This window comes from Cornus florida, unplaced genomic scaffold (genome assembly GCF_030987335.1).
Source record: "Cornus florida cultivar Cherokee Brave unplaced genomic scaffold, ASM3098733v1 CherokeeBrave_3.0.0_Hap2_Chr06, whole genome shotgun sequence".
Lineage (NCBI taxonomy): Eukaryota > Viridiplantae > Streptophyta > Magnoliopsida > Cornales > Cornaceae > Cornus > Cornus florida.
This window is the reverse complement of record NW_026775576.1, coordinates 96,285,484-96,429,662: the sequence shown is the minus strand read 5'-3', so window position 1 is coordinate 96,429,662 and position 144,179 is coordinate 96,285,484. Positions and strand designations below refer to the sequence as shown.

At 35.8% G+C, this 144,179-nt stretch overlaps 13 protein-coding genes, 1 long non-coding RNA gene and 5 pseudogenes across 19 annotated transcripts; 4 read left to right on the top strand and 15 right to left on the bottom strand.

Moving 5' to 3' along the window:
- Positions 1 to 4,132: 4,132 nt before the first annotated feature.
- On the bottom strand, positions 4,133 to 4,991 carry LOC132315047 (uncharacterized). Its single transcript, XM_059813808.1, has one exon. The coding sequence runs from the start codon at positions 4,831 to 4,833 to the stop codon at positions 4,387 to 4,389; it is 447 nt and encodes a 148-aa protein (XP_059669791.1). The 5' UTR covers positions 4,834 to 4,991; the 3' UTR covers positions 4,133 to 4,386.
- Positions 4,992 to 10,237: 5,246 nt separating this feature from the next.
- Positions 10,238 to 12,628, top strand: LOC132315045 (ABC transporter G family member 20-like). Its single transcript, XM_059813807.1, has one exon. It carries the CDS (start codon positions 10,253 to 10,255, stop codon positions 12,368 to 12,370), a length of 2,118 nt encoding a protein of 705 aa, XP_059669790.1. The 5' UTR covers positions 10,238 to 10,252; the 3' UTR covers positions 12,371 to 12,628.
- Positions 12,629 to 17,470: 4,842 nt separating this feature from the next.
- Positions 17,471 to 18,631, top strand: LOC132313122 (uncharacterized). The gene is made up of 5 exons (XM_059811785.1): positions 17,471 to 17,808; positions 17,940 to 18,018; positions 18,125 to 18,212; positions 18,314 to 18,443; positions 18,568 to 18,631. Exons 1-4 carry the CDS (start codon positions 17,554 to 17,556, stop codon positions 18,405 to 18,407), a joined length of 516 nt encoding a protein of 171 aa, XP_059667768.1. The 5' UTR covers positions 17,471 to 17,553; the 3' UTR covers positions 18,408 to 18,443; positions 18,568 to 18,631.
- Positions 18,586 to 20,637, top strand: LOC132313121 (uncharacterized). Its single transcript, XM_059811784.1, has 2 exons — positions 18,586 to 18,648; positions 18,775 to 20,637. Exon 2 carries the CDS (start codon positions 19,835 to 19,837, stop codon positions 20,417 to 20,419), a length of 585 nt encoding a protein of 194 aa, XP_059667767.1. The 5' UTR covers positions 18,586 to 18,648; positions 18,775 to 19,834; the 3' UTR covers positions 20,420 to 20,637.
- An 80-nt stretch (positions 20,638 to 20,717) lies between these two features.
- On the bottom strand, positions 20,718 to 25,559 carry LOC132313120 (uncharacterized). The gene is made up of 4 exons (XM_059811783.1): positions 24,746 to 25,559; positions 23,398 to 23,573; positions 21,732 to 21,930; positions 20,718 to 21,124 (listed from the first exon to the last, which is right to left on the bottom strand). Exons 1-4 carry the CDS (start codon positions 24,810 to 24,812, stop codon positions 20,898 to 20,900), a joined length of 669 nt encoding a protein of 222 aa, XP_059667766.1. The 5' UTR covers positions 24,813 to 25,559; the 3' UTR covers positions 20,718 to 20,897.
- Positions 25,560 to 27,833: 2,274 nt separating this feature from the next.
- LOC132314660 (pathogenesis-related protein PR-1-like) lies at positions 27,834 to 28,685 on the top strand. Its single transcript, XM_059813492.1, has one exon. It carries the CDS (start codon positions 27,834 to 27,836, stop codon positions 28,683 to 28,685), a length of 852 nt encoding a protein of 283 aa, XP_059669475.1.
- Positions 27,863 to 31,748, bottom strand: LOC132313119 (pentatricopeptide repeat-containing protein At2g37320-like). Its single transcript, XM_059811782.1, has one exon. It carries the CDS (start codon positions 31,618 to 31,620, stop codon positions 30,061 to 30,063), a length of 1,560 nt encoding a protein of 519 aa, XP_059667765.1. The 5' UTR covers positions 31,621 to 31,748; the 3' UTR covers positions 27,863 to 30,060.
- A 397-nt stretch (positions 31,749 to 32,145) lies between these two features.
- On the bottom strand, positions 32,146 to 38,806 carry LOC132313117 (dirigent protein 17-like). 3 transcript variants are annotated; one of them, XM_059811780.1, is made up of 3 exons: positions 38,461 to 38,806; positions 33,420 to 33,526; positions 32,146 to 33,253 (listed from the first exon to the last, which is right to left on the bottom strand). In XM_059811780.1, exon 3 carries the CDS (start codon positions 33,075 to 33,077, stop codon positions 32,592 to 32,594), a length of 486 nt encoding a protein of 161 aa, XP_059667763.1. In that variant the 5' UTR covers positions 33,078 to 33,253; positions 33,420 to 33,526; positions 38,461 to 38,806; the 3' UTR covers positions 32,146 to 32,591. The 3 variants fall into 3 exon arrangements, with proteins under 3 accessions (XP_059667763.1, XP_059667762.1, XP_059667764.1); XM_059811779.1 differs by having other exon boundaries at positions 38,465 to 38,806; XM_059811781.1 differs by lacking the exon at positions 33,420 to 33,526 and having other exon boundaries at positions 38,465 to 38,806.
- Positions 38,807 to 47,224: 8,418 nt separating this feature from the next.
- On the bottom strand, positions 47,225 to 49,825 carry LOC132313116 (uncharacterized). Its single transcript, XR_009483391.1, has 2 exons — positions 48,781 to 49,825; positions 47,225 to 47,470 (listed from the first exon to the last, which is right to left on the bottom strand). It is a non-coding gene; the product is annotated as an uncharacterized LOC132313116 (long non-coding RNA).
- Positions 49,826 to 50,578: 753 nt separating this feature from the next.
- LOC132314659 (F-box protein At5g07610-like) lies at positions 50,579 to 51,862 on the bottom strand. Its single transcript, XM_059813491.1, has one exon. The coding sequence runs from the start codon at positions 51,860 to 51,862 to the stop codon at positions 50,579 to 50,581; it is 1,284 nt and encodes a 427-aa protein (XP_059669474.1).
- Positions 51,863 to 55,205: 3,343 nt separating this feature from the next.
- On the bottom strand, positions 55,206 to 65,936 carry LOC132314658 (uncharacterized; annotated as a pseudogene).
- Positions 65,937 to 69,239: 3,303 nt separating this feature from the next.
- Positions 69,240 to 70,523, bottom strand: LOC132314657 (F-box protein At5g07610-like). Its single transcript, XM_059813490.1, has one exon. The coding sequence runs from the start codon at positions 70,521 to 70,523 to the stop codon at positions 69,240 to 69,242; it is 1,284 nt and encodes a 427-aa protein (XP_059669473.1).
- A 3,307-nt stretch (positions 70,524 to 73,830) lies between these two features.
- LOC132314656 (uncharacterized) lies at positions 73,831 to 81,101 on the bottom strand (annotated as a pseudogene).
- Positions 81,102 to 84,408: 3,307 nt separating this feature from the next.
- On the bottom strand, positions 84,409 to 85,692 carry LOC132314655 (F-box protein At5g07610-like). Its single transcript, XM_059813489.1, has one exon. The coding sequence runs from the start codon at positions 85,690 to 85,692 to the stop codon at positions 84,409 to 84,411; it is 1,284 nt and encodes a 427-aa protein (XP_059669472.1).
- A 2,777-nt stretch (positions 85,693 to 88,469) lies between these two features.
- On the bottom strand, positions 88,470 to 101,625 carry LOC132313115 (uncharacterized; annotated as a pseudogene).
- An 825-nt stretch (positions 101,626 to 102,450) lies between these two features.
- On the bottom strand, positions 102,451 to 108,064 carry LOC132314654 (cell number regulator 8-like; annotated as a pseudogene).
- An 11,222-nt stretch (positions 108,065 to 119,286) lies between these two features.
- LOC132313114 (F-box protein At5g07610-like) lies at positions 119,287 to 120,906 on the bottom strand. The gene has a single exon (XM_059811777.1). The coding sequence runs from the start codon at positions 120,767 to 120,769 to the stop codon at positions 119,486 to 119,488; it is 1,284 nt and encodes a 427-aa protein (XP_059667760.1). The 5' UTR covers positions 120,770 to 120,906; the 3' UTR covers positions 119,287 to 119,485.
- Positions 120,907 to 122,449: 1,543 nt separating this feature from the next.
- On the bottom strand, positions 122,450 to 129,739 carry LOC132314653 (uncharacterized; annotated as a pseudogene).
- A 3,934-nt stretch (positions 129,740 to 133,673) lies between these two features.
- On the bottom strand, positions 133,674 to 143,581 carry LOC132313112 (auxin response factor 8-like). 4 transcript variants are annotated; one of them, XM_059811774.1, is made up of 11 exons: positions 142,224 to 143,581; positions 141,877 to 142,123; positions 141,463 to 141,497; positions 139,084 to 139,214; positions 138,891 to 138,983; positions 137,456 to 137,523; positions 135,958 to 136,127; positions 134,679 to 134,788; positions 134,355 to 134,428; positions 134,169 to 134,251; positions 133,674 to 133,923 (listed from the first exon to the last, which is right to left on the bottom strand). In XM_059811774.1, the coding sequence occupies exons 1-10, from the start codon at positions 143,103 to 143,105 to the stop codon at positions 134,169 to 134,171; spliced, it is 1,893 nt and encodes a 630-aa protein (XP_059667757.1). In that variant the 5' UTR covers positions 143,106 to 143,581; the 3' UTR covers positions 133,674 to 133,923. The 4 variants fall into 4 exon arrangements, with proteins under 4 accessions (XP_059667757.1, XP_059667756.1, XP_059667759.1 ...); XM_059811773.1 differs by having other exon boundaries at positions 134,173 to 134,251; XM_059811776.1 differs by lacking the exon at positions 134,355 to 134,428.
- Positions 143,582 to 144,179: the final 598 nt, after the last annotated feature.

Below are 144,179 nucleotides of genomic sequence, written 5' to 3'. Positions count from 1 at the left end.
AGCATATTCATGATTTTGACATTGTAGATTGGCCTTTGACCAGGACGAACTATGCTTGTACATATGTTACATGACCTCGGTTATGTGTGTCGAGTGCATGCATGTGTCTAAGCTCTGACTTATCAAATCCTGGATCCCAAGGACGGGGGGACACACAACTAAATATTCATATTTTCAATATTTTTCTGTCAGTTTCTGGGATCAAATGGTATTTTGTGTAACATAAAGCGTTCAACATAGGGACTTTACTCATTAGAAGCAAAAATGCAACAAAGGGATCATATAAATATGGTTGTTTGGTGCATGTCTAACCAAAAGTGCCAAAAGTATGTTGCATTCTCATGTCCAGGTGTCGTACCTGTGATACAGGTACTTCACGCATTTAGTAGAGTCCATTTAAATTGGCTCGTTCACATGGCAGTGCAAATTTTGCCTCTGGTTTTTGGTACTTGCTGTGCCTGTAAACTGTCTTTGAAGCAAAGTTAAGTAGGCATCACTTCCAAATTTAAAATGAGTTGGCAAGAGGAATAGATAGTTGGGTCTTTCAACCTTTTGTTGATGGTATTGCATGATTAACACACAGTTTCAGTTTTTAACCTTTTCCTGTTTATGTTTGGTTCTTAGAGATATTTTGGATGCATGTGTTTCTCCTCTTTTCTTTGATGGCATAGGTCTTAAAGCATAAATCTGTGGTTTGATCTGTATGTATGCGATGTGTAGTGATCAGTTTGAAAAGGTCCGGTTAATTTAGTTTGTTGGACTTCATGAAGAAGAGCGGCATGAAAGGAGTTAACATCAATTTGGGAACTCTTGTACATACATATATACGTGTGTTTGTGTGTGTGTGGGTGTGCTGTGTGTTGCCTTGCAACTAGATAGGAATATAAATAGGCACCTAAGTATTATTTCTGCTGTTATTATGATAATAATCAACAAATTCAGATATTTATTGATCAAGAGATAGTGGTTTGGTAGGGTAGAAATTTGTTCAACTTGTCTGTATGGAAGTTTCCCAATCACTCTCTCACACGTGTATGTGTGTGCGTGTTTATATGGGAAATGATTTGAAACGTGGCTGGTTTCACTTGCCTTCTGCGTTACCTTAATTTCTAAGGGTCAAAATATCCTCTAATCCTTATTTTACTCTGTTTGGTTATGGAAGTTGTTTGTGTCTAACATAAAGACTTCGCATTTCCTAAACTTGGCCTTCCAAATGCTAAATAGACATTGCATGGCTTAGAATGAAGGGTAATAAGCTTGTAAATTCTGGAACCCTCTAGATTGTCGGTCCTTGATTTTCTGACCTACTAGCATATCCATACACACAGATTCATGCCATACATTTTCAGGTTTCGGGTATATTGCTTCTTTGAGAATGCTTTTTGATCTTTTATTTATTTTTCCTGGGATGATCATTAAAAAAATATAGCTGCATGAAAGTTCTAAAGTTGATATTTTAACTACTTTCATGATAGTAAACAAAATTATGTGTGTTTTTAAGTGTCTGGTGGAAGAAATGATTGTATATGTACCCTTCCAACCTACGCTATCATGAATGGAGTGCATTTTGTAATTTGTGTGGATTTGATGGCACTGAAGTCCAAAGAATAGCAGATAGCATATGACTTGGGGACACGGATAGGTCCACTGGGTTTGAGCCTTGTGGCCTAGTGTTAGGTGTTTCCAGTCCCAAGTTGGATCCAGATAAGGAGGATCTTGAGCATATATGGGAGGGTATACAACCTTCCTTAACAGCCCTTGAGCTTTTGTGTTAGAAGGCAAGTCTGTCTCTTTAGTAGTAGTATTAGAGCGAGGTCAATCCTCGACTGGTGGTATAACGCTAAGTGTCCATCCAGGTGGTGTCCGGGTCTAGGTTCGTGTTTTGTTCATCATTGGGTTCTCCCGCCGCGTATGAGTAGGTAGGATGTCCGATTGCAACGAGGGTGTTGCGACGTTGCGAGTTCGGGTAGTGAAGAACATATATTTTTTGTCATTCATTATACCCACACACATGCACACACAGAAACAGGGGAAGAGAGTGCAATTCAGTATTTAACTTGGAATTTACATGGTTAATTGAAGCACAATAGAGTAGCGCTGGTGCTTGTTGCAGTAATAAAAACTTGAGTTGACAAGTTTTGAAGACGTGAATGGTTCTCACCAGTTTGTGTAGTGGGAGTCTCTAATAATAGTAGCTACTTTGTTTACCTAGTTGTTTTGTGAATCTCATTAAGGTATACTTTGTTAGGGTTAAATGTTGAATTTGAACATGCCAGGATTGATAAATTTAGGTAGACCACTGCTATTCAATTCACGTTCTTTTAACTTTAATCATTGAATGCAAATCAGTGATCCTATAGAATCACAATTGATGTCCCTCTGTGATGTGTAGCTGAAATTAAATTCATAAGAATTCTTTGTAAACTTAGTTGGATTGTCTCAATTAGTCAGTTATAAAACAAACTAATCAGTTTTTGGACTTGTGTCGTGGTGTTGGGATTAAGTGCTGTAGTTGTTAGCATGCGCACACGCATGTTGTGAGCTGTTCGATGCATTACAGCACTGTGCAAGGCATTACAGCACACATATATGCATGAGATCACATGTATGCATATTGTGAGCTGTCTGATGTATTATGGGCTCTGTTGCGGATTGAGACTAATACTTCATGATTATTTATTTATTTATTTTGAGAAGGTGTAGTCCATGAAATCTTTTTCCTACACCTCATTATTTTGCTTGCGTTCTATAGAGTACATCACTATGAGTCATTAGTTAGCAAACATAGTGATGTACTCTATAGAACGCAAGCAATAGTTTTTGGTGGTTGCTATGATTATCTCATCCTGTTTGGTGGCTGTTATGATTCTCTTTCTCCTCTCTCTCTCTCTCTCTTTATATATATATATATATATTACTCCGTAATATACTTGTACATATATCTGTGTGTGTACTGTGTTGAGCAATCCTCAAGACCGTTGAATTAAATATATACATTCGGTTCGCGGCAGAGTGAAGGAAAGAAAAAGAAAGGGAAAAGTAAAAGGAAAATGAAAAAAAGGAGGGCAAACTCTACTTATTTGGACAAACCAACAACAGTCACACTAAAACAATGCCACTTTATGCATGTTATCTTTACACACAAAAGATTTTAATTTTATAATATTACCTCAATAAGACATTATTGTCCATGTAACAACTAACTAAATCACAGGATAGTGACTGAAATGAATAACCTAAAATAAATAAATAGTGAAGGATTGAAAATGTATTCAGTCAAGGACTCACTGGTAATTTCATGATCTAGAGTCCCATAGGCATGGCCATATAGTCGCATTCTATAGCGCTCTTCCTATTATTTATATATTAGTGTAGATGAATCAGCTTTACACATACAAACTTGGTCAAAAAGAATTTTTAGCTAGGCTAAGTTGTTGAACAACTTAAAGGATTCGATGATCTAAAAGCAAATTATTTATTCAAAACATTGTAGGAATCTCCAATCCCAGTTCATCATTATGTCTCTTCCCTTTAATTGCGGAGTTAACTGCTCAATCTACATCTCCCTCTCTGTGTCAGAAAAACCTCAGAGTGAACAAACTAAAACACTTTTATTTACCAAGCTAATACAAATAACAAAATAAATGATTGTTTTCTATTTGAGTAAGGATCTTTCTGCTGTACACAACATATATGGCATGCTTTATATGGTGCTGTTAGCGAAAAGAATTGATCAATCTCTGTGCACCTATTTCAACCGAATCTTTCACGCATTTGGTCATATGTGTCATTCCTCGTAAACACTTCCAAGAAAGAATTAACAAATTAGACACTTGTTCTTACCCAAGACATGAGGTTTTCATGGTCCAATTTGGAATATTTTTTGGTCACATGTTTTTATCTCGTAATACTCGAAGCATAACAGGATCAAACAAAACACAACACAACAAAAATTGCAAAATAAGACTAAAAAACATATAGGGGACATACTGCTCATTGTCCCTTCTCCTTCATTCTCACACACACAGACACACACTTTTATTCCTCAAACACCTCAAAGAAAAATAAATAAATATATAAAATAGACAAGGTTTTTTTTTTTTTTTTTTTCCCAAAAAAAGACAATCAAATATACAAATAAATGGGAGCCGAGTGTTGTTATACAGATTATTGTTATTATCTAACAGAGCCACTCGTCAAAATAGAAAGATACAAATTAAGAAGCATGTGATCACATGTTACCATCTCTCAACCCTCAAAACATAACAAAGGACAAATTAAACAGAAACACCCATCCCCTTAACATAAATAAATAAAAATTCAAATACTCAGAAACGTACATATTACGAGTATAATATTATAGTTATGCTATGCGACAATCACTCACTAGTCTCTATGATCCACAACGTCTACCGTGGCGGTGCAAGATAGCATCCTCCGGAAAATCACACACAGGGCGGCGCACGATAGCTCCCTCACCCTCCTCACCACCACGCACCTCCTACTCCCACGTGCTCCATTTCCCTTCCTCCTCCTCTCACGTGACACCCTCTCTTTGACCCGACCCAGGCACTTCTTGGTCCGCTCCGGCACCGTCTCTTTCCTCGAAAAGGTGTAGCTCCTAAGGTACACCTGCCTGCAGGAGATACTGTCCACCACCCTCGGGTGCTGGTGCTGGTGCTGCCCTCCATGGCCACCCCCGCGCACATTAGCAGCCGCCACCGTCTTGACGAACTCGGCGTCAGATTCCGGCCACTTGTAGAGGTTGACGTAGGTGGCTCTGACTGGGACTCGGGCGTCATCCACACACTTTGATATGCAGAGTGAGGTCATTCTTCTGGTGGTGCTTTCCGCCTTTCCGGCGTGTGTGTCAGATTTTAGAGAGAGAGAGAGGGGGAGAAAAGATAGTCTTCAGGGAGAATTTATGATGGGTTTTGTGGGATGTGTGGAATGATGGTTTAGCATCATGAGCAATCACTCTGTTTTTACACTTGTTTGTGCTTTTGTTAGGCAAGAATTTAGATAAGCTAACTTATTAATTAATTAATTCACCCAATTAACCTTTTGTATTATATTCTTTTAAATTAGGTCTATCTGTCAACTAAATGAAATTCTTAATTATTGTTGCTTTTTCAATTTTATGAGAAAAATAATTTTATAAAGATTTTTAATAATAAAAGGATAATATTTCACATGTCGACTAGACAGTAAAAAAACAAAATAATTAATAAACATATTTACCTGAATTTCAAAGATATGATCTTATCATCATCTATATGAGTGTTTCACTTTTAAAAAAAGTTATTTCTACTAAAATATTTAATAATTATGACGTGGCACTAAAATATTACACATGCCGTCTAAACACTGAAGAAAAAAAACTAATCAATAAATATATTTACATAAATTTTAGTAATTTTGTCACTTGGAAAAACATTACGCTATAAAAGTTTGCATTTAGAAAGTTTGTACAAGATTTGAGAACCTGTTTTTTTCACAAAATTTTAGGAAGGGCCAAGTCAAATAATATTTAATGGCCAACCATCAATTGGCGCATTTAATTTTTACTTCTCAAATGATGATTAAGAAATTGAATCTTTCTTGAAACATTACACGTGAGTGAATTATTTTAACTTTTAATAAATAAAAAAATATCACAGCTTGGGATTGATTCAAAAATTTTATGTTTATATTGCTTTTAGAAATAATTTTTTTTCCCCTTAGGAGACACAACATATATATATTTTTTTGTTTAGGTTTTTAAATTTAAAAAATTCCTCTGTATTTTTTTCCCCTCATTTAATAAATTTAGGTTTAAGAATTTTAGATTTTAAGTTTAAATTTAAGTGAAAAAGGTTCAATACCTATTCGGTCGTGCTTGTTTGCTCCCTAATTTTTCATGTTTGTACCAAGCCGTGCATCATTAATGCTTTGTCGCATCATGTTGATACATACCTACTTTTATAGTTGATCCTCTTAATAACTGATTTTGATAGCATAACTAAAAAGACTCTAATGTCCTCGTAGTCCATCTTATGTAGCCGCAAATAGAAAAGGTTATTTGGATATTTCACAACCAGTTCCGTGAGCCGCCTTTCCTTTTCACCTGGAATCCCACGTGGAATCCATGGGCCTGGACAACGCCCCAGCCTGAACTTTTTGGCCCAATAATGAACAGCCCACTAGCTATTCAAATGGTTAAAAAAAAGAGAAGATTTTGTTCAAATTACAAACCAAAAATGGTCACAGTCACAAACCTTGCTTTTATGGGGCTGAACAGCCACCCAGTCTGATCATTTCGGCCCAACAGTATTCAACTCCCTTAATTCCCCTAGAAAGGAATTAAGGCCTTATTTGTTTAGGTAATAGACTTTTCTAAATCTTGCGGGTGATGAATAAAACAATCTTTTTTCATCAGGACCCTTTATCTAAGGCCTTATTTGTTTAGGTAATAGACTTTTTCTCTTACCCTTTTAAAAGGCGATACTCTATACTATTATGGTTAGAGTATCTCCAACTGTTGTGTATATTTTTTTTTGTATAAATTTGATGTGTCATGATAAATTTACACAAAAATTTTAAATTATTTAATTTTAACTCTAACTGTTGTTTTATACCTTTTGTGTAAAAATATATCTCCCAATAACAACCAACCTTGTGTCATGCGAGGACCCCACATAACTTTTATAAACCTACTTAATATATGGTTAATTCTTTAATGAAATGAGAAAGAGGGATTAGAAAGGAAATATGTTGATTTGGCAGTGTAAAAAGGTATATTTTACACAATCTTTTTACAGGTGATGTGGCAATGTATACTAACATATTGCTAAAAATGGAAAAAATTCACACATCATAGGTGACAGTATATGTATATTTTACATAAAAAGGTATTTTAGCATACCGCTAGATGCTCTAAGGTGATAAAAAGAGAGTTTGGAGAAATGACAAAATGACAGCTCTAAAATAGAATTGAAAGCATCAATTGTAATGGGATGGGATTTATTGAGTAGTATTAATTTGCAATTGATTAGTGTCTGATTTGAATAAAAATGGCTATTTATACAGCTAATATTACATAATCAATGGAGTTCATAGGCAATAATTATTTGGTATCTAAAAATTAATCCTAAAATAAACAAAAGAATAAAATCAATGGAATACACAAGAAATCTTGAAGTTATTCCTTCCGTTCACTCTTTTTCAGTGGCCCATGTTGAATCTATTTTTTTGTCACTTTACAAGCTGTTTTCATTCTACTAAGCTCATTTTACCTTAAGAAAAATTTTAAATGAAAAAGGGAGAAATAATGGATGGATGAAAGAGAATTGTTCCTTCCTTAATGTTGAAGAGAATAGTGAATAAGTCATAAATAAATCCATTTAATTAATATGCATGGAATTTCCAGACTCCAAACAGACATTTAGTTAAGTACGGGAAGTCAACCGACATTAGTGAACCATCGTTGATGGATCGGACGTTGTACATTTGACCCCGTCAATTCATTTTTTTTTTCTTTTTTCTTTTTTTGGCACAAACTTTAAGGTTTCAAACACTCCAATTTTGACAAATCATATGATCTCTGATAATCTAGTTCACTGTCCACATGCACAAGGAAACTTGTCTAACTTAATTACCAAAATTATATTTAGTGTTTAATTAATGTTGATGCTTTTGACAATCTAATCTTATATGAATTTAAATAATTAATTCATTGGACGTGTATAGCAATGCGTGTAATATCATAAAATAGTTGTTAAAAACATAACCCACTAACTTACCTTTTACCTAAAAAAAACATAACCCGTTTTCACTTAAAATGTGTGTATTGTTAACTAAATGCATACACAACACACATTACTAGTTCATTTTTTCTTAAGATTCACATATATTGCCAATTTCTAGAGCTGCGACAAACACAAAACCAAAATTAGTGAAACCTTAAAAGTCATACCACACAAGTGAGGCTTTGCTTATTCAATGGTAAGTCACCTTTTTTTCCATTTTTTTTCCTCCCCATGGCAAGTCAAACAAAAACACACACATATTCACAAAACACACACAAACCCAGTGCTGTCGGGTTTTGTGTTGCATCGGCTCACAACGCAAACCGTCCGATTCAGGGTCTATACTAAAAATAATCCTGACTCATTATTCTATATCTTTAGTAATTGATGGAGAGATTTGGCCATGCCATATGTGTTTTTTTTTTTCGAAAGATGCCATGCCATATGTGTTGTGTGTGTGTATATATATATATATATGTATATATCCTATATTTTCCTCTATCATAACTAAAAAGTGGCATTACCACTCAGTTCCTTTGGAGAGTAGGTGAAAATCACATGAAAGAAAAAAATTAATTTGTGCGATAAAGTATGCATGTGTGTGTGTGTGTATATCACATAATAGATTTTTAGTCCATATTAGATGAACACCCATACCTACTGTGAGACTAGATCATGAACAAAGATATTTAAGTACAAAAAACAAACAATTGGACATAAATGTTCCATCAATAGAACATGCGGCCTCTTAAAATATATTTCGTGAAGTAATGAATTCGTGTGGAAAAGAGATTAGGAAGGCGTTGGTCACCACTCGGCTACCAGCATATATATATATATATATATAAAAGTATTAATTAATTTATATACAACTCAGTAAATTCACAATACACGACACGCATGTCTTTTTTATATATATTAAAGCAAGCTATAACCAACATGGAATGTACATACATATGTGCATATATTGCGAGAAATTGAAATGTGAATATCTTGTTTTATCAATCCCAATTGAGTGAGAATGACTATGTATTGACCTAGTTTAAGTGTACAAACACAAATATTTGATATTGACTTCATGCCAACCTCATCTTGACTATTGGAAATCTTGTGATCGTAAAACAAACGGAATGATATATTCTAACATATTTGACGTACTTCCCTAATTAATACTCTATCGTATTATAATACTTGTAAACGGAATGATATATTTTCAAATATTTGATGTACTTCCCTAATTAATACTCTATCGTATTATAATACTTGTTCAATTTATGTCCGTCACAGTTTTTAAAGTGGATAAGTATTATTATGTGACGGAAGTAATACTAAAAAAGCTATTAAGATACATTTTTCTTCTATTCCGTAAATTATATATTTATGAATTAAGATACACAACATGACAGTATTTCATGACTTGAATCTTGAATTATACTCCTAGCAATAGACCGACGCAAATATTTGTGTGTGTGTGTATATATATATATATTAGCCTTCTAGATATACTATGCATACACACAAGGGTAAAGAGAAGGATGGACAATGATATTCATGGAAACTATTTGACATGCAAGTTAAAAAAAATAAAAATAAAAACATTTCTAATACATTTGTTTGTGTGCCAGGTTATTGGGCAGACCTTGGAATCATATAATAATTTAGACAATGCTTAGCAACTCACGATGAGTAGGGTGAAGCTACTCACTCCTATGTGATTCAATAACAAAACAACACATCATTTTAAAAAATAAAATAATCCATACTTTTTCTTACTTTTCCGGACTAACTATTGAATAAACGTATATAGTGTTTTTAGGTGTGAATTATTTTATTATTAAATGTGGTATGTTATTGTATTATTGAATCACATAAAAATGAGTAACTAAGCATTATCCAATTAATTTCTCCCTATTAAGACCTAATTCTAGGGGAGATATTTGTAAGGTCAATAGTGGTGAATCCCTTTCATTTTATTTCTTAGAGGGCATAATTTTATGGTAACTGGCTGAAACTGAAACATGTTGTCCACAAGAAACCTCATGTTGGTAGATTTGGTCGTAGAGCTGTATAACCCATTATGTAGAAACACTAGGACTTGGTACGTAGTTTTTCTTGGAACCTAGTCGAACTAGTAGAAAGCAGTACAACTTCTCACCAACTCATCATACTAATAACAGTCAAACCTCATCATCACCACACGAAACAACTCACCAAATATACAAGTATATCGTACACATGCATGCACTACATAGTGTGCGTGACAAAATCCCACTTAATTTGTCTTTTGTTTTTTTAACCAAATGTAACAACACCACCCTTCGCTACTTATATAGCAAGAGCTTCATAGCTAGTAAAAAGGCACTAACAATACCCCACCCCCACACACACGCACCCCACCGTCTCTTCTAGGAGGAGATAACATGTCTTCCTCTAGTGACCTCCCATTTTTGGGCCCAAGAGAAGCCATGGAGCTGCAACAACTCAGCCGGAAACCCAAACGCAACGCGTCCCTGACCCTCGGCGAGCTCTTGCAGCGAGTAAGCAACTCCGGTGACGATGACAACATGCCGTCACACCGAGTTCTCGAGCTCTCCCAACCCACTTCATTCCCTTTTGTTCTCTCCTTCAACCACCTCACTTATAGCGTTAAAGTTTCTCCCAAAATGACACTTCCAACGTGTTTTGGACGTAAAACAACTCATGAGTTACAGAATAAGGCTGGTAACATGAAGGTGTTATTGAATGACATTTCCGGCGAGGCGAGAGAAGGCGAGATCATGGCCGTCCTCGGGGCGAGTGGGTCCGGCAAATCAACTCTGATTGATGCAATAGCCAACCGGATCTCTAAAGAAAGCATGAAGGGTAGTGTCACTCTGAATGGTGAAGTTTTGGAGTCCAAGCTTGCCAAAGTAATATCAGCTTATGTGATGCAAGATGACCTATTATTTCCGATGTTAACCGTGGAAGAAACCCTCACTTTCTCGGCCGAATTCCGGCTACCCCAGACTCTCTCCAAGTCCAAGAAGAAGGCCAGAGTCCAAGCATTGATAGACCAATTAGGCCTTCGAAACGCGGCGCAGACGGTGATCGGTGATGAAGGCCATAGAGGTGTTTCGGGTGGCGAACGTCGGCGAGTTTCAATTGGAATCGACATAATTCACGACCCCATCGTCCTCTTCCTCGACGAACCCACCTCGGGGCTCGACTCCACGAGCGCTTTCATGGTGGTGAAGGTCTTGCAGAGAATTGCTCAGAGTGGAAGCATAGTGATCATGTCCATTCATCAGCCAAGTTACAGAATTCTCAACCTCGTCGACCGTATGATCTTCCTTTCACGTGGTCAGACCGTCTACAGCGGCTCACCGGCTGGTCTTCCCCAGTTCTTCGCTGAATTCGGACACCCAATACTGGGAAATGAAGATCGGGCTGAATTTGCTCTCGATCTGATTCGCGAGCTGGAAGGATCAACAGGTGGGACCAAAAGTATAGTTGAGTTCAACAAGTCACGGCAAATTAACAAACATGTCCACAATCAATCCAATGGTGGAATGAAAATTTCTCTTAAAGATGCAATAAGTGCAAGTATTTCTAGAGGAAAACTAATGTCTGGAACCACAAATGTGAGCTCAAATTTTCCAACATTTGCCAATCCGTTTTGGATCGAAGTCATTGTCATAGCAAAACGGTCACTAACCAACTCATGGCGATCGCCGGAGCTATTTGGGATTCGATTAGGGGCTGTTCTTGTCACCGGAATCATGCTTGCTACAATTTTCTGGCGACTGGACAATTCCCCAAAAGGGGTTCAAGAAAGGGTTGGGTTTTTCGCATTTGCCATGTCCACAATCTTCTACACATGTGCAGAAGCCATACCAGTCTTTCTTCAAGAAAGATACATCTTCATGAGAGAGACAGCTTACAATGCTTATCGTAGGTCGTCTTATGTCCTGTCTCACTCTGTCATCTCCATTCCTTCGCTCATCTTCCTCTCGTTCACTTTCGCTGCAACCACTTTCTGGGCGGTGGGTCTGGCCGGAGGCCTTTCCGGGTTCCTCTTCTTTTTCTTCTCCATCTTGGCCGCGTTCTGGGCCGGGAGCTCCTTTGTTACCTTCCTCTCCGGCGTTGTTTCTCATGTGATGTTGGGTTACACAGTTGTTGTGGCCATTTTAGCTTACTTTCTGCTCTTCAGTGGGTTCTTTATAACCCGAGATCGAATTCCTTCGTATTGGATATGGTTTCATTATATGTCTCTGGTGAAGTATCCATATGAAGGTGTGTTGCGCAACGAGTTCGATGACCCGAGTAAGTGTTTTGTGAGAGGGATTCAGGTATTCGATAACTCGCCATTGGGGGCAGCTTCGACGGCCTTGAAGCTGAAGATGTTGAAGAGTATGAGCAGTGCTATGGGGGTGAACATTACCAGCTCAACTTGCTTGACCACAGGGGTAGACATATTGAAGCAACAAGGGGTCACTGATCTAAGCAAGTGGGGTTGCTTGTGGATCACTACAGCTCTTGGGTTTTTCTTCCGGATCCTGTTTTACTTTACTCTCTTGCTTGGGAGCAAGAACAAGAGGAGGTGATCGGGGAGGATTGGATTAATATTTGTGGATTTTGGAGCCAGCATCTTGGGGATCAGCAGCAGAAACAAAAATTTGGCGGGAATGACTTGTTTTGGTTTTTAGTTTATTTTAAAATGTTTGATTTGATTTTATTTAAATTTCGTTTTGGTGATTGGTAGTTGGGGATTTTGGTGTTGCTTGAATCTGTTACATGTAACGCAAGTCTATCGAAACCTTAGCTAATATGGGGGTGACTTAGTTTAAGTTTTGAATGTAGCATCGGAGTAGAAGAATCAAAATATATAAAGCCTAGGGCAAGAGAGAGTATGTTAATTTTTATTATTTCTGTCTCATGTTAGTAGTTCACTTTCTCATTTTTAGATGTCTCAAATTAATTGTCCATGTAACGACCCTAGCTGATGCCAAGAATTTTACAAAAAATTCGGCATAACCTCCCTTAAAAATAGGCCTACCATACCCTGTTTAAATTCATTTTTTACCTATCATGGCTCAAATTCCGAATTCACGGTAACAGTATATGATCATACACAATCAAATAACACCGATAATTACTTTAACTAAAATTATCCTTCCCATTCATCAACAAGATTACATGACAAAGTTTTGCAAAATATACATGTACACCTTTATACTTTTAGTGCTTTGCAAAAATAATGGGAAATATACAAAAGACACAAAAGTGAGCTTCTAGTATCGCTCAAGCTTGAGGTGGGTTGTCGTCCACCGATTCTTTTCCAAGACCTGAAAAAAAATGTATAAATAATAGGGTGAGCTATATGCTCAGTAGGTGACACTTAAGATACAAATCTCGTGTCCTTGTGAATTCAAGCAAAGCATAGGCCAATGGGAGATAGGGATCATACAACATAGGGGATCAAATACAACATACAAGTCAATTCTAAGTATAAACAATGCAATGCAATGAAATGACATGCAATGCATGTCAATGACACTCCCCATTTTCATTCTCAAAATCATCACTTTCAAATGTTAATACAGCCCGCCCTTTGGTAACCCCGCCGCGACACGAAAGGAGGATTGGCTAGTGTCCCTGACCCTTGGTAACCCCGCGGCGTCATTATGGGGCCCAGCTAGCTCAACCACGCTAGGGTGACTCCCTAGTCCCCTCTAGGCTATATTAACCTCCGGCCCGTTGGTAACCCCGCAACGACCGGGTTTTGCATAAAACCATTTTATCAAAAACACTTCCCTGAAATTCCCCATATTTATTTCAAGAACAATTTCTCCCATTTCATGCAAACCCAATGGTATGTGCATGTATATATATTTCATACATTCAATGTCATGGCATTTAAAATTTTCCATCATAAAATTAAACATTCAACATGTTCAATATCTCCCAAGTAATTATTAACACATTAAGATACAACAAAATACATTTAAGCATTTGCATGTATATATATATATGAGCTCAACATCATGAATTGGGAAATTTGGCGCAATTTAAATAAGCATACTCTCATACATTAATTTCAGCATGCTAGCACATAGTAAACATAGGAAATCAACAACTAAATATAATTTGCACATGAACCAACCATATTCAAGATCGTGAAAACCCTCTAGACATCATTAATACCATCATAGATATAATTAACTCTAAATTAAGCATATTTAATACAACATGGAGGTAAAATTCACAGTAGAACAAGACTAGAGTGGATTAAGATGCCCCTACCTTAAAATAGGCAAAACCCTAGAAATGAGTTTAAATTTTCGAGTTTCAAAGAAGGCTCAAAACTGGAAATTGCTTGCATCAACGCGTAGAGCTCGTCACACTCGTCGTTTTGTCTCAAACGGCACCTAAATCCGGTAAGTAATGAAGATGGAATCAAGGATTGAAGTTGAAAAAGAAAAAAGAAAAGAAAAAAAGCAGAAGCAGCGAGAGAGAGAGATATGAGCTGCCGAGACAGAAAACAATTTGGAATTAAATGGCTCTGCAATGACCCTTATAACTCAAGTGGGCCCCACAGTTGAAAAGTCAAAAACTTTACAGTCCACTCTAAAAAGTCAAAGCAAATAAATCTTATTTTTTCATCATTATTCTTTATATTTTCAAAAAATTTCAAACTTTGATAAGTATATTTATCTAAACTAAAAAAAGGATAAGTTGATAATTTTAAAAAGGGACAATGTATTAATGGGATGTCTCCTTGAAACTCTCATTTCTAAAACATGAACATCTAATATGGTACAGAGTATTGTTTAGTAGGTAGAGAAGGGAATGAAAAGAGGATGAGAGAGCCAAATTTCAACCCCTTGTCCAAAAATTGAACTGTTTTCATAGAAAAAAAGGAATATTTTCAATTAGATTTGTCTTACATTTGTAATATTATTTTTCTCTGGAAGAAAATTTAGTTAAAAATATATAGAGATTCAAACTGGGATAGAAAATGCAATTTCTTCATCTTCACATCTTTGCAGTAAAAATATGTTATATCCTTATCAACTTCACCATTGTAATACTGTTTTCTTTTATTCATATGTTTGCAGTAAAAATATATTCTATCCTTATCAACTTCACCATTGTAATACTGTTTTCTTTTAATCATATGTTGGCGGGAGGTTGGGTAAATGAATGACTTCTCATGAGAGTATTGTTCACAGTATTATTTTCTAAACAAGTAATTTCTACTTTGTCAAAATGTACATCTCTATCTCACTTGTTCGGTCTAAGTAGGTAGTTTCAGCTCTTTATAGACATCTTTCTCGCAAATGAACAGCTCATAAAGTTTACTTTATAATGAATGATTAAAATCTAATCTCTACAACTACAATCTAAAATTTTACAAAACTCTTTACTTTTTTAGAATATTCTCTAATACACAAATTGTTACAAACACTCTAATGTTATAGAATTCTTTACTTCTCTCCCACACTTCACAATTCTTTGTATTGAGAAGTTTAGAGTCCAAAACATTCTCTCTCTCTCTCTAAAAATAAAATATAAAAAAAAAACACGTAGAAGAAGAAGAAGAAAGAGGAAGGTTTAGAATCCAACTCTCTTCCTGTCATGTAGAGTCCTCCTCAACAGGGACGGACCTATTACCAAGTGAGTGGGGGCAATTGCCCTCCCTAAATTTTTAATTTTTTACTAATATACTACGTTGTTATTATTTTTCAATATGTACCCTTAAAATATTGCTAATGCCCCCCTAAAATTATTATAAAATTTCAGTCTTGCCCCCTTTACCTAAAGTTCTAGGTCCGCCCCTGCTCCTCAACACTCACGTAGTGCAGTCTCTTTGCAAATAGGCGGAACATGACCCTAATTGTGCATGACTCAAACCCGTAGCTCAAGCAACATGGATATCTAGTGAATTATCCATATAAAGGTGTGTTGCAGAACAAATTTGATGACCCGGGCAAGTGTTTCTTTAGGAGGATTCAGATATTTCATAACCCGCCGTTGGGGTGGCTTCGGCGGTCAAGCTGAAGATGTTGATGAGTATGAACAGTAGTTTGTGGGCGAACATTACCAACTCAATTGGGGACAAAGCCAAAAATTTGAGATAGGGATATTTTATAATTTCAAATAATTATACATATAAATATGAAAATTTTTAAAAATTGATGGAGATAGAATGCAATAAAAAAATTTTGAAACTCGAAATTTTAAAATTTTAAAGAATTATACATACAAAAATGTATAATTCTTTAAAATTAAGAACAAGAGCAGATGATCGAGGAACAATTAGACTGACTTCGGATTTGGGAGCAATGGAGAACGATTTATTATTATTATTATTTTTTAAAATGTTGGATTTTATTTTATTTAAATTTCGTTTTGGTGTTTTGTAGTTGGGGATTTTGGTGTTGCTTGAATCTGTTACATGTAATGCAAGTCTACCTACCCTAGCTAATGCGTGACTTGAGTTTAAGATCTGAATATATAGTTGGGGTTGGGTAGTAGAAGAATGCTAATCCTGATAAAGCATAACACTATAACCATCCAAAACAATAAATAAAGCATAACACTATAACCATCCAAAACAATAAATAAAGCATAACACTATATATGTTTGGTAGGAGAGAAGAAAGGGCTTGGGATCAAGACGGGCAAAAAGGAAAACTTAGAATATGTTTTCCTTGTTTGGTACCTAGAGAAGTAGTGAAAAGGGAAATGATAGAAGGATGGACGAATTTTTTTTTTTTCCCGAACTATCAATCTCTTTCTCCAAAATTGAATTCATGTTCAAAAGAGAGAGAAAGTGACATTATTAACTATACTTTATTTTTATTTTGTTTGTATTAATTGTTTGTGTAGTGTAGGGTTATAAGAACACCTTCTCTTCCCTATCCATATTCTTCAAGTTTTCATTTGTCCTTTGGCAAAAAGTAAGTAATGCAGAGACACAGGTCTCAAGCAACATGGACAAGCTTCTTACCAACCTAGTGGCAAAAATTTGATGAACAATATTATATGATTTTCTTATTCTTCATTGTTACTCAAGATTAAAAACTCACTTATAATGGCCTATGAGGTACTTAAAAGCACCAGTTTGAAGTGTCATGTTATGCGTAAATTACTTAAACAATTAAAAAAAAAAATCAAAATATATTTAGAATAAATTTATACACCCTTCGTCCTAAAAAAAAAATTCTTTTTTGAAAAATTTAAATTTTTAAAAGGACGAGTTTTAGTATGTTTTTATATTCATAGTGAATTCTGGTGATTTACTTTTTATAAATTTACTGAAAGAAGGTTAAATTGGTAATGATATAAAAAAAGTAAATAAATGGTATTTTAACTTTCAATTGAGACGTTTATTTTGCAACATCCATGTGGACTATTTCTTTTTTAAAAGAAAGAGTATAATAAAATGTTTCTAAAATATCACGAAAACTAATATAAAGAATAAAAAATAAATAATAAGACATCGATTAATATATTTTTTAAAAAAGAAAAAGTAGGACTCACAATTCTCAAGTATCCCCTAATCGGATCAGAAGAGAGATCATTTTGATAAAATCACTAGTAAATTTTATTTTTTATTTTTTTTTATTTTTCTAACAAATAAATGTAAATTTCTATTTTTTTTTTAAAAAAAAAAAAAAAATTCTTTCATCTGCTTATCTAAAAGAATGTAAAATTGTATGAAGTGGTCCGCTTAAAACCGTTGGAACCTTATCGAATTTACACCCAAAATAGAAAAATAAAAATGTCTCACGTCATGGTGGTTCTGCCCTGTTTCGCCACCGTCCGGTCGGCGGCGAACCGGCCACGACAGAACGGAAACTCAAAGACCAAGAAAATGCAAAGCCGGAGCAGTGGGGGCGCATCACTCGGTTTCGGCGGTGAGAGAAAGGATCCTCCGTGGCAGTGCGTACAGGGCTGCGGTGCGTGCTGCAAGCTCGACAAGGGTCCCTCCTTCGCCACCCCTGAAGAGATCTTCGATGACCCTTTAGATGTTCGAGTATGTATCCATACTCAAAAATATTCCATGCACACAATGTGTTTGATATTTGGTCGCTCAATTTTGTATCTATCATGTACACATATACGTTTATGTATAGATAGATTGTATGTTGATTTTATGAATTTCAGCTGTATAGAAGCTTAATAGGTCCAGATGGATGGTGTATACACTACAAAAAGAGCACAAGAACATGCTCCATTTACTCTGGTGAGTTAAAAGTTCTGAATGTCTTTCTATATATATACGCATATGTACTTCATAAACACACTAACACCTCTCTCTCTATATATATGTGTATGTATACAAATATTAGATCGTCCATATTTTTGTCGCGTGGAGCCGGATATTTTCCAAGAATTGTATGGAATTGATAAGAAGAGATTCAACAAGGAGGCTTGCAGGTCATACCTTATGTTTTTCTCGTCTATTTGGCATTGTGAAATTCAAGTCTAATTGGATTACAATTTCTACGAATTCTATGCTTTTTGTGTCTCGCTTGCAGTTGCTGTAGGGATACAATTAAAGAAGTATACGGTTCCAAATCGAAGGAGTTGGATAATTTTAATCATACGATAAGGAGCTCGAGTTCTAATTAGCTGTTTTTCTTTGATCTGCTGATCTTAATGCCAAAGGTCATTCCTTTTTCTCTATAGTGATATGTGTCAATTAGTACTGAGTGCAAGGATTTTTTAATTTTAATTTTTTTTTTTATTATTATTGTGTAATCTAATGGAATTAATGTATGGTTTCTAACAGGATTTTGAACAGATTGTACTCAAGTGATATCTGAAATAAATCATTGTTTTGTAAATTTGGTTGCAAATATAGTGTCGTGAGGTAAATCCATCATCTCTGAAATTGTTCCACATTTATAAGGATTTGTTTCTAGAAATTTTTCTGTGATCTTTTCAAGTTTTTTTTTTTTTTTTTTTTTCGTAACTGTTTCTCTGTGTTTCTATGTAGGCATTATATATTCAATTGTTAATCGAAGGTTGCTAAACCATTGTTCTTGCATTTCTGTTAAATAAATGATAAGGCTTCATGTAATATAATGTCTTATTTTAGTGTGGAGGATCATGCCTTTTTCTTATGCATATCTAAGACAAATATTGGTATTTTCAATCAAAAACTGTCAGAAAAGAGAGAGTATATGCTGATAATCAAAATGGTAAGCAGATAGTCTCTATTCTTATCCAGGAGTATGCTGCCCCAATTTATATTGTCTCTAACCACCATATTAAGACCGGGACAAAAGAATTTTTTACTTCATAAACTGTCAACTAGAAATTTGTTCAGCTATTAGGAGTCTTTTAAGCAGAGTTGGAGGAGATACAGAAAAAAGAAATTTGAAAGACTTCTTCTTGTGTGTGTGTCGGCGTGCGTGTACTGGACAATAAGGAAAATGAGCTGATATTGAGGTTGAGAAGCCACCCAGAATACCACCTGACCTAATTAATATGCATTGGTATTACTGCTGCCTTATTGGTTTTCATACTTTTACAGAGAATTCAAGACCAATGTATATGAGTGTATAGAATAAAGATACTGAAGGGGCATGAGATGCTCTATCAACCAATTCACCCACTCTCTCTAACCCAAGATGCCCATTCCTACTTTTTTCATCCTAAAAGAGACTACTTTCCGTCCTAAAAGATATTCTACTTTCTCATCCTAAAAGATATTCTGTTCGAGAAGGATCGTTGGGTGGTTCTAAATTCAAGTCCTTTCTGTTTGATGGAGATTTCATAATATACGATGATCTCAGTCCTCAAATTATTAGGTAGGTAATGATACATAGGACCAACCCCATTATGCTAGTCCAAAGCAGCCATTCCTTTACCCTCTTTTTAACTGAATATAAATGTGTAGAAGAGATATTCTCACAACAGAAGCCACAACTTTTACAGAAGATGTATTTTAAGTAGCCAGGAGGGATCTATAAGACAGCCTAGCTAGAGCGTTGGATCTTTACTCTCAATCTGCAGTGCCTTCCAATAGTGCTGAATTTAACAAGCCAGAATTCATGGACCATTATCCCATTTCGTATGATGGTACATATGACAATGTTGGCTATGGTGAACCCCTTCAATCTCAAGAAGATAAGTCCTCTCATGATTATTCCAATTCTTCGTCTGACAGGGAAGAAGAGTCTGGTTTAACAAGCAGACCCTGGAATAATAAGAATGAACTGACTAAGCAGGCTTACGAGTATGATGGCAGCGGCAATTTGCTGGGCATATTGCAGTCATACTTCGGTGGCTCTTGGGGAGAGGATCTACTGTCCCATGGCTATGGCAACAATGGGTATGACACTGAATTAGAGAAGGCAGAGGACCCTCAGCAAGGTGAAGTACAGCATGGTAGTTATTACATTCATGACAGCGACATGGAAATGCAGCCGGCATATGATTATAATTCTTCGTCCTGCTATGGGTCTGGTTTTGAATATGGAGGTGAAGAAGACTATCATGGTTATGGTATGAAAGAGCCCGTGCCTGCATATAGCTACCCCTCCAACGAGATGGGACATTGTGAAAGTCTCTTTGGTCACTGGCCTTTTTCGTCAAGGCAAGACCAGGAAAGTTATGTTGAGCAAGGACTTGCTTGAGTGTTTCGCCTCGCCATTTAGTATTGTTTCCTATTCAGATTTTGTTTCTGAGAAGCGCTTATTTGTGTTGTTTTAGATCTCACAATCTGTTCTTCCTATGTAGTAATTTGGGGCAATTGCTTGGTGAAATGTGCTTAGGTTATATTTCAATGAAATCTTGCAATCAGAATTCCTGAATTATCTAAAATTAACTTGTGCTCAAATACTTATATCACAATTGCTTGTGCAGTTCCAATGGCTGTGGTTGGATTTTACTACTTCTCTGCTATATTATCACATATGTTGTTATTGATTCAGTCCACGATGGGTTAAAGCCTCAGTATCAAACTCAATCCCACCAACACTTGGACACTATTTATGTCACACACTCATTTGCGCATTAAAAATAATTGCACAAAGAACTATAGGAACTATACAATCCAAGGTACTATACATATACATATGATATGGGGTTTTGATGCAACAAAAGATGTTAATTTTAAAGTACACTGCCAATGGGGCCAATACCTAATTCATCCTCAATGTCATCGTCATCTTCGAACAGTTTCAGGAACCGGGCTTGATCTTGCTCTCTCTTTCTCTTCTGCCAATACTTGTATCCCGCCACCAGTCCAAGAATGAAGACAGCTGAAACTGCAATGCTGATCACTATCACTAGAGCCCAATGCATTCCCTTCCCTCCCGCGGAAGAGGAATGATCAGAATCTACAAACACATGGTGAACACAATGACAATGAAATTAATTAAAGAAACAAGTGTTTGTATTCACGAAGAAGTGCACGTATTCGAGCACGCACACACATCTATGATCTATGCATATGACAGGTTCAAGGAATTGTTATGCAAAAATGAATTTCATGGCCTAAGAACACAAACGTGAGAATGATCTAGGTAGTTTGTGTGCGCTTTCATTTCTCAAGGGAAATTGAATGGTTTTAACTTTTAATGTGTATTAATACATACAGAACATTCTGCATTAGAAATCTGTTATCTTGAAGACAGTTTGCCTAAAAATGATAGTATAAACTTCGAATATTGTCATTTAAAGGGAACCAAAAAATGATCATATAAGATTGACGCACAAAGGAATTACATTTTTGTTAACAACATTGACGTACGATTTTTCTAAAACAAAATAGAAAAAATAGTTAAAAAGAAGATATAAAAAATGGAGCAAGTGGTTTTGATTAAACTGTCTAATTGCACATGCATTGATTTGTTCCTGCAGCTACAGAATGTACTCGGTCTAGACGAATACAAGAACTGTGATAAGATGAACTATGGTCCATTCCATTAACGAAACAACACTCACCACTTCCAAGAGATTCGCAGTTTGGACACGAAAATGTAGCATTGAATTCCTTGTCTTTGAAATGGTTGTATTTTCCATCACTGTCAGTAAAATAAGAAGGGCAAAACTCCCATTCATCTAATATATCATCTGACTTAATGCTGTCCTTCTCATAGAACCCACATCGCTTGCATTTTTCTTTCTTAAGTTTTGTCAGAGGCTGAAAACATGATATCACAGTTTGACATTAGTAATTTATAAATAAAAATTCCACGTTTAACTAAGGTAACAAATCATCCAATTGTCTATAATGATCCCATGATAGAAGCAGTATACAAGAATTAATCAACTAGGCAATTCACTATTGATCCATCAACCATAAAGTATACTTCGAAGAAAAAATTGATGCATGCTTTTTTAAAAGATTAAAAGATAAAATAAATTTAAAAAATCCAATATTCAAACATCCACTGCAGATCTATATTCTATATAGGTTATTTCACATTTCCCAAGTAAGAAAGAAAAATGAACATCATACTCATTCACAGCTTCAAAGAGAACCAGAGGGGGAGGAGGAAAAAGAAAAAGAGGTTTGAAAGAGGGGTTCTTAGCAACAAGCACTATAACAACGTGGAATTACAAAGTCTAACGTTGACAAAAATCTAGGTGTAACATCATTTGCTGAAAGGAGGAATCACAGTGTCTTGTTTACCAGAGTCCGAAAAGAAAATTGATGGATAAAAGAATAAAGACAGACTTGAGGCAGCAGGAACTGACCATGGTAACTCTAAACTGTGCTACATATCTTGCAGACAGAAAAATTGAATACTCTTAGGCCCAGTTTGGTTGGAGGGTAATGGAAGGAAAAGAAAAGAAGGGTAATGGAAGGAAATGAAATGTTATGTGGTATAGACTTTTAAAGGAAAAGAATGGAAACGGAGAGGTTTGGAAGGATACAATTTAGGCGTAAGTGTTGGTTTTGTTATTCTCCCAAACATGGGAGGAAATGGATGGAAAGGGAAGGGAATAGAAGGCTAACCTTTTTAATGAAACTCTGTCAATAACAATTTTACCCTTATTTTTATAAAAGACAAAATCTAAAAAAGGGAACGATAGTAAATTCATTAAAGTAGTTTCCTTTCCTTTCTTTCCCCAAACATAATTACTATCATTTCCTTTCTTTTCCTTTATTATTCAAACCACATAAGTGATTAACAATATCCTCTCCTTTCTTTTCTTTTCTTCCCTCACAACTAATGTGATCTTTTCTTTTCTGCTGTATCAAACATAGGCTTAAGCAGGCTCCACAGTGTACCCAATTCCCTTGTTTATATACCAAAAACCATGCAGCAACAACTAAAATCTCCCAAGTACATTTGCTTCACAACTACATATGCTAGGGACTTTCAGTTCAATAAAATTGAAGAATGAGGAATCATTTATTCTCGCTCTCATTAAAATTGAAACCAAAAAGACTGCATGGATGATGAGTAGCGTCTCTGGACAAGACTAACAAGCATTATTCTATATTTCCAATAATTTCGAAGCCAAATAACATCGATGATGAGTAGTGTCTCTGGACAAGACTAACAAGCATTATTCTATATTTCCAATAATTTCGAAGCCAAATAACATCCAGATGTAAGAACCTACAACAGAAATGCAAACAAATTCATTCATCACAAACCTGCCAAGACTCTTCACCCTTGAAGGAATATAAGACATTTGCTTTCTTCACATCTGGCAAGTCAGTCTTGTGATCCCTCTTACAGTGAAAGTAAACCGTTGGATCGGCTGTTAGCCACTCATGAGTGTTAAAAATTTCAATAGAGTCAAGTGTGACAATTGCTGATGATATGAATCCTGGAGGAAGAAATCGAAAAAGAAAAAGAAAAAAAAAAAAAAAAAAAAGGTGCTATGAATCAGACTTCTGATGAGAAAACTGATGTCACAATTAACAGGCATCCATTATCTTGAACCAGTAGATACGTTGATCTCAAATGATTTTGCAGAACAAAAGTCTGAGTAATAGAGTTAAAATTAGTTGACATGATATTTTTTAAATTCGACATGAAATTCCTTAAACATTTGTCTCAAAATATTTTATGTTCAGTTTAATAACAATATTCAACCAGTTGAACGAGAAATTGAGCTTGCCACTGTTTGTAGACACTGACCATAAGATGTTCATAGTACTTTGGCTCAAGCGGTATCTCCTCTTCCTTCTCATATCGGAGGTTAAGGGTTCAAGTCCCCCATTAGGATATTTACGGTAATGTGGTGGTAATTTGGTTGCTGGCTGCCACAGTAACATCAGCCAGATCGATATAGTCAGTGTGCCTGAAAAGCATCACTCATATTAACCACCACAAGGGAATTCACTTGTTCCCAACAGCTCTATTGTGTTCTCATAAGTATAAGAAAACTGAAAGTAAAACGCTGATATAGCTTCCTTTTCTCTTTCTTTCGTTTTTATAATCTTTTTGCTGGTGTTTATGGAATATAGCTTCCCTTCTAATGCAATTTTTAGCATTCTCCTTTTTCTCCCCTCATTCAGTAAGAGAACAAAACCAAGGAAAAGTTTCTTGCCATTCTCTCCTTTTTCCTACTTTAATCAATGCGGAAACAAATAAGTCAATAGAATGTGAATCCAAGTCTCAGAGTAAACCCCGAGCTTCAAATTCACACACTCTCTGCCATTTCCTAATCACTCTCCCATTCTGATAATCCTCTCTTTAACAACTAATATTGATTATTTATACTCCAAATCAATAAATTTGTATAGAATTTTTACGGCAAGAACACAAATTATCCAAAATTGCATTCTCTATCACAGACAGCTCCATTCATTCATAAAAAATAACCATAATCAAGCAATTCCAGAAAATCACGTACAACAAACTGAAAATGTATACGTGTATTACATAATTTTATTACAATTTAAAACAAATAATTTTGATCTCATATAAATGAACTTGATCCATAAATTAGTGCCACAAACCAAAACAAAAACCCTAATTTTCGAAGAAAATCACCTGGAATCCGACTGAGTAGGATCAAACAAGGGAGAAGCGCAAACGAAGCACGACCTCGCATCGACATTGTGGCCTTAATCCTCTTAATATCGATTGATCAATCAATCGATCGATCAATGAAACAATTGGAACATTCTTTAGGCGATCGAGAGAGAAAAAGGAGTCGCAAAATGGGTTTCAGACGACGTCGTAGATGCTATGGCGATTTTGAGAAAGCTCTGATTAGTCTCCGAGAAGAGAGAGAAAGAAGACATAGGACCGGTTCGCGCGTTATTTAACAGTAGCTGATTTTGTGAGAGTCGTTGGGTTGGAGTAACGGAATGTTCTGATGTCGTGCTGCACAGGCGTACATGCACCGTCTCTCTCGGGTGACGTAGATTCTGAAGATTATCTAGCAACTTGAATAAATTAAGTAGTTTTTTTTTTTTTTTTTTTTTTTTAATTCAATATATTGGATAATACAATATGAAAATCATTAGGTAATAAACAAGTCTCTCAAAAACAAAATGTAAAAGCCCGTAAGAGTTCATTGAAGTGAAGAGTAAGACTTAAAATTAATAAAAGGATTAAAGTATTTTCTAGTTTGTAACTTTTTTATTTTTATTTTTGTAAATTCTAAAGGGGGGTTTTGGGAGGGATAAAATAAAGCTTAAACAGTAGCCATTTACTATCCTCTCAAAAATATAAGAAATGAAAGAAAAGAGAACAAAAGAATAATGTGATTTTACTATTATGAAATTTATCCTTAAATTAATTACTTAATTCAATTAAATCAATAAAGAGAATTCGTTATCATTTCAAAACTTTCGGCCACTGCATCGTCTTTTATAGTTGAAGCGACTCGGCTGGAACTCTTTCACAAGCCTCTTGATCCGATGCTGCTGCATAAAAGGCCTCGCAAACCGTAAAAATGATTGACTTCATATAACGAGGAAGGACTTTTTACAATCACATTCATTCGGAAAGCGCCCCCTCGCTTAAAGATTTGGTTTCGAGGGAGTGGGCCAAAAGCCATCAAAAAAATATGGAAAACTAGAATCCTTTCCCAGGACCGCTAACATCTATTGTTTTTTTGGAGGTTAAACGAACTAACATATGAATGGAACGGGTATTCGAACTTAGAGCTTTAGCCACAAACACCACTGCTCTTATTCCAGTGCACATAACAAACATCATTCACCACTGGCTGAAAACAAGGTTGGCAATATGCATCAAGTGCATTATCATAATTAGCATTCATTATACCATTCTTTGATCAAGTTCATCAATTAAATTTTTTTTTTTTTTTGGGTATAAATAAAGTGTTAATTGCCAAGTATTAGGCCCACGAACAATCTATCAATCTAATACCATAGATTTTTGTTAAGCTTCTTTATTTGATATCATGTGTTAAATAAATGGGTTCAAATTTGAAATGACCAAAAGCATGTTTAACGAGTTTCTGGTTCAGAAATAGTATGCTTAACTTACAAATTTATCTTTTAAAATGTAAAAAGATATAATGATAAAATAATTTTATTTTCTTTCCTTCTCCAAAGATTGATTATTATTATTATTATTTTTTCTTTCACTCTACTATTTGGTATAATATTGTCCGTTTTGGGCCTGACTCCGTACGGTTTTGCTCTTGAGTTTCACCCCAAAAGGCCTCATATCAATTAGAGTGACACACATATATATAAGCACTTCACTTTTTTCTCTTCTAGGCGATGTGGGACTGTGCACCCGTAACTCGTTAGTGTGGTAGCCTGTCAGTGTCTCATACCTGCCCACGGCACACCCGCCCACAGGGCCATCACAATCCACCCTCCTTTGGAGGCCCGACGTCCCCATCGGCACACTTCTGACTGGGTTAAGCTCTGATACTATTTGTAACGACCCATCCAACTACATGGTATGATATTATCCGCTTTAGGCCTAAGCCTGCAAAATTTCAAAATCTAACTCTTAATAGTTTTTCTGTACTCTCCATTTTAGTGCTAAAAATAATACTTTTTCATATTTAAATTTCGTAAAAGTAACAAATAGTCATTTAAAAATCTGGATTTTTTAGCACAAATAAGTTCATTATACTTAAAACTAATATTCTGGGCTTGTGAGTTAACTTAGCTAACCAAAATCTAATTTAAAATGGACCAATCTATCACATGGCCGCTTTGGGCCTGAACCAGCACCGTTTTGCTCTTGAACTTTATCCCAAAAGGCCTCATACCAATTGGAGTAACACACCTACATATAAGCACTTCACCTTCCCCTTTCCTAGGCGATGTGGGATTGTGCACCCGTAACTCGCCAGTATAGTAGCCTATCAGTGTCTCGCACCCGCCCACGGCATACCCGCCCACAGGGTCATCACATAACATTTTAAAAGTGAGTAAAAAATTATCCACTATAATATAGTGATTCTCTCGAAATGAATATTTTTGGGTTTAGCTCGCTCTTACTTGTGCATCTTCGACAGGAAGAGTCTCACAAAATACATTTTTTTTTTAATAGTTGATACTCATACACAAATATCTCTGTGGAGACTGAACCCTTAACCTCCTTTTGGAAAGTAAAAACCTGATATCGCTATGTCACTGGTCCGTTGGTAAATACATCCTATTTCTACCTTAATAAATGTGAAAAACATATAATTACCATGCAGTGAAATAAATTGAAGAATAACTAGCGAATTTTGATGTTAGATGCAGTTTGCGCTTTTGAACGTGTAGAAGTAGAGAGCCGTTAGTTAGTTGGATGACACAATGGGTCGCTTCTCGTCCAACCAACCACACATTGGGGGATTTGTTAGTGACTTGTGTGCTTCATGGACAGCCTTAAACTGCGGTTATTTCTGAAGGTTTTGTAGTTCAGCCCATGACAAAACGAGGCTATCAAGGCCTTTGCCTTTTATAGTGAAATGCATGCAACTCTACTCTCCTCAACAAATTACCTCCATAAAATTACCAAAATGTTCTCCTGTCACAAAAAGTAAGAGTTGTTTAGAAACTGAAATTAAACCCAAATTTTGGTATAACTTTGTAAATACCTTCTTCCTAGGAACACAAAACCAGGAAACAAACTAAGAGAACATGCAACCATAGCAATGCCAATATGGAGTGCTCGAGTTTTTGCAACCTTGATCATCTCCACCTCTCTTCACTTCCTCCTCGTATCCGCAGATGTACATAGGCACCAAAACCCCGGGCCAAAACACCCTAGAGGCGGAAGCAATGCCAAACCTGAGCCAAACCCACCGCCCATTCAGAGCAACCACAAGTTGTCTCCTGAGGCACAACAATACCTCACGGCCCACAACTTGGTCCGCCAGCAAATGCACGTATTGCCCTTGCAATGGGACGAAAACCTAGCAAATTTCGCGCACGGCTGGGCCGTACAGCGCATCAATGATTGCAAACCACACCACCATTCAGGCAGTCAATATGGAGAAAACACCCTATGGGCACAACACGACGAGTTGTCCCCGGATGGAGTGGTGAAAATATGGTCCGACGAGAAAAAGAACTATGACCATAGCAGGGTTGTGTGCACCTGCCCACCTAAACATCCAAAATGCATGTGCGGCCACTACACGCAGATTGTCTGGGCCACTACTCGCCGGGTAGGGTGTGGCAATGTCACATGCAACAACGATAAAGGCATACTTGTGGTTTGTTCATATGATCCGCCTGGAAATTTTGTCAATTTGAATCCGTTGATCGGCAACCCTAGTGATGCAACACATAACGAGTCATGTTCGCCTCCTCCATCTCCTCTTCAGCCTACAACTGCGCCATTGAATTCATCTCTGCCTTCAACTTCGGTGCCACATACTCATCAATCACATTCATCAAGTCCAATTCGAAAGCATTTAGCACCAAAGGAGCCTGATCCCCACAACACTCACATTACACGCAACCACCATGTTGGTCATGCACGGCCTGGACATGCCCGGTAGACATCCTAACAAGTTAGAGAAGAGTTGAGGACAGGCTGCTATCAGATTCCTGTATGTATATATCTAACTAGTGTATACCAATGACGAGTCTTCCTATTATTAGCTGTAAATTTAATAATATCTAAACCTATAATGATCACATTTGACAATTTTGCTTTTCTATGAACATTTTGAAGTTCATGCATTGAACATTTAATGCTATGTCAACAAACAATCTTTAGGAAGATTATGATATTTGATTGTTGATAAAAATTGGCCCTTCCCTTTTTGTTGATGACAAATAAGAGATGCAACTTTCAAGTCAGATCAATACATGTACTTCTCTAACTTATAAACAACAACAAAAGTGATGAAGTCTTTTACCAGAAGCAGTGAAGACACACCAGGAGTTTTATATACCAGAATTGAACATAGTGAACTCAACTTGTAGGCAAATCCTCCAAAAAATGGAGGATATGTATAGGGATGGGGTTGATCATTTCTCCAATTTGGTCTGGCTCTCCTTGCCAAGTAGTTGTTTCTCTTCGGTTCTCTCCTTCCTTTAAATCCAATCTACATTTACTGCTCACACAAATCATGGAGCTTGTCCAATATGATATATCATCATCATAATCATCATTACCTTTATCATATGCCAACAGTAAGATACATCCGCTTCTACTACAGATCACAAATGACAATCAAATTTATCTGCTGAAGCCAAACTACAAAAAGTTGTGGTGTTTCTTAAATTTTGCTCACAATGAATAAGCTTTTGTTACTATTAGATCAGTAACAGACCAATTACCCTCTTTTCACCACTAGTAGGCATCCTCAGGAAACCGTGTATATACTAGATTGTGAGTGAACATTTTCAATTGGTTCTTTATCTAGGATCTTATACTTCATATATATACGTACATCAACTATCAAATCAATGAAGGAGTCGTAAGCGAAAAACTGCACATACCCATCATGAGCTCATTTAGCTTTGCTTTTCCTGGCCCATGCCAATCAGTGTTCTAGTCGATGCAGTGTCCAATTCCAGTCGCTTGGTCCACACTAGAGACATAAATGCAGAGATCCTCAGGTTTCCAAACAGTAATCAAGGTATAATTAACAAGGAATGTTGAAACTGCCTAAGGGAAAAAAAGGGTTTGGGTATAAAAAATGAATCTCTGCGACTACCAAAAGATATGACCACTTTGTCAAGCTGTACATGATCTGCACTTCTTACAAGATACTATGTCACTTGGATGGCCCAATAAGAACCCAGGTTTTCTCTTTCAAAACTGAGCTACTATATTCTCCAGAGGCTAAATAACTGATGTGAAGTACTACCACATCATGGTGCCATCATATAACCTTTTCTTTTTGTTGGCACCATTTTTAGAAGTTATATTTCTGTATGCAGATTATAACCAACCACTAATTCATGCATTTCAGGTACATAGCCCAAACTGCTCATGTGATCCACCAAACCGTCCACCACTCTAATAATCTCATTTGCTTTGGAGTTAGAACAGACTTCTGCCCCAAATCGATAAACCCCATTTCCAATCTCGATCCAGCTGTACCCAGGATCTGTTTTCAGCCTTTTATCTTTCATCAATTTCCTTACTCTCGCCACCTGATCCCAATAACCAGCACTGGCATACAAATTCGCCAATTGCAAGTGAGTAGCAGCACACCATGGTTCCAGTACAAGCCTGTTCTCTGCAGCCTCAATTCCAATCCAAACATTCCCCTGAAGCCTGCACGATGAAAGGAGTGAGCCCCATATAATGGCATTGGCGTTAACAGGCATCTTTTTTATGAAATCTCGAGCATCTTCCAAAAATCCAGCTCGACCAAGAAGATCTACAATGCATGAATAATGGTCTAGTTCAGGTTTCAAACCAAATTTTAACATTGAGTTGAAGTAAATGTGGCCTTGTTTAACAAGACCAGCATGGCGACACGAAGAGAGGACGCCGAGGAAAGTAATGGCATCAGGTTTCACCCTTTGCTGCTTCATTTCTTCAAAAATATCAATAGCCTGCAATGCAAGTCCATGCTGAGAAAACCCCGCAATAATCGAATTCCAAGATACAAGATCCTTCCTATGCATGCTTCTAAATAAAAAAAATGCATCTTGAACATTCCCGCACTTGCAGTACATTGATATGAGAGCATTAGAAATATGTATGTAGGAAACAAAACCCAACTGAATTGTTTGACAATGAGCACTCCTCCCCTGTCCAAGAGACCCACTATCCATGCACGCACTCAAAAGACTCGTAAATGTAAAATCATTGGGTTTCAACATCGAATTCCTCATCTGACGATAGAGATCCAAGCAAACATCAACCTGCCATTCTTGTGCAAACCCACTTATGATTGTCGTCCACGAGACAACATTTTTCACAGGCATTTCTTCAAACACCCTATGCGCATTGTCCAGCACACCACATTTGCAGTACAAAGAAATCAAAGAACTCCCAACATAAACATTGGCGATGAACCCAGTTCTAATTGCCAGGCAATGAACTTGAATTCCCATTCCAAGTGTTCTTGCAGACCCACACGAACTTAAAGCATGTGACAACAGATATGGATCAATTCTCAGCCCTTCTATATGCAGTCGAAAGAGCATTGAAATCGAATCCTCTCTTGGATATGAATAAGCAGACTCATTACTAACACATTGTTTGGTGAATTGATGTGAATTTGTTTGTAAAAAGTCCTGAATGAGTCGAAGATGGTTTTGGCGATTGTGAATGACATTTGGCTTTGGAGATATGATATCTAGGACTCTCTGGGCCTTATCCAACCTCTTGATTTTTGTTGGGTGCGTTGATTTTTGAGAAGAGAAAGGCCTGATGTGTAACGGTGATGACAAGCTATGGCAGAGTGGTAAGAAAATGGCATATAAACATTGCTTTCTAAAACATTTTTTAAAGAAAATTGTATCCATTCCTAAGCATATAGCCCATTAATCTCTTCTTACATAACTTATGTGTAGCCTAGCGTACTTTTTAATTATTAATCTTAATTTTCTTATTGCTTTTATTGCTACTAATGTTAAGTCAGTAAATGATATATGCTATCAAGTCTTGACAAGTGCCACTCTCTTTATTCATCAATGGATTTAAAGTATTTCAACATTTTTCTGTGCAAATACAAAATTTTATATATATATATATATATATATATCAATTAATAAAGAGAGCTTAGTTGACCTAATTATATACTATTTTTTCTGTTCTTAAAAATTTAAAAAGAAAAAGAAAAATTACAGAGCTACTCACTTGGCAAATAACATTCTCTCTTTTTTTATTATTATTTTTTATTTTTATCATGTCTTCCTGCTGTTTTATTTAAATAGGATTCGGATGGGCATGCCATTTTATAGAACCTTACTTGAAGAAGCCAAATCTGAATTGGGAAATGTATGTTCTCTCACCCACCTGGTAGCTACAAATTCTATGAGAGACAAATATATCATTTGTAAACACACAGTTTTCATAATCTGTAAAAATTTTTAACCCTACTTTACCAAAACAATATGAAGAAGTTAAATATAACAGCAACTCTCTTCAACTTCACTTTCAAAATAATTCCAAGATAGTAGGTATACAGGTAAACAAGACATGAAACGTTTTCTAATTCATCATCTGCATTTGGTAACACAATTCCATAACAAAACCCCCAATCCCCGCCCAAAAAAAAAAAAAAAATGGCATTTGATTGCTTTCAAGAAATGGTTCATAACAAGTTCACCTTGCAACTTAGCTCTCTTCATATTGGGGTTTCTACAAGTCAAGCTGTTACAAATCTTGGCAAAATGCTATTCTATTATGGCTCTTCCTAGAACTTGTTAAATCTATTCATCATTCCTCCGGTTGTGCACATTTACGTTTGTCTTCACTGAACTTTTGAAATTCATCAAGGGAGGCTTCCTCCAGAATCTGCAGTCCTTGTGGCTTGGTAATTTTTAGCTCTACCGAGTCTCTTCCCTGATCTATGAATCGGTCTCTGCCTCTTTTTGATGATCTTCAATGCTAAGGTTTTCAATGGAACTGTAATGTCCAGGGGCAGAAGAATTTCTTCTAATTCATGCCACTCCAGATCTTCAAAATCACCATCCTCATACACCACCCTGTACCAACCTGATTCCTTGTCAAACTCGGTCACTTTCCCATTATAAAGCTGCTCCCCAAACAACTTGCGAACTTCTCTTCCTACCAACCATTCGCCAAAACTTACATTTCTGTGTGATTCTACATCACTTGTGATGCCACAGAGAACAAGCGTACCGTCATTTGGAGACACAGGTGGCACCCCATTTATAACAACAGCAGGTTCTCCAGATAACTCAAAAACCCCAGTCGATATAGACTCTGATTCGTCTTCGTTGTGTTCATTCTCCATTTCAAGTGATCTTTCTTGCAGAACGAATTCAACCAACTACACACACGAGGAACGATCTGATAACTTTTTTAACAAGTACTATAATAGATCACATTAAGGCTTTGAAGTGTGACCAGTAGCCAAAAAACCTAAGCAAAATTGAGCCAAGAGAGAAGATGATTGGCAATAACATGAATCTGCATCACCAGAAAAATGAAAGTACAAACTCATAAGCATCTATAAAGAATTGTTGTAATGTGGCACAAAAGCTCACTTGTTATGAAAAGTGTTAAATTTTCTAAGACAACTAAAGAATGAAATAATACATAATATTCAGATCATGGAAAAACTTTTGTATATCACCTCAATGTTCCTGTGGAAGTTATGCTTCATTGCCAGTAGCGAAGAGTGAGTTATTATGCAAAAGAAACTGATCAAATCATTGCCATAATCTGTTTCGGATTATATGACTGCACGTTTGTTTAAAAAAAAAAAAAAAAAATTAGCTGTTGGGTTACTAAGAAGTAAGAATGACTCATCCTTTGTTTGGATAGAGAAGGTATATATTAACCAACAGAATGCTTTTATCTAGATAGAGAAGATATTAGACATATTTATTCCATAACCTTTGCAGCAATTAATGGACATCAAGAAAATATCTTTTTACCCAAATGGAATGTAGCTGCCTCCTAAAGTAAGCAGCCTACATTAAAGAAACTCAATCGGAGAACTGCAATTAACCTTTCTAACCAGTAACTCTTCTAAAACAAAAAAGCAAAGTGAGAAGCTGCTCTTCAATTTATTATTTCTTGTTGTTATTATTATTATTTTTTCCCGATTTCCTTCACCCATTACAAAATAGAGATTATAATCCCAACATGGTCGGTGGTCCATTTCCGTATTTGAAAAACATAACGAAGTATATTTGAGTATCTTTGAAATGTGTATATTACAAAACCATCCAAGGTACAAATTGGATCAGCCATAACTTTGCCAGTATAATGCTTTGCTAAATATCTATATGTAAACTGCCCATTGTGCCTTACACCATTACAGTTGTGTTTATCATTGAACTTCTTGATTTGGAATGAGTAATCTTCAGTGTTTTCAGAGGCATAAATCCTCCACCCACATTCTGCCTTGCATGTAACAATGACTTTATCTCCATCATTCTTCACAAAATTTAGGTCAAATTTCCCTTTTATAGCTGTATCCCTCAGTGTTTCTCTAAATTCTGCTGCACAACCAAACTTCATACCTACTTCAAGTTTCTTGTTTCCCAAGTCTGTATGCACATTGAAAATTGGATAAGAGGGACCACTTGTGACATCATCCTCATCCTCTCCCCCACTTGAATATACCAAACTTACCAACTCTTCACTTGTTGCTTATTCAGAGACCTTTTCATTATCATCCTATTTATCAGATTTAATCTGAGGATGTGTTGCATCAATCTCTCCATGTGCTTCATGTTCACCATTCCTTACTTCATGTTCCTCATTTGTCACTCCATTTGCTTCATTTACTACATCCATCATGTCTATCATAAAATTGTCATCATAGAAGTCCAACAAAATATTCACAACTCCACCATCAGTTTCAGCAAAATTCTCTGCCTCACCTTCAGTTTCAGCAACATTCTCAGGCCCACCTTCAGTTTCAGCCATATTTTCATATTCTGCATTTCCATTATACTCATCTTTTGCATTTCCATCATACTCATCTTCTGACACCACATAAATTTTAACAATAGAGAAACTTTGGTACACTTGGAACATAGCAATGATATTCATGTCAGTCTTCAGTTCCTGAACATTCCCATCAATCTAAGACGTGTAGAATAACTTACTTGTACGAGGACAACCAAACAATCTCAAAATGTATTTGAATTCAATGATTGACAATCGATTACTATCTATACCTTGATAGTTCTCAACAGACCCACCAACATAAAAATTTTGATCTATGCCACTAAAGTGACCACCATAATGGACTTCACTTCTGAAAGCCAGGATTAAAACCTAGGGATAATTCCAAAAAAAATAGATTTTTGGAGGGGAAAGGACAAAATCATGGAGCCAATCTACTGTTTCCAAAAAAATGAATTTAAGGAGGATAAATGCCAAAATCATGGAAATCTACTGTTCATTGTATTTTGACTCCCAAACTGCCCTTTGAATATTTGCTGTCTCAACTCTCAAAAGAACTCTTGAACTCCTCTTTTTATGACCTGCGGCCCTCTGCTCTCTTTCTCTTCCTCCTTCAAGCTCTCTGCAATACTCACACTGCCCTGCCACTGCCAACCACCGCACCGACTGGAGTAACCCAAATCTGCGTGCACCATCTCACCAAATTTCTCCCTTCATCATTGAAATTTATGTGATGGGAGAGAATAAATTAAAGGGGATGTAAAATTCAACCTTGGATGTGTGTTCACATGGGCATGGATTTTATTTTCATCTTCTTCTTCTTGTGCGTCTTCAACTTTGGATTGAGTTTGAATCTAGGATGGATATTTTGAAGGAGAGACCAAAAAAGGAAAAAAAAAAAAATCAATTGGTGCGGTGGTTCGCCGGACAGATATGGTATGAGTGAAGCTTCGCGAGAATCAATGGAGCTTAGTAGTTTGTTTTCCACAGACTAAACTGAAGCTCCCTGGGTTTGACGACGAAGTACTTCTGATTGCCATGGAACCCACACCTCCATCACGGTGGACGGTTCGGTTGTCACTGACGAGGGTCTCTTGACGATCCTCTGGGCCTTGATTGCGGCGCTTCATTGTTGTTTGCCGTTCTATATCGCCGGAAAGAGAGATGAAGAGACAGAGAAAGGTTAGGAAAAAAAAAAGTAAAGTTGGTGGAGGGGTAATAGAGTTATTTCTCAAGGCATTTGAGGGGCAATTTGGTAATAAAAACAAATTCCATGTTTTTGGAAACTTTGACTTTGACAACACATACTTTAAACAAAAAATTTCAACTAATAACAAAATTCCAACAGTTCTGACAAAACAATATACCCAAATTTTTAAAATTTTAAACATCAAATCTCAATCCTATACAATAAATAACAATTCTCACAACAAAACCCTTATTTAAAGCCACTAATTTCAACCAAAAAAAAAAAATCACAAATCCGTATATGGCAAATAAATAAATCCCTAATTACACAATAACTTAATTACCAAAATAAAAAAACAATAATTTAATCCTTGGACCACAACACTAAATAAACTCCGAATCATTTCAATACCATAACATTAAAACATTGAACCCTAATATACTGCAAAACAGATGGAACCAGACCTACCCCACATTGTAAAGCAAAGAATATAAAATTCCAAGTAGTAACAAACTACAACAATTAATCAAGGGTTAATTTCACTAACACCCCTCAGGTTTGGCCAAATATCACCCTCAAACATCTTTCGAAGATAACTATCACTCACATTACAAGCTTTTGTTCCGTTTTTCACTCACACCCCAACCGTTACTTGCAGAGTTTTGACACGATGTAAAATGACTTAGTATCCTTTGTCTTTGTCAAAATAACTCTTTAACCTAAAGAATTAGATAAAAAGACTACACTATCCCTAAATATTTTGTAAATTTACAAATTATATTATATATATATATATATATAGAGAGAGAGAGAGAGAGAGAGAAAACTTTGTGGGTGGTGGGCTTCTCTGGAGAAAGATGATGGGGTTCTCTCATCAATTCAGCCAAAGAAGCTCTTCAAAGATGGAGAAAAGCCAGTTCGTGCTAAGAAGCCATTGAAACAAGTTAAGGTCGTGGCAAGTCGGTATAACCGGAGCTCAGTTCAGAATTCGGCAATGAGAAAGACATCTTTATTGAAAAATGATAGTGATGATGTGAAGAAGCTAAAGAATAAGCCGGACAGAGCTGAGGCGGGATGCTCTCTACGCCTTCCCGCTTTCGCAATGTGATTAGATTATAGCGTATAGTATCAGCAATAGGCACTTCACTGATAGTTCCCCATCCATAATTTCCAAATACTCTTGACTGGGCAGCGACCCCCGCACGCCTCCTCGTTATTCACCAAGCCCCGTCTCTTCAACCCCTCCAACGAACGGATTCCAATTCACCCCCAGCTACCCCATTCGCTGATCGCAAAAAAAAAAAAAAAAGATTCAAACAGTGAAGAATCGCGCTTCATCGGTGAGTAGAGTAGTGGTACTCTGCCGGAACTAGGCCGTGAACAACGAACGGAGAGCAGAGTGGAGAAGAAGTGGGAAATTCCCAGTACACCATTGATGGTCCCTGCAATTTTCCATAAAATTTTTTTGATGGACAATAGTTTTCCATTGTCCATTAATAAAATTTCCAATATGTTTAGGAGGATTAGGACTGCCCTTTGCATCATTGACAGTCCCCGTGATTCAGGACTGCGAAAAGGGTGGCTGAATTGATTGGAAGTAGATCATACTTTTGCACCGAAGAAGGGATTGAGCCATCAGTTTGTCAAGCTTTGAGTTTTGCGGAAGGAGAGGTTGAAGATTGATAAGTGAAAAATAAGGAGATTCCTTTCTTTTTTTTTCCATATCTCTCACTTTTAAAATTCTAATTCTGAAATTTAGGTTCATTGATGTGGAAGCTTCTAGTTTTGTCCTCTTTGTTATGTATAATGGGAAAGCTGTTGTCTTTATTCTCTGGATTGTTTCAATACTAATGACAATTGGGTAAGCAACCAAGGGCGGATCCAGGATTTCTCAATGGGGTGGGCTAAATCAATATATATCAACCAAAATCAGCTGTTGTTTAATTCTATTTTAGATAACGAACAATGTTTCTTTAGACAATTGATTGATTAAGGTATAGAAAATCCTATTTGGGTAATTAATAAAAAAAATTACCAATTTATTTCTGAACAATTCACCACTAAGTACCCTATCTCTTCTTTTGACTAATTTACTAATCCTATTTGAGAATCTACTAGTGCAAGCAGATTGTGAGGTAGTTCATGGCAAGCCCCTTCCAACACTATGGAATTCGCTCAAAAGCATGCTTTTTGTAAGTATTTTAATTTTCAAGAAGTAACTTTACAGCTTTACCCTATATTAGGTACTTTTGCTATGTTGATAAAAATTGTTTCAGATTCAATCTCTGCAGATTTCTAATCCAATTCAGATTTTTTTTTTTTCTTTTTTCATGCCCAGATTCAAATTTTCTTGTAGACATAATTGACAAATAAAAAATTAGAAGCTCAAAATGCAATGCAATGATAAATGCAAATTTTGTTACCTTATGTTGTAAAAAAAAATATTATATAAAAAAGATCATAAAAAACTTCACCAAATAGGATTTAGTTTGCAAAACAAGAATCACAGACCTTGATTAGTTGATTTAGAAAAAAAAATAAAATAAAATAAAAACAAAACCCATACATACAAGTTAGCAGTTGCAGAGAGAGAGGGGGGCAAGCTTGAGAGTTGAGAGACAGCGGGCCAGCGACTGAAGCTTGCGAACGGCGCACCCGAACTGGAACAGCGGCCGATGGAAACTGAAAGATATGGGTTTTGATTTTTTGAACAATCTGAAATGATATGCCGATATGGGTTTTGATATAGGTAATAGGTTTTGAACTTTTGATTCTTGCAGACAGATAGATAAACTGAAATATATGGGTTTTGAACTTCTAATTCTTGTAGATTTTGTAGTTTGCAGTTGCAGAGAGGGAGAGAGGGGGGGGGGAGAAGTTCAGAGTAGAGAACGAGAATACAGATGGAGGCGATTGGGAAGGCTGAAATGATTTGCCCTAAAAACATATACATATATATTTTTTCTGGTGGCCCATCATCCGTGGGCCTATAAATTTTGAGGTCCCAGGCAACGCCTTTGTCAACTTGGGTTAGGGCTGGCACTGGGCTTATTTGGCTTGGACCATTATTTTAGTATGGTAGTTGAATTGACTTGTGTTTGATTGGGTGGATTAATTTTGGGGTGGGCTAATACTGTTAATAAAGATATATATATATATTTTTGGACTGGACTAAAATATATATATTTTTTTTAGTAGACTCAAGCTCACCCCTACATCCGCCCTTGTAAACAACTAAACATACTTTTGCTTCTGGCTTAATGGGTAATATTTTCTCTTGCTTTGTAACTATAGTTGTAAAATAAATATGATATGTATAACAATGGAGATGACTTGTTTTCTTTAATTGGATTATGAAATTTTAGTTTTATACTGTCTTGGTTGGAGCACCGATGAGGCGGAAAGCCCAGATCTGTGTGGGTGTTGGTGGTAAGTTGGTGTAATAATAAGGATATAACGGTAATTTAAGTAACTTGATATTTTAGAATAAATAGGATTAAAAAAAATCGGGACAAAGTTGTCTATTTTTCATATTTTTAACGGAAACTAGGACGAAAAAGTAAAAATGGACCTAAATAATAATTATTTTTGAAAGATATTTGAAAGTGATATTTAGTCAAATTTAAGGAGAGTATAGTGAAATTAACTCATTAATCAAAAGTGATCCATACTTGAAATCATCTTGTCTAGCAAAGGCGACACAAACCACCTCGAATCCAACAACTTCATGACCACCAACTGTGACTCCTTTGTTCAAACAAACACTTATAAAATTAGGCTAAGGGTTTCGTTCGAACTGTAAACGAAGGGATTGCTTGAAAATCAGAGCAACATAGATGCGACGCTACATTTGGAGCAACGCATACCACCCACACACACAGAATATTAGGGCTTTCTTTGCCTTTGAATGACTAAGGATTAATATGACATGGTTTTTGCCCATAAAGGCATACTAGTCATTTTGAAACTACAAATTTTGTGGCTTAAAATACTAATATAATATTGAGGTCAATTGGTCATTTAACATTCACTTAATGGCTCAGTCACGTAATATATCTCTTGATAGTTTCTTTTTTTTAAAAGGTAATTTGATTTTAGGGTTAATTACAATGACACCCTCTAAGATTTGTCATAATGACCGCCATATATAAATTAGGTTATTTTTGAACAATAACACTTCTGTCAGAAATTGGATCCAAACAAGTCCTTAAAAGGTGTGAAAAGTCAAGATTGCCCTTCAATATTTTATTAATTTAAATTAAAAAATAATCAAAACTCCTAAATGACATTTTTGCCCTTGGTTTGTCATCAGTGCCACTCTTTCTAACCTCTAACCTTCTTCATCAGAAACCTTAAACACTGCCACACTTCCACAACCACAACAAAAAAAATAGAACAACTAGCAACCATACCTCTCAAAACCTAACCCTCACAAACCCACCACCACAACAGAAAAAACAGAACAATGACCTCTCAAATCCTAACCCTAACAAACCCACCACCACAACAAAAAAAACAGAGCCATGACCTCTCAAATCCTAACCCTAACAAACCTAACACCACCACAAAAAAAACAGAGCAACGAAGAACATGACCTCTCAAATCTGTGTTAGTGAAGATGTGTGTGCCACAAACATTTTTTTTTTTTTTTTATGCAAAATTTTGTTTTGTGTAGAGTTGATGAATCAAGTGGATCCCCAGTTATGGTTTGCCTCTGCGAGGAGTACGACGCAGGTGCCACGGATTAATTCATTGGTCTATTACTTTCCTGAGGGCCATACCAAGAACGTTAATGCTGAGTTGCCGATTATCAAACAATTTCATAGGATGATTACTTCTTGATAAGGACGGAACCAAGATGTAAGGTAAGAGGGGGCAAAAATGTATTTTGGGGGGGACAATAGTGCATTTTTTTAGAAATTTCAGTGGGGCAAATGTAATATTTAATGGGAATATTACTGAAAATAAACAAGTTACAAGGGTAGATTACTAAAAATAAAAAATCAATGTACATTCGTCCCTGCTTGTCGAGTATCTTCTGTGCATTTACGTTCTGATCCAATCACAGACGAAGTGTTTGTTGAAATTGGATTGGTTCCATGCCATGAGCCGCCTGGACAGCAGAGACATTCAAAATGTTCGTGCTACTGATGTCGTACGTAATCAAGCGTCGTTTAAAGCTTTAACAAAGTCTGGGAGCCTGTATGTTTTTAAACACACGGTAACAACGATATTTCCTACCTTGGATTCCCCGGATGATCCCCTTCTCATATCATTTTTGCTAATGATCCACACCGTTTTCAAACACATCAGGAAATCGAGAGGGCAAGATATTTTGTCTGAAGGTTGGAGAAGGTATGTTGGGAACAAAAATCCTGTGGAGGGAGATGCTTTAGTCTTCGTGAAGTCTGAAGCTGATTTAGTTTTAGTTGGGATCGCAAAACAAATTAATAGCATTCAAAGGTCAACATTAATTAGCGAAGCATTTTCTAAGGCAACTGGAGGGATTCCTTTTGATGTCACATACTATCCACGGGCAATTGGTCCACAGTTTTGTGTAGGTATGACTGATGTTGACAATGCATTGGAACTTGATTGGTGTGAAGGGGTGTGGTTACAAAAGACATTTGAACCCATGCTTAGAAAGACAAGCACTGCATTTACATATAAGCAATATAAAAACAGAAAATTAGAAACTTATAATCATAATACATCATAATAGAAAATTCATTTTGCATAAGAAATTCAAGCAAGACTCAAGTTTATAACAGCACATTTTATGACGGATCGAAGAAAAAAAAAAAAAAAAAAAAAACACTATTACTCTATAATACGCGTGAAAATGCAACTTCCTTCCAGAAAAAGATTAAAAATAAATAAATAAATAAATAAAAATAAAAATAACTTACTCAATACATATATGCGTGAATATTATATTTCCTATTACATTCCCTGTTGAGTTTTCACAAAAATTTAGGCAAGAAACCAGTTCCCAACAATTTTTGAAAGAAAAAGAAAAAAGAAAGCACTTAAAACATAACTCAGGAAAAAGAAAAAAGAAGGCCCAGAAAACATACAAATTCAAATAACTATATAAAAAATAATAATAATAATAATAATAATAATTAAAAAAAAAAAAAAAAACCCTAATTTCATAACAATAAACCCTCAAATCCTAACATGTAAGCAATACAAGTCATATGTTCATGGTTTACAATAGCAAACCCTAAAATCTTAACAATAAACCCCAAAAAATAAATAACAAACCCTAATTGCAAGTCACCGTCATAGTTAGAAAACCTAATTTGCGATCAATATAATCAAAACAAAAAAACCCTCACATACAAAATCATAACAACAAACCCTAAAATCTAAACAGGCAAACAACGTTTTATACATACCTCGTGCTCATAAAGCCCTAGTCGCAATCGTTCGTAGTTTCCTGCTTTGCGACAAAGGGTGGGCATCGTTCAATCATCTGAATTGTAGATATTAAAAATGTCAACTTAACAAACCTGATAGGACCTATAGAATTTTTTGAAAAGCATAAGCTAGCATTTCATAAAAAACCCTATCAACTATAGTCACAACTACAAACTTCAGATTGGTTAATGCTAAGGTTTCAAGTATAAATGAACCACAACTAAAAAAGAAAGAACATTTGACGCAAAAGAAATGAGCACTAAACTTCAATTTTGTTAAAAGCATAAGCTAGCATTTCTACCTTTAAAGTTGAATTGCTATGTACCTGTAAACTGATAAAATGGTTATTCTACATGTGCGCTACAAGAACTCAACTGTTTATATTTTACACCTATTTCATTACATATGAAACACATTTAGCTTCAATTGGAAGTGAACATCAACCATGGAAATATTAACCCATATTGGAAGTATGTCAGTTTTTTTTTTTCTTTTTTCTTTTTTTCTTTTTCATAATGAGCAAGACGGAAAAAATCTTCATTAATCAAATATATGCTTACCATCTTAATACTTCACTCGATCATAAAACCAGAATATCACAACTTTCGTGAATAAACTATCCCACAAAACCAAATTATATTGCATAGACACGTCCATAACCAAATCAAGTAGTTCTTCTATCAACAAATATTGAGGGGGAAAAAGGCATGTCGTAATTATTGAGCATACAAGGGAAAAAAAAGGTACATACTTTAAATTCTAACACAGGAAGCAAGACCTCTCTGAAACACATCAGGTATCATAATCTTCATTGAAGAATGAAAAATCCTCACCTCTCGTAAAATTAAAGCAAAAGAAAATACATCCACTTTGGTATCATGTTCTTCATTTCTGAAAACCTCCAGAGCCCCATATTTGCCTGTTTATGATGGAAATATAATTAAGTAACAACTATAATTTCATAATCTGGCATTTCTGTCAAAAAAAAATTCAGAATAACTTCAGCTAGTTGAGGAAGAAAATTTATGCTCCAAGTAATAGCTAATTTCTACACGAATTAAAGATAATGTAGAAAAGTCAACTACACTTGTGTACCATGTAAATGGAAAGAGTCGTCATGTCAACAATTTCATTACAAAATAAGATTCAAAAGATATTTCAATAAATTAGGGATATAAACATTATTCCACTAAGGAAGAACACTCACGAGATGTGTCTTGACAGGTCAGAGGCTTATCCTCTTTGACTCTGCTGATAACTTTTAGCAACTTGCTAATTCCAAAATTTGCAACTTATACATACCCAGAATCATCGCGCAATATATTTCTGTAATAAGAAAGTGACTCCATTTTCAGATGTCAATAGGGTGAAAAAGGGGAATTCAATTGAAACTTCATGCAAGTGTATCCATCTTTCATGCGTTTGTTACACTCACCTCCCCTGTGTTTTGGCATATTACAATTACCCCCTCCAGTTTGCACGTTTGACAAATACCCCCCTACCGTGATACTACCGGTCCCATGACACTACTGGTCAGCAATACCCCCCTACCGTTGCACGTTTGACAAACTACTATAAATTTAAGATTTGTGTTTACAGTCGTCCAAGCTTCAACAGAGATTCCCACAAATCCAGCAAATCTCTTGCACAAACATACCAAATCCTTAGCTCATTTCAATTATGTTCACATCATGTACCATTTGCCCTCCTACATTTAAAAGAAAAGAAAAAAGGAATTGATTTTTCTCCCCAGTGTTTTAATATTTACAAAACATGTTCCCAAAAATTATTCCACCAAACACAAGGTGTACCACTGAGTTATTCTTTAATTCTTATTCCTATTAGACTAGATGGTTACGTTTGCAGCAATCAACTCATGCATGCCAAAAATCCTAACTTCTGTCTTTTTAGTGGTCACATAATTAAGCTAAATAATTTAATATATACTCATAAAGTCTTTCCCATGTCCAATCTCTCTTAAAACTATTTTATATCTCTTTCATCTACCAGTATTTAAGACAATTGGTTTATTTTTTTTAATATATTTCAGACTCAAAGACATTTTTTTAGCCACTTCCCCTTTTAGCAAATTAATGGTCGTTTCCATCCATTCTTTACGTTGGTTGTTACATGACACTTCAGTATTGTGGATATTAATAAAATGTGAGTACAATAAATGAAGAAAATAATTAGGATCTTTCATGCTCTCTTTTGTGTGTGTGTGCGTGTGTATGGAAATGATCTATTGGTTGTTAGATTAAAAATTAAAAATCCTACGATAATTCCAATATTCACCTTCGCTGCCTGTGACTCTAATCATCTAGATACTACAATGGTCCCTTTAGGAGGAAAGAAATGGAAGGAAGAAAAAACTGAAGGACCGAATTGGCTTTCATTGTTTGGGATGAGGAAAAGGCGAAGGGAAGAGAAGAGGAGGGAAGGCCTACCCTCAAGGCTCACCAGATCATCTGACAATCTTCTAAAAGTAGCATATTAACTAAAGCAAGTCCAGAATAAATGGAGATAAAGATCTTGCGATATCAAATGCGAATCTCACAGCAGTTGTTGGTCTTAAGATTCCTTTTTGTTTTACGAATGCACAAGGATCACCCTGCAAAAGGCATAGTAATATTGATCAGGATAGGCAACCGTTACTTGTGATACAAACCAGAACAAAATAATCTTAGAAACATAGTTAGTTATCTTTCACAGGCTGATCACATAAAATTTTTGTCAGAGAAGCCAGAAAAGAATAACAAAATGCTATGGTTAGTTATCTTTCACAGGCTGATCACATATTATCAGGATTCTAGCTTAAAGCCAGGTAGGCCTGCACAGACATTATGAGATTTAAAACTCCATTTAAAATAATCACATTTAAGAAAGAATAAGAACAAGGAGTTTGTGCCAGTATGTGCAACAAACTACTTCAATACAAATAACCTGTCATCCACATTAATTGCATAGTATACATTAAAACTCAAACAGGAAGTACAGGCCCAATGAACCTCTGCACACATATCCACCACCATTTGTTAATTGTTTTAAAAATATAACAAGTTTTAAATTTGGGATACAAGTGAGATTTATCAAGGATCCAATAACATAACAGGACTTCTAAAACAGTGATTTCTTAGGTGTGAATTCGTCTAAGAGCACGCGATGCTGTAAAACAAGACAAATAAAGGTAATATACATCAACTTCTGTACTATTCAACTCTTTGTACTTTGTATATCATCGTAATTGTACTTCAATATATAACTTTATTCTTTTAATGTGTTGGGGTTTCAAAGTTAAACTGTCTTTCATTTGCAACAAGCACCGTATGAGTCTTCTAATATTTTACGCTACCAATTACTTGATTACTAACATGGTTTGCTCACACAAGTGGGTAGCCAGATTCAACACAATATTGCTTGCAAATAAATACAATAGCATGAACACATTTAGTTGATTACAGATTTACTTACTTGCGCTATATTATCAACTATCAGCAACGCGCTTTCTGGACCGAGAACCGAATATTAATTTCCATGAAAAAATGCATACATACTCAGTACTGTGAGAGTACATGTGATAATGGTCAACCAAAGAAGAATTAAAACCACTATTATCAGAAGCATACTAGAATTAGTGCTCAAGAAGACAACAGGTAATTCTGAAGTTTGAATTATTCATTCTATTAGGATTTAGGAAATTTAATTTTAAGTATAATACAAAAGGAAAATTAAATTAAAAATTGCACTAACCATCAGCTTCAAGTTGATTATTCCTTTGGTGTCCTTTGCACCTCGATGATTCTCCCTTCGCAATCTGTTTCTTCAGCATATCAACGCCAAACACCATAACTGGAGAATGTTGTTGACTACCAGGGCCTGGTGGTGTGGAAGGTACAAGTGGAATCGAGTTCTTGTAGCGAGGGAGTGGTTGGAGTGGTACAACAGTCCACGGGCTAACGAAGTTTTCCATCCGATCCGAGTGTTGCCATCTTACCCGAACATCAAATTTAAGATTATAGAAAGTACTATGACAACAAATTTATAATAAAGCCAAAAAAAAGTTTAATTCACACACTTGCAAAAGATTCCATGGATCTTCCCGCCTAGTTGAGGCACTTGACCTTTAAAAAACTTTAATCCTCTGGAATTTTCAGTTTCAAATGTCTTTTGTAACCACACCCCTTCACACCAATCAAGTTCCAATGCGTTGTCAACATCGGTCATTCCTACACAAAACTGCAGACCAACTGCCCGTGGATAGTATGTGACATCAAAAGGAATTCCTCCAGTTGCCTTAGAAAATGCTTCGCTAATTGATGGTGACCTCTGAATGCTATTAATTTGTTTCGCGATCCCAATTAAAACTAAATCAGCGTCAGACTAAAGCATCTCCCTCCACAGGATTTTTGTTCCCAACATAGCTTCTCCAACCTTCAGACAAAATATCTTGCCCTCTTGATTTCCTGATGTGTTTGAAATCCCAAGTTATAGGATCATTAGCAAAAATGATCTCAGAAGGGGATCATCCGGGGAATCCAAGGTAGGAAATATTGTTGTTACTGTGTGTTTGAAAACATACAGATTCCCCCTTTATGTCAGACTTTGTTAAAGCTTTAAACGATGCTTGATTACGTACGACATCAACAGCACAAACATTTGAATGTCCCTGTTGTCCGGAGGCTCATGGCATGGAACCAATCCAATTCCAGCAAACACTTCGTCTGTGACTGGATCAGAACTTAAATGCACAGAAGATACTCGACAAGTAATCATCCTATGAAATTGTTTGATAACCGGCAACTCAGCATCAATGTTCTTGGCATGGCCCTCAGGAAAGTATTAGACCAACGAATTAATCCGTGGCACCTGCGCCGTACTCCCGCAGAGGCAAACCACAACTGGGGATCCACTTGATTCATTAGCTCTACACAAAACAAAATTTTGCATAAAAAAAAATAATAATAAAAATTTGTCTGTGGCACACACATCTAGCCTTCTCGTCATCCACCAAGCCCCGTCTCTTCAACCCCGGCAACGACCAGCGTGGAATTCACCCCCGGCTACCCCGTTCGCTGATCGCAAAAAGGAATCGCACTTCATCGGTGAGTAGATCACGTGGTACTCTGCCGGAACTAGTGCACCTTTGATGGTCCCTGCAATTTTCCATGAAAAATTATTGTTGGAAAATAGTTCTCCATGGTCCATTAATAAAATTTCCAATATGTTTAGGAGGATTAGGACTGCCCTTTGCATCGACAGTCCCCGGGATTCAGGACCCACGAAAAGGGTGGCTGAATTGATTGGAAGTAGATCATACTTTTGCACCAAAGAAGGAATAGCCATCAGTTTGTCAAGCTTTGAGTTTTGCAGAAGGAGAGGTTGAAGATTGATAAGTGGAAAATAAGGAGATTCCTCTTTTTTTTTTTTTTTTTTTTTTTTTTTTTTTTTTTTTTTTTTCATATCTCTCACTTTTAAAATTCTAATTCTGAAATTTAGGTTCATTGATGTGGAAGCTTCTAGTTTTGTCCTCTTTGTTATGTATAATGGGAAAGCTGTTGTCTTTATTCTCTGGATTGTTTCGATACTAATGACAATTGGGTAAGCAACCAAGGGCGGATCCAGGATTTCTCAATGGGGTGGGCTAAATCAATATATATCAACCAAAATCAACTGTTGTTTAATTCTATTTTTGTTAATTAACAATGTTTCTTTAGACAATTGACTGATTAAGGCATAGAAAATCCTATTTGGGTAATAAATAAAAAAAATTACCAATTTATTTCTGAACAATTCACCACTAAGTACCCTATCTCTTCTTTTGACCAATTTACTAATCCTATTTGAGAATCTACTAGTGGAAGCAGAGTGTGAGGTAGTTCATGGCAAGCCCCTTCCAACACTATGGAATTCGCTCAAAAGCATGTTTTTTTTTAAGTATTTTAATTTTCAAGAAGTAACTTTACAGCTTTACCCTATATTAAGTACTTTTGGTTGTCAAAGTTCTGGTTATGATTTTTTTTTAGTTCTGAAAAGATTTCCATCTTCAAAAAGCTTGGCATGTTGATAAAAATTGTTTCAGATTCAATCTCTGCAGATTTCTAATCCAATTCAGATTCTTTTATTTTCTTTTTTCATCCCCAAATTCAAATTTTCTTGTAGACATAATTGACAACCAAAAAAAAAACAGAAATAGAAGTTATAGAAATTAATATATATATATATATTTGTTTTACTGAAATAAAATGTAGATTATGGTGATTACCTCAAAATGCAATGCAATGATTACCTCAAAATGCAATGCAATGATTAATGCAAATTTTGTTACTTTATGTTGTAAAAAAAATATTATATAAAAAAGATCAAAAAAAAAAATTCACCAAATAGGATTTAGTTTGCAAAACAAGAATTACAGAACTTGATTAGTTGATTTAGAAAAAAAATTTAAAACAAAACCCATACATACAAGTTAGCAGTTGCAGAGAGAGAGAGAGGGGGGCAATCTTGAGAGTTGAGAGACAGCCGGCCAGCGGCTGAAGCTTGCGAACGGCGCACCCGAACTGGAACAGCGGGCGATAGAAACTGAAAGATATGAGTTTTGATTTTTGTGAACAATCTACATGATATGCCGATATGGGTTTTGATATAGGTATTAGGTTTTGAACTTTTGATTCGTGCAGACAGATAGATAAACTGAAATATATGGGTTTTGAACTTCTGATTCTTGTAGATTTTGCAGTCTGCAGTTGCAGAGAGAGAGAGAGAGAGAGAGGGGGCAAGTTCAGAGTTGAGAACGAGAATAGAGATGGAGGCGATTAGGGAGGCTGAAATGATTTGCCCTAAAAATATTTTTTTTTCTGGTGGCCCATCATCCATGGGCCTATTAATTTTGAGGCCCATAAATTTTGAGGCCCTAGGCGAGATTTAGAAGGAAAATAATAAGCCCAACTACTCTTTAACTTTCGGGTTGCTCTTACAGAATTTTTTATTTTTATTTTTTATTTTTGTCTTTATTTATTTATTTATTATCTCCTTTGCATGTATTTCAAATTCTTTCTTTCTTGTGAATATTTTTATATACTATTTGGATCTTATTTTATATTTTCATTTTGCAGGAGGTCTTGGGTCAGGACCGGCCCTTGGGCTTATTTGGCTTGGGCCTTTAATTATATGGTGGCTGAATTGACTTGGGCTTGATTGGGGTGGACTAATTTTGGGGTGGGCTAATATTATTAATTAATTAATTATTTTTATTTTTTTTATTATTATTATTTTTTTTGGCTGGACTAAAATTAGTATGGTAAAAAAATAAATTTTTTTTTTTTTGGATGGGTTCAAGCCCACCAGAGCACACACTTGCATCCACCCTTGTAAGCAACTAAATTTACTTTTGCTTCTAGCTTAATGGGATAATATTTTCTCATGCTTTGTAACTATGGATGTAAAATAGATATGATATGTATAACATTGGAGATGACTTGTTTTGTTTAATTGGGTTATGAAATTTTAGTTTTATACTGTCTTGGTTGGAGCACCGATGAGGCGGAAAGCGTCGGATTTGTGTGAGTGATGGTGGTAAGTTGGTGTAATAATAAGGGTATAGTGGTAATTTAAGTAACTTGATATTTTAGAATAAATAGGATTAAAAAAATAAGGGACAATGTTGTCTTTTCATATTTTTAATGAAGACTAGGACAAAAAAAGTAAAAATGGACCTAAATAACAATTATTTTCGAAAGATATTTGAAAGTAATATTTGACCAAGTATAAATGAAATTAATCCATTAATCAAAAGTGGTCCATACCTGGAATCATCTTATCTAGCAAAGGTGACATAAACCACCTCGAATCCAACAACTTCACGACCACCAATTATGACGCCTTTGCTCGAACAAACACTTATAAAATAGGTTAAGGGTTTCATTCGAACTATAAACGAAGGGATTGCTTGAAACTCAGAGCAACATAGACGCGACGCTACATATGGAGCAACACAACCACACAGTTAATATTAGGGCTTTGTTTGCCTTTGAATGACTAAGGATTAATACGACATGGTTTTGGCCCATAAGGGCATACTAGTCATTTTGAAAATACAAATTCTGTGGCTTAAAATACAAATATAATATTGAAGTCAATTTGGTCATTTAACAGCTCAGTCATATAATAGCGTGCTAAATTAACCGGTGACAAACAACTATAAAGTAAAATTGATGGACATAAAATACTGAAACAGTGACCAACCATCCCAAACCATGTGATTCTCAAATAGGAAAGATGTTCTCAATGTTTCGTTGGACACGCCACCAAGGCCTAGGAGGAGAAGAAACAGGAAGGCTCGCAACATCATCTAGCTTCTTAAAGGTGTTATCCTTAATGTTGTAGGAGATGATCATAGTTGGGTCTACAAATATCACCAAAAACACATCCCCGTCATCTTCTCCATGAATTAAACCAAGCACAGTGAGTGTCTCAGGGTGGACAACCATCTCCGGTTTTGATGCAATTAGATCATTCATCATGGAGTTAAGCCTAACCCGGTACTTCAATGACCACTTGGAGTAGTCGCTTTCCATCTCAAAGATGTTGGCATTAAATCCAGTACCATCACAATATTCAATAAGATGCAAATGACCTCTGGACTCTCCAAAATACCAGCGTTGAACGGTAACAGGCTGAAATGGTGCAGATGGCATTGGGCAGAATCTTTCTTGATCAACATCAAAGTATAGGGAAGGTTGTTGTGATAGTTGGGAGAAGGAAATCCAATGGATGGAACCATTGCAATAGACTCCATCACCGAAATGCACACTTAATGGTGCCCTAAAAGGATGATGATCACCAATATTGGGTTGTGCCGCCCGCCAGGCATGGGTTTGTGAGGAATAAATATGTACATAACACGAGTAGGCACCACAATTTAGTATAGTTTTAAGTAAAACAACTTTGTAGTGAGGTGATTTCAAAGGATCAAAAATCATATATAAAGAGTCAGAAAGATAAAAGAGCCCGGGAAGAGTGCGTAATTTCTTTGTAGTGGGATTGTAAACATGGTACGACATCCTATTCTGATGCTTTTGAACTAAGTAGAGGAGTACAAAACCATTACGAGAGTCTTCTATGACAGTACTAGTAATGTCAGGAAAGTGAGCACTGAGTGACTGCTTTACATCTTCGGCATTAATAGTAATAGTAGAACTATTACATCCATTCTTCAATTCAGAGTGAATGAGAGGAATGTATTTGATGAATTCAGATCCGTATTTACCGGTTAAGAAAAGGCCGGCGATTTTGGGATCATGAGATTGTGGATGCTGCTGTTGCCAGTGGAGGAGACAGAAGCGACTACTGGAGATGAGAGAGAGCCATGCTTTAGAAACTGACTTGAATCGAAGGACGGATTTCGGCGGCAGACGCCGAAGGATCTCCACAACCAGGTCGGCGTTGCAGCCGATGATTTCAGAAGCAGCGACGGCGACAGAGATTTGGTCCGCCGACGACGATCTCTGAGCATTATTCCAGCGGCACCTTTTAAAGTGGGAAGCCATTCCGTCAACAAATTCTGATCTCTCAAGCGGACGCCTTTCGATCTTACCTTCTGCTACCGCTTGCCTTGCGACTTATATAGGCAACTAAATCAAAACCTAATAAAACCAGAACTGGTTGTTTATGTATCTATCTATAATTCTATATAGTCCGTCTCTGACTCAAGGTGTCGTCATGCTTTCCTTTTTGTCAGTCCCAAGTTAATACGGAGTAGTAACTTTCCTTTTTGTCAGTCCCAAGTTAACACGGAGTAGTGACTTTAACCTTGCTATCAATACGGTAAATTTAAGAGCGTGAATGTAATTAATCTTGTATCTTTTATGTTCAAAATTTTAATTTTAAATATTTTAAATTTAAAAAAATAAGTTAATAATTTTTCAAACTAAAAAAATAAAAATAAAAACTATGGAAGCAAACCAACCACAAATCTTAAAATGCGACATTCTGATCTTAATTAGTTAGCCAACTTTTTATACGCGAACTCCAATCACAATAGCAAATATGGTGGCATTAAAGGGCAGAGCTGGTCAGGGACGGAGCCAGGATTGCAAAGTAGGGGAGTTAAAAATAATTAAATTTATGATTACTTAGTGTAGGGCTGCAAATGAACCGAGCTGTTCATGAACAGCTCGAGCTCGGCTCGGGCTCGTTCATTAAGCAAACAAGCCGAGCTTGAGCCCAATTTCTAGGCTCATTTACTAAACGAGCCGAGCCTGAGCAACGTTGGGCTCGGCTCGCATAGGCTCGTGAACATGGGCTCGTTAAGGCTCGTTAGGGCTCGTGAACAAAGCTCGTATCAGGCTCGTTACATATATCAGGCCCATTCTATATATATCAGGCCCATTTGTTTTTATTGTACATTTAAAATGTTTAGTCCATATTATTTTTAAGTTTGGACCAGCTCATATTTTTCATTAATATGGCCCAAGCATTATAACTCATTAGCCCAAAGAAAATCCACCATAGATCCATAGCCCAAATAAGATTTCGGGTTGGAGAAATCATCCAAATTTCTTGTGGAGGCAACAAGCCCCACAAAATTCATCATTCCAAGGTCATGGGCAATCAAATCAATCTAATTCTTAGTCCATGAACCGGCCATTTCAAGATTCTTCAAGCTATCATCCTCCTTCCTATAATGCAAATTTTTCCAATCAGAATCATGTCTCACCCATTAAATTAGAACCCATCTCATCCATTGATTTTGTAAGATATCAAAAAAACCTAAAACTACATCCCACCATTCAAATCTGCCTCTTCTCCACAACATCGTCAGTCTCTCTCTCTCTATCACTCACTCACGAGTTACGAATCAACTCCACCGGCGACGACAACCCTTCCATCTACACAACTACCTCTCTGTCTCTCTCTAATCAACTCAATCGCCATAACTCTCTCTCTCAGATCTGAATGCATCGTTTGTCATCGTCATCGTCGGCCGCAGTCCTCTGTCTTCGCCATGGACGTCGTCCGTTTCCCGCCGTCGTCTGTGTCGCTGTCCCTCCATCCTCGTCATCATCGTTGGTCATCCTTTGTCCTCGCCATCAATTAGGTACTGCATCAATTAATTTTTTGACAAAACTTTATTTTCACTTTAATTCCATGGATCTGGACAACCTCAAAACATTCTTTAGGCAGTTGCAGACAATTTTGTTTAGCCTTTTCTTCTGCTTCCTCTAAATTTATGAAGACTAATGCTCAATGGCCACAGGTAGCTAAATTAATTTATCTCCAACTTATTTTCCTCTGTGGTTTCTTTTTCTACTTAATATATACAATGTTTTAGTGGTTCTATAGATATTATTATCATGGGAATTTATAACTTTTTGATGTGTTGTATTTTCATAGAAAATGCATAATGCACTCATGCTCAATTTTGTCCTTTTTTCTTTTTTCGAAATTAACCCTTAATTTGTTCTTGAAACATAAAAGCTTGCACTACTGCACCTTTTTTTTTTTTTTTTTGCCCTTTTTCTTTTTGTTTATGTGATAATTGATAAAGCAATGGAAAAAGGTATTGTGGCCTGTAGAATACTAATTAATTTTGAATTTTATATATATATATTTTTTTGTTAAACGAGCCGAGCCCGAGCTAAGCCCGACCTTTTAAAATCAAGACGAGCCCGAGCCCGAGCTCGAGCTCAAATTTTTGAGCTCGTCACGAGCCGAGCCCGAGCCCGAGCTGATCCAATAAACAAACGAGCCGAGCTCGAACAGCCTAAAGCTCGGCTCGGCTCGGCTCATTTGCAGCCCTAACTCAGTGTGTCATCCATGCTCTAAATACGGAATTCTCATACATCAGTCATTCAATTAAACCTAATAATTTACAACCTTCTAATACATTTACGTATTTTCACAGTCAAGAATCTACTGAAGTTTTCTTCATACAAATATTAAAACAAACACGTCCAATAATGCAAAATATATATGTTCCTTATCAACAAATTTACATTAGAAAGAAAGACTTATGTGCTCCGCCCCTTACTAATTATTAATCTATTATATAGTAAATTATCCAATTTAACAAGAAATCATCAAGTTATCAACTCTTTTTTTTATATATATTTTTACAAAAATAAAAATCAATATTTCACTGGATTAACAATAATAATCCACAATATTCATTCACTTATATCTTAGTGCCTTACATACGAAGAGTTTATGTATTTTTCCATAGACTAACAATGTGTTTGATTTATTAGGTTGGCCCTGTTATGTTTTATTATGGTTTATTTTGTGATTGGACATGTCCATGGTTCGTGGACTTGCTCATATTCAAGGCTTAGCCTTTATAAATTTTATAACTCATTTTATTTATAGAATATTATGAATTGGGCTAAACTAATAAGAAGAATATTATATCAGCTTATAAAAACAATAGTACTAAATTTTTTTTTTTCAATTGGACCTGGGCTATAGCCCAAGTTAGCCTAATACTAGTTACTCCGTGGAGCTGGTGTTAAGGAATTGGTAAATGGTAGCTAGGAATAAGGATAGAAAGACAGAGGAGTAAAAATTAGAGTTCCTCATATAGCACATCAATAATTTAAAATAGTCACAACTCTAGTGGGTCATTGAGTACCATAAAACAAGGTAGCGTGCTAAATTAACCGGTGACAAACAACTATGGAGTGAAATTGATGGACATAAAATACTAAAATAGTGACCACCTATCCCAAACCAAGTGATACTCAAATAGGAAAGATGTTCTCAATGTTTCGTTGGACACGCCACGAAGGCCTAGGAGAAGAAGAAACAGGAAGGCTCGCTACATCATCTAGCTTTTTTATGAAAAACATGAAAGAAAAAAAATTTGCAATAAGCAAGGGAATTTTTCAATTTCTGCTATGCAAAGTTGCTGCAGCCATTCAGCAGTTCTGGAGCCATCCATGGTAGGTTCCCCTAACTCCACCAGAAACCAAGGTGCTCCGCTTGATTTTTGGCAGGCCAAAATCAGCTACCTGAAAAATAGGGGTAATACTATCATATCAGACATTATTTTGACTTTAAAACTACCATTTTCTTGATAATGTGTACAAAATAAACATCTTTATTAGCAACATTCATTAGAAGTGAAAAATATTAAATGAGATTCCATCAGGGTAACCTTGCAAATGGGTCGTGAAGGATCTTTCAAGTTCACAAGCAAGTTATCACATTTCAGCTCAAAATGCACAATATTCTTTGAATGCAAATACTCCATTCCAAAGGCTGCATCCATGGCTATTATGAGCCGCTTGCGACGACCAAGATGCCTGAAAATTAACATCAGGAGAAAGAACGTGAATAAGAGAGAAAGATAAGTGCTTCTACGTGAGAAAGAAAATGAGCTAGCAACCGAATTTTAAAGATTTATAATTGGTAAAGTTTCAGTCAGGAACATGACCAAAATGATGGCATAACCAAACTTGAGAGCATAAGTAGATAATCACCTATCCTTGCAAAGTAAAACATGCCTTAGAGAACCATCAACCATGTACTATGCCACAGTAGCTAATGTCCCCCCTAGTCCATCTTGCACTACACCATAAAATGCCACCACATTTGGGTGGTGAAGCTTCGAGAGAATTTCAGCTTACCGCCAGAACTCTTTGGTCTAAAAATGATAAATATTAACATCTAATGTGGCAAGAATTTTTTAAAAATAAAATAGATATATTTATCGGCTTGTAGGTGGAGCATCAAAGGGTAAGTGATATCATAAAATTCTTTAAATTTGCTTCCGATGGGCTGGCTGTTTTGCAATTAATGGTTACACATTCACATACATGGCAACGGTGTGATACCCCCGGATTTCCGGATGCGGGTTGGCCAGGCCCACGCCTGATTACCCGAGGATATCAAAACAATTAGCAATTTAATGAACACAGAATACAATATAGAAAACAAGAATGAATAAAATTTTGCTGAAAAGAATCTAGAATGATAATCCAATAATTGAAAACCTCAGAATAAATAATTTCATTGATAATTAAAACTATTTTGATACAACTGATCCATCACGAATGGAAATCGTTCTCCAAATTTATACAACTCGGGAATCCATCTAGTGGACCCCTAAAAACCAATGGTACTCAAAAGACTGGAATAAAACCCAAGTCTTAACATGAAATAAAATCCTACGCCATCAGTAGAGTGAATAACTGTATCTGCTCAGCACGATCATGCTCTACAGCTCAGAACTGACGAACACCTGAAAAAAATAATAAAAGGGTGGGTCAGGCCCACTAGCAAGTTCTAATCTAACTGCAATCCATACAGTGACCCGATACGCAGATACACCATAGATACCTCACAATATCTATCTAGTCCATACATATATATATCCACACTATGGGACATTCACTGAACTACAGTAGGGGTCTCAACCTGAATAGAAGGCAACATGCGAATACGCACCCAAAGGTGGGCATGAGTACCTAGACCTAACAGGGTACACCCAACCTACTATAACCAGCTACACATCCACTGCATATACGCACCCTAACCAACAAGTTTGAGACTCAAGCTCAACTCGTGGTACCATAAACATATATATCTAAACTCCGTTCCAAACCATTCACAAGAAATCCAATAAGTCATTCGGCGTATTCAACCGTACCGACTTATATATATATATAAGGAGGATTTATTTAACAACCCGTTCCCTTATTCCAAAACAGGTAGGACTGAGTATTTTAAATCAGTCTGTCCCTAGTATGCCACCGTCCCATACCGGTGCATACAATCCACAAAGTCCATATAATTGATAGAACCAGTCATACTGTTCACCAATTAAAATCCATAAGGTAGGAACTAGCATTTTGAGCTAAACCATACCTAGTATGCCACCGTCCCATACCGGTGCATACCATCCTCCATATCCATGTAAATTACAACATTCAAATGATAAGCAAGTAATTTACAATGCAAAACCAAACCCAGATAATTGACAGAATTTTAATGTGAGAATTATAATCCAATATATGATTCCAAATAATTGACCAAATTAAGTATAAGAATTCAGCAATTATGTTCCAATACATAATTCCAGGTAAATTACAAGGCATAAATAATAAGCAGGTAATTTATAGTCCAAAACCAACCATCCACATCGTTGTAGAATAGTATTTAGTATTTCAACAACTTAAAACCAAAACCATGTAAATTACAGACTACGAATGATAGTACAGCAATTTAAAATCCAAAACCAATATCCAATTAATTACCGAAGATTTTTAAATGTTTCAGCAATATAAATCCAACCAACTAACCATATAGTTGCAGGGGATGAATTAATAAATCAACAACTAACTTCCAGAGCCTGCATAGATTACATCTAACACATCAATGACCCTATAATATATTTAAGACCATTTTATAAATATATTACATCCCACTCGAATGCCTAAAAATAAGCTTAAGCATTTAAAACTTCATCCATCCACCAACCGTATACAATTGTACATAAGTGTTATACAGTTTGATCCGTTAATTTAGAATTAACCTTAAATTAATTTAGGGTCTTAATAACACCCAAAAATTAACTATTTAATCCCTCCGTGAAGTCTCATTAAATTTCTAAAATTTAATCAAGCCATTTAGTTCATTTCTCTGTTAGTAGCATACACCGTTGTATATTTTTACACTGCTTCATCCTTTGTCTTAAAGGCTTAAACCATGCAACTTTAATTTTAATAACACTTAAAATTAACTACTTAGATCCTCTGTTAAGTCCCTACAATTCATTAGAATCACTCAGAAGCCCAAACAGTGCTCAAAACACCAAACAGGGCCCTAAAACCACTTTCTGGACGTAAAAATAAATTGGAGCCGGCTCTTGGAATGGAGGAGCCGGCTCTTCCCCTATTGGAGCCGGCTCCAATCCCCTAGGAGCCGGCTCTTGCTGAAGGGGAGCCGGCTCTTGACTTCCTAGAGCCGGCTCTCTCCCTCTTGAGAGCCTCCAGTTCAGTCTCTGCTCCGTTTCCGTCAATCTGCTCCTTCTCCGATCAATTCCTACCCCTCAGCTTGTTTCTTAAACTGATCTAAAGGATCTAATACCCTCCTGATAGCATCCCCAAGGTTTGATTATAGCAATTTAAATCAATTAACAGAAGTAAACTTGTGCAAAAACTGAAACCTCCTGCATAGATTACAACGAAGCTAAAAGCAACAGAGATCTAAAATATTAATAGCAACCCTCTTATGAGATTTACATAACTCCCGTAGTCTTTCCATACGTAGTTTACAGTAGTTGCAATAAAAAAAAACAGAGACAAAACTACGACCAGAACCCTCATGCTTAAAGGACATAAAACTGAACCAACTTGCATGCACTGTAACAGATATTGCAGAAATCATCACAGAAATAATTCAAAGCATACATATGATTAATTTGATGTATAACATACATGAATGATTTAGTTGTTAATTTCCTTAAAACCCTAGAGCATATCTAGGTGCACAGAACACGGCTCAAAGGGAAAGAGGAAGATAGAACTTGCCTTTGTAATAGTTGGTCTGCTTTCCTCTGTTCTGGCCATACTGAAATACTGCTTAGCCTCCTATTACTTCTGTGTTTCCCTTCTCCTAGGTTTGGCTTTGAAACCTCAGTCGAGAACTCACAATTTGCTCTGTTATCTCAACCCTTACTCTGCATCTCTCTGTGTTTTGCAGACCCCTCTACGTGTATATGCTATGTGATATATCGTAAAACCCTAGCTTAACGCATAATAGAGTATTTATAAACTAAATACTAACCCTAATCCTTGTCACATTGAGATAAAGCCCTAAACTTAATCCGAGTTTAGTTAGATATCAGATGCTTATGAGACGGCTCCAAAAACCCTAACTAAAACGTATCTAAAACCCTAGTTAATGGGAATTACATAATTACCCTGTTCAAAAATTAAATACTTAATAAATAATTAATTTAAACACATTAATTAAATTAAATAAGCAAGCAACGAATCACCTAAAACACATAAAATAAATAAAACAATTAATTTAAAATAAACCAACAAATAAAGAAATTACACCCTTAATAAAAAAAATAAAAAAAATAAACAAACAATTAAAATTAAACAAACAATAAAATTAAACAAACAATTAAAAAAAATAACACAATGAATTAAAATAAACAAACAATTGGACACATAAGCATATAGATACAGAATCAATTTAAAATGCACACAAATAAAATTTGAATTCCATTTTTATCCCTTTTGAAATTAGGGGTATTACAAACGGCATGCTGCAGTCATGACCCACATGGTCATGTACTGTTAGCAGTCTTAGCACAATACTTTTTTGGTAGTTTTGGGCCACAATTTAACGGGGGCCATTCGAGAAAAACTTTCTAAAAACTAGTTCAAATATAGTATTACTTTAGCCTTCTTGTTTTGTACAGTTGGAGTGGAGTACTTAGAAAAATGTTCTGGAAGAGGGGTAACTCGGTCAAATGTTTAAAACAAGCTGAATTTTTGACAGTTGTGCACTTTAGTAGGATTCATAACATGGTTGAGGCCCAAATTTTTAAAGGAAAATAGACACGAGTCATACAAGTGGAAACTTCTGGAATTTGGATGGCAGCAAAGCAGAATATCATACATAGAATTTTATTTTTCAAAGAAATAATAGATTTGAGTAGGCAAGGAACACATACAATCTCTCTTGCTCGGATGACCGACAAGTGAAGCAGCTCTTTTTTATTGGCAACGTCTGTTCCTCTCCATTTTCCATGATACACAGTCCCAAATGTTCCAGAACCAAGTTCCTTTAGTTCTTCAAGGTCTTCATTCTTTATGATCTGCCATAAGCATCCAGAAGAAATAATTCAAGTGATGTTAATGACATAACTCTGAATAGGAAAAATAAGTTCAACAATTTTATGCTAATAGGTCAACAAGAGAAGGGAAGCATATAACAGAAGTAGAGAACCCAATGCTAGTGTGTGAACATGTGCTGTGCAAAATGAGAAGTAAATCAGGAAATGCATGTTCTTGTGAATTCAAATTTGAAGCACACTTCCTTAGGCAGGCATACCTTTAAGTGATAGACCACAGGGAAAGTAGTATAAGGACGAGGCGCTTACTCTGCCATCTCTTTCTGTTAGAAGACCATGAACTCGAAAAATTAACCAAAAATTGTGTGTGTATGTATATAATTCTAGACATATCTAGAATAAAAATGCCTATAAATGAAAATTAATTATTTTTCTATAATAATTGCTTGATATAATCCCCCCCTCCCCCCCCCCTCCTCCTATTTTTTTTTTTTAATTGAAGAACAGCACATATTGCTGATTACCAGTTAACATGTTATCTGGAACTGTCAATGCAAATTTAGAGTTCAAATCTTCGGAAATCAACTATTATTTTCCTCAATTGCAAAACTTTTTCCCCATACATCAACTATTTATTCAATGTTACACCAAAAATTTATAGAAATATAATCACAGTAGAAGCTATTTATTCACTATTATATCCAAAATTTATAGTAATATGATCAAGGTAGAAGTTATTCAATATGACAAAGGTATATGAAGCTTAGTTAAATGCTTAAATGTGATGTCCTTGTTTTTCTTATGGGATATAGTTAAACAACTTTCCAATCTATAATAGAGAGAGGTTTGACAGTAAGATTGTTGAGACTTGTATTCTAATTTATATCTGTTATTAGTGCCACTAAAATAGGACCACAAATCCCACACGCTTCCAATCAAAACCATGGAACTATAATTCCAGAGTGATAACAGGTGCCTCCCACCGTAGGTGGTAATTATTGGTAAGGAAAATATTATTCTTTTTCACAACGGAGAATGGGTTCTGCTCCCCTAGTCAAGCCACAGATATAAACAGCCAAACACTACAGTGAGATGCATGACTCTCTCTCTCTCTCTCTCTCATTATTGGTAAGGAAAATATTATTCTTTTTCACCACGGAGATTGGGTTCTGCTCCCCTTGTCAAGCCACAGATATAAACAGCCAAAACACTCTTGACAGTGAGATGCATGACACACACACTCTCTCACGCATGTGTGCACATGATAACTAGTTCTTATTTAAAATATATAGTAAATCAGCATATTATGTGACCATAATAGATTTAGATTGAACTGACAGACAAAGTGTAACTAATGCCATCAATACACTAGAATAACAGTTCAGGGATAAAAAGGACCCAATATGCAGCATCATGAAAAAAAAAATTATCTCAAACCCCAATAGATGCATTTATTTTTCAAAAAGTAAGATCCATATAACCAAGCCTAAACAGGAGGCTAGTAGATTGAAGGCTTTGTTAAATTGCAGAATATTAATATGGAATATGGTATAATGAATGCCAGTAGACTTGGTGGCTGGTGCAAACGGGGCAAAGAAGCAACTTCTGTAAACGAAGTAGGTTAACCCAATTCGGATATAAGCATGGACAGATACCCAACGTTGGTTTAAATGTATATTAAATATCAAAACGTCAATTCAAGCAAAAACATACATAAAATTTATGTAACGAACCAGAGGATTTATGATGGAGTTTAAATATCAAAATGTCAATTCAAGCAAAAACATACATAAAATTTATGTAGTGAACCAAAGGATTTTTGATGGAATTTATACATCATGCATAATAAGAAAGAAGCAGAAATAAACAAGAATCAAGTTGACAAAGGCAACCACAGCGGACCTTGACTAACCAACTGAACCACAGGATCTTCCTTGAACACAAATAAAATGAACTAAGTGAAACCTACTTATGAATAATGAGCATCTTTAACATGGATAGGTTCCATAGGTACACATGTCCAGAAATGCCACCAAAAGACTCGTGCTCTCATTGCATATCTTCAATTGATGATCTAATTCAACACAATCTTTTAGTGCTTAATTGCAAGAAATGGGCTTATGATATTCCTTGAAACACCAAATAGAGAAATAGAACACAGCTGCTTCTATATATATATTTTTTTCGTTCCATTTGATCTTTTAGGTCCCGACTTCACCTTGACGGTTATGCCAAGATGTCTTTAAAACCTATATGCGATGGATAGACTCATGTAACCATGACATATTTGCTATTTGCTTACTTGAACATAAACGTAATTTCTTTTTAAAACAAAGAAAATGGTTACTTCCACAAAAGAAAACAGTCGTTTTTTTTACCAGGTACAATTGAAAATTCCTATTTATTTGTTATAACCACTTCAATTGCAAGACACTTTTTGTGGGTTGCCAATGTCTAAGGTTTATGCCTATGTCATGTTACTTTCACCTAAAACTAGGAAATGGTGGATTCAACTCAATTATTTAAATGAAAAGAACAAACAAATTGTAACATAAAAGTTGGACAAGCTCCACATTTTTCCCAAGAGTGACAATCACAGGAAAAAATTTTAAACCCATAAATTTGGCAAAGTAAGGTGGCATCCACATAAAAAGACCAATTGCCTCTATAGCCTCTGATATCTACAGGGCCGGATAGTTAGAAAAAGAACCCTTACTACATGTGAACATCCTTGGACAAAAAGCCTGAACCTTTAATAACCAAGAATGGCAAAAAATAAAAATAAAAATGCATAGTTCATGTACAATCATTTAAACGCACAGTTTGCATATAACCATCTAAGAGAAATGAATAATGCATCCATCACACCTGCAAGCTACTGAGATCGAAATCTCCCAGAGAAGGATCCAGTGGAGGTAGGTCAACATTCCTGAATCCATCCTAAAAGCATCAAGGTTATTAGGATATAAGGCTGCACATAAGCATATATTATTAAGAGAGTCAGATCTTAATTTAAACCACCATTCAGAAAGTACCTCGTACTTTGACTCTCGTATTCGGTTCTCTACCAAACCATCAAATTGCATAGCTTCACTTTCTTTCGCTGAAGGACTGTAATCTGAAAGCAAAGCTATAGTGTCAGCTCCGATTGTACCAGGCAATTCTATCTGATTTTCTTCACTGAAATAGATTTGGGAATCCACATGGCTCAAAGTAATTCCATCCATCATTGACGGCATAAATTTATAACTCAAGGATCTTCTTCCTCAACTTTTGGTAGTCTAGAAGAAAAACCAAGATGATCCTGGTCAATAAAAGAAACATCCTTTCGAGGAAACCCATCTCGTGCCAATTTCTGGAAAAATGACCAATGTTGAGGTTCGAGATTTTCTATGTTCAAGCTCAAGTCTGCTCCATCTTTCTGCAAAGGACTATTACCAGAAGAATCCTCAGAAAGTATAGCTTTTGAGAATATATCCGAAAGGAAATCATGAGGGAATCGGTCATTAATATCAAACTATCAATAAGTATGTCTCCCTGCTCTGCTGTGGAACCAACCAAGGTCCCCCCCGCCGCCCGAAGAAACATCTCCAGTTGAGCTCCCTATCCAAGAAAAAGGTTGAGCATGCGGTGGAGTTCTATTGGTAGTAAAATCGCCATCAGACCTGCCACCCCAATCAAGATCTGGAAGATTGTGTGCATGATCTTCATTGTGATCTGTGAAGCCAATTGACTCACAACAGAGATTCTTGATCCAGTTTCTGATGGTGCGTCAATCAGAAGGTTCTTATCATTATCTTTTGTGGAGGTTGCTCCATGGTCACCCTTCAGAACTCTATCGTCATTCAACGCTTTACTATCATCCACAGGGTTTAGTATTGCCTGCTTCAACTTTTGAAGTTGTGGAAGTCCATCAGCAATGTTTTGAGGATCTGTATGCAATGGCTTTGCAGTTAAGATGGTCTGCTCAGTCTGGAGAGCCAGAGTTCCATTCTGTAACTTCTCTGACGGATTCTGAGATAAAATCCTGCATCAGATTGAGTATGGTTAATGAGAAACTGAGAACCAAGCGAATCATCCGACTTTGTTAAACTGCGCAAATCTGCCTGCTCTTGGGGAATTCGCTCAGAATGAAAGATCCTCCGAGCAGGCACGGGAGGCTCAAGATAGTGTGAACCAATTGGATCAGACTCTGAGTTGGCATATCCAGGAGCAAATGCACTGCTAGAGGCATTACAATCATTGTCATCAGATTTAGAAACCTGTGCTAGATTAACAGCACCAAGGGGCAAGGAGATCTGCACTGCTTCTTGGTGCCTTCCCTCATTCTTTGGAAACTTTAAAGGGAATTCCCCCAGCACTCTGGGGACTACAATTGATGCTTCTTCAACAGGAAAACAATCCATCACATTACCATTATAAGGATGTGACTAAACATGGCAATCCTTATTCTTGTCTGAGGGTTGAACATTTTCACGTCCAACCTCTTACTGAACCAACCCATCATTTCACAGCTTCACCTCCTTTACATGCATTTGTGTTTCATGTGCATATAAGCCACTAGACGGTTGCCCTTCATTCACACCACCTTGATGAGTCATAAGTCCATCAACAGGGTTTGGAACAGAACTTTCTCCAAAAGATGAGCGATTAGAAAGCCGAGGATGATCATAGCCATAGTGCCATGATGCATTAGCTGGCCATGATAAATCTGTGGATGATTTTCGTAAGCATTGGAGGAACTTAGTTGAATCGGTTGAGAATATTGAGTTGTCGAAGATGAGACAGTAAAGCCAGTCAAAGGTGAACTACTAATTCCACCAAATTCAGACGTAATTCTACCTGTGTTTCCCTCAACATTCTGTCCTAGCTCATTTAAATTATTTCCTGAAGAGCTCGCTAGACCATGAAGAGTTGAGTTCTTTCTGGATCCCATGGCCATGCCATTAACAGCAACTACATACTGAATCTCAAAGTCACCATCAGTGCTGCCCAGACCATAATGAGAATCATCCAAATCGCCCATGGAGAACAGAAACATCCTAAGTTTCTTCGAGCCTTCTCCATCCTCTAATACACTGCATTCCTCCATCATATTCTGCAGATCCTCATCACAAGACACAGAGAAACCAAGGCATCAAGATCCTCCCCAGGAAGCTGATATTTAATTGTATGAGTTTGGTTGTACACTGTTACAGTTTTCTGCCACAGCTCGTACCAAGCAATATCCTTGCCGATACGAATTATGCGCATTTCACCTCCTACATATCTGAGATTTGCATCACTTGGCAGCGGTAGAATTTTACCACCAAATCTGCATAGAATCTTTGTTGATGAGCTACTAGATGCTCCAGAAGAGGCATACTCGTGAACAATTCCTCGATTACTGTTGTAGTCCGATGAAGTTCGGGGTACAGATTGCATGGATCCATAGTTGCTTCTGTCTTCATATAAAGAAGTAGTCTTCCTCTCAAAACTCTTTTGAACCTTTTCCTATTATGGAGAGCATTGAAATATCTGATCCACTTTCAGACCCAGTAAAGGAGATGCCTAAAATGCCTTTTAGGTCCATGTAGCCTGTCATGTAATTCGGGTCATTGGCTGTATTTGAAACAAATGGTTTCCAAGGATTCACCCAATCATGCATAAATTTGAGACAGAACACCTCACCTGTCTGTATTGAGAAATTAAGTACAGGTTTAGCTTTTGAAACATTGAGCTCTGGAGGTTTCAATATTGGCATTTGTGTAGCTTGTGGAGTCTAGCAACAACCCCCAAGATGTATGTTCAAGTTGCTCATTTCCACTTCCCATAGAATTGTATTGGACATTGTTATAGTTTTTTTTTATTGTTCCATCATACAAGTGCAGGGCTTCCTCTGCTGTTAAACTCAATTTCAGTAGGGCAAATGCAAATGACAGAATACCACGAGGATTTTATGAAAGCCATACAGGAACAGCACATTCCTAATTGTCCCCAAAACAGAAACTTCACTCGCGGACAAGGTTAACAAATATCATGCACTGGATACAAGTTGAATTTGTAAATCACGGCTACTGAAACTCGAAATTATCTTCATCCAGCAACCAAGTTGTGTTTTATAGACTGAGACTCCTCTAGCATCAACAATCTTGACGACGCTCAGGTATACCTGCACTCTTCCCTACCAAACCAATAAAATATATTGATCTCAGTACATAAGCTGGAAAAAAAAAAAAAAATCAGGCAGACAGTTTGAGTAATGAAGTTGATAAAGAAAATAATAACATAAGAATCATCCTAAAACTTAATGATTATTTAAGGAAAGAAGCAATATGAAAACTTTGTATGGTTGTTTAATCCAGATAAACTTGTGGTAAGAAATTTATTGTTACCACCTTATATACTAACTCTTGCATGAACAATGATACCTAAAACTCGAACATTCTTGTAATTCTATTTGCCAGAATGGATTTTTGGAAGGAAAAAGAAATCTAGCGCTAAACTCAAGCTAATCTCTTATATATATTTCAAGGCCATATGACCACCAGTGATTGCACCACAGTAGACCACTTTAACAATGGGGATATGACTGATATTTTGTGTATTTTGTGTAGTAACACAGAGAACAGGGGATAACGAACATATGCTTAACAAGATAACCAGTTTATTTTACCCTTGATTACCAACTTTCTTTCCCACAAGTTATCTCTTTCCAATTTCAATGACCTTCCAAGCATGAAGACATAAAGAAAGGAAAAAGATCAAAAGAAAGATGAAAAGGAAAAAAAAAAAAAAAAAGAGAGGAACTGAAGCCAGTGCAATCAAACATTATATATTTTTTTCATTAAAGTTTAATAGTAACGGCCAATCAGATTAGCATTGGTTTCTCTTTGGGATTCGCTCCCCTTTTGAGTGCTTTTTATAAATTTTACTTACCAAAAAAAAAAAATTCTCTATGACTAGATAAACATGTCATCGATAAGTTAATGCTCCCAAAGATGCAAGATAGCAAGATTTTGTTCGTCAGGACAATCTTGAGGAATTCAAAACCATTTTGCAAACAGTAAGGAAGATAGTCTAACTATGATCTGTCAACTTGGTAATGATTAGAATATATCACAGAGTTATACAGACCAGTAGCACTTCCTAGATTCATTTGAGCAGAACTGGGCATGGATCTCATCATAACTAACAAGAACTTTCATGGTCAAAATTCAAATGTTTCAGTGTAAACCATTTATAGAGAAGATTCCATCTTCAAAAACCTCCAAAGCGTCAAAAGTCACAACTTTGTTATTGATTAGCTCGTGAAAACACATTCTTATGGAAGATGTTGTCATCCCTGAAATGGATCTAGAACTTGGCAACTACTTCAGAAGGCCTTACTGGCTAAATAAGAACAAACATAAATAAAAAAAGTAAGGACGATGGTAATGATGAAAAAAAGTAAATGTTTGAACACATGTCATCCGAACAATAAGAAGCACTAGTAATAATTGAAGTTTAAGAAATCTTTCTAAAGCCTTGAAGTAAATTAATTTACTACAATGATCTCACAATAACAACCGGAATGTATTTTTTATCAAAAAATAACTATAATCATCATTCATCACAGGCTGAATGCTCTTAGTATAGCCTAAAATAAGATCCCAAAATGGGCTCCACTCTCAACAAGTTTTAATAACAGTAAAGCCTTAACAACCCACAGATCTAGCAAATATTTTGCCCCTTACTCCTGCTAATAAAGGAGCTGGAATTTTTTTTTCCCCCACAAAATTGTGGTGCCCCTTGAGGCCCTTACTTATTTTTTTATATTCTACTTTTCATATGTTCTGCCATAAAATTCAAAAGAAAATTGCTTCATGCAAATGTTAGTATAAACCAAAGACCAAACACCAACCCACTAAACATTTGCAAAATTTAAGGTAGGACATAGAGTCGTGATTGGACATACTTGGGATCGACTACACTGGCTACCACCGTCTTGTCATGATTCTACTACATCTTTGGCTATGCTTTCAACTCTGTGAATGACACGAAAATAAAAATATATATATATATATAATAATTTGAGTATTGATTGTAATTGGAAGCAAGCTTCTTTTCATACTCAAAAAGACTAAAACCCACACCTGAATATTCATTTTGCTTTCTACATTTATGTCAAAAACAATTAATCTACAAATTCCCAAACATACCACGATCAGTTGTGAATGAGCAAAGAACCTGATCTGATCAGTTGTTAACGAGCAAAGAAATGATTTGATTGCCCAAACATACCACGATCGAAGAGGCAAGAGCAGCGACATTAGAAAGAGGGTAAACTTCTGCCAAGAGCACCCTAGATCTTCTCCTGCCAAGAGAGTATAGAGGATTCTGCAGAGTTCTGTGTAAGAACTGTGAAGTAATATTTGATTTTCCAAACATGCCGCTTTTTTAGTCCGGCACACTAAACAGCCGGACAAAACTATAAAATAACATAAATTCTCGCACTTCTAGAACTGCTGGTGAAAAACCGCCAGTTGCATAAAATTCTTATAGTGTACAAGGACAGACAGGAGTAAAATATATAACAAACTTATCATTTGAAGAGGGGATATTGATTACACAAATAAACAGTGACAACTAGTGCAACTTAGGCATAAAAATTGGAAGAGCTTTACATGGCAGCAAATGTTGTTAATCACATTTTTATATATCTTATACATTTGAATTCATCTTTCCAATACGATTTATATATCTTATAAATTTGCACTCTATCAAGTCACATTGCAGTATAATATTTGCGGCATTTCTTGTCTTCTAATAATTAGAATATAACACACTCGGTGTTGTTAGGAGGAAGTAACATACTGAAAAGCAGACTTAATTTCGGTATGATACCAAGAGCATAGTATAAAAGCAACAAGATTTTTCTAAGCAAAGAACTGCAAACTCGATAAATCAATCAATTTCATATATAATATGATAGAAAATGAAACTACAATAAATTGAAATAGTCATAACACAAGTGGTCATTGAGTACCACAAAACAAGGTAGCGTACTAAATTAACCGGTGACAAACAACCATAGAGTGAAATTGATGGACATAAAATACTGAAACAGTGACCAACTATCCCAAACCATGTGATTCTCAAATAGGAAAGATGTTCTCAATGTTTCGTTGGACACGCCACGAAGGCCTAGGAGGAGAAGAAACAGGAAGGCTCGCTACATCATCCAGCTTCTTAAAGGTGTTATCCTTAATGTTGTAGGAGATGATCATAGTTGGGTCTACAAATATCACCAAAAACACATCCCCGTCATCTTCTCCATGAATTAAACCAAGCACAGTGAGTGTCTCAGGGTGGACAACCATCTCCGGTTTTGATGCAATTAGATCATTCATCATGGAGTTAAGCCTAACCCGGTACTTCAATGACCACTTGGAGTAGTCGCTTTCCATCTCAAAGATGTTGGCATTAAATCCAGTACCATCACAATATTCAATAAGATGCAAATGACCTCTGGACTCTCCAAAATACCAGCGTTGAACAGTAACAGGCTGAAATGGTGCAGATGGCATTGGGCAGAATCTTTCTTGATCAACATCAAAGTATAGGGAAGGTTGTTGTGATAGTTGGGAGAAGGAAATCCAATGGATGGAACCATTGCAATAGACTCCATCACCGAAATGCACACTTAATGGTGCCCTAAAAGGATGATGATCACCAATATTGGGTTGTGCCGCCCGCCAGGCATGGGTTTGTGAGGAATAAATATGTACATAACACGAGTAGGCACCACAATTTAGTATAGTTTTAAGTAAAACAACTTTGTAGTGAGGTGATTTCAAAGGATCAAAAATCATATATAAAGAGTCAGAAAGATAAAAGAGCCCGGGAAGAGTGCGTAATTTCTTTGTAGTGGGATTGTAAACATGGTACGACATCCTATTCTGATGCTTTTGAACTAAGTAGAGGAGTACAAAACCATTACGAGAGTCTTCTATGACAGTACTAGTAATGTCAGGAAAGTGAGCACTGAGTGACTGCTTTACATCTTCGGCATTAATAGTAATAGTAGAACTATTACATCCATTCTTCAATTCAGAGTGAATGAGAGGAATGTATTTGATGAATTCAGATCCGTATTTACCGGTTAAGAAAAGGCCGGCGATTTTGGGATCATGAGATTGTGGATGCTGCTGTTGCCAGTGGAGGAGACAGAAGCGACTACTGGAGATGAGAGAGAGCCATGCTTTAGAAACTGACTTGAATCGAAGGACGGATTTCGGCGGCAGACGCCGAAGGATCTCCACAACCAGGTCGGCGTTGCAGCCGATGATTTCAGAAGCAGCGACGGCGACAGAAATTTGGTCCGCCGACGACGATCTCTGCGCATTATTCCAGCGGCACCTTTTAAAGTGGGAAGCCATTCCGTCAACAAATTCTGATCTCTCAAGCGGACGCCTTTCGATCTTACCTTCTGCTACCGCTTGCCTTGCGACTTATATAGGCAACTAAATCAAAACCTAATAAAACCAGAACTGGTTGTTTATGTATCTATCTATAATTCTATATAGTCCGTCTCTGACTCAAGGTGTCGTCATGCTTTCCTTTTTGTCAGTCCCAAGTTAATCCGGAGTAGTAACTTTCCTTTTTGTCAGTCCCAAGTTAACACGGAGCAGTGACTTTAACCTTGCTATCAATACGGTAAATTTAAGAGTGTGAATGTAATTAATCTTGCATCTTTTATGTTCAAAATTTTAATTTTAAATATTTTAAATTTAAAAAAATAAGTTAATAATTTTTCAAACTAAAAAAATAAAAATAAAAACTATGGAAGCAAACCAACCACAAATCTTAAAATGGGACATTCTGATCTTAATTAGTTAGCCAACTTTTTATACGCGAACTCCAATCACAATAGCAAATATGGTGGCATTAAAGGGCAGAGCTGGTCAGGGACGGAGCCAGGATTGCAAAGTAGGGGAGTTAAAAATAATTAAATTTATGATTACTCAATGTAGGGCTGTAAATGAACCGAGTTGTTCATGAACAGCTCGAGCTCGGCTCGGGCTCGTTCATTAAGCGAACGAGTCGAGCTTGAGCCCAATTTCTAGGCTCGTTTACTAAACGAGCCGAGCCTGAGCAACGTTGGGCTCGGCTCGCATAGGCTCGTGAACATGGGCTCGTCAAGGCTCGTTAGGGCTCGTGAACAAAGCTCGTATCAGGCTCGTTACATATATCAGGCCCATTTGTTTTTATTGTACATTTAAAATGTTTAGTCCATATTATTTTTAAGTTTGGACCAGCTCATATTTTTCATTAATATCGCCCAAGCATTATAACTCATTAGCCCAAAGTAAATCCACCATAGATCCATAGCCCAAATAAGATTTCGGGTTGGAGAAATCATCCAAATCTCTTGTGGAGGCAACAAGCCCCACAAAATTCATCATTCCAAGGTCATGGGCAATCAAATCAATCTAATTCTTAGTCCATGAACCGGCCATTTCAAGATTCTTCAAGCTATCATCCTCCTTCCTATAATGCAAATTTTTCCAATCAGAATCATGTCTCACCCATTAAATTAGAACCCATCTCATCCATTGATTTTGTAAGATATCAAAAAAACCTAAAACTACATCCCACCATTCAGATCTGCCTCTTCTCCACAACATCGTCAGTCTCTCTCTCTCTATCACTCACTCACGAGTTACGAATCAACTCCACCGGCGACGACAACCCTTCCATCTACACAACTACCTCTCTGTCTCTCTCTAATCAACTCAATCGCCATAACTCTCTCTCTCAGATCTGAATGCATCGTTTGTCATCGTCATCGTCGGCCGCAGTCCTCTGTCTTCGCCATGGACGTCGTCCGTTTCCCGCCGTCGTCTGTGTCGCTGTCCCTCCATCCTCGTCATCATCGTTGGTCATCCTTTGTCCTCGCCATCAATTAGGTACTGCATCAATTAATTTTTTGACAAAACTTTATTTTCACTTTAATTCCATGGATCTGGACAACCTCAAAACATTCTTTAGGCAGTTGCAGACAATTTTGTTTAGCCTTTTCTTCTGCTTCCTCTAAATTTATGAAGACTAATGCTCAATGGCCACAGGTAGCTAAATTAATTTATCTCCAACTTATTTTCCTCTGTGGTTTCTTTTTCTACTTAATATATACAATGTTTCAGTGGTTCTATAGATATTATTATCATGGGAATTTATAACTTTTTGATGTGTTGTATTTTCATAGAAAATGCATAATGCACTCATGCTCAATTTTGTCCTTTTTTCTTTTTTCGAAATTAACCCTTAATTTGTTCTTGAAACATAAAAGCTTGCACTACTGCACCTTTTTTTTTTTTGCCCTTTTTCTTTTTGTTTATGTGATAATTGATAAAGCAATGGAAAAAGGTATTGTGGCCTGTAGAATACTAATTAATTTTGAATTTTATATATATATATTTTTTTGTTAAACGAGCCGAGCCCGAGCTAAGCCCGACCTTTTAAAATCAAGACGAGCCCGAGCCCGAGCTCAAATTTTTGAGCTCGTCACGAGCCGAGCCCGAGCCCGAGCTGATCCAATAAACAAACGAGCCGAGCCCGAACAGCCTAAAGCTCGGCTCGGCTCATTTGCAGCCCTAACTCAGTGTGTCATCCATGCTCTAAATACGGAATTCTCATACATCAGTCATTCAATTAAACCTAATAATTTACAACCTTCTAATACATTTACGTATTTTCACAGTCAAGAATCTACTGAAGTTTTCTTCATACAAATATTAAAACAAACACGTCCAATAATGCAAAATATATATGTTCCTTATCAACAAATTTACATTAGAAAGAAAGACTTATGTGCTCCGCCCCTTACTAATTATTAATCTATTATATAGTAAATTATCCAATTTAACAAGAAATCATCAAGTTATCAACTCTTTTTTTTATATATATTTTTACAAAAATAAAAATCAATATTTCACTGGATTAACAATAATAATCCACAATATTCATTCACTTATATCTTAGTGCCTTACATACGAAGAGTTTATGTATTTTTCCATAGACTAACAATGTGTTTGATTTACTAGGTTGGCCCTGTTATGTTTTATTATGGTTTATTTTGTGATTGGATATGTCCATGGTTCGTGGACTTGCTCATATTCAAGGCTTGGCCTTTATAAATTTTATAACTCATTTTATTTATAGAATATTATGGATTGGGCTAAACTAATAAGAAGAATAGTATATCAGCTTATAAAAACAATAGTACTAAATTTTTTTTTTTCAATTGGACCTGGGCTATAGCCCAAGTTAGCCTAATACTAGTTACTCCGTGGAGCTGGTGTTAAGGAATTGGTAAATGGTGGCTAGGAATAAGGATAGAAAGACAGAGGAGTAAAAATTAGAGTTCCTCATATAGCACATCAATAATTTAAAATAGTCACAACTCTAGTGGGTCATTGAGTACCATAAAACAAGGTAGCGTGCTAAATTAACCGGTGACAAACAACTATGGAGTGAAATTGATGGACATAAAATACTAAAATAGTGACCACCTATCCCAAACCAAGTGATACTCAAATAGGAAAGATGTTCTCAATGTTTCGTTGGACACGCCACGAAGGCCTAGGAGAAGAAGAAACAGGAAGGCTCGCTACATCATCTAGCTTTTTTATGAAAAACATGAAAGAAAAAAAATTTGCAATAAGCAAGGGAATTTTTCAATTTCTGCTATGCAAAGTTGCTGCAGCCATTCAGCAGTTCTGGAGCCATCCATGGTAGGTTCCCCTAACTCCACCAAAAACCAAGGTGCTCCGCTTGATTTTTGGCAGGCCAAAATCAGCTACCTGAAAAATAGGGGTAATACTATCATATCAGACATTATTTTGACTTTAAAACTACCATTTTCTTGATAATGTGTACAAAATAAACATCTTTATTAGCAACATTCATTAGAAGTGAAAAATATTAAATGAGATTCCATCAGGGTAACCTTGCAAATGGGTCGTGAAGGATCTTTCAAGTTCACTAGCAAGTTATCACATTTCAGCTCAAAATGCACAATATTCTTTGAATGCAAATACTCCATTCCAAAGGCTGCATCCATGGCTATTATGAGCCGCTTGCGACGACCAAGATGCCTGAAAATTAACATCAGGAGAAAGAACGTGAATAAGAGAGAAAGATAAGTGCTTCTACGTGAGAAAGAAAATGAGCTAGCAACCGAATTTTAAAGATTTATAATTGGTAAAGTTTCAGTCAGGAACATGACCAAAATGATGGCATAACCAAACTTGAGAGCATAAGTAGATAATCACCTATCCTTGCAAAGTAAAACATGCCTTAGAGAACCATCAACCATGTACTATGCCACAGTAGCTAATGTCCCCCCTAGTCCATCTTGCACTACACCATAAAATGCCACCACATTTGGGTGGTGAAGCTTCGAGAGAATTTCAGCTTACCGCCAGAACTCTTTGGTCTAAAAATGATAAATATTAACATCTAATGTGGCAAGAATTTTTTAAAAATAAAATAGATATATTTATCGGCTTGTAGGTGGAGCATCAAAGGGTAAGTGATATCATAAAATTCTTTAAATTTGCTTCCGATGGGCTGGCTGTTTTGCAATTAATGGCTACACATTCACATACATGGCAACGGCATGCTGCAGTCATGACCCACATGGTCATGTACTGTTAGCAGTCTTAGCACAATACTTTTTTGGTAGTTTTGGGCCACAATTTAACGGGGGCCATTCGAGAAAAACTTTCTAAAAACTAGTTCAAATATAGTATTACTTTAGCCTTCTTGTTTTGTACAGTTGGAGTGGAGTACTTAGAAAAATGTTCTGGAAGAGGGGTAACTCGGTCAAATGTTTAAAACAAGCTGAATTTTTGACAGTTGTGCACTTTAGTAGGATTCATAACATGGTTGAGGCCCAAATTTTTAAAGGAAAATAGACACGAGTCATACAAGTGGAAACTTCTGGAATTTGGATGGCAGCAAAGCTGAATATCATACATAGAATTTTATTTTTCAAAGAAATAATAGATTTGAGTAGGCAAGGAACATATACAATCTCTCTTGCTCGGATGACCGACAAGTGAAGCAGCTCTTTTTTATTGGCAACGTCTGTTCCTCTCCATTTTCCATGATACACAGTCCCAAATGTTCCAGAACCAAGTTCCTTTAGTTCTTCAAGGTCTTCATTCTTTATGATCTGCCATAAGCATCCAGAAGAAATAATTCAAGTGATGTTAATGACATAACTCTGAATAGGAAAAATAAGTTCAACAATTTTATGCTAATAGATCAACAAGAGAAGGGAAGCATATAACAGAAGTAGAGAACCCAATGCTAGTGTGTGAACATGTGCTGTGCAAAGTGAGAAGTAAATCAGGAAATGCATGTTCTTGTGAATTCAAATTCGAAGCACACTTCCTTAGGCAGGCATACCTTTAAGTGATAGACCACAGGGAAAGTAGTATAAGGACGAGGCGCTTACTCTGCCATCGCTTTCTGTTAGGAGACCATGAACTCGAAAAATTAACCAAAAATTGTGTGTGTATGTATATAATTCTAGACATATCTAGAATAAAAATGCCTATAAATAAAAATTAATTATTTTTCTATAATAATTGCTTGATATAATCCCCCCCCTCCTCCTATTTTTTTTTTTAATTGAAGAACAGCACATATTGCTGATTACCAGTTAACATGTTATCTGGAACTGTCAATGCAAATTTAGAGTTCAAATCTTCGGAAATCAACTATTATTTTCCTCAATTGCAAAACTTTTTCCCCATACATCAACTATTTATTCAATGTTACACCAAAAATTTATAGAAATATAATCACAGTAGAAGCTATTTATTCACTATTATATCCAAAATTTATAGTAATATGATCAAGGTAGAAGTTATTCAATATGACAAAGGTATATGAAGCTTAGTTAAATGCTTAAATGTGATGTCCTTGTTTTTCTTATGGGATATAGTTAAACAACTTTCCAGTCTATCATAGAGAGAGGTTTGACAGTAAGATTGTTAAGACTTGTATTCTAATTTATATCTGTTATTAGTGCCACTAAAATAGGACCACAAATCCCACACGCTTCCAATCAAAACCATGGAACTATAATTCCAGAGTGATAACAGGTGCCTCCCACCATAGGTGGTAATTATTGGTAAGGAAAATATTATTCTTTTTCACAACGGAGAATGGGTTCTGCTCCCCTAGTCAAGCCACAGATATAAACAGCCAAACACTACAGTGAGATGCATGACTCTCTCTCTCTCTCTCTCTCTCATTATTGGTAAGGAAAATATTATTCTTTTTCACCACGGACATTGGGTTCTGCTCCCCTTGTCAAGCCACAGATATAAACAGCCAAAACACTCTTGACAGTGAGATGCATGACACACACACTCTCTCACGCATGTGTGCACATGATAACTAGTTCTTATTTAAAATATATAGTAAATCAGCATATTATGTGACCATAATAGATTTAGATTGAACTGACAGACAAAGTGTAACTAATGCCATCAATACACTAGAATAACAGTTCAGGGATAAAAAGGACCCAATATGCAGCATCATGAAAAAAAAAATTATCTCAAACCCCAACAGATGCATTTATTTTTCAAAAAGTAAGATCCATATAACCAAGCCTAAACAGGAGGCTAGTAGATTGAAGGCTTTGTTAAATTGCAGAATATTAATATGGAATATGGTATAATGAATGCCAGTAGACTTGGTGGCTGGTGCAAACGGGGCAAAGAAGCAACTTCTGTAAACGAAGTAGGTTAACCCAATTCGGATATAAGCATGGACAGATACCCAACGTTGGTTTAAATGTATATTAAATATCAAAACGTCAATTCAAGCAAAAACATACATAAAATTTATGTAACGAACCAGAGGATTTATGATGGAGTTTAAATATCAAAATGTCAATTCAAGCAAAAACATACATAAAATTTATGTAGTGAACCAAAGGATTTTTGATGGAATTTATACATCATGCATAATAAGAAAGAAACAGAAATAAACAAGAATCAAGTTGACAAAGGCAACCACAGCGGACCTTGACTAACCAACTGAACCACAGGATCTTCCTTGAACACAAATAAAATGAACTAAGTGAAACCTACTTATGAATAATGAGCATCTTTAACATGGATAGGTTCTATAGGTACACATGTCCAGAAATGCCACCAAAAGACTCGTGCTCTCATTGCATATCTTCAATTGATGATCTAATTCAACACAATCTTTTAGTGCTTAATTGCAAGAAATGGGCTTATGATATTCCTTGAAACACCAAATAGAGAAATAGAACACAGCTGTTTCTATATATATATTTTTTTCGTTCCATTTGATCTTTTAGGTCCCGACTTCACCTTGACGGTTATGCCAAGATGTCTTTAAAACCTATATGCGATGGATAGACTCATGTAACCATGACATATTTGCTATTTGCTTACTTGAACATAAACGTAATTTCTTTTTAAAACAAAGAAAATGGTTACTTCCACAAAAGAAAACAGTCGTTTTTTTACCAGGTACAATTGAAAATTCCTATTTATTTGTTATAACCACTTCAATTGCAAGACACTTTTTGTGGGTTGCCAATGTCTAAGGTTTATGCCTATGTCATGTTACTTTCACCTAAAACTAGGAAATGGTGGATTCAACTCAATTATTTAAATGAAAAGAACAAACAAATTGTAACATAAAAGTTGGACAAGCTCCACATTTTTCCCAAGAGTGACAATCACAGGAAAAAATTTTAAACCCATAAATTTGGCAAAGTAAGGTGGCATCCACATAAAAAGACCAATTACCTCTATAGCCTCTGATATCTACAGGGCCGGATAGTTAGAAAAAGAACCCTTACTACATGTGAACATCCTTGGACAAAAAGCCTGAACCTTTAATAACCAAGAATGGCAAAAAATAAAAATAAAAATGCATAGTTCATGTACAATCATTTAAACGCACAGTTTGCATATAACCATCTAAGAGAAATGAATAATGCATCCATCACACCTGCAAGCTACTGAGATCGAAATCTCCCAGAGAAGGATCCAGTGGAGGTAGGTCAACATTCCTGAATCCATCCTAAAAGCATCAAGGTTATTAGGATATAAGGCTGCACATAAGCATATATTATTAAGAGAGTCAGATCTTAATTTAAACCACCATTCAGAAAGTACCTCGTACTTTGACTCTCGTATTCGGTTCTCTACCAAACCATCAAATTGCATAGCTTTACTTTCTTTCGCTGAAGGACTGTAATCTGAAAGCAAAGCTATAGTGTCAGCTCCGATTGTACCAGGCAATTCTATCTGATTTTCTTCACTGAAATAGATTTGGGAATCCACATGGCTCAAAGTAATTCCATCCATCATTGACGGCATAAATTTATAACTCAAGGATCTTCTTCCTCAACTTTTGGTAGTCCAGAAGAAAAACCAAGATGATCCTGGTCAATAAAAGAAACATCCTTTCGAGGAAACCCATCTCGTGCCAATTTCTGGAAAAATGACCAATGTTGAGGTTCGAGATTTTCTATGTTCAAGCTCAAGTCTGCTCCATCTTTCTGCAAAGGACTATTACCAGAAGAATCCTCAGAAAGTATAGCTTTTGAGAATATATCCGAAAGGAAATCATGAGGGAATCGGTCATTAATATCAAACTATCAATAAGTATGTCTCCCTGCTCTGCTGTGGAACCAACCAAGGTCCCCCCCGCCGCCCGAAGAAACATCTCCAGTTGAGCTCCCTATCCAAGAAGAAGGTTGAGCATGCGGTGGAGTTCTATTGGTAGTAAAATCGCCATCAGACCTGCCACCCCAATCAAGATCTGGAAGATTGTGTGCATGATCTTCATTGTGATCTGTGAAGCCAATTGACTCACAACAGAGATTCTTGATCCAGTTTCTGATGGTGCGTCAATCAGAAGGTTCTTATCATTATCTTTTGTGGAGGTTGCTCCATGGTCACCCTTCAGAACTCTATCGTCATTCAACGCTTTACTATCATCCACAGGGTTTAGTATTGCCTGCTTCAACTTTTGAAGTTGTGGAAGTCCATCAGCAATGTTTTGAGGATCTGTATGCAATGGCTTTGCAGTTGAGATGGTCTGCTCAGTCTGGAGAGCCAGAGTTCCATTCTGCAACTTCTCTGATGGATTCTGAGATAAAATCCTGCATCAGATTGAGTATGGTTAATGAGAAACTGAGAACCAAGCGAATCATCCGACTTTGTTAAACTGCGCAAATCTGCCTGCTCTTGGGGAATTCGCTCAGAATGAAAGATCCTCCGAGCAGGCACGGGAGGCTCAAGATAGTGTGAACCAATTGGATCAGACTCTGAGTTGGCATATCCAGGAGCAAATGCACTGCTAGAGGCATTACAATCATTGTCATCAGATTTAGAAACCTGTGCTAGATTAACAGCACCAAGGGGCAAGGAGATCTGCACTGCTTCTTGGTGCCTTCCCTCATTCTTTGGAGACTTTAAAGGGAATTCCCCCAGCACTCTGGGGACTACAATTGATGCTTCTTCAACAGGAAAACAATCCATCACATTACCATTATAAGGATGTGACTAAACATGGCAATCCTTATTCTTGTCTGAGGGTTGAACATTTTCACGTCCAACCTCTTACTGAACCAACCCATCATTTCACAGCTTCACCTCCTTTACATGCATTTGTGTTTCATGTGCATATAAGCCACTAGACGGTTGCCCTTCATTCACACCACCTTGATGAGTCATAAGTCCATCAACAGGGTTTGGAACAGAACTTTCTCCAAAAGATGAGCGATTAGAAAGCCGAGGATGATCATAGCCATAGTGCCATGATGTATTAGCTGGCCATGATAAATCTGTGGATGATTTTCGTAAGCATTGGAGGAACTTAGTTGAATCGGTTGAGAATATTGAGTTGTCGAAGATGAGACAGTAAAGCCAGTCAAAGGTGAACTACTAATTCCACCAAATTCAGACGTAATTCTACCTGTGTTTCCCTCAACATTCTGTCCTAGCTCATTTAAATTATTTCCTGAAGAGCTCGCTAGACCATGAAGAGTTGAGTTCTTTCTGGATCCCATGGCCATGCCATTAACAGCAACTACATACTGAATCTCAAAGTCACCATCAGTGCTGCCCAGACCATAATGAGAATCATCCAAATCGCCCATGGAGAACAGAAACATCCTAAGTTTCTTCGAGCCTTCTCCATCCTCTAATACACTGCATTCCTCCATCATATTCTGCAGATCCTCATCACAAGACACAGAGAAACCAAGGCATCAAGATCCTCCCCAGGAAGCTGATATTTAATTGTATGAGTTTGGTTGTACACTGTTACAGTTTTCTGCCACAGCTCGTGCCAAGCAATATCCTTGCCGATACGAATTATGCGCATTTCACCTCCTACATATCTGAGATTTGCATCACTTGGCAGCGGTAGAATTTTACCACCAAATCTGCATAGAATCTTTGTTGATGAGCTACTAGATGCTCCAGAAGAGGCATACTCGTGAACAATTCCTCGATTACTGTTGTAGTCCGATGAAGTTCGGGGTACAGATTGCATGGATCCATAGTTGCTTCTGTCTTCATATAAAGAAGTGGTCTTCCTCTCAAAACTCTTTTGAACCTTTTCCTATTATGGAGAGCATTGAAATATCTGATCCACTTTCAGACCCAGTAAAGGAGATGCCTAAAATGCCTTTTAGGTCCATGTAGCCTGTCATGTAATTCGGGTCATTGGCTGTATTTGAAACAAATGGTTTCCAAGGATTCACCCAATCATGCATAAATTTGAGACAGAACACCTCACCTGTCTGTATTGAGAAATTAAGTACAGGTTTAGCTTTTGAAACATTGAGCTCTAGAGGTTTCAATATTGGCATTTGTGTAGCTTGTGGAGTCTAGCAACAACCCCCAAGATGTATGTTCAAGTTGCTCATTTCCACTTCCCATAGAATTGTATTGGACATTGTTATAGTTTTTTTTATTGTTCCATCATACAAGTGCAGGGCTTCCTCTGCTGTTAAACTCAATTTCAGTAGGGCAAATGCAAATGACAGAATACCACGAGGATTTTATGAAAGCCATACAGGAACAGCACATTCCTAATTGTCCCCAAAACAGAAACTTCACTCGCGGACAAGGTTAACAAATATCATGCACTGGATACAAGTTGAATTTGTAAATCACGGCTACTGAAACTCGAAATTATCTTCATCCAGCAACCAAGTTGTGTTTTATAGACTGAGACTCCTCTAGCATCAACAATCTTGACGACGCTCAGGTATACCTGCACTCTTCCCTACCAAACCAATAAAATATATTGATCTCAGTACATAAGCTGGAAAAAAAAAAAAAAAAAATCAGGCAGACAGTTTGAGTAATGAAGTTGATAAAGAAAATAATAACATAAGAATCATCCTAAAACTTAATGATTATTTAAGGAAAGAAGCAATATGAAAACTTTGTATGGTTGTTTAATCCAGATAAACTTGTGGTAAGAAATTTATTGTTACCACCTTATATACTAACTCTTGCATGAACAATGATACCTAAAACTCGAACATTCTTGTAATTCTATTTGCCAGAATGGATTTTTGGAAGGAAAAAGAAATCTAGCGCTAAACTCAAGCTAATCTCTTATATATATTTCAAGGCCATATGACCACCAGTGATTGCACCACAGTAGACCACTTTAACAATGGGGATATGGCTGATATTTTGTGTATTTTGTGTAGTAACACAGAGAACAGGGGATAACGAACATATGCTTAACAAGATAACCAGTTTATTTTACCCTTGATTACCAACTTTCTTTCCCACAAGTTATCTCTTTCCAATTTCAATGACCTTCCAAGCATGAAGACATAAAGAAAGGAAAAAGATCAAAAGAAAGATGAAAAGGAAAAAAAAAAAAAAAAAAAAGAGAGGAACTGAAGCCAGTGCAATCAAACATCAGATATTTTTTTCATTAAAGTTTAATAGTAACGGCCAATCAGATTAGCATTGGTTTCTCTTTGGGATTCGCTCCCCTTTTGAGTGCTTTTTATAAATTTTACTTACCAAAAAAAAAAAAATTCTCTATGACTAGATAAACATGTCATCGATAAGTTAATGCTCCCAAAGATGCAAGATAGCAAGATTTTGTTCGTCAGGACAATCTTGAGGAATTCAAAACCATTTTGCAAACAGTAAGGAAGATAGTCTAACTATGATCTGTCAACTTGGTAATGATTAGAATATATCACAGAGTTATACAGACCAGTAGCACTTCCTAGATTCATTTGAGCAGAACTCGGCATGGATCTCATCATAACTAACAAGAACTTTCATGGTCAAAATTCAAATGTTTCAGTGTAAACCATTTATAGAGAAGATTCCATCTTCAAAAACCTCCAAAGCGTCAAAAGTCACAACTTTGTTATTGATTAGCTCGTGAAAACACATTCTTATGGAAGATGTTGTCATCCCTGAAATGGATCTAGAACTTGGCAACTACTTCAGAAGGCCTTACTGGCTAAATAAGAACAAACATAAATAAAAAAGGTAAGGACGATGGCAATGATGAAAAAAAGTAAATGTTTGAACACATGTCATCCGAACAATAAGAAGCACTAGTAATAATTGAAGTTTAAGAAATCTTTCTAAAGCCTTGAAGTAAATTAATTTACTACAATGATCTCACAATAACAACCGGAATGTATTTTTTATCAAAAAATAACTATAATCATCATTCATCACAGGCTGAATGCTCTTAGTATAGCCTAAAATAAGATCCCAAAATGGGCTCCACTCTCAACAAGTTTTAATAACAGTAAAGCCTTAACAACCCACAGATCTAGCAAATATTTTGCCCCTTACTCCTGCTAATAAAGGAGCTGGAATTTTTTTTTCCCCCACAAAATTGTGGTGCCCCTTGAGGCCCTTACTTATTTTTTTATATTCTACTTTTCATATGTTCTGCCATAAAATTCAAAAGAAAATTGCTTCATGCAAATGTTAGTATAAACAAAAGACCAAACACCAACCCACTAAACATTTGCAAAATTTAAGGTAGGACATAGAGTCGTGATTGGACATACTTGGGATCGACTACACTGGCTACCACCGTCTTGTCATGATTCTACTACATCTTTGGCTATGCTTTCAACTCTGTGAATGACACGAAAATAAAAATATATATATATATAATAATTTGAGTATTGATTGTAATTGGAAGCAAGCTTCTTTTCATACTCAAAAAGACTAAAACCCACACCTGAATATTCATTTTGCTTTCTACATTTATGTCAAAAACAATTAATCTACAAATTCCCAAACATACCACGATCAGTTGTGAATGAGCAAAGAACCTGATCTGATCAGTTGTTAACGAGCAAAGAAATGATTTGATTGCCCAAACATACCACGATCGAAGAGGCAAGAGCAGCGACATGAGAAAGAGGGTAAACTTCTGCCAAGAGCACCCTAGATCTTCTCCTGCCAAGAGAGTATAGAGGATTCTGCAGAGTTCTGTGTAAGAACTGTGAAGTAATATTTGATTTTCCAAACATGCCGCTTTTTTAGTCCGGCACACTAAACAGCCGGACAAAACTATAAAATAACATAAATTCTCGCACTTCTAGAACTGCTGGTGAAAAACCGCCAGTTGCATAAAATTCTTATAGTGTACAAGGACAGACAGGAGTAAAATATATAACAAACTTATCATTTGAAGAGGGGATATTGATTACACAAATAAACAGTGACAACTAGTGCAACTTAGGCATAAAAATTGGAAGAGCTTTACATGGCAGCAAATGTTGTTAATCACATTTTTATATATCTTATACATTTGAATTCATCTTTCCAATACGATTTATATATCTTATAAATTTGCACTCTATCAATTCACAATGCAGTATAATATTTGCGGCATTTCTTGTCTTCTAATAATTAGAATATAACACACTCGGTGTTGTTAGGAGGAAGTAACATACTGAAAAGCAGACTTAATTTCGGTATGATACCAAGAGCATAGTATAAAAGCAACAAGATTTTTCTAAGCAAAGAACTGCAAACTCGATAAATCAATCAATTTCATATATAATATGATAGAAAATGAAACTACAATAAATTGAAATAGTCATAACACAAGTGGTCATTGAGTACCACAAAACAAGGTAGCGTACTAAATTAACCGGTGACAAACAACCATAGAGTGAAATTGATGGACATAAAATACTGAAACAGTGACCAACCATCCCAAACCATGTGATTCTCAAATAGGAAAGATGTTCTCAATGTTTCGTTGGACACGCCACGAAGGCCTAGGAGGAGAAGAAACAGGAAGGCTCGCTACATCATCTAGCTTCTTAAAGGTGTTATCCTTAATGTTGTAGGAGATGATCATAGTTGGGTCTACAAATATCACCAAAAACACATCCCCGTCATCTTCTCCATGAATTAAACCAAGCACAGTGAGTGTCTCAGGGTGGACAACCATCTCCGGTTTTGATGCAATTAGATCATTCATCATGGAGTTAAGCCTAACCCGGTACTTCAATGACCACTTGGAGTAGTCGCTTTCCATCTCAAAGATGTTGGCATTAAATCCAGTACCATCACAATATTCAATAAGATGCAAATGACCTCTGGACTCTCCAAAATACCAGCGTTGAACAGTAACAGGCTGAAATGGTGCAGATGGCATTGGGCAGAATCTTTCTTGATCAACATCAAAGTATAGGGAAGGTTGTTGTGATAGTTGGGAGAAGGAAATCCAATGGATGGAACCATTGCAATAGACTCCATCACCGAAATGCACACTTAATGGTGCCCTAAAAGGATGATGATCACCAATATTGGGTTGTGCCGCCCGCCAGGCATGGGTTTGTGAGGAATAAATATGTACATAACACGAGTAGGCACCACAATTTAGTATAGTTTTAAGTAAAACAACTTTGTAGTGAGGTGATTTCAAAGGATCAAAAATCATATATAAAGAGTCAGAAAGATAAAAGAGCCCGGGAAGAGTGCGTAATTTCTTTGTAGTGGGATTGTAAACATGGTACGACATCCTATTCTGATGCTTTTGAACTAAGTAGAGGAGTACAAAACCATTACGAGAGTCTTCTATGACAGTACTAGTAATGTCAGGAAAGTGAGCACTGAGTGACTGCTTTACATCTTCGGCATTAATAGTAATAGTAGAACTATTACATCCATTCTTCAATTCAGAGTGAATGAGAGGAATGTATTTGATGAATTCAGATCCGTATTTACCGGTTAAGAAAAGGCCGGCGATTTTGGGATCATGAGATTGTGGATGCTGCTGTTGCCAGTGGAGGAGACAGAAGCGACCACTGGAGATGAGAGAGAGCCATGCTTTAGAAACTGACTTGAATCGAAGGACGGATTTCGGCGGCAGACGCCGAAGGATCTCCACAACCAGGTCGGCGTTGCAGCCGATGATTTCAGAAGCAGCGACGGCGACAGAGATTTGGTCCGCCGACGACGATCTCTGCGCATTATTCCAGCGGCACCTTTTAAAGTGGGAAGCCATTCCGTCAACAAATTCTGATCTCTCAAGCGGACGCCTTTCGATCTTACCTTCTGCTACCGCTTGCCTTGTGACTTATATAGGCAACTAAATCAAAACCCTAATAAAACCAGAACTGGTTGTTTATGTATCTATCTATAATTCTATATAGTCCGTCTCTGACTCAAGGTGTCGTCATGCTTTCTTTTTTGTCAGTCCCAAGTTAATACGGAGTAGTAACTTTCACCTTGTTATCAATACGGTAAATTTAAGAGTGTAAATGTAATTAATCTTGTATCTTTTATGTTCAAAATTTAAAATTTAAATATTTAAAATTTAAAAGAACAAGTTAATAATTTTTCAAATTAAAAAAATAAAAAAATAAAAACTATGGAAACAAACCAACCACAAATCTTAAAATGGGACATTCTGATCTTAATTAGTTGGCCAACTTTTTATACGCAAACTCCAATCACAATAGCAAATATGGTGGCATTAAAGGGCAAAGCTGGTCAGGGACGGAGCCAGGATTGCAAAATAGGAGAGTTAAAAATAATTAAATTTATGATTACTCAGTGTGTCATCCATGCTCTAAATACGAAATTCTCATACATTAGTCATTTAATTAAATCCAATAATTTACAACCTTCTAACACATTTACTTATTTTCACAGTCAAGAATCTACTGAAGTCTTCTTCATACAAATATTAAAACAAACACGTCCAATAATGCAAAATATATATGTTCCTTATCAACAAATTTACATTAGAAAGAAAGACTTATGCGCTCTGCCCTTACTAATTATTAATCTATTATATAGTAAATTATCCAACTTAACAAGAAATCATCAAGTTATCAACCCTTTTTTTTATATATATTTTTACAAAAGTCTTCTTCATACAAATATTAAAACAAACACGTCCAATAATGCAAAATATATATGTTCCTTATCAACAAATTTACATTAGAAAGAAAGACTTATGCGCTCTGCCCTTACTAATTATTAATCTATTATATAGTAAATTATCCAACTTAACAAGAAATCATCAAGTTATCAACCCTTTTTTTTATATATATTTTTACAAAAATAAAAATCAATATTTCACTGGATTAACAATAATAATCCATAATATTCATTCACATATATCTTAGTGCCTTACATACGAAGAGTTTATGTATTTTTCCATAAACTAATAATGTGTTTGATTTACTAGGTTAGCTCTGTTATGTTTTATTATGGTTTATTTTGTGATTGGGCATGTCCATGGTTCGTGGACTTGCTCATATTCAAGGCTTAGCGTTTATAAATTTTATAACTCTTTTTATTTATAGAATATTATGGATTGGGCTAAACTAATAAGAAGAAGAGTAGTATATCATCTTATAAAAACAATATTACTAAATTTTTTTTTTCAATTGGACCTGGGCTATAGCCCAGGTTAGCCCATTACTAGTTACTCCGTGGAGCTGGTGTTAAGGAATTGGTAAATGGTGGCGAGAAATAAGGATAGAAAGACGGAGGAGTAAAAATTAGAGTTCCTCATATAGCACATCAATAATTTAAAATAGTCACAACTCAAGTGGGTCATTGAGTACCATAAAATAGTCACGCATGTGTGCACATGATAACTAGTTCTTATTTAAAATATATAGTAAATCAGCACATTATGTGACCATAATAGATTTAGATTGAACTGACAGACAAAGTGTAACTAATGCCATCAATACACTAGTATAACAGTTCAGGGATAAAAAGTACCCAATATGCAGCATCATGAAAAAAAAAAATTATCTCAAACCCCAACAGAAGCATTTATTTTTCAAAAAGTAAGATCCATATACATATATATGCAATTCAATTATTTTACAAATATTAAAAATATAATATTCAATTTAAAATCACAAATCATAATAATACTCAATACATAAGTACAAAATAAGATATATTAGGACAAAAACACTCTCACCAATTATGTATATAAGTGCATGCATATGCATCATATATACATTTATTATAAAATATATAATATATTTAACATATATTATATTATAATAAATAATATAACTATAATATAGATATGGTATATAATAATATATTATATCTTTTGCATAATAACTTAATAATACTATAAAAAATAAATATATAATAACTCATAATTTTTGTTGTCCCAAAAAATAATTTACTCTATTATATAATATATTATATTTTAAAAATATATTTTTGTTAAATAAAAAATAATTTACACTAATATATAATATAATTATAATTATATATTAAAAAAATTATTTTTATTAGCATTTAATATGTAGCATTAATATATAACATGAATAACATACATTTTATTTGAAATGAACCGTATATGTAATAATAATAGTGAAAACGTTTTTACTCAACAGTGTCAAAAACATGAGAAATATTTTTTTATGTTTTCTCATTTCTTCATAAAAATGAAAAACATTTTCTGTTACAAAAAAACAAAAACATATTATTCAACATATTTTTTGCTTTTGTTTTACTTCTTTAAGAGTTGACAATAGAAACAAGAAAACGTTTTCTGTTGCTAAACGCAAACAACATTCTCTCTCTCTTTTTTAATTATTATTATTATTATTATTATTTATTTATTTATTATTATTATTATTATTATTATTATTTATCATTTAATAAAACCTTACTTGAAGAAACCAAATCTGAATTTGGAAATGTATGCGACTTGAAGGAGAAACTTAGGTGGTCTCTCACGTGCCTGTAGCTTAACAATTCTCTAGGATAACAATAAAAATATCTACGCATAGTCTATAATTTGTAAACAAATGATCGTCTTCATTTGGAAAAACTGCATTTCTTTAACCCTACTTTACCAAGACATATGAAGAAGTTAGATCTAACAATAACTCTCTGCAACATCACTTTCAAAAGGCATTTGACTACTTCAAGAAATGGTTCATAACAAGTTCTGCAACTCAGATCTTCATATTGGGGCTTCTACAAGTCAAGCTGTTACAAATCTTTGGCAAAATGCTATTCTATTATGCCTCTTCCTAGAACTTGTTAAATCTATTCATCATTCCTCCGGTTGTGCACATTTACGTTCGTCTTCACTGAACTTTTGAAATTCATCAAGGGAGGCTTCCTCCAGAATCTGCAGTCCCTAACATTGATAGAAATAAATTAGTTTTCTAACATGGACAGAAGAAGTTTCAATTGATACAGGTACAGGTTGTGGTCCATTGTTTGGAATCTCAACATTGATAGCTGGAATTATATCGACAAATATGTTTGTCACTCCTACAATTGTGAAAACTAAACATCTCCAGCAAATCATTGTCATCAACAACCAACATTCTGAGTTTACTACCATATAATTCGTATTCAATTCTAAGTGCAACCGCCACATCACCAAACAATGGACAACTACAATACTTATAACAATCATCATGCAATTCCATATAAGAGTATCTATCTGGATCCAAATTCCATAATGTAAACACTTTATCCAAATGATGGACTACTAACTTATGACGTATCTCCATGACTTTGAAAAAAAGACGAGCACTGCATTTACAAATAAAGCAATATAAAAACAGAAAATTAAAAACTAGAGCTAATGAATATTTACACGCTATTATTTTCAGAACACAACCATGTGTGCGACACAAGTGTTAGAACATCTGGGACTCTATGAACTACATTTCATGAAAAATCTAAGAAAATAGTCACGACTATTTTTTTAGGAGCACCACCACTGAATGAATTAATGTTCAATGTTTGGGATATTCACAGCCACAGAGAAAAACAGAGTTGCTGCATTTGATTCAAATCCAGATCAAATTCTGGAGGAACTTCTAGAGCAATTTCTTGTGGAATAGACGTCAGTTAGACCAGATAAAACTATTAAATATCAAACAGTTATTCCAAAACTGCATCAAATGAAAAGAAAATTCATGAAGAATTTGAAATATATTCACAAAGATTGATTATTTGCAAGATTTGAATATTATTTGTGAGTTTAACAGAACCAGGTTTTGTACTTAATTCAGAAGTACTATGTACTAAATCCCCAGTGGGATAGAGCAGTTGGCTAGGAGCATGTAAAGCAGACGCCTCAACAAAATTCCCCTCTCGTGGAACCAGCCTCCACGCAACCTGGGGGACTTCAACGCTTGCGGTCTACTTGGGTAACAGATTCAATAATCAGTTGCGATAAGACCAGGATAAGGTAGAGCAATGATTACAATGTCGATGACAACTAAATGATCAAGCAAGAAATTGCATTACGAATTTGGGAAAGCACACCTCTTTGCTATTCTTCAGTGTAATCAACCAACTTGAGGCATAGCAGCTTGAAGCATTTCAACAATGAGAGTCTCCACATCCCTGCAGAAGTTTGGGAAAGAATATAAATACAACCTACCCAGAAAAGCAATCCGACTCTAGTTAAGGACGAAGTCTTCATATAGCATATTATTTATATGGAAAGTGCTATTTGCGGTCCAAAAATACTTCTGGAACTTTACTCCACTTTGTTATCTAATGCAATGACAAAATTGCCCTTTTAACATCTGGCTCTTTTTATAACGTCTCTGTTCCTTCCCTTGGGACTCGATTCTCAAATCTTTCTCCTCACTTCTCTCTCTCTTACAATCCCTTGTTTTGACCTCAGTGGATGTCAATCAAGCTTAAGATTTAAACTAGATTGTGGCATCAGAAACTCCCATCCATGCTAAAGGGATTAAGAATGGTGGAAATTAGGATATGTAATAATGGAGAAGGAAGATGAATGGTGGAAATCAGTCGAAGCTTCAGATTTAAATTTTGATTTGTGTCAGAAATTCGCATTCATGTTAAAGGGGGTTTGAATATGGAGGAAATTCAAACTGGAAAATGACGAAATGGTAAAAGTTTCAGAGATCTCCCTCCACTTCCCCCCATCCCCACTCTCTCCCTGAAGAAATCCACCAATTTTATTGTTGTCACCGCCACTGGGAAGTTCATTGGTTCTTCCACAGTCATCATCACCACAGCAGTAATTCCTTTCTTTTCAGTTGGGTCTCAATATTGGGATGAAATTTCTACTGTTCAAAAATCTTATATAATCATTCCACCTTTCCTCCACATTCAACTAAACCCAGAAAATTGAAAAAGGGCCCTTCCTTTTCCTAAGGATATCTCTTTATTCTTCCTAAAAAAAATTCTTGTACCAAAAGTACAAATTCTGATATTTGCCCCGCCTCCACTGTGAAAGATAAAGTAAGTGATATGTATAATAAATGAGACCAGACCCTCACTGTGCAATCCATTTGATCAGAATGTAACAATAACCAAGAGCAAAGGCAAAGAACAAAGAAAAAAAAATCTCAGCACAAGTTTCAAAGTTATGGTAGATCATTCAAATTTGAACGACTCACTTTCTATCGGCTGCATGTCTAGGGAAAGGGATTCGACACTTGAAAGTGCTCCCTTGATAGCCAGCCTGATAGAATACAAATTGTAAGCACAATTGTGAAGGGGGATGGTTGAAATAGGAAAAAAATGTGAACCCAATAAGGCTTGCTAAGTTTTTAGCAAAGAGAATCCTTTCACCAAATAGCTTATTTTCCAGCATATGTCACTACATAATTAGCAACCAGCAACAAGAGCCTCAACAACTTCAATGAAAGACCCAATCTTCCCGTCATATATAGCAGGAAAAAAACAATAACAAGTCCTACAATTATTAGGAATAAACAGAATATGAAACGGTAAACATCAGCATCACCTTAACGTTAAAACCAAGACTGTCCAAATCCAGCATGTGAGCAGAGTCCACCTGGGGAGAACAACATAAAATCAATTTTTTGAAACATATGCTGTCCACTATAATTTCATTATTATTTAACTAAACAGCCATTTCTATACTGAGGAATTAACTAATACAAGAGAAATGGCAGATATAATAACACAAGCATCCTTTAAAAAAATGCCACATCAGCAAGCTATGTACAACATCCACAACTCAGTAAGTGAAACTTAAAACCATATTAAGTAATCACCTCACTAAAATTAGATTTAACAAAGGCTGAAAGAAAAGAAGGGGATGTTTAAGGTTTCATCCAACAAAATACAAGTTTTGAAAAAACAGAGATAATTACTGCACATTTTGGTACAAGACTGACACCCTTAAACTAAACAAGTTTGAAAAAGTGGCTGGCGTCAGATGATATAATTTGTTTAATAATGCAAATTGATTGGGAACAACAAATTTCAGTTTCATTTTGGTGAGAACATTTTCCGTTGTTACTTTTTTTTCTCTTTGTTTGGATAAGTAAGACGTGCACACCCATGTCCCAACTGACATTTGAACTCAGGGAGAAGAGGAAAGGGGTGTCATAAAAGCAAACTTGATCAAATCATTAGCATAAAATCCATTCTGGTTATGGCTCCAAATCCATTAGGACAGAACATTTTCGTTTCCAAGTGAAATAGGCCTAGTTGGAAGCCCCAATTTGCAATCATCCTGGTTTATCTATTTCAATCAGTTGAGTTATTTTGGTTTTTTAATAGTTAAGATCAAATTTCCAGCTAGATAATACAAAAAAGAGATGGTTCAAAGGAGTCTTCTGGATTACCGGGATTGATGTCGAGTGTTGTACGATAAGTTTTGTATCTTCTGCACGATCTCTATTCATGTGGGACTGACAAGTGACAATAACATAGAGTTAAACAGAAATGACAGAAGGCTGCATCAAAGGTAAAAAAAAAGCGATATGTAATCCAAAGGCACATGTTAGCAGGTAATACCACAACTGGCTTAGAGAACTGAAATATTGGATCAACTTTTGCAATTCTATACTCCTCTTTGCTGAACTCTGAAAGTAGTACAAGATATCATAAATGAGGAAAGACAGTTTTAATAAGAGAAATCAAACGTGGTAAGGCAATTGGCAGGAGGCACTGAGAACATGAACAGATCAAATATTCAGCAACAATAGCATAAGAAGGGCACTGTTTCTTGTATTTTGGCACTTAAGCAACATGTCAGCTCCCCCTTTTGCCCCAACCCAGTCCACATTTGCACACCAGAAAGGAAAATGGATGGATGATACACAAACCTCCTGATCCCAATGAAGTTGTCCCTGAGACAAATCGCACAACTTTGGGCTCGATGCGTATAAATTGTAAATCGCCAAAACCAACCTTCATATTCAAAAAAATTCTCTTAATAGTTTATCTAAATAAATAGGGGAGAAAGCATAACAATTATCGAGCCATGATACATTGTATGCCAGATAATGAATGAGCAAAGGTTACCCAGAATGCACCAGGATGCCTTGCCAAGTATGCAGTTCGAATAGCTTCTATATCTTTCTCAGAAACCTATAGAATTGATCACAAGAAAATTTATTTTTAATGATCCAATTAAGGGTCAGTGGAGTGAAATGCAACAACCGGCAAATGAAAAGAACATAAGCAGCATAATTTAGGACAGCTTCTTACCCCACCAACAAATGGAGAAAAAGAAAAAAGAACAAAAACAGTAAAATTTTAGAAAAAAGTTAAGGACTTACAAAAATAGCATCACCGTGCACTATTATTATTAAATCAGTCCCATCCTCAGGATCTTTTGCCACAAGCAATGAGCATTTGGGATTAGATAGGAGGTCCTGCATATAGCAGCATAGTTCCAAATAATTACCTGACTTTTCAAAGACTAATATTTCCTCAAAGAAAAGGAAACAAAGAGGCCATAAACATTTATTCGAACAAAGTGTTAATTCATTTGGTTATAAGGATAAAGAAAATGTATCAGAGACATTCTAAGAATAATGAATGTCTGGGACAATCTAGGTTTTGGCCTTGACCAAGCTCATCTTAAAAAACATTCTCTTTATTCAAGGAGTGTCCAAGCATTCCCTTTTCTATTTCTGTCTTATCAATTTTAAAAACACTAGTAACTATCAGGAACCATTGTATTGCAATATAACTTTACATATAAATCGGAAGAAAAGGACGATTTTCACTTGCAACTCGCAATATCTCTCAGGATTTTGCCAAAATCATTCTAAATTTTGAAATTTTATTTGACTATGAATTTTAAAGTAATGGTGCAAACCTTGCTCTGAACCGCCAAGCTGCTGATTGCTAATATTGGATATCCATATGCATCACACGCAAAGTCAACCATCGACCCTGACGGATAACCCTCATGCTTCTGCAGATGAAAAGGCAATTGTAAATAAGTTGAGCCAATAATTTGGAAAAGGTAATATGTTTTCAACTTTTCACAATCAATTATGTAGCTTGTATTTGCATTTGTCAGTTGTACAATTTGGCAATGATAATTGTTTACATTTTTTTTTTTTCCCTTCAGCTGTGATTAATTGAAATTGATTCATTAGAATTTTTTTGATAAGTGAAATTGATTCATTAGAATTTTTTTGATAAGTGAAATTGATTCATTAGAATTATTATGGAAAATCTAACAATTGTTGTACTTTGATACCAATTGATAGATCCGTGGAACCGAAACCCTAGGTTCTGATGTGTCGAGTGTGAGCGGTGAGTTTGACCTATGGGGTTGAATAGGTCTTATGAATATCATTTTGCTTTTAATTAAATTTTCAATTTTTTGTTGATCCCTTTTAAAATCCAGTTAGCTTGTTGTGAAGATTGATTTTTGAATTCTAGTTACTTTTTAATTCCTTCAATCATTCTCAAAATCATGCAACAAACAGAAAGTATAAAAGAGTATAGCACAAACACAATTTTTGCGTAAAAAACCCAAAAAGGGGAAAATCACAGGACCTAGAATAGAATTCATTAGGACAGTTGTAAGTTACTATCAAATTATCACATATTTGTCCATTCAAGCTGTCCGTCCTCATCCTTCCATTCATATAATAATGCCAAAGATAGAATCCAGAAAATAAAAGCTCCATTTAATCAATCATCCCGAACATCCATAATTTTGATCCAGTTCCAATAATACTATTCCAAATAACAGTGCAGAAGTAAAGGCTCAACTTACATGATCTGGTTCCAATAAAAATAAATAATTGGCAAAGTATAAAAGAATTCTTACATGAGAGAGAGTAGATAGCATGCCGCGTAAACTGTGATCAAGAACCGTCCGAATTTCTTCAATTGGAGGAAGCCTAGTAGCCTTCTCCTGCAGTAACAACCCATGATTAATAAGATGTACCAATATATATACATAGACGGGGAGAGAGAGATTATAAAGTTTAACCTTATAAGCTTGAATGAGTTGCAAAGCATTTAATTCACCAGCAGAATCCCCAGAAGGCAGAGTCTGATTGACAAAAGAAATTCAAGAAAAATACAAAAATAAATTACTCAATCAGGAAGTACAGGCCCAATGAACCTTTGCACACATATCCACCACCATTTGTTAATGGTTTTAAAAATATTACAATTTTTAAGTTTGGGATACAAGTGAGATTTATCAAGGATCCAGTCTCCATATGCAGGATCCAATAACATAACAGGACTTCTAAAAAAGTGATTTCTTAGGTGTGAATTCGTCTAAGAGCACGGGATGCTGTAAAACAAGACAAATAAAGGTAATACACATCAACTTCTGTACTATTCGACTCTTTGTACTTTGTATATCATCATAGTTGTACTTCAATATATAACTTTATTCCTTTAATGCGTTGGGGTTTCAAAGTTAAACTGTCTTTCATTTGCAGCAAGCACCATTAAGTAAACAGTATGAGTCTTCTTATATTTTACGCTACCAATTTCTTGATTGCTAACATGGTTTGCTCACACAAGTGGGTAGCCAGATTCAACACAATATTGCTTGCAAATAAATACAAAAGTATGAACACATTTAGTTGATTACAGATTTACTTACTTGCTCTACATCATCAACTATCAGCAACGCGCTTTCTAGACCGAGAACCGAATATTAATTTCCATGAAAAAATACACACACAGTCAAGTACTGTGAGAGTACATGTGATAATGGTCAACCAAACAAGAATTAAAACCACTGCATACGAGAATTAGTACTCAAGAAGACAACAGGTAATTTTGAAGTTCGAATTATTCATTCTATTAGGAAATTTAATTTTAAGTATAATACAAAAGGAAAATTAAATTAAAAATTGCACTAACCATCAGCTTCAAGTTGATTATTCCTTTGGTGTCCTTTGCTCCTTGATGATTCTCCCTTCGCAATCTGTTTCTCCAGCATAGAAACGTCAAGCATCATTATTGGAGAATGCTGTTGATTACCAGGGCTTGGCAGGGTGGAAGGAACACGTGGATTCAAGATCTTGTTGTGAGGGAGTGGTTCAACAGTCCACGGGCTAATGGGGTTTTCCGTCCGATCCGAGTGTTGCCATCTTACCTGAACATCAAATTTAAGATTAAAGAAAGTATTATGACAGCAAATTTATAATAAAGCCAAAAAAAAAAGTTTAATTGACACACCTCCAAATAATTCCATGGATCTTCCTGCCTAATTGAGGTCACTTGACCATTATAGAACTTTAATCCTCCGGAATTTTCAGTTTCAAATGCCATTTTGAACCGCACCCCATCAGACCAAGGAAGTTTAAATGCATTGTCCACATCAGTTATTCCTAGACAAAATTGCGGGCCAACTGCCCTTGGATAGTATGTAACATTGAAAGGGATTCCTCTAATGGCCCTAGAAACATCTTTTCTAATAGATGGTGACCTCTCAATGCTGCTGATCTGTTTCACGATTCCAACTAAAAGTGAATCATCTTTAGCCTTCAGGAAGACTAAAGCATCTCCCTCCACCGCATTTTTGTTCACCACGTACCTTCTCCAACCTTCAGACAAGATATCATTCCCTCTTGCTTTCCTGATGTGCTTGAAAGTCCAAGTTATATTTTGTGGATCATTAGCATAAATGATCTGAGAAGGGGGATCATCCAGGGACTCCAAGGCAGGAAACATCGTTGTCGCCATCTGTTTGCAAACATATAGGCTCCCCTTTATGTCAGATCTGGTTAAGACTTTGAAGGAGACTTGATTAAGTATTACAGCAGCAGCACGAAGATTTGAATGTCCCTGCTGGCCGGAAGGCTCAGGGCATGGAGTCAATCCAATTTCAGCAAATGCTTCGTCTGTGACTGGATCAGAACGTAAAAGCACAGAAGATACTCGACAAGTAATCTTCCTATGAAGTGGATCGATAACCGGCAACTCTGCATTAGCATTCTTGGCATGGCCCTCAGGAAAGTAATATACCAACGAATTAATCAGTGGCACCTGCGCCGTACTCCCCGCAGAGGCAAACCACAATTGGGGATCCACTTGATTCATCAGCTCTACACAAAACAAAATCTTGCATAAAAAAAAATTAAATTGTCTGTGGCACACACATTTAGACTAACACGGGTTGTATTTTATGAAAGGCACACAGGTGGTATTATATAAAAGGCACGACAGAACATAACAGAAACTATAAACATAGCAGAAACTGAAAACCTACTCTCTGAAGGTATGACTGTTCTTGAAAATGCTGGAGCAAAAACATTTTGAACAGCTGGCACTGGCAGCTGAGAGATTTCAGTACTCAGCCGAGGATTACTAGTCATAATATGACTAGCAGAATCTGCTATATACTTTTCGTCCTGACCCATATTAGGAAAGAGGAAATGGAAATAAATTCTCGGCATTATGATAATCAGAAGGATTACTTGCATGGTAACAGAAACAGAAGAAAATAAATCACATAAAAGCAGTACAATTGCCTCGTGCTAAATAAAACAAAATATTGGAATGCCAATAAAAATTATTAAAAAAAAAAAAAAAAAAAAAAAAAAAAAAAAAAAAGAAAAAAAGAAAAAAAGAAAAAAAAAGACTACCAATTGGTGCAATCTCTGTGCAACTTCAGGACCATTCATTCCCTCAGCAATGGGAGCATTTGTATTTCCATTTGGTACAAAGCTAGCATCCTGAAATAAATGGAAACATCTGAATAAAAATGCCAACTTTTATTAACAAAATGAGACTCTAGAGTCAAATGTTATATTTAAATACCTCTAACATCAAGCGGTTGCTCACATCAGGTGCAGTTGGTAAATTTACCACGTCATCTTCATAGAAGAGTTCAGAAATTCTTCGTAATAAATGCTCATCAAACTCTCTGATTGACATGGCAGATGGACATATATCATAAGCTTAATAGAACAAAATATTCCATAAGGAAATTACAATATTGCCAACTCTTTATTATGTCATATAAAAACTTCCTTAGTACAGAGTGGAACTTCTCTTACTTGAAAAAACCAACTCTAACATTGCATGCGATGTTTCTTGCCACACGTAGGACCGGAACAGCATTTGCCGTCTGTTTAAGAAAATATTGTGTTAACATCACTTCTACTACAATAATGAACTGATTTCAATGAACACGCATAGAAGAAAACAAGATATATACCTCTGCCTGAGGGGTATAATAAGGAGTAAATGCAGGTACTACGTGAACTCGAGATTGATCCATATCTTCCCAAACCTTCAAGCGGTCATCAATCACCATAGCCATCTTTGAATGGCAATTGCCATTTTGGAAGACACGAAGCAAAGACTTCCTGGTACCTGTGAAGTAGAAATCAATTAAAAACAATGATGGCAAGAAAAAGAGAGATGATCAGAGATCTAGTATAGAAACCTATAGTGCATGGATAGACACTAGGAATCATAAAAAAGCATTTAGTCTGTTAAAACATCAGTTTCCATTTCTGCTAAGACATCCTACATATTAACTTCAATAAGAAATGAACAAAAAATTAGATGAAGAAAACCTTTTGGTATTTCCAAGTTCTAATAGGTACTGATTTATTAAGCACTAGAATAATAAATTTAAGCATGATCCATGGTCAGGTCAACATATTCTCAATTTATGGCGCTTGCCTGATTTGACGCATACAACACGGTCCAATAATTGCTTTGAACCTATAAGGTGCGCCTCTGGGTCTAGCAGCCTCCACATCTCTAATGCATATTCTTTTTCAGCCCTGGTACAAACATAAACTTCAAATCTTTTGCCCTTTTGAAGTTAAATAACTTCTCAAATCGTCCCAAGCAGGTCGTAACCTAACAAGCACACTAGTATCACGGATCTGCACATGCAAAAGACCACTAATTAATAAAAATTGTGTAAGGCCTTGTGTTTCAGAAACTGAAACATCCCTTTATCAAAATGGAGGGAAGTGAAACATATAGATCCATAGTTTAAAAACTGCAAAAAATGTCTATCAAGCATGACTTCTATTACAAGGTATCCAACCTATGAATCTATTCACTGTTTTTTATTTGTGATTCCGGGGTTAGTCCTTAAAGAAAGCATCACTACTTTAGCTATTTGTGCCAACAAAAATTGTTGGTACATACGTACAATGTGTGTACAAACACAAAAATTCAAACCATTTATACATCCCATGTTTCTCGGATCAGGACTACAAAAAGTTCAAATGCATATGGAGCTGATTGTGTGATTTTAGCAATGTTCCTCAACCACATTAATGTGCAGGTGTCAATTAAAATGAACATTCAACTAAAATCCACCTTAAGTAACTTTAGTTATCCAAGTACTGAGACATAAATTGAACAGGATGAAAAAAATCACTTAACGGATGAAGCATGATCAACACAATAGCAGTGTTTCATAATAGCTAATAAGTTGTGACGTTGTGTAGCAAACGATGATCATGTATGTCACATAGTGGAACCAACTGTTACTAATGGAGCAGCAAAAATAATTTACGGAGTAACTCATCAAGTTAAGAACATGTATGATATGTGATGAAGAATCAAACTGCCATAATTGGCAGTCAAAACAGCATCATGAATTGTAAAGCGTGAAGCTTCAAATAGCAGCACTGCGCAAATCTTCTACCGATCACCTTTATTAATTGATTTGAGGCTAAATTTCACATTCATTTTTTTTCCTGGGCATTGATTTATTCCTGTATAGCATCACCAATAGCAAACAGATTGAAAGTAACCCAGGGATATGCTAAATGTTCAAAGTCCTAACAGATTGAAAGTAACTCGGGGATATGCTAACAGTTCAAACTCATAACATAGTGCAAGGAAGCAATTGAACGATAATCAAGCACAAAGGTAGAGAGAGAGAGGAGAGAGAGAGAGAGAGAAGCTGAGATTATGTTTCAAGTAGACCTAGAGACATATATATACTTAGCTACATTCTAATGGAAAAACTTTTAGAATGTGCATAGAGGAAGCATATGAAAAGTCATTAATCCCAATTCAACAAAACGTCCGAAATTCAAAATCACGTATATCATAACAGATCCAAGGGTTAAAGAAACTGATCTATAAGCTCTTTCAGTTGAGTCAAATTAATCAGTATTTCTGATCAGTTTCTTGCTTAGGGAGTGTTCTCATATAACATATGTCAAAGCTTCATTAGCAAATCAAATTGTGCTGAACATAATGTTCCAACTTCTAATATAAACCCTACATAATGTGCGGTAAAGTAATTACTTTACCGCAGTCAATATAAACCCTACATCAATCTATTCAAACGAGCATAACAAACTACTGAAACAACATACATAACAAAACTGATTGATTACATATATGCATATACAAACACACACATATATAATTGCAGATAAAAGGATGGCAGCGATGTTTCAACTTCTAAAGCTATGAGTAATTACTTTACCGCAGTCAATATAAACCCTACACCAATCAATTCACACAAGTGACAAGCCGAACAGACTACTGAAACTAACATATATAACAAAATTGATTGATTACATATATACATATATAAACACACAAATATATAATTGCAGATTCTAACCTCAGGATTAATGCGAGTGAGAACTATATTCCTTTCTGGCAATCTTATAACAGGCCGAAGAACTCGCTCATGGCTTTCTGATAAAGGAGCTACCTCCTCCAACTTAGCATTATAAACCTTCTCATTATCCACAAGACAATCATTCTCTGTGTACTGCTTCAACAAAGCACGATCATCGACGTACCGCTTCAGCTCAGAGGACATCCCCAATACACCGGTTCGGACTGTTTCTCTTGCAATCCGAACCTTTAAAGCCTCTATTCTATCCTCAAACGACCTCATAGTGTTTGCGACAATCAAAGTCTCATCAAGATCAAACACAATGGCAAGACATCGTAAATTTAACATTCCTATACAAGAATTATATAAACCAGATGGAACACTGTAGCACCAAAAACACGGAAACTTCTTCTGTTTACTTGGCATTGCCACCAAGTGAACCTCTTCCTCTCCAAGCAACACCACAGCCGTCTGTAAAACCAAATGGTATAATACCACCAACATAATTTTGAAAAAAAAAATTTACTACATGTAAGACTCATATGAAACCTGTCTATGTGATCAACACAGTAACAATGGAACCGATACTTACAAAAACAGTGTATATATATATATATATATATATATATATATATATATATATATAATTATGTGGCAATTGACAGTGACCTTGAGTTCGTCGAGGCAAGAGGCATGAAGATGGATCAAGTGAGACTGTTCGACCAGCGAGGTTGATTCGAGCTTGCACCGAACTGAAGAGATTGTTTGGAGGATTGAAAGAGGAGGGCATCGTTCGCTGAGGGGTGATATATGGTGGATTCGAATCTCGTTATTGGGGAAATGGAAACTCTGGTCCTTAACTGGGATAGTCTCCAACTCTCCCAAACAAGAGTCTCCATGGTAGACCACAGATTTAAACCCTAAACGACTCATTTGATTAATTATCAATCAGCTCAAAAATCAAAATCAGTAAACAGAGATACTATTAGCAAATTCAGAACCAGAAATGTGTCAAAGGATTAGGGCTTTGTTCTCTCACTCTGCACCTTCCTTCTCTCTCACTCTCCCTCCCTCCCTCTGCCTGCGGTTTCAACTAATGTGGTTAAGGAGCGAAATGGTTGGTTATGTACAGAGACTAGAGAGTTCTTTTCAAGTAATGTGGTGAAGGAGCGAAATGGTTAGTTATGTACAGAGACTAGAGAGTTCTTTTTGAAGGAATTTACGGAATTGCCTGCTTGTCCGTACAGGTGGTCTCTTTATCTGGCATGCGATGACTGCGAAACGGCATCGTATTTTTTTTTTGGAAAACTGATTTGACAACCTTTTGTACAAGTGTTCTTCAGATGAAGAGTGTGATCTTGAGGAAGACATCTCTGAGCCGTGCGATAGTCTATGGATATAATTTTTTATTTTCGAAAATAATGGATATAAATTTATAATTCCAATCTGTGAAAACGGAAACATTTTCGGACCCAAAAAAAAAAAAAAAAACCGGAAACACTTTCCAACTCGCCCGCATTTCGAGGCTTATTGGACCAAGCTCATTCATTTTCGGGCTAGATTTGGACTTGGGACATGTGAGCTCACGTGACATATTATTTTTTAATTTATTATGATAATTTTTAAACTTTTTTATAAATTAAGTTTCAAATTATTACGTAAGAGAAAAGGAATAACTATATGTCTCTTCAATGAGTTAACTCCTAATTTTATATAGTAACAATTTAAAACACAAATTAAAATAATATTTATAGAATTGAAAATAATAAAATATCTAACACCCAATTTCTGGATTGTGAGATTAAAAACACAAATTAAAATAATATTTACAATTTAAAACACAAATTAAAATAATATTTATAGAATTGAAAATAATAAACTATCTAACACCCAATTTTTGGATTGTGAGATAAAGTGTAGAAGCCACTCCCTTTAACGGTCAATGTAAAAAATTCATTTTATTATTATTATTATTTTTTTTTTGGGGGGGAAAGTTAAAACAAATACTTGTTCTTTCTTTTAAGACAGTCATGGGATTCCTTGATAAATGCAAATCTTTAGGATAATTTTTTGTTCTACCTTATTATTCTTCCTATATTGATCATTTTTTTCTTTACATATCTAAAATTCCGTGTACAAATGCATTCCAAAAATTAAATAACACTCAAATGTTTTGTCACCCTAAAAAAAAAAAAAAAAAACTTTTAAAATTTAAATGTAAAATAAAAAAATGAAGAGTATCAACTCTGAATTTCAAAGATATGGTTCAAAATTTCCTCTTGTTTGTTTAATTCTTCTAAGTTTCTCTTTTCTTCTTTCTTTTTTCCAGCTTAAGGAGCAAAAATAATTATATTTTTCACATATTCTTTGTCAATTCTGAAATAAAAATAAAGAAAGACTTTACTATTATTAATATTATTTTTTTTTCAGTTGTTCTTTCTATACTCGATTGGTTGGTATGCACGTGTTTTTTTTTTTTTTTTTTTTTTTTAAATTAAGAAACTCATTTTAAGTGTTGAAGCCCAGTCTCCAAGAAGAAGATGAAGAGGGAGACACTGAAGCAAGTTGTTTCAACACCAGGAGAATAGACATTTGAGAGACTGTTGTTTCCTTCTTTCATGCTGAGCTGCTATTTTAGAGTTTTCATCCATCCCCATGTCCAGTACTATTGCTAATAAATGGTTGCACTACAGTAGTTATCTCTTTTTTCCTCTCATCATATTGGTAGAGATTGAGAATCATAGTAGTCACTTATTTTTCTCTCATCAAGAGATGGTTCCTTTCAATAATTGTGACTTCAATATAATTTGAGATAATTATATTTATAGATGGAAGCTGCTTCTACTCTTTTTCTTTTTTTCTTTTTTTTTATATTCATATAGTCAAAAACAAAGGACGTGCATAAAGTCATTTTCAAAAGCAAGACTTACTACAGTAGGGGGAAAACATGTAAATTAATCGAATAATTGGAGTATTTTCTATTTTAAAACTTTCTGATAAGAAAGAATGTTATCTTAGAACTTCAGTCCTCCTATCTACATTCGTGGCCTGTAATAGATTTACAATGGAGATCCTTGATTAGAGTGAAAATTTTCTGGTCTACCTGAGCTCCATTTTCCTAGCTAACCAATTTCATTATAAACACTACATTCAGTTTTGAAGTCTCAGTGACACATGTTCATGGCATTCAGAAAATTTGACGCGCTTTAACGGATAATAAAGTAGCTTTATGTTACAATCCTGGCTTCATTCCAAATAGAAAGAGCAAATACAACGCATTATACGCACAACAGAAACAATGGCTTTATTCTCAAAGTATCTTATTTATACATGATTCAGCAAACGAGTGTCGGGCATTCAAGCACGGTTTAGAAACTGCAAGGGCAGTTTCATTAACATATCAAAATGATGTATCATAGTAGTATACGCATACTTATTTACATTCCAAGGCCATCTCACAACTCTTGGTCTGCCCTCCAGGAGCTGTCATAACCAGGATAGGTTGGGCTTTAAACCCTGGATGAGGAAGCCTATGACGGAGCTCACGCCCCTTCCTGGCAAAGGGCACATGCATGGCAGAAGATACGAGTTGCAGAGTCGCAAGCTGACTCGCATTGCTCACATTGCGCCTCATACTCCACAAAGCTTCCACAACAACCACATTATCTCGTAAGTGCCTCACAGCTACCCTGCATGAGTCAACCGAAAGCATGACACACGTATTATAATATCAAAATCTCTAGGGAAAGACAATACAAGGAATCACTTGTATAGAAATAAGAAAGGCAAAAAAAACGAGTAGCTGGGGTGGTAAATCAAGTTAAGCCCATTTGAAAGGCTTTCATCATGTATTAAGCAAACAAAGTTCTGAAACCAATTTGAGAAACCTTGGGTTGAAGGAAGGCCAAAAAAATGTCAAAAGTTTCATTTAGCAACTCACGGGGCCTGACAAAGTGAAGAGAAGCTAAACAAGAGTAGGGAAATAATCGATGAACCCATGCTTTAACAAAAGGCAGCACTCAATAGGCTGCAATGCTGCATGTTGATAGCGGATCATGAGCTCTCGAGGATTGTTATACTTACTGATGCAAACCCCACCATAGTCTTTCGAGAAAAGTGGCAATAGTAGTCCACATATTGAATGGTTCGATGAATTGATTCAGTAAGCAAGTTTAAAAATGTATGCACCATCCACTCTATTTTTCTACCAACATTTTACGACAATGGAACTGCCGACTGCACGTGAATAGCCAATGTCAAAGACTTTTAGGAGCTAAGTTGCTTAACCACAAACATACGCATTTTAAAAGTTAAAGGTTACGGACATCTACATATTTTCACTTTTAGGAATCCATTCAAACAATTCAAGAACAAATTAAGATCGGTATTATAACGTTTTTCAACTGAACTAGCCAGATGCCAGCCATAAGGGTTGGCACTTCATTATTAGAGAATATTATAGCATTTCCACTGGAAAAAAGTTCTAATACCAGTTAAAGAGAAGAACAGAACCACTGTCTAACAAAATTAAAGTACACAACAAATATATGTAATTACTAAGATTCTAAACAGTCAACCCATGCAAAGTGAAGAACAAATGAAGTCAAGTAACCATAAAAAACACATTAAAACTGACAGTTTATATAAGATGAAGGATCAGAGCTTAGAAATGGAAAATAGAAACTTGCCTCTAGGTTGAACTTCCGGTGGATAGCTGTACGACTAGGATATGAGAACCATGGTGCGAGGAAGTTCCAGCAGAAAAAAAAGAATTGCCAATCAGGTATAGACTAGAATAAGGCAAGCAGTGATTTTGCGAAAGTCCCAGGCCGAGATGTGAGCCTCTCGGCATTAGTGCCATACAGCACACAAGGGGCCACACTTCCAAGGAGACCTCCCAAATGTCAAGATAGAAAATGAAGATTGAGAAGCATGTGAAGAATAATGATCAAAATGAAATTGAAATATCATCATCAGCAGCAGCAGCAGCAGCATCCTTGCCTTACTAGTTACTCCCATATATATATATAGTAATATGAGATTATAGAAGCCCAAGGAGAAAGGAGATTAAAGGAGAGAGAAATAAGAAGATGGGAAAGAAAAATGGGTATGTGACTTTTGGTACAGAAGTACTGGAGGTGAATTTTATTTTTTATCCTTTATTGAATGCTTTTATTTTTACACGGATAAGCTGGTTGATTGATTGTGTATAAATCATACTTATTTGTATTTTGTTATCTCACTTGAATAATTTGAGTGAAAATAATTGTTAATTGGAATTGTGGAGTTGAAATTTCACATAAATGACTGTGAATATGGTTGTAAATAAAAATTGTGATTTATTATTTAATTCATTTCAGAAATATATATGACATGGTTATAATGTTGTATAGGCAAGGAGAATGACTTGACAACTTCAACATTTTCAGGGGATAAGTAAATAATTCGGGAAGTAGCTAAAGTGAGTGTATTCGTTGGAAGTTTATAACTGAATGGGTATGTTGAAGTATTGAAGATGTTTATTGAATGTGAAAATGCTTATATATATTAAATAAGGTCCATACTCTGGCCTGGAAGGAGAGTAATATATTATATAAGATCCATACTCTGACCTGGAAGAAAAGTACTATATTTAATAAGGTCCATACTCTGGTCAAGAAGGAGAGTACTATATTTAAATAAGATTCATACTCTGGCCAAGAAGAAGAGTACTATATTATAAAAGGTCCATACCCTGGCCTAGAAGGAGAGTACTATATTTTAATGCCTGTAATATGTAAATGAAGTTTAATTAAAGTTATCAGATAATATTCGTTTATATTACTATGATGTGGTAGTGTTGCATTCACTGAGCTTTAAGCCCATTCCTTCCATATTCATTTTTTTCAAGTATCAGGTTGAGTTACTACTGCCAGGTCTAGAATTTTGAGTGTGACTGGAGAAAATAACAATGAAACGTCTTTTGTATATTGTAGTAGAATTTAATATTGTAATTTGTAATTAACGGTTTAGTTTTCTTAGAATTTGCAAGGTGGATTTATAGTTTATTTTTAATTGTAACCTGTTAAGCAAGCACTCTGATATATAATGACGTCACGTATGTATGAGGTTAATGCAGATGGTTGGATACATTTCAATTGTTCAAGTTATTTAATAATGTAAATTGGGTTAGGGTGTGTCAGCAACCCTCCTACCACAGCCTTAATTGACCAAAAAACAAAAAAGTAGTAATATTGAGGTTAACCAAATAAAGGAAACATACAATTGGAAAAAATAATGGTATATAAAACAGGATCAGATTACAATGCTTAAAGTGGTTAGATTGCTCTAGTACAATGTTTAAAGTGGAGAAGGCAACAAAATTGCATACTCATTTTGTTAAAAAAAATTATTAATAAATATGTTCCCCAGAAAACTTCTTGCAACACTCTACCTCTTTAGATTCTTTAAGAAAATAACACGTTCAACTAAAAATTTGATGGAAATTCGGAATAATGTCAAAGCATAAAATACTAATATATATATATATATATATATATATATATATATATATATATATATATAATAACCTCAAAGGGTCCTGTCACTTCTTTTGTTGGGTTTTATCGATCGCAAAAACCCCCGTTCCTTCTCATTCTGGGCTGATGAAACAATACTCTCATCCTCGCCAAGCTCTCCACATGTGAACCCTCTATGTCATAAGAAGAAGAAGAAGAATAGTCAGACACTTCTTCTTCAAACTGACTTGCCATATGTAGGTTACGCACTTCACAATATAAGCAGTTAATTAAAACAATATTCAACCATTCAACAAAACCAACTAGAATAAACATTATTCAACCCTTACACACAGATAAATTGACTAAACATAGAACAGAAAATGAAGGTGGCTTTTCAAATTAAGATTTATTGACTGAACAGAGACCAGAAAATCAAGGCGGACCCCTAAATCTATTGGAAATCTGGTGAGCATTATGCATGCCCCAATTCACTAAGTTTTATCAGAAACAGCAACTGAATTGCTGACTACGAAAGCAAAGTTTCTGTACATGCCATCCAAAAAGCTAAGAGGATATGACCCTCACTTTGGGTACTTGGCATGGAATGTAGTACTTAAACTATATTATTGAGGGTTAAGTTCATTTAACCCCACTGGACTTTCTTCTCTCTCAAAAATAAAACCTGAACTATCAAAAAGACACTTAACCCCCTAAACTATTCTATTAGTTGCAAACTGTTAGTTGACCATCCGAAATTTAACGTCCAGGAAGCACGTGACACACACGTGATTAAGCAAAAATTTAGAATGGCAAAAATAACCTTATGACTATTAAATAAATATTATATAGAAATAATGTGTATATATATATATATATATGTTACTCTCTTCCATTTATACATACATACATTACACATATATATATATGCGTCTACCGTCCTCTCTCTCTCCAACTACCTTTACCATCTGTCCATGGTCAACACCACCACTGACTGTCCATAGCGCCAACACCACCATCGCTCTCCCTTCCCCCACAAAGATGCTTCTTACCTCAGAACCACCTCCAGCTCCACCATCCATGGCCGCTGCCACTCCCTCTCTCTCCAATCTATCTCCCTCACTTTTTTATTTCACTCTTTGACCTCCAACTCCGACAATGACAAGAACGATGAAGAGGTGAAAAATCAGTCAACGATCTGAAAGTCGTCCTTAAGCCGAAACATCGCTAGTTGGAGCAGATCATCAGCGCGGCCGAAACAGCCAACTTTGGGCTTCTCAGCGGCCACGGGAATCCTATCACAAATGACGGCGACCAATTCGTCAACGGTGTCGAGGAAGCCGGAGGCGTCGGTGAATTTGCAATATTGTCTCTGATTTGAATTTGCATGATTATACACAGAGATAGCTAATACAATGTATATATATAGTCCTCTCTTAAACCTCCACTCTTCTTGTAAATCTCCGTGCTTTGTTCCTCGTCATTGCTTGTTTGAATCGCTCTCCCTTTCTGGGATCTCTCTCCATTTTGGTTGATCTTGGCTGGTATTTCAATATGCTCTTCCGTTAATTGCTTTTCTAATCATATTATAATAATACAAAGCTTGAATTTTTGAGTTGAATGAAGTTGTTAATGATCTAGGTATTCTTCAATTGGTTGAATCTGTTGATAAAAGTGTTTAATTTTCGTCGGCGGTAATGGCGTCCATGGATGGGGAAGAAGAAAATTTGTTTTATATATATATTAGCTGAAATATAAACAATTTCATTTTTAATATTTTTAAATTAGTAATTGAGCTGTCATCCTTTAGTTGGAGGGAATATTTTTTTGTGTCCACATAAGCAAAATTATTGATTAAGATAGGATGAGTAGTCAAATTTTGCTTCGATATAGAGATTACAAGTCCACGTCAATATCTAAAGTAGGATATCACATGAAATGACATAGTTTAATTAATGGATAGAATGGTAATTTTATTTATTAGTTAACGGTTGTTTGACAGTGTGGTGTATATTGCAACACTCTTATAGTTTAGGGGTTTTTTTTTTACTTCAGGGAGTTTCCTTCAATCTGGTCATGGTTGAGGGGGGACTTAACCCTATTATTGATGCATGGTATATGTGTAGTAGCAGCAGAAAAAGCCAGACCAGACAAGAAAATGTCTGAGCATAAACAACATGCGGATACCAAATAATCAAATGCACCCAAATAACTGTAGGAGACTTGGCTAAGAAGAAAAGAAATAAACAAACAAAAGCAGCAATACAATTACTCTGTAAATGAACAGAACTTAAACAGAAAAAACAAATCAAATTGACAGAGAATTACCTGGCAATCTATTGAAAATACACAATTAGATAAATAATCAAGCACCTTCAGAAAAGAAAAGTGGATAGCAAGAGAAATCTAATGTATATCATTCCAGTAATAAAAAATGATTTCCAATGTATTATAAAAAAATTGGAAAGAAAAATTTTGATGTTGCTTAAAAGCAATGCCAATCACATAACTAACACACAAATTATTAAGAAAGAAATATCACTCAAAGAAATCCAAACCTTTCATTTCCTTGATGTGAATTCAAACCATTAGTTCTTTAAATATCCAATTCAAACCCTTGAGAGCTTCTCGCTCTAGGTTTCTCTCTCTAACTCACTTCTCAACATTCTCCAGCAATCTCGGGCAATTTTCTGGTCAAGTCCATCTCTTTCCACTTGTTCTCCTTATTCGTTGTTCTTTTCTTTACTGGAGAACTGCTATGGAATTGGAGGGCAATGATGGATGTTCTTGGTCTGTTACTCCTCTGCTTAAAGCAAAAATTTAAACTAAAATGGAAACAGGTGAGAAAAATGATGCTCGATCTGGTGCAATCGTGGTTTAATCTACTCTAGCAGCTCTGAATTGATCTCAGATAGTTGAAGAAGGTGAGTTGGTCCCCGACAAGGCTCTCGATCATGGAAGACAATTTTGGTTCTTTCTCCCAGAACTCCTCCTCCTTTGTGAAGTCTATATTGAACAAAGCTATTCTGAGTGTCTTAAATCACAGAAAGCTATTCTGAGTGTCTTAAGTATTCTGAGTGTCTTAAAGCTACTCTAGTCAGGTTCCTGGTGGCCGAAATCAGGAACCTGACTCTGAGGGCTGATCCCAGAGTGGCGCGTCAAGCTCACGTGCGTGAGGATCATGAAGAGGTAATTCCTGTAACTGACTGTTATTTTTCCACCTCTCAGTCACGTGAGGCCATTAAGCCCACAAGTCCAAACTTTTAATCATGTCTAACCACTCCAAAGCTCTAATCCTTACCATTCATTTGTAATGACCAATGTGGAGATGCTTAAACAAACTAATGGAGGTTTGACTGACGTGGGAAAAGGAAAATGCTGGAGCTATGTTGTCACTTCAGACTCCCTTCCTCGCATAGTATTGGAGAACATAGACCCTGTTATCGAAGATAATAGATTCAAAATCTTCCCTCCAGAGGACGCTGTTTCTTTTTTTTTATTTTTATTTTTTTGATAAATAACAAATGGAAGAACACTTCGGTGGAATACTTCATAGGCAGAAACTTGTCCGAGGCAAACAAGAAAAAAAAAAAAAAAAAAAACATAAGTCTTCTTCCAGCAGTAAGAAAGACTAGAGTTACTCTAATCACCGTTGGAGTCTAGATTTCTAAAGAGAAATCTGGGAAAAGCCTCAAGAGAAGTATTAGTCTGAAATAACTCAAAAGGATATTGATAAAGACTTGGTTACAGCAGATAAGAGGGCTGTTCCTTTTAGAACAAAACTATTAATGACACTTAACTTCTCTAGACTGACTTTCAAGCTACCCACAAAGCATTAATGACAGCTTCTACTTTTCCCCTGACATCGTGAGATTCCCGTACCATAATTACTACTTAATAAACTTTGACTTGACACTTTCAAGACACTATTGACTGCATCAACTTTTCAAAGCACTATGAATCATTTGCATCAAACCCTCCTTCTTGAAGAAAACTCGGCCACGAGCTTGAAGCAATTTACCACGATCTTTTAAAAACCTGAGTAAGGCCTTCCAACCTTTCTTTTTTCTTTTCCTTTTACTCGAACTGAGCACAATAATCTTCCTTTACCAACAAGGGAACACCTTTTCACGAACTTCCCGAGCTCTCTTGTGAAATCTCCAAAACTTGCTTGAAGATAAATCAGGAACCAAGACTTGAACAAATCTGATTTTTAAATTGGACAGATTCTTAGCTATATGTCGCACCAAGAATCCATCCCAAATGAGGTCATGCATATGGAATCCATTATTTGACCTCTGCATGAATGAAGAAGCCTTATTTCTCACAATTATTCAAGAAACTTAAATCTGAGGTAATGCCTGCTGCACCATGTCTCATTAGAAGTTCATTATTTATATCTTCAGGTTGCCCAACTTGAAAAACACTTTGCTGGATTAGATTTATTATTTTTACACTCAATAGTTGTTGAAAAGACGAACTGAATATTTTTCTTATAATACAACAGGAGTCTCATAACCCTCAAAGGTACAGCTTAGAACCATTAGCAACATCACAAACCTTAGTTGTCTGGTCTTCTCCACAGGTTATGAAGCATAACTGCTGATTTGGATTAAAGAAAGTAAGATCACTAACACCACCAACAGGAGCACCAATATCTAGGTTGTTTTGTATATCCTCACCAGCATGATAGAAACATATCTGCACAATGTGCTCAGAATTCGCAACACCTAAAAGGATGCCATCAGGACTCCATATCACTTTGTTCACTGTTGCAATATACTCATCAGCCAAAGATGTCTGCAGAGTCATTGAACATGATCTAAGGTCGCAGACCTTGAAATTTCTGGAAGCAAACTTCTCCCTACCACCAACTACCCATGATGCAATATCACCAATATTCATCGCAACAAGAAACAGAGTTTCTTGCAATAGATGGAAATCCATGCTCTTGACAACAGAACCCTGATTCAGTTTTACAACTAAGTCTGGGGCAAATCATCGGAAGAATATAAGATGTGGGCATAGCTCTTACCAGGATTTGCGATAGGTAAGATATGAAGAGGGAAGTTGTTGAAAAATCCATGAGGCGCAGGTTGAACACTGACAACTTCATCTTTGGACAAGTTGATGGTTGCTTCCTTATATTTGTCCTCTTTTCTCTTACCTGCTTTTTTTGTCCTCTTCAATCTCAGCTTCATTGTAGGCCGATTGAACTTCAGTTGTTGCGTTGTTCAATTCAATTGCATCACTTGAATTTCTTCTGTCCACATGCAAATCAACACCATTGTTCACTACAGAAATCTCATCTTCATGATCCTCCTTTTTGTCAAATTCTTGAAGCGAGAAAGTTGAATTTTCCTCCGCTGTCTCACCTTCTTCATCTATCCATCCAGTAAGTTAATCCCAAGCTGATGAGGCATTGCAAAATCAACGTAATCATGTGTGTATCAAACTTCAAAACTCTTTGGCACAGTTCACCATTGTTGTCCAAGTGTCCTTTGACTGTTTAACCGATGTGGTAGCACCCAATTTTGCACTTTTGAACTGCTAATGCTGCTGATTTCTTACTCTAGTAGGCTGCTCAGTCTTATGCTGTATTCTATCTCTAGGAGGTTGCTCAGTCCAATATTTGCATTGCTAGGCATCCATTTGCTGAAACCTTGTCTCGTACTGTCCAGATTAAGAGGAGAACTGATTCCATATTGTTCTAATATATTGCTCAATTGAAAATTTGATGTTGCAGATTTTGAAAGTCTTCTTTTGTGGCTATCTTGCTTTCTTGCCTAGCCATAGATCCGCAGGAATCATAAATATAATCACCGTTGGAGCCTAGATTTCTAAAGCGAAATCTAGAAAAAGCCTTAAGAGAAGTATTAGTCTAAAATAACTCAAAATGATATTGATGAAGACTAGATACTATTAATGATACTTCACTTCTCTTGACTGACTTTCAAGCTACCCTTAAAGCATTAACGACAGCTTCTACTATTCCATGACTCTTCAGCATCCCATACCATAATTAATACTTACTAAACTTTGACTAGACACTGTTCAAGACACTATTGTCTGCATCAAATTTCCAAAGCACCACGAATCATTTGCATCATTGCCTCTCTCCTTGGTCCAAAATCTTACCATTAGATTGTGAGAAAACGCTGGGTGTGCGATGTCGTCACTCATAGTAGTGGTTTTATCTGTTCTGATTCTCTTCTTCTTCTTCCAATGTTAGATCCATTCCAGAGGGCGGTTCGTGGGTCCTTGCCAATCGTTACCTTTGCTAAAGCAATGGATTCCAAAGATGAGTTTAGCGAAAGAATTGATGGAGAAGGTTCCTATTTGGGTAAAAATCTTCAACCATCCTCTTGAATATTGGACATTGGCAAGCCTTCATATGCTGCTACTGTTACTGAAGCCGTCCAGGATCAATTTTGCCAGAATTTATGTGGAAATCAATGTAAACTGTCAATTCCCATAATCTATGGATGGTGGGAGAAACTAAGAGGAAGTTAAGTTTGAATAACAGCGGGCTCCTAAACCTTGTGATCACTGACAGAAGTTAGGTCATTCCACAATACAGTGCCCAAAAGCTCCTATTATGGTGTGGAACCCAAAGAAAGCTGAATCTTCTCAAAATTGGAACACAGTTGAAAAGGGTAAGGTTGTGACAATTAATAATAACTCGGAGTATGAGAATGGTGAATGTTCAAGACCCAACAAGTCCCCATCTCTTTTTAAGTTCAGCCTTAATCTGAGACAAATGTTAAGTAAGCGGATGTGCAGCATAATGAACCCTCCATTTGAACAGATTTCAAATTTTGGACAGTCTTGCTAATGAAAAACTAAATGAGGAACGATGGGGGATAAAGTTCAGAATCTTGCTATATGCTTTTGCAATCTTTGATGGTAGTATCATAGACAATAAAATGGAAGGGGTATCTCTCCCAGTGCAAAGAAGAAAACTCCAGTTCAGGGTACGGAAGAAGGTAGAACTGTAAATTACAATCCTCTTGCCAAATATCAGAACAAACATACAAAATCAAGGAGGAAAATAAGTGAGCTCTCATAGAACTACTAGAGCTATGATAAATGGGGATGACCCAACTCCTTCTACCTCTTCTAAATGTTGAGTAGTTGGAATGATAGGGGGTTAAATAGACCCCCTAGGCAAATATAAGTCAGAAAATGGATTGGTATGTGCTCATTAAATTCTGTTTGCCTTTTAGAAACCAGAATTAGAAGCCACAAAATTGATAAGGTGTCAAAAAGAAATAATTCAAAATGGTGCTGGATTAAAACAGTAGTTCTCACCCTCTTGGCAGAATTGTGGTGGGATGGAATCCAGTTATTTTAGTGTTCAGGTTATGCATGAAGGAGACCAGTGGATCCTTCTCGAATCAACTCAGTTCTCTGATAACAAATGTTTTTCCCGGTCTCCTGTTTATGCAGCAAATTCTGTCACAGAGGAGAAACTTATGGAGTGGCTTTAATTCAATGTAAATCACTTGTTGATAGCCCATGGGTTTCCATTGGTGATTGGAATGTGATCAGGTATCAAGTAGAAAAGAAAGGGGTGTTTGTGTCCCTTAGAAGGTGCTGATGGAGTTTAATGAGGGGTTAATGATGAGGAATTGATTGATCTTCCTACAGTTAATGGTCAATGGACACGGTGCAATAGACAGGAAAAGGGAAGCAGAATCTATGCCAAATTGGACGGAAGTATGATCAATAAAAAGTAGTTGACAGCATATCCAAACACAAAATATTTCCTGACAGCATCAAATATTTCACATCATTATACATCTGATAAGATAGCTTCCAAACCAATACCTTTTTAATTCCTCAAGGTGTGCGGTCATCAAAAAGGTATTACTAAGGTGATAAAGCAAGTAGGGGAAAAGAAATTGTGAGTAATTCTATATATATACTCACTAAAAAGCTGTATAATGTCAAGTATAAAGTAAGGGAATGGAACAAGAGGGATCTCAGACATGATAAAGACCAACTTTCTGAGTCCAGCAAGAAATTGTGTGAAATTCAAATGAAAATGCTCGAAGATCCTCGCAATCCAGGTCTATAGAAGTGGAGAATCTGGCCCAATTTGATCTTGAGAAAGCTTTTAAGAATGAGGAAATTCTAACAACCCAAAAGTCTAGAGCTCATTGCCTTCAGGAGACTGAAAGACATGTTTACCTATCAAAAAAATAGCACAACATAGAGCTTTTAATGCCATTTCTGCTATTCACAAGGAATATGGAACATTGTCAACTGATATACATCAGATTGAGCAGGACTTTGGGAATCATTATTAGAAGATGTTTAGTTGTAATCATAATTAGAAGATCTCTTTTATGCCTATGCAAGGGAGAATCCATAAATTGTTAATGGAGTGGGCAAATATTTCTTTGGGTGGGCTTATAGTAGTAATAATTTTTTCTTTTTTTTTTTTTTTTTTTGGGGGGGGGGGGGGCCGCTAAAATTAGGTATAGTTAAAAAAAAAAAAATTACTCTTAATGAAATTAAAGTTTCTTTAATCCGCCAGTGTGCCTATGGAGCCCAATGTTAAACTTTCTGTAAAAGTAGCTCAATATTTGGAGACTCAAGTCACTGCTAATGAAATTAAATCAGTTGTCAACAGATTAGGCCCTCACAAGAGACCAGGCCCAGATGGGTTTTCCACCAAGATTCTTTCAACAAGTTTAGAGAATTGTGGGACATGATGTGCAAATGCTGTTGAATTTTCCTTCTCAAATACTAAACTGTCAAAGGGCAACTCTTCTTTTATCTGCCTCATTTCCAAAACAAGCAATTGTGTTAAAGCTGCTAACAGACCAAACTCATTGTGCTCTAACTGTTTACAAGATTGCTACTAAGCTAATGGCTACAAGGTTGAGTTCAGTGCTGGGGAGAATTGTAGGTTGTGAGCAATCAGCTTTTGTGAAAGGTGGGAAAATCCATGATAATGTCATTATGATGAATGAAATTCTAAGATGGTTTCATACTAGAAAGTTTCATCAGTCAATGGCCTTTAAAATAGACGTCAAAAAGGCATATGACTTGTTTCTTGGGACTTCTTGTTTCATGTTCTAAAAGCTTTTGGATTTGGGGATAAATGGAATGAATGGTAACAGAATACATCTCTAACTCATGGTTTCCTGTGTTAATAAATGGCACTCCTGATTGCTAAAGCAAGTGTGAGGTCAGCTAAATACATCTTGAATATCTTAATAATTTTAAAAACCTCTCACCCTCTCAGGTCTGGAAGTGAGTTTTGAAAAAAACAAGGTCTTCTCTAGAGCATTTAGAAGGAAAAAATTCTCTGCATAATCTCAAATATGATCTGTGGTTCCTTGTCTCTTCAATATTTGGGGCTTCCTTTGATTGATAAAGGCTTGAAAAATAAGGATTGTAATGCTCTGACCGACACGATTGATGCAAAACTCAATGGGTGGAGCGCTCTTAATCTATCACCTGCTGGTAGGGTTGAGTCGATAAGATCTGTGATCTACTCTATTATCCATTATTGGTGTGGTGCCTTCAAATTACCAGTTGTTGCGATTTAGAAAATGATAAAAATTAAAAAATTAAAAACTTTATTTGGGATGGCAAAACAAATTCTAAGAGACTTCATCTTCTAGACTGGAGTAAGCTTGCTTGTCCAAAATCTGAAGAGGGTTTGGTTTAAGAAGAGTTGCAGAAATAGACAAGGCTACCAAATACAGTTTACTTTGGGACTAAGAAAGGATATTATGCGGATTCCATGGTTGAAGAATCTTTACCTTAAGCATGATTCTATTTGGTTTTGTTCATTGGTGTATAATAACTCCACCTTCTGCAAGAATCTGTTAGGGGTAAGGGAATTTATGTCAACAAACGTCCAATTTCAGATTGGGGATGGGCAATCTCTAAAGTTTTTCTTGGACCCATGGTGGAATGGTGCTTCCTTAGTTCAGACTTATGGTCACAAAATCATCAATTTTTTTGATGTTACTAAGGAAGCTAAGATCAGCTACACCAGAATTCATGGTGAACGAGGTTACTGAAATTTGGAATCAGATTACTCATGTTCCTATCAATCAAAGCTCTGATTCCATTAGATGAAAATATTCCTTTGGAATCAGATTACTCATGTTCCTATCAATTTAAGTCTTTCTGAAAATACCATAGAAATGAAACCCCTAAGAGGTACTGGTCCAAGCTGTTTGGAATGGTGGAAGACCGGCAAGTGTGACCTCTTGTTTGGCATCCGAGACAAACTGCCTACTTTGACCGATTTGCAACAAAGAGGTATATGTGTTATTCCAATATGCCATAATTGCATGTTAAACGCTGATTCAAGAGATCATCTGTTTTTTAATTGTAGCTTTGCTCAAGTTATACAGAGGTGGTTGGTTGATCTGTTCAATTGGGATTGGAGAAGGGTGAATAACTTTGATCAGTTGGTGGAATGGTTCGTTTCTCAGTCCAGGACCAGAACTAACTGCAGCAAGCTTTTAAAGTTAACTTTCACTTCTACAATCTGGTATTCGTGGTGGTATAGGAACCTGAAACCTCATGACAATGTCTTTGTTAATCCTCAGCAAACTGCTCGTCAAATTATTTGGAATGTGGCAGATACTTTGGATAATAAGCTGCAAGAGCTGGTGAGATTTTTTAGTTTTTAACGACTGGAGTACTGTGACTAAATCTGTTAATGTAAAGTTATTAAGGAGGGATTTTTGCTTCTTTCTGTGTCGCTATATGTTTTTCCTTTTCAATGATTATTTCTTGGTAATCTCCCTGCTTGCCAGTTTCTGGAAGCAGGTGTTCTTTAAGTATTTCGTAACGGAGATGTCTTCCTCACCCCCGTTTGCCTTTGTGGCTCCTTAATATATGCAGGATCAGGAGGGGGAAAAAAAGACATATCACTCACTGTTTCAGCCATTAATGACTTCAATCAAGATAAAAACAAAGGAAAAAAAAAAAAAGTGATAGCATAGGATGGAAGATCAAAATTCATAAGATATAGTCAGAAAGTGCACATCAAATATAAAAATGGTTGAAAGAGAAATAGATAGAAACTCTACAAAATTCATACCTAAATCAACCAGAGACTTCTTAAAAAATAATAATAAATAATAACTTCAGTTAATTGAGATCTGAACAACAGAATGAAACAACACACAGTTAAGACAGGGAAAGTAAGGTGGAGAGAGAATTAATTGACACAATTAGCAAGCAACGACAATTGGTAACTGTTTACACATACTGTATTATTCATGATTTCTCAATCATTTTACAAATTTCTGAACGATTTCACAAATTTCTTAAAGATTCACAGATTTCTAAATGGTTCAGAAGTAAAGTTGCAAATTTTTGAAAGACTGAAATGATAGAATCAAATGGAGATGAATTTGTTGAAGCTAAAACTGAAATAAGTTTAGTTAATTCACAGAACTCATGGAGATAATATGAATGTGCGTGTATACATATAGAAAGAGAGATAGTGAGTAGAAAAACCTGATTGAGCCAAACAATACTTGATGCATGCGATTGAATATCGAAGTTGTAGTTGATCCAAGAACTGATTCGATCAGTTGTGAATGAGCAAAGAACCTGATCTGATCAGTTGTTAACGAGCAAAGAAATGATTTGATTGCCCAAACATACCACGATCGAAGAGGCAAGAGCAGCGACATGAGAAAGACGGTAAACTTCTGCCGAGAGCACCCTAGATCTTCCCCTGCCAAGAGAGTATAGAGGATTCTGCAGAGTTCTGTGCAAGAACTGTGAAGTAATATTTGATTTTCCAAACATGCCGCTTTTTTAGTCCGGCACACTAAACAGCCGGACAAAACTATAAAATAACATAAATTCTCGCACTTCTAGAACTTCTGGTGAAAAACCGCCAGTTGCATAAAATTCTTATAGTGTACAAGGACAGACAGGAGTAAAATATATAACAAACTTATCATTTGAAGAGGGGATATTGACTACACAAATAAACAGTGACAACTAGTGCAACTTAGGCATAAAAATTGGAAGAGCTTTACATGGCAGCAAATGTTGTTAATCACATTTTTATATATCTTATACATTTGAATTCATCTTTCCAATACGATTTATATATCTTATAAATTTGCACTCTATCAATTCACAATGCAGTATAATATTTGCGGCATTTCTTGTCTTCTAATAATTAGAATATAACACACTCGGTGTTGTTAGGAGGAAGTAACATACTGAAAAGCAGACTTAATTTCAGTATGATACCAAGAGCATAGTATAAAAGCAACAAGATTTTTCTAAGCAAAGAACTGCAAACTCGATAAATCAATCAATTTCATATATAATATGATAGAAAATGAAACTACAATAAATTGAAATAGTCATAACACAAGTGGTCATTGAGTACCACAAAACAAGGTAGCGTACTAAATTAACCGGTGACAAACAACCATAGAGTGAAATTGATGGACATAAAATACTGAAACAGTGACCAACCATCCCAAACCATGTGATTCTCAAATAGGAAAGATGTTCTCAATGTTTCGTTGGACACGCCACGAAGGCCTAGGAGGAGAAGAAACAGGAAGGCTCGCTACATCATCTAGCTTCTTAAAGGTGTTATCCTTAATGTTGTAGGAGATGATCATAGTTGGGTCTACAAATATCACCAAAAACACATCCCCGTCATCTTCTCCATGAATTAAACCAAGCACAGTGAGTGTCTCAGGGTGGACAACCATCTCCGGTTTTGATGCAATTAGATCATTCATCATGGAGTTAAGCCTAACCCGGTACTTCAATGACCACTTGGAGTAGTCGCTTTCCATCTCAAAGATGTTGGCATTAAATCCAGTACCATCACAATATTCAATAAGATGCAAATGACCTCTGGACTCTCCAAAATACCAGCGTTGAACAGTAACAGGCTGAAATGGTGCAGATGGCATTGGGCAGAATCTTTCTTGATCAACATCAAAGTATAGGGAAGGTTGTTGTGATAGTTGGGAGAAGGAAATCCAATGGATGGAACCATTGCAATAGACTCCATCACCGAAATGCACACTTAATGGTGCCCTAAAAGGATGATGATCACCAATATTGGGTTGTGCCGCCCGCCAGGCATGGGTTTGTGAGGAATAAATATGTACATAACACGAGTAGGCACCACAATTTAGTATAGTTTTAAGTAAAACAACTTTGTAGTGAGGTGATTTCAAAGGATCAAAAATCATATATAAAGAGTCAGAAAGATAAAAGAGCCCGGGAAGAGTGCGTAATTTCTTTGTAGTGGGATTGTAGACATGGTACGACATCCTATTCTGATGCTTTTGAACTAAGTAGAGGAGTACAAAACCATTACGAGAGTCTTCTATGACAGTACTAGTAATGTCAGGAAAGTGAGCACTGAGTGACTGGTTTACATCTTCGGCATTAATAGTAATAGTAGAACTATTACATCCATTCTTCAATTCAGAGTGAATGAGAGGAATGTATTTGATGAATTCAGATCCGTATTTACCGGTTAAGAAAAGGCCGGCGATTTTGGGATCATGAGATTGTGGATGCTGCTGTTGCCAGTGGAGGAGACAGAAGCGACCACTGGAGATGAGAGAGAGCCATGCTTTAGAAACTGACTTGAATCGAAGGACGGATTTCGGCGGCAGACGCCGAAGGATCTCCACAACCAGGTCGGCGTTGCAGCCGATGATTTCAGAAGCAGCGACGGCGACAGAGATTTGGTCCGCCGACGACGATCTCTGCGCATTATTCCAGCGGCACCTTTTAAAGTGGGAAGCCATTCCGTCAACAAATTCTGATCTCTCAAGCGGACGCCTTTCGATCTTACCTTCTGCTACCGCTTGCCTTGTGACTTATATAGGCAACTAAATCAAAACCCTAATAAAACCAGAACTGGTTGTTTATGTATCTATCTATAATTCTATATAGTCCGTCTCTGACTCAAGGTGTCGTCATGCTTTCTTTTTTGTCAGTCCCAAGTTAATACGGAGTAGTAACTTTCCTTTTTGTCAGTCCCAAGTTAATACGGAGTAGTAACTTTCACCTTGTTATCAATACGGTAAATTTAAGAGTGTAAATGTAATTAATCTTGTATCTTTTATGTTCAAAATTTAAAATTTAAAATTTAAAAGAACAAGTTAATAATTTTTCAAATTAAAAAAATAAAAAAATAAAAACTATGGAAACAAACCAACCACAAATCTTAAAATGGGACATTCTGATCTTAATTAGTTGGCCAACTTTTTATACGCGAACTCCAATCACAATAGCAAATATGGTGGCATTAAAGGGCAGAGCTGGTCAGGGACGGAGCCAGGATTGCAAAATAGGAGAGTTAAAAATAATTAAATTTATGATTACTCAGTGTGTCATCCATGCTCTAAATACGAAATTCTCATACATTAGTCATTTAATTAAATCCAATAATTTACAACCTTCTAACACATTTACTTATTTTCACAGTCAAGAATCTACTGAAGTCTTCTTCATACAAATATTAAAACAAACACGTCCAATAATGCAAAATATATATGTTCCTTATCAACAAATTTACATTAGAAAGAAAGACTTATGCGCTCTGCCCTTACTAATTATTAATCTATTATATAGTAAATTATCCAACTTAACAAGAAATCATCAAGTTATCAACCCTTTTTTTTATATATATTTTTACAAAAATAAAAATCAATATTTCACTGGATTAACAATAATAATCCATAATATTCATTCACATATATCTTAGTGCCTTACATACGAAGAGTTTATGTATTTTTCCATAAACTAATAATGTGTTTGATTTACTAGGTTAGCTCTGTTATGTTTTATTATGGTTTATTTTGTGATTGGGCATGTCCATGGTTCGTGGACTTGCTCATATTCAAGGCTTAGCCTTTATAAATTTTATAACTCTTTTTATTTATAGAATATTATGGATTGGGCTAAACTAATAAGAAGAAGAGTAGTATATCATCTTATAAAAACAATATTACTAAATTTTTTTTTTCAATTGGACCTGGGCTATAGCCCAGGTTAGCCCATTACTAGTTACTCCGTGGAGCTGGTGTTAAGGAATTGGTAAATGGTGGCGAGGAAGAAGGATGGAAAGACAGAGGAGTAAAAATTAGAGTTCCTCGTATAGCACATCAATAATTTAAAATAGTCACAACTCTAGTGGGTCATTGAGTACCATAAAACAAGGTAGCGTGCTAAATTAACTGGTGACAAACAACTATGGAGTGAAATTGATGGACATAAAATACTAAAATTGTGACCACCTATCCCAAGCCAAGTGATACTCAAATAGGAAAGATGTTCTCAATGTTTCGTTGGACACGCCACGAAGGCCTAGGAGGAGAAGAAACAGGAAGGCTCGCTACATCATCTAGCTTTTTTATGAAAAACATGAAAGAAAAAAAATTTGCAATAAGCAAGGGAATTTTTCAATTTCTAAGAAATTTCTGCTATGCAAAGTTGCTGCAGCCATTCAGCAGTTCTGGAGCCATCCATGGTAGTTTCCCTAACTCCACCAGAAACCAAGGTGCTCCGCTTGATTTTTGGCAGGCCAAAATTAGCTACCTGAAAAATAGGGGTAATACTATCATATCAGACATTATTTTGACTTTAAAACTACCATTTTCTTGATAATGTGTACAAGATAAACATCTTTATTAGCAACATTCATTAGAAGTGAAAAATATTAAATGAAATTCCATCAGGGTAACCTTGCAAATGGGTCGTGAAGGATCTTTCAAGTTCACTAGCAAGTTATCACATTTCAGCTCAAAATGCACAATATTCTTTGAATGCAAATACTCCATTCCAAAGGCTGCATCCATGGCTATTATGAGCCGCTTGCGACGATCAAGATGCCTGAAAATTAACATCAGGAGAAAGAACGTGAATAAGAGAGAAAGATAAGTGCTTCTACGTGAGAAAGAAAATGAGCTAGCAACCGAATTTTAAAGATTTATAATTGGTAAAGTTTCAGTCAGGAACATGACCAAAATGATGGCATAACCAAACTTGAGAGCATAAGTAGATAATCACCTATCCTTGCAAAGTAAAACATGCCTTAGAGAACCATCAACCATGTATTATGCCACAGTAGCTAATGTCCCCCCTAGTCCATCTTGCACTACACCATAAAATGCCACCACATTTGGGTGGTGAAGCTTCGAGAGAATTTCAGCTTACCGCCAGAACTCTTTGGTCTAAAAATGATAAATATTAACATCTAATGTGGCAAGAATTTTTTAAAAATAAAATAGATATATTTATCGGCTTGTAGGTGGAGCATCAAAGGGTAAGTGATATCATAAAATTCTTTAAATTTGCTTCCGATGGGCTGGCTGTTTTGCAATTAATGGCTACACATTCACATACATGGCAACGGCATGCTGCAGTCATGACCCACATGGTCATGTACTGTTAGCAGTCTTAGCACAATACTTTTTTGGTAGTTTTGGGCCACAATTTAACGGGGGCCATTCGAGAAAAACTTCCTAAAAACTAGTTCAAATATAGTATTACTTTAGCCTTCTTGTTTTGTACAGTTGGAGTGGAGTACTTAGAAAAATGTTCTGGAAGAGGGGTAACTCGGTCAAATGTTTAAAACAAGCTGAATTTTTGACAGTTGTGCACTTTAGTATGATTCATAACATGGTTGAGGCCCAAATTTTTAAAGGAAAATAGACACGAGTCATACAAGTGGAAACTTCTGGAATTTGGATGGCAGCAAAGCTGAATATCATACATAGAATTTTATTTTTCAAAGAAATAATAGATTTGAGTAGGCAAGGAACACATACAATCTCTATTGCTCGGATGACCGACAAGTGAAGCAGCTCTTTTTTATTGGCAACGTCTGTTCCTCTCCATTTTCCATGATACACAGTCCCAAATGTTCCAGAACCAAGTTCCTTTAGTTCTTCAAGGTCTTTATTCTTTATGATCTGCCATAAGCATCCAGAAGAAATAATTCAAGTGATGTTAATGACATAACTCTGAATAGGAAAAATAAGTTCAACAATTTTATGCTAATAGATCAACAAGAGAAGGGAAGCATATAACAGAAGTAGAGAACCCAATGCTAGTGTCTGAACATGTGCTGTGCAAAGTGAGAAGTAAATCAGGAAATGCATGTTCTTGTGAATTCAAATTTGAAGCACAATTCCTTAGGCAGGCATACCTTTAAGTGATAGACCACAGGGAAAGTAGTATAAGGACGAGGCGCTTACTCTGCCATCTCTTTCTGTTAGGAGACCATGAACTCGAAAAATTAACCAAAAATTGTGTGTGTGTGTATGTATATAATTCTAGACATATCTAGAATAAAAATGCCTATAAATGAAAATTAATTATTTTTCTATAATAATTGCTTGATATAATCCCCCCCCTCCTCCTATTTTTTTTTTTAATTGAAGAACAGCACATATTGCTGATTACCAGTTAACATGTTATCTGGAACTGTCAATGCAAATTTAGAGTTCAAATCTTCGGAAATCAACTATTATTTTCCTCGATTGCAAAACTTTTTCCCCATACATCAACTATTTATTCAATGTTACACCAAAAATTTATAGAAATATAATCACAGTAGAAGCTATTTATTCACTATTATATCCAAAATTTATAGTAATATGATCAAGGTAGAAGTTATTCAATATGACAAAGGTATATGAAGCTTAGTTAAATGCTTAAATGTGATGTCCTTGTTTTTCTTATGGGATATAGTTAAACAACTTTCCAGTCTATAATAGAGAGAGGTTCGCCAGTAAGATTGTTGAGACTTGTATTCTAATTTATATCTGTTATTAGTGCCACTAAAATAGGACCACAAATCCCACACGCTTCCAATCAAAACCATGGAACTATAATTCCAGAGTGATAACAGGTGCCTCCCACCATAGGTGGTAATTATTGGTAAGGAAAATATTATTCTTTTTCACAACGGAGAATGGGTTCTGCTCCCCTAGTCAAGCCACAGATATAAACAGCCAAACACTACAGTGAGATACATGACTCTCTCTCTCTCTCTCTCTCTCTCATTATTGGTAAGGAAAATATTATTCTTTTTCACCACGGAGATTGGGTTCTGCTCCCCTTGTCAAGCCACAGATATAAACAGCCAAAACACTCTTGACAGTGAGATGCATGACACACACACTCTCTCACGCATGTGTGCACATGATAACTAGTTCTTATTTAAAATATATAGTAAATCAGCATATTATGTGACCATAATAGATTTAGATTGAACTGACAGACAAAGTGTAACTAATGCCATCAATACACTAGAATAACAGTTCAGGGATAAAAAGGACCCAATATGCAGCATCATGAAAAAAAAAATTATCTCAAACCCCAACAGATGCATTTATTTTTCAAAAAGTAAGATCCATATAACCAAGCCTAAACAGGAGGCTAGTAGATTGAAGGCTTTGTTAAATTGCAGAATATTAATATGGAATATGGTATAATGAATGCCAGTAGACTTGGTGGCTGGTGCAAACGGGGCAAAGAAGCAACTTCTGTAAACGAAGTAGGTTACCCCAATTCGGATATAAGCATGGACAGATACCCAACGTTGGTTTAAATGTATATTAAATATCAAAACGTCAATTCAAGCAAAAACATACATAAAATTTATGTAACGAACCAGAGGATTTATGATGGAGTTTAAATATCAAAATGTCAATTCAAGCAAAAACATACATAAAATTTATGTAATGAACCAAAGGATTTTTGATGGAATTTATACATCATGCATAATAAGAAAGAAGCAGAAATAAACAAGAATCAAGTTGACAAAGGCAACCACAGCGGACCTTGACTAACCAACTGAACCACAGGATCTTCCTTGAACACAAATAAAATGAACTAAGTGAAACCTACTTATGAATAATGAGCATCTTTAACATGGATAGGTTCTATAGGTACACATGTCCAGAAATGCCACCAAAAGACTCGTGCTCTCATTGCATATCTTCAATTGATGATCTAATTCAACACAATCTTTTAGTGCTTAATTGCAAGAAATGGGCTTATGATATTCCTTGAAACAACAAATAGAGAAATAGAACACAACTGCTTCTATATATATATTTTTTTTGTTCCATTTGATCTTTTAGGTCCCGACTTCACCTTGACGGTTATGCCAAGATGTCTTTAAAACCTATATGTGATGGATAGACTCATGTAACCATGACATATTTGCTATTTGCTTACTTGAACATAAACGTAATTTCTTTTTAAAACAAAGAAAATGGTTACTTCCACAAAAGAAAACAGTCTTTTTTTACCAGGTACAATTGAAAATTCCTATTTATTTGTTATAACCACTTCAATTGCAAGACACTTTTTGTGGGTTGCAAATGTCTAAGGTTTATGCCTATGTCATGTTACTTTCACCTAAAACTAGGAAATGGTGGATTCAACTCAATTATTTAAATGAAAAGAACAAACAAATTGTAACATAAAAGTTGGACAAGCTCCACATTTTTCCCAAGAGTGACAATCACAGGAAAAAATTTTAAACCCATAAATTTGGCAAAGTAAGGTGGCATCCACATAAAAAGACCAATTGCCTCTATAGCCTCTGATATCTACAGGGCCGGATAGTTAGAAAAAGAACCCTTACTACATGTGAACATCCTTGGACAAAAAGCCTGAACCTTTAATAACCAAGAATGGCAAAAAATAAAAATAAAAATGCATAGTTCATGTACAATCATTTAAACGCACAGTTTGCATATAACCATCTAAGAGAAATGAATAATGCATCCATCACACCTGCAAGCTACTGAGATCGAAATCTCCCAGAGAAGGATCCAGTGGAGGTAGGTCAACATTCCTGAATCCATCCTAAAAGCATCAAGGTTATTAAGATATAAGGCTGCACATAAGCATATATTATTAAGAGAGTCAGATCTTAATTTAAACCACCATTCAGAAAGTACCTCGTACTTGGACTCTCGTATTCGGTTCTCTACCAAACCATCAAATTGCATAGCTTCACTTTCTTTCGCTGAAGGACTGTAATCTGAAAGCAAAGCTATAGTGCAGCTCCGATTGTACCAGGTAATTCTATCTGATTTTCTTCACTGAAATAGATTTGGGAATCCACATGGCTCAAAGTAATTCCATCCATCATTGACGGCATAAATTTATAACTCAAGGATCTTCTTCCTCAACTTTTGGTAGTCCAGAAGAAAAACCAAGATGATCCTGGTCAATAAAAGAAACATCCTTTCGAGGAAACCCATCTCATGCCAATTTCTGGAAAAATGACCAATGTTGAGGTTCGAGATTTTCTATGTTCAAGCTCAAGTCTGCTCCATCTTTCTGCAAAGGACTATTACCAGAAGAATCCTCAGAAAGTATAGCTTTTGAGAATATATCCGAAAGGAAATCATGAGGGAATCGGTCATTAATATCAAACTATCAATAAGTATGTCTCCCTGCTCTGCTGTGGAACCAACCAAGGTCCCCCCCGCCGCCCGAAGAAACACCTCCAGTTGAGCTCCCTATCCAAGAAGAAGGTTGAGCATGCGGTGGAGTTCTATTGGTAGTAAAATCGCCATCAGACCTGCCACCCCAATCAAGATCTGGAAGATTGTGTGCATGATCTTCATTGTGATCTGTGAAGCCAATTGACTCACAACAGAGATTCTTGATCCAGTTTCTGATGGTGCGTCAATCAGAAGGTTCTTATCATTATCTTTTGTGAAGCCAATTGACTCACAACAGAGATTCCGCTGTGGTTGCCTTCAGAACTCTATCGTCATTCAACGCTTTACTATCATCCACAGGGTTTAGTATTGCCTGCTTCAACTTTTGAAGTTGTGGAAGTCCATCAGCAATGTTTTGAGGATCTGTATGCAATGGCTTTGCAGTTGAGATGGTCTGCTCAGTCTGGAGAGCCAGAGTTCCATTCTGCAACTTCTCTGACGGATGAGATAAAATCCTGCATCAGATTGAGTATGGTTAATGAGAAACTGAGAACCAAGCGAATCATCCGACTTTGTTAAACTGCGCAAATCTGCCTGCTCTTGGGGAATTCGCTCAGAATGAAAGATCCTCCGAGCAGGCACGGGAGGCTCAAGATAGTGTGAACCAATTGGATCAGACTCTGAGTTGGCATATCCAGGAGCAAATGCACTGCTAGAGGCATTACAATCATTGTCATCAGATTTAGAAACCTGTGCTAGATTAATAGCACCAAGGGGCAAGGAGATCTGCACTGCTTCTTGGTGCCTTCCCTCATTCTTTGGAGACTTTAAAGGGAATTCCCCCAGCACTCTGGGGACTACAATTGATGCTTCTTCAACAGGAAAACAATCCATCACATTACCATTATAAGGATATGACTAAACATGGCAATCCTTATTCTTGTCTGAGGGTTGAACATTTTCACGTCCAACCTCTTACTGAACCAACCCATCATTTCACAGCTTCACCTCCTTTACATGCATTTGTGTTTCATGTGCATATAAGCCACTAGACGGTTGCCCTTCATTCACACCACCTTGATGAGTCATAAGTCCATCAACAGGGTTTGGAACAGAACTTTCTCCAAAAGATGAGCGATTAGAAAGCCGAGGATGATCATAGCCATAGTGCCATGATGCATTACCTGGCCATGATAAATCTGTGGATGATTTTCGTAAGCATTGGAGGAACTTAGTTGAATCGGTTGAGAATATTGAGTTGTCGAAGATGAGACAGTAAAGCCAGTCAAAGGTGAACTACTAATTCCACCAAATTCAGACGTAATTCTACCTGTGTTTCCCTCAACATTCTGTCCTAGCTCATTTAAATTATTTCCTGAAGAGCTCGCTAGACCATGAAGAGTTGAGTTCTTTCTGGATCCCATGGCCATGCCATTAACAGCAACTACATACTGAATCTCAAAGTCACCATCAGTGCTGCCCAGACCATAATGAGAATCATCCAAATCGCCCATGGAGAACAGAAACATCCTAAGTTTCTTCGAGCCTTCTCCATCTTCTAATACACTGCATTCCTCCATCATATTCTGCAGATCCTCATCACAAGACACAGAGAAACCAAGGCATCAAGATCCTCCCCAGGAAGCTGATATTTAATTGTATGAGTTTGGTTGTACACTGTTACAGTTTTCTGCCACAGCTCGTGCCAAGCAATATCCTTGCCGATACGAATTATGCACATTTCACCTCCTACATATCTGAGATTTGCATCACTTGGCAGCGGTAGAATTTTACCACCAAATCTGCATAGAATCTTTGTTGATGAGCTACTAGATGCTCCAGAAGAGGCATACTCGTGAACAATTCCTCGATTACTGTTGTAGTCCGATGAAGTTTGGGGTACAGATTGCATGGATCCATAGTTGCTTCTGTCTTCATATAAAGAAGTGGTCTTCCTCTCAAAACTCTTTTGAACCTTTTCCTATTATGGAGAGCATTGAAATATCTGATCCACTTTCAGACCCAGTAAAGGAGATGCCTAAAATGCCTTTTAGGTCCATGTAGCCTGTCATGTAATTCGGGTCATTGGCTGTATTTGAAACAAATGGTTTCCAAGGATTCACCCAATCATGCATAAATTTGAGACAGAACACCTCACCTGTCTGTATTGAGAAATTAAGTACAGGTTTAGCTTTTGAAACATTGAGCTCTGGAGGTTTCAATATTGGCATTTGTGTAGCTTGTGGAGTCTAGCAACAACCCCCAAGATGTATGTTCAAGTTGCTCATTTCCACTTCCCATAGAATTATATTGGACATTGTTATAGTTTTTTTTATTGTTCCATCATACAAGTGCAGGGCTTCCTCTGCTATTAAACTCAATTTCAGTAGGGCAAATGCAAATGACAGAATACCAAGAGGATTTTATGAAAGCCATACAGGAACATCACATTCCTAATTGTCCCCAAAACAGAAACTTCACTCGCGGACAAGGTTAACAAATAACATGCACTGGATACAAGTTGAAATTTGTAAATCACGGCTACTGAAACTCGAAATTATCTTCATCCAGCAACCAAGTTGTGTTTTATAGACTGAGACTCCTCTAGCATCAACAATCTTGACGACGCTCAGGTATACCTGCACTCTTCCCTACCAAACCAATAAAATATATTGATCTCAGTACATAAGCTGGAAAAAAAAAAAAATCAGGCAGACAGTTTGAGTAATGAAGTTGATAAAGAAAATAATAACATAAGAATCATCCTAAAACTTAATGATTATTTAAGGAAAGAAGCAATATGAAAACTTTGTATGGTTGTTTAATCCAGATAAACTTGTGGTAAGAAATTTATTGTTACCACCTTATATACTAACTCTTGCATGAACAATGATACCTAAAACTCGAACATTCTTGTAATTCTATTTGCCAGAATGGATTTTTGGAAGGAAAAAGAAATCTAGCGCTAAACTCAAGCTAATCTCTTATATATATTTCAAGGCCATATGACCACCAGTGATTACACCACAGTAGACCACTTTAACAATGGGGATATGACTGATATTTTGTGTATTTTGTGTAGTAAAACAGAGAACAGGGGATAACGAACATATGCTTAACAAGATAACCAGTTTATTTTACCCTTAATTACCAACTTTCTTTCCCACAAGTTATCTCTTTCCAATTTCAATGACCTTCCAAGCATGAAGACATAAAGAAAGGAAAAAGATCAAAAGAAAGATGAAAAGGGAAAAAAAAAAGAAAAAAAGAGAGGAACTGAAGCCAGTGCAATCAAACATCAGATATTTTTTTCATTAAAGTTTAATAGTAACGGCCAATCAGATTAGCATTGGTTTCTCTTTGGGATTCGCTCCCCTTTTGAGTGCTTTTTATAAATTTTACTTACCAAAAAAAAAAAATTCTCTATGACTACATAAACATGTCATCGATAAGTTAATGCTCCCAAAGATGCAAGATAGCAAGATTTTGTTCGTCAGGACAATCTTGAGGAATTCAAAACCATTTTGCAAACAGTAAGGAAGATAGTCTAACTATGATCTGTCAACTTGGTAATGATTAGACTATATCACAGAGTTATACAGACCAGTAGCACTTCCTAGATTCATTTGAGCAGAATTCGGCATGGATCTCATCATAACTAACAAGAACTTTCATGGTCAAAATTCAAATGTTTCAGTGTAAACCATTTATAGAGAAGATTCCATCTTCAAAAACCTCCAAAGCGTCAAAAGTCACAACTTTGTTATTGATTAGCTCGTGAAAACACATTCTTATGGAAGATGTTGTCATCCCTGAAATGGATCTAGAACTTGGCAACTACTTCAGAAGGCCTTACTGGCTAAATAAGAACAAACATAAATAAAAAAGGTAAGGACGATGGTAATGATGAAAAAAAGTAAATGTTTGAACGCATGTCATCCGAACAATAAGAAGCACTAGTAATAATTGAAGTTTAAGAAATCTTTCTAAAGCCTTGAAGTAAATTAATTTACTACAATGATCTCACAATAACAGCTGGAATGTATTTTTTTATCAAAAAATAACTATAATCATCATTCATCACAGGCTGAATGCTCTTAGTATAGCCTAAAATAAGATCCCAAAATGGGCTCCACTCTCAACAAGTTTTAATAACAGTAAAGCCTTAACAACCCACAGATCTAGCAAATATTTTGCCCCTTACTCCTGCTAATAAAGGAGCTGGAAATTTTTTTTCCCCCACAAAATTGTGGTGCCCCTTGAGGCCCTTACTTATTTTTTTATTTTCTACTTTTCATATGTTCTGCCATAAAATTCAAAAGAAAATTGCTTCATGCAAATGTTAGTATAAACTAAAGACCAAACACCAACCCACTAAACATTTGCAAAATTTAAGGTAGGACATAGAGTCGTGATTGGACATACTTGGGATCGACTACACTGGCTACCACCGTCTTGTCATGATTCTACTACATCTTTGGCTATGCTTTCAACTCTGTGAATGACACGAAAATAAAAATATATATATATAATAATTTGAGTATTGATTGTAATTGGAAGCAAGCTTCTTTTCATACTCAAAAAGACTAAAACCCACACCTGAATATTCATTTTGCTTTCTACATTTATGTCAAAAACAATTAATCTACAAATTCCAGGAAACACATCTATGAGCTTCAACATAATTCCAGTTCCACAATTGAATTCATCAAACAAAAATTTCAACTTTTTTAAACATAAGACCTTTCAATGAAAAATGAAACGTGTATGTGGGTGTGAATAGAACCATATCTATATCATATTTCTCGATAAATCATTATAATTGAAAGGTATGGAAACAATACAACACGAACCCATTTATGCCAAAGAAATATCTAAAAGTGCAGTAATCTATATCATTATCATCTTCAATACATCATTTTAGATAATAAAAAATCAGATGAATTTGAATCAGAATCTGTACCTGAAGAGAAAACTCTCAAAATGGTAACAAGATTTGAGTAACTCCGCCGTTATTGTGACTGAAAACAAGTGTGAATTGTGAAACCTCGTATACATATCAAATTCCCAAAAATATATATATATATATATATATATATATAATGACGACTCAAATGTCTCTTTCTTTGTCCCACCGAGACGTATAATAGTCAAACCATAAAGTCACTTTCAAGTTTCTGCTACAAGTCCTAATTTACCCCTCATATCTAGTGCCTTTTACTTAATTTAACATCACGTTTTGCCCTTAAAAGACACGTGCATTATAGTAGTGTTCAGGCTTGAAAATTGAAATAGAAATGATCTAATGTAGCTTTACTAGAATCGCCGCCCATAAGAATTAGTAACAAAGTCTTCTTGATTTGGTTCAAACGCTTGGGTAAAACCTGATTTATTTTAGAATTAATCGTATCCAAATCTGTGATTGTTGTTTTGAGAAAGGTCCATATTACAATATGTTTTTAATTGGGATTAAAAAATAAAATTCAAAATTAGTTAAAAATGAATTTAAAATCAAATTCGATCTCAAAGTGAAACTAACTTCACTTTTTTTTTAATTTTTTTTTTTTTGAATTCAAAAATAAATTTAAAATTCATTAGGAATTAACTTCAAATCAATTCGGATTTGAAGTCAAATTAACTTCATTTCATGTCCTAATCAGAGCTTATAAATCATAAAACAAACAAATGAATTAAAACTGATCAATTTTAAACATAACTCGATTTGGTTGATTTGTAACCATTCTATCAAAGTGAAAGCATATTGAGGACCTTCATTGTCCAATTATGATATCAAACTCATAGGATCAAGTAATAAATACGGACCCAAACGTAAAACATACATTACACTTCATTCAATTCTACTATATATATAAATATGATCTAGAAATTAAAAAAAAAAAAATTATAAAAATGTATAATAATTATATTCAACTATGACAAGTATGTGGAGAGCATATTGAGAATAGAAGATCCATGAAAACGTATATGGGATAAGGATATTGGTTTGCCCTTCCTCAAGAAGTTATAAAATAGAGCTCCTCCATTACAATACTTTATCACATAGTGAAGGATTTTTATATCTTTTCCTTTCTTTCACTAAAATGGCAGATATGCAGACGAAATAATTTCTTATTTATTTCATGTACTCAACATAGTTATACCATCATTGTAATAAAATGGATTTTTTCTACCTTCTGAATTAAAAAGTCGACACTTAGATAAGGAGAGCAAAAAAAAAACAGAGAAGTAAATTTTTACTCAATTTCATACGAGCCACTCACAAAGAGTAATGCAGTGTGGAAAATGTCTTCAGAAAAAATCATCATTACAAATACAACAACAACATCCACTATATTTAATATGTTTTTTCGTATTCAAGATTTCAGTCATATCCAATGCTACTCCAAAGAATGTATCCCAGGGAAAAAACCATATCATGAGGTTCCACTTAGCCAGCTCACAAAATTGTGCAACCCCCTTGCTCCCTGTAAATGATCATTTCATCAATCAAATATATGCATTTGATACATATATATATATATATATATATATATATATATATATATATATATATAACTCTATGATAGCTCCATAAGAAGAAACAGAAGTTGATTCTTGTATTGAAATAACAATCAGTGTATCTAATTTGAAAAGGCTTTTTGAAAAAAATCTTTTTTGTGTTGAAAATGCCATGAATAAGAAACCCATTTTGTGTAAAAGAGAGGACAACCTACTTCATAGCTAACGCTTCCTGAAATTTAAGCCATTGAGGACCGGTCTCCTGCCTGAACAACAAACTGTACACTTCTTTCCCTGGTTATGAACAAGATAGTCAGTGAATCGCGGTCAGGGACATAGACCAAAAATGCTAGTAATAAATGGTCATATTGTGATAACAAAGCCAAATAGGCCGCACCAAAGGACATCGAAACAAACAGCTTGGTTAGATCCTCAACTCTCTCTACTGAGTAAGCCTTGTAGCCCAAGTCCCTAGAGATCAAGGTGCAAAAGATTCAACCACGATTCAGCATGGGAATAAAATATGAGAAGGTACGGTTTCAAAATTGATCTAATATGTTCGGTGATCGACATCTTGAATGACATGACCACTAAAATGCTAGGGGGAATTGGATGCAGTCAATTCATTTTGGTGAGCCGGTCCAACAACCATACAGGGGCCTAAATTAACAAAATTGCTACCAAAACTAAACGTTCAGTTTTGATCACAGTATTTACATACTTGTAAAGCCAGCAAGCTGTGGGGTAGTCAATTCCCGTTAAGCCAGTACATGCTCCAGAAACATTAACAAAACGCATGCTAACAATCTCAGCAAGAGCACATAAAACCGTCTGCAGACAAAGTGAGTTTCAAGAAGGATGAGATAACAAAAACAAAAGGTAAAAATTGCACACACAAATATAACAAGGAAAAATAAAACTCAGAAACTGAAGCTAACAATTAACAAAAGGAAAATAAAACTCAGAAACTGAAGCTAACAATTAACTTGTACTACTCAGGAAGGTTTTGGTGACCTTGCTATAATTTGTAACATGATACTTTACTGGTTACTCTATATTATGCAAAAATATAGCAATATAGGAGGACTATAAATCAAGAATAGAATCACTGCCAAAACTGAGGAAAACTAGACAACCAACTACTTTATATAACTGCCAAAGGAGTTAGGTTATCGATAGGCCTTCATATCAATAAAGCTGAAAATTGAGAGCACATAAAGATACAGCTACAAAAATGTTAAAAACTGCAAAAGGCAAAATTCATTAATCAGAGCATAATAAATTATTTGTTTGTCAAGAAAAAAGAGTGTATCCTCATTGATCACAAAAAGTAGTCCCAAATTACCAGACTAAAAAATACTATAAAATTATTAATAGTTGTTTATACGCATAAAAATAACCTTTTGTGGCGAAATTTAGGATATATCGGAAGAAAACAGAATTTCACATTCCATACAACAAAAGACAATTAAAATTTGGATTCCGTTCACTTGCAAAAGACAATTAACAGAAAATGAAAACAATTTTCTATTGTTTCCATGATGTCATTGATAAGAATGACATTCATTAATGTCCCCAATCCCTTTGGGGGCAGAACTATTCCCTTGGACACCTGCAATCAGTCGCAACACAAAAGCTGATGTATAACAATTTTTTTATACAAGCTGAATTTACAATTATTTCAGCAGGTTATAGTAAACGTTCAAAGTATAAGTGATGTTTGTCAGGGGGTCATGAAAATTTATGCATCCCTAATGGCATAAACTGCATTATACATAACTTCTGAAGCTGAAAAAAATGGTAACAGTGAAAAAGAACATATATAATAAAATGGATAACAGCACAATAAAGCAGTTTGTAACTTTTAGATATACTGGGGGTTATTTGACATGAAATTTAGTTCAGGTGGGTAGCTGAAAAATCATACAGTAATACTACTAAGGGTTGTTTTTGCAATTTACCCTAATCTGTTACATATGTTCATATTTTTATTATCTTACCTTCATTTCTGCCCGTGAGAGATAGGGCTTCATCTGACCATCGAGAGAAAATCGCACTTTTCCCTTCTTCTCTCCAGATGTGTGCCACTCTTTACTAACAGTGGGATTATTCCACATCCCCTCCATGTCTTCTGGAGAAGCTCTAGAGTCCCATGTTGTATTACCGGAACCTGCTCCCTCATGTAAAGAAAAGTAAGTAGACATTCTAGACATATGAAGATGAAAGAAAGCATGATTGCATTCTAAATCATGGTAGAAAGAATTTACCAAGAATCACAAAATTAGTAACAAGATCTGTGTGTGAGTTAAATAAATAAGAGAACAGCTAAAGAAAATATAGAACAAGAAATTGAAGTATTTGCATCAGATATAACATATGTTATCTTGGTTGCATAGATCTTATTTTTATCTCCACAATATCTTTCTAAAAAATCTCTGTTCAAATAACAGTCAGATGTCAGAGAGACCAATTTAAAATGCTGTTTGTTGACATTAAAGGGGTAAATATAATGTAACACCAACTTTAAAAAATGTAAAAGCAAAAATATGCAAATATGACAAAAGAAGTTAATGAAGTATCCAATAGATCTTATTCTTTCTGTTTGGTGATTATTGCACAAACTTAGCATATCAATTTTAAATAGATCACCGTGATAACAACATATTCATGTGTAAGTTAGGAATTGCTAATGGTGATGAGATAAGCAATTAAAACTAGCTCCAGTTAGGCTATAATAATTGTTATGACTAAGCCTCAGTTTAGATATTATACTTCTCAGGGACAGCCAGTGAAATTTTCAATTTCTATAAATATCTCTAATTTTTTCTTTCTTTTCTCTTTTCCTCTTCAAATTCCTTAACAAAATCAGATTGCCCGTCTTCAAACCCTAAATTTTTTTTCTATCTCCATAGTTCTCTCCTTTTTCTTATTGTTTTTTTTCCCTCTTCATAAAATTCTTCCTTTTGCACCCCATGTATGGTGTATGTGTTGTAACCTCCTTTTTTTCTCTTCTTATTTAAATTTATTACTGTAATTTTAAATTTTTAAATTTTTCTTTACTGTAATATTTTGCAAATAATGACATACTATTTGAATCTTGATTAATGCACCGTTACTGGACTTGTTATTTTCAAATTACACTCACTATTAGTTGTCATGGTAGTTGAATAAAAAAATTACTTTATGCCCCCCTGAAGTAAAATCCTGGCTCCATCACTAATACTTCTTATGATCTTAGTTTCTATTGAGTTATGGAAGAATATTCACATGTGGCGATTGTACAAGCTGAATAACGCGATTAGCTGGGAAATTTGACATTTTACTAAGCTTGACCTCATCACGATGTTGGTCGACCAACATTTTAACACTGGAACTAGACAATTTAGATCAACTAATCAGTTAAACACTCAAAAGTTTCTCGGAACAGAATATAATGCATATAAAATAATATGTATGTACATGATATAAGTAACGTTAAATTGCATTAAGAAGGGACACCTGGCATTTTTGAAGCTTGAGTCGCGGGAGCAGGATTCTTCGGGAAAGGATCAACTTCCAAAACTTTTCTGAAAAAAAATGATACATAAGCCAGTCAGTATCAGCAATGACGTTTCCATTATTTTTAGATGCACTATTTTCTTCTTGCAAGCCGTAGATCAAACTTAGTGATTACATACATGCATAGTTGTATAGATCCTTCCCAATGTATCATTCTTTAACATGATATATATTTCTAGCAATGGATTATAATCATGTACCTTCAGTTCAAAAATATGGAACATGCTATATTTTAACTTATATCAAGGATAAAAGCACCTGCGGATATGATTATTACAATTAGTTTATATAAGACTCCGTTCAGTGAATGGTAAAATAGACATGAAGATTATATGTTCATAATATTAAAATATATGTATAAACTAAATTTCATGATTATCACCAAGGGTGTTGTAACCTAGCTCAAAGAGGAAGGTGAAGGTTCAAGTGGCCATAGGGGCAAATGAGTGTGACTTTCTTGCCAAGGAAAAAAAAATATCCATCATTATCATTTCCAAAATTGTTACTCCAACTATGCCATCTTACCCTAATGCCACATAAAAAATAAATACATGAACTTCTTTGCTCATCTTCTCTTTTGTTAAAATTAAGAAGTAGAAGAAGTATGAACACAACCAAACTAACAGTAAAACAATATACATACCCAGTATATGGTGTATTGGTGGAAAAAGAAAAGATATACGAAGTTTGCATCTTTTTTTTATAGATAAGAGTGTGTGAGCAACACAGCACTTTGTTCTATTTGGGACTTGATCCCTAAACCTTTTTTGGAGGTGGAGGAGATACTACTCAAGCTAATGCTTGGTGGTAAAATTTGCCTTTTCCATTGAGGAAAAATAAAAACAATTTGAACTTTTGAACTCAAATTAATATATATATATATATATATTCAGATCATGAAAATTTCAAAAAAAATTGGCATTTTCAATAGACCAAATTATATTTATTTACTTAGAAACATACCAAATATAAAAATAGAAATAAAAGAAAAAAGGACATCCAAGCATATCTCACTATGCAAGTTCATAAATTTTTCAACAAATACACCAAATTCTTCATTGGACAGACATACATACAGGACAACTTCTTGTGCACTTTTGTTGTGTTATTTCCCCCTAGAAAGTCGGCTAGTTACTTATGAACTGTTACATGGACTAAATTGTGGAAGTCAGATGCAGGTGTGTCGAGAAATCAGATTTTTCTAGTTTTTCAAGGGCACAAATAAACCAAATTCTTCACTACACATTTTTCACTATGAACTCTTCAGTTCTTCTCTGCAGATTAGAACTTAAACACCAACAAAACTCAAAATAGAAATTGTATAAATGTAGAATATTGCTGGTAAAGGAAAACTTGAAAAAAATGTGTAACTTACTTTTGGCCAAAATTAGTCATCTCGTTGTTTATGAAAGGCCCGTACAAAAGATTTGAATTCCGTTCCACTCCATATGCCTGGCAACCCACCTCCCTGCGAGCAAGTTTGGTTTTAACTTTATTCCACCAAAAAGAATTGCTACTCTTAGCTGGGAGTTACACCCTCAGATCACAATCAGAGCATTAATTAGTACCTGACCAACCACTCTGCAGTTTTTGCCAAAATTTGCATGATCCCCATAGTTACTTCTTTGGTTTTATTATTATACTGTGTAAAAAGGGGCTGCCTGCCACTCTCAAGTTCAGCAAGGGCACAAATCATGTCCTGCAGAGCAGGAAAATATTCATAGCAAGTTAGCAACTCAATTTATTAATGTCGGTAGGATTCTTCTTTGGAATTCTCTCGAGGGAAATTTCATATTTCTTGCCTTATAAAGGCTTGGTTGAGAGCTCTATAAAAAGTTTTAGTGGATGGAATTTCAGTGTACCCAAGGTAAGAAAGGGTCTCTCCTCAATCCACCCCCACTTCCCATTCCTTCATGGTGAGCAGTGTGGAGTATATCTACAGCCAAGTATTTTGCTTTTGGAACCTTTTGATTGACTTCCCAAAAAATCCATATCCTGTAATCCCCTTGTTTAGTTGAGGTTTTTCAATCTGCCATTGTCCAACTTTATTTGGGTGAACCATGCAAAAATTATTGTATTCTGTGTTTGTTCCTTTATTATATTTTCCACTTTATTTTCTCCTCCCAAATTCAACCAAATCTAATATACTATTCTTAGTTACCTGTTCAGACTAATGACAAAAACATAAATAAAATAAAATATAAATTAAACCAGCTAGCCTTACAAATTATATATCTTTCCAGAAAAAAATATATAAATTAATAAAACAAGTTCTTGTTTAAGTAATCAACTGCTACAAATATCGCTGAGTTTGTAGATCTTTTTCTGAGTAAGTATCATTTCCATCACTTCGGAAACCCTCAACAAATGGTAACACGTATTAAAACACTAAATATGTTAACGAAACAAGTCAACTTCGTGCAATTCAATAATGTGTTATCCCAATTATGTATAGCGTGCATTTCTAAATCAAATTAGCTTCACTATTTTGCTTTTACCTGCGGCTAAAATTTGAGAGTAATCAAATGCCAGTAAAAGACTTCCCCACTTTTACCTTATATATGGGGCTTTTGAGTGATGGGTTTCTCAATGGCCGCCACATTTTATCAGTAATTTGACAGCTACTATCAATTTCAAATTCTCTATTCTTTACACTATGTTTTGTTGGGTTTCAGGGAGAGATTATAGATCTTTAGAGGAGATTGTCGATTTTGTGGCCTCTTTGAAGGATTAGAGGCTCTTTTTGGCCTTTGAGCGCTTTTTATACAATTTTTACTTATAAAACACATCTCCTGAGTAGACAAGTTAGTTGGTACTCTAGGTTTAACTGTCTTCATATAATTAAAACTGAAATGATATAAGCCTTTTTGAGGATGAAGAAAGGGAGTATCTAGTACCGCAAATAAGCATACAAGTTTATAATATTTAAATGAGTTACTCCACAACTTGTTTTCTTTTTGAAAATAAAATTATGAACATAAAAGCAATGTAATGGGACGAAGGCACATCCACATAAAGCTTCAGTGGAAAAATAAGAACAAGACAAAACGTGTAAGAAAGGTAAGAAATTACTATAATGTATTAATAACATGCTTATTTGGTTGTCAAGAACATACACATTTTTTTCCAAATCACGGAGAATAGTGGGGTTTGAACCATCGTTAAGTCAATAGTGACTTCGAGTTACCTCTAGCCCAATATATCAATTCTTTGGCAACAACATGTGTAAGAAAGGTAAGCTATTTCTAAATTTTGAATCTTTGAAAAAAAAATTCAAGAGACTGGCAAACCCAATAATCAGCACAAATAAGGATACCTGACGTTTTTATTTTGACCAGTGTGGTACAGCTATTTATGCAATGATTCATATCAGCACACACAGAATGCAGAAAACAACCTTTTTTTACAAACCAACAGAATTTTGATTTTTTTAGTGAACCAAATAATAAAAAAATAAATAAAGTTAGTGAGACATATCCTGAATCACTTAAAAACCTTTTTGTTTTTTGGTAAGACATTCATTCTAGTGTATGTAGACACCACGTGTGTCACCAATGAATCCAGATCTGTAGTTCATATTGTCCAACCGTTACTGAGCTTTTGCTTCGGTTCAATACTTAATGACGGCACTGTGAACTTGATTCATCCCTAGCTCGAGTCTTGGAATCAACAAACATGTGTACACTAAATGGCCCTTTAAATAAATGTATAAAAAATAAACAGAAAAGTGTATCAAATTATCTTGCTTAAGCATTTGGTGGCACTTGTCAGGAAGAACAATTGCAGGCAAACGCAATTAACAGTCAAAAGCTTTAAAAACATGGGAAAGAAACAAAGGACCAGTGACAGAAGTGGATAGCCATATAACAAAAATAGCATGAGATAAACAAGTCAATATCACAATATTTAAGCAAATATAGAGTGTTACTGATTATTGATTTACTTACCTGCTGTGTATCATCAATGATCAGCAAGGCACTTTCTGGACCGAGAACCAAATATTGAAGTCAATGAAAAATATGAACTCAGTCAGCATTGAGAGATTACAAACGATTACCATAAACATGAATAATAGAAAATGTAGACCGAGTCACCAAAAACCAAAGAAAAATTGATTCACAAGGACATACTTCCTAATAATTAGCATATCTTTGCTGACAAGATTAGTCATTATGCAGCACGTGGGTTCATTTTTAGTTTATTCGTTAATTTAAGACAAGTAAGAGAAAACAAAATTACTAGAATTGGACAGCCACTATGATAAACACTTTGCTATAAAAAATTATGAAAAATAATATGAGGTATAGTTCTCACTAATGATTCCAAACCAAAGGAATATAAAATTACAAGAATGCACAAACCATCGGATTCGCGTTGACAGTCTGCCTGCCTTTTATGTTCTTCTCGAAACCTCGATGTCTCACCCCGCAAAATCTGATGCTTGGGCAAGAATCCAACGCCCGCCACTGGAGCAGAATTTTGACTATCGGGGCCTCGTGGTCCACGAGGCCACAGGGATGGTGGTTGATGGGGAAGACTGGTGGGAATGAATTCCACAGTCCAAGGGCTTACAAAGTGTTCATTCCGATCCGAGTGATACCATTGTACCTGAACGTCCAGTCAATAGAAAATAAATTACTATATAAGTACAATACGACAACCTAATGTGTACAATAAAGCAAAAACAATTAAGCTTAAATTGATATACCTCCAGACAATTCCAATTATCATCAGTAACTGAGGTCACTATACCATGAAACCACTCTATTCCTGCTGCATTGTTCTCCATTTCAAAAGCTTTCTTGAACCGCATTCCTGCCGCCCAAGGAAATTCCAATGCCCTGAGAACATCTGACACACCCACGCAAAATTGGGGACCAGCTCGTGGGTAATATGTAACCTCTATGGGAACCCCACTCTCTAAAACTTCTTGGCTAATTGATGTAGCCATGCTGGATGTAGCCATGCTGGATGTAGCCATGCTGCTTATCTTTTTTACAATACCTAATAAGATACTATCAGCTTCAGCCCTCATAAAAACTATAGAATCTCCATGCTTGGGTTTTTTTTCCTTTACGAATGTTCTCCATTCTCCCCGTAGAAGATCCTGGCTTTGTGATGCCTTGAATATATGCCTGAAGTCCCAGGTTTTACCATGTATATCATGTGCATGTATTATCTGCTCTTCACAAGAATCCAGTGGAGGAAAAATTGTGTTGACGCAGTGTTTTAAAACAGCAAAGCAAGAATTTACATCAGAAACTGATAAAAATTTGAAGGACAATGGGTTTACAACAGACTCAAGCCCACAAATGTTTGAATTTCCCTGACAATTTGAAGGATCCACAATGCATGGAACCAGTGTAATTTCTGCAAACGGCTCAAGAGTGTCTGGAGTTGCCTGTAAAGTAATTGCAGAAACTAGGCAACCAACCATTTCTCCTAGATAATCAGCATTCTCAGCCCCCATATGCTGAGAGTGCCCCTTAGGGAAGTAATATACCATTTCCCCCGGCCAGGGCAGCTGCGCCATACATCCAGAAGATGCAAACCATAGCTGATCCCGGGAATTCAATATGAAGGGATTCATTATGCAGGCAAACAATCTGAAAAAATATCAAATTCAGATGCCTTAAGATGCCACATATAAAGGGAAAAAAAAAAAAAAAAAAGTGAACACCAATATGAATATACAAACTAGGTAAAAAGTATGCACAAATGATCCCAGGGGTTTTGTTCTGCGGCCATGAGACGAGGCTAATATAAGAAATGGGATTCATTATGCAGGCAAACAATCTGAAAAAATATCAAATTCAGATGCCTTAAATGCCACATATAAAGAAAATAAAGAAAAAAAAAAGTGAACATCAATATGAATATGCACCAATAAACTAGGTAACAAAATATGCACAAATGATGGACAAACTAGGTAAAAAAAAATATGCACAAATGATCGGACTCGCATGGGTTAGTGTGCTTTGTTCGGTCTTAAAATATCTCCGCCCTTTGTATATCATCACCGCTTGCCCAAAACACACACACCTGTGCGTGTAAACTCCTTTTCTCTGCAACAGTCCGCTCACCGGGAATGTGAGACACGTCGGAATAGTGTGTGAATCAACCGATTGTGTGAGGCTTGTTTCTGGATTTTCCGCTAATAACATATGAAACGGAACGGTAAACCCTAGGTTACAAATCTACTATGAGAAATAGTTATCGTCAACATGGAAAACCTACGTAAATTTCACAAATGATCGGACAAACTAGATAAAAAAATATATATATATGCACAAAATTATCCGAATAGAAAATGAATATGAAACAGGGGTTACAATATCGATGCACAAAATAAAGAAAACGTAACCGGAAACCCTAGGTCACAGATCTAATTTGTCGTAAACATGGAAACCAAAAAACTCCCGAATCACAGCATTTATATAGAATATTAAAACCTAGATTAGGAAAATAAATAAATTTCTCCGATTACCAAGGAGTGCTTCAGATTTATCTAGGGCTTCTATTCGCGTCGCGTCGCTTCGCTTCAGATATCTAGGGCTTCTATTCACTTCAGATTTATCTAGGGCTTCTATGTTAACGGGTGGGAGTGCGTGTTATATGGGAAGATAGTTGGCGGGCTTAGCTTAGATTTGAAATTGAGCAAAAC

What these genes read in the sequence shown, in the direction of transcription:
- LOC132315047 (XM_059813808.1), bottom strand. Translation starts at nt 4,833, where the DNA reads ATGACCTCACTCTGCATATCAAAGTGTGTGGATGACGCCCGAGTCCCA.
- LOC132315045 (XM_059813807.1), top strand. Translation starts at nt 10,253, where the DNA reads ATGGAGCTGCAACAACTCAGCCGGAAACCCAAACGCAACGCGTCCCTG.
- LOC132313122 (XM_059811785.1), top strand. Translation starts at nt 17,554, where the DNA reads ATGTCTCACGTCATGGTGGTTCTGCCCTGTTTCGCCACCGTCCGGTCG. An exon ending in AACATGCTCCATTTACTCTG is followed by an intron (nt 18,019 to 18,124) that starts GTGAGTTAAAAG and finishes TACAAATATTAG; the next exon opens with ATCGTCCATATTTTTGTCGC. An exon ending in TTCAACAAGGAGGCTTGCAG is followed by an intron (nt 18,213 to 18,313) that starts GTCATACCTTAT and finishes TCTCGCTTGCAG; the next exon opens with TTGCTGTAGGGATACAATTA.
- LOC132313121 (XM_059811784.1), top strand. Translation starts at nt 19,835, where the DNA reads ATGGACCATTATCCCATTTCGTATGATGGTACATATGACAATGTTGGC.
- LOC132313120 (XM_059811783.1), bottom strand. Translation starts at nt 24,812, where the DNA reads ATGTCGATGCGAGGTCGTGCTTCGTTTGCGCTTCTCCCTTGTTTGATC. An exon ending in CCTACTCAGTCGGATTCCAG is followed by an intron (nt 23,574 to 24,745) that starts GTGATTTTCTTC and finishes TTCTTCCTCCAG; the next exon opens with GATTCATATCATCAGCAATT. An exon ending in AGGGTGAAGAGTCTTGGCAG is followed by an intron (nt 21,931 to 23,397) that starts GTTTGTGATGAA and finishes TCATGTTTTCAG; the next exon opens with CCTCTGACAAAACTTAAGAA.
- LOC132314660 (XM_059813492.1), top strand. Translation starts at nt 27,834, where the DNA reads ATGCCAATATGGAGTGCTCGAGTTTTTGCAACCTTGATCATCTCCACC.
- LOC132313119 (XM_059811782.1), bottom strand. Translation starts at nt 31,620, where the DNA reads ATGGATACAATTTTCTTTAAAAAATGTTTTAGAAAGCAATGTTTATAT.
- LOC132313117 (XM_059811780.1), bottom strand. Translation starts at nt 33,077, where the DNA reads ATGGAGAATGAACACAACGAAGACGAATCAGAGTCTATATCGACTGGG.
- LOC132314659 (XM_059813491.1), bottom strand. Translation starts at nt 51,862, where the DNA reads ATGGCTTCCCACTTTAAAAGGTGCCGCTGGAATAATGCTCAGAGATCG.
- LOC132314657 (XM_059813490.1), bottom strand. Translation starts at nt 70,523, where the DNA reads ATGGCTTCCCACTTTAAAAGGTGCCGCTGGAATAATGCGCAGAGATCG.
- LOC132314655 (XM_059813489.1), bottom strand. Translation starts at nt 85,692, where the DNA reads ATGGCTTCCCACTTTAAAAGGTGCCGCTGGAATAATGCGCAGAGATCG.
- LOC132313114 (XM_059811777.1), bottom strand. Translation starts at nt 120,769, where the DNA reads ATGGCTTCCCACTTTAAAAGGTGCCGCTGGAATAATGCGCAGAGATCG.
- LOC132313112 (XM_059811773.1), bottom strand. Translation starts at nt 143,105, where the DNA reads ATGAATCCCTTCATATTGAATTCCCGGGATCAGCTATGGTTTGCATCT. An exon ending in TCAAGCTTCAAAAATGCCAG is followed by an intron (nt 136,128 to 137,455) that starts GTGTCCCTTCTT and finishes ATGAGGGAGCAG; the next exon opens with GTTCCGGTAATACAACATGG. An exon ending in CAGGAAGCGTTAGCTATGAA is followed by an intron (nt 133,924 to 134,172) that starts GTAGGTTGTCCT and finishes GATCATTTACAG; the next exon opens with GGAGCAAGGGGGTTGCACAA.